This window comes from Indicator indicator, chromosome 15, assembly GCF_027791375.1.
Source record: "Indicator indicator isolate 239-I01 chromosome 15, UM_Iind_1.1, whole genome shotgun sequence".
Lineage (NCBI taxonomy): Eukaryota > Metazoa > Chordata > Aves > Piciformes > Indicatoridae > Indicator > Indicator indicator.
The window spans coordinates 4,440,526-4,550,010 of NC_072024.1; the positions used below are offsets into that span (position 1 = coordinate 4,440,526).

General features: G+C 43.4%; 2 protein-coding genes across 2 annotated transcripts in view; one reads left to right on the forward strand and one right to left on the reverse strand.

Moving 5' to 3' along the window:
* Positions 1-8,881, reverse strand: part of GXYLT2 (glucoside xylosyltransferase 2) — a 21,632-nt gene extending 12,751 nt beyond the window's left edge. The window contains exons 1-3 of the mRNA XM_054387397.1: positions 8,676-8,881; positions 493-685; positions 165-296 (exon numbers count right to left, since the gene is read on the reverse strand). Of these exons, the coding sequence (XP_054243372.1) occupies positions 165-296; positions 493-685; positions 8,676-8,881 (531 nt within the window). The remainder of the gene's footprint in view (positions 1-164; positions 297-492; positions 686-8,675) is intronic.
* Positions 8,882-14,882: 6,001 nt separating this feature from the next.
* SHQ1 (SHQ1, H/ACA ribonucleoprotein assembly factor) lies at positions 14,883-68,376 on the forward strand. Its single transcript, XM_054387336.1, has 11 exons — positions 14,883-15,054; positions 16,121-16,185; positions 16,958-17,080; positions 17,837-17,991; positions 18,479-18,591; positions 19,281-19,408; positions 30,272-30,426; positions 32,779-32,832; positions 35,445-35,568; positions 44,429-44,549; positions 67,292-68,376. Exons 1-11 carry the CDS (start codon positions 14,912-14,914, stop codon positions 67,938-67,940), a joined length of 1,830 nt encoding a protein of 609 aa, XP_054243311.1. The 5' UTR covers positions 14,883-14,911; the 3' UTR covers positions 67,941-68,376.
* Positions 68,377-109,485: the final 41,109 nt, after the last annotated feature.

The following is a 109,485-nucleotide window of genomic DNA, read 5'->3' on the forward strand; positions in this document are numbered from 1 at the left end:
TGTGTCTTGTTTGTGTTTTTTTTAAGTGGCTAAAGCACAGATTAAAATATCTTTAATCAGATGTTTCAGCCTGACAATGGTTTTAACATCACACCAGCAAAACTTCCTTTCTGTGGAATTAACCTTTTCCTAAAGCAACCTACTCAGAAATCCAGGTGCCTTACCGGAAGAAAAAGGCGCTGGGCAGCACATGGTTTGAATAACTTCTTCCATTCCTGAGCGTTTCCTACTGAGAAGGTTATTGGGTAAATGTGGTGTTCAAACTTCTTGGTGTGCGAGGAAGGCCATTCCTTTAACTGAAAGACATGGGGGGAGGAATTAAACACCACATGCCATGTAGCTTTTTTAAAATACAAACGTGCAGAAAGAATTAATAAACCATGGACAGTAAAAAAGTGCTCCGCTGCTGCTTGTTGACTTCAGCGTCATTTCGCTCAGAGATCTGTGGCTTATAACTCATTTATTTATTTCCCAAATGACCAAGAAACTCACCTTCTTCTCAAATTCAGGCCTGAGGGAATCCTCAGCAAAGATGTGAAAACAGAGTTTCCTGTTGCTAAAGAGAACTGCTGATTTCAGCATGATCAGTGTCTCTTCCAGCCGGTCCCCACATGCCACCACTGCCAGATGCATACATTGTTGCACTGACGAGGGCTGTCTTGCATGCTTCTGTTCTCCCAGCTTCCTGAAAAATCATAAACAGGGTATGAAAAACACTGAGGTAAACATCAGGCGAGTCAAGCATTGGAATAGGTTGCCCAGGGAGGTGGTGGTGTCACCATCCCTGAAGGTGTTCAAGAAACACGTGGATATGGCACTTCAGGGCATGGTTTAACGACTGTGATGGTCATAGGTGGATGGTTGAACTCAATGAGCTTAGAGGTCTTTTCCAGACAAAACAATTCAATGACTCTATATCAGGGTTTTTCTTTTCCCTTTCATCCTGCAGGGGATCAGGAGGATTTTTCCCTGATTGGCTACCCATAGGAAATGCAAAGGGCGTCACAGTTTTGTCAGTGGTACTATTAAAATGACAATACAAAGAAATATGCTTTTTGTAGCTTTTTATGGTTATTCCAACATCTCTGAATTTGCAGAAATCACTGCAGTGCATACACATGTGAAACAAATTAATTCAACAGCACCTCAAACCAGACAACAATTTGCTCTGAGCAAATGACACCTCTTTATTTTCTCCCCCTAGTTTAGAGGATATGAAGCCAGAAAGAACTTATTACTACTTAGCCCACACGATGCAGATTACAGAACCACATCCAGTAATTTCATTACCAGGCCCATAACTGTTGTCTAGACTGGAAGAAGACATCCATACTTTAAAAAAAAAAAATCCACTCCATCCATATGTAAATTATTCTAGCAGTTAATTAATTTTGCTGTTAAAAATGCAAGCCTTAATCCTGCCCTGAAGGTACTGGCACAGTTTCAAAGGACTGTTCTCCATTTCACCCCACTAAATCCCTGAGATTTTGCTAAAATAAGAGACTTTAAAAAACAAACAGATTCACGTGTCCCAGATGAATCAAGAGTATATCCCACAAGCAGTCAAGGGCCAAATGATGGGGGTTTTACTTAGCACCCACATCTGTGCAGGTTTTAAATTAATTTCAGTAAAATTACAGGGGTATCTGCATGTAAAAGGGACATTGAGGGTATCTGGCGGCCAGAAATATCAGGGTTTTGGGTTTTTTTTTGAGTGTTGAAGACATTTTGAAAATATGGCTTTTTGGGCTTTGTGTGTGTGTGTGTCCCCATCAGTATGAGAGTAAAGTCACATCCTCCAGGAACACATCTACCATTTTGTATTCACATCCTAACATGGATCACATTTATACTCCACTGGATGGATCTGTTCTGACAAAAAAACTGAATCGGAAGCATCATCATCCTTATAGGTGAGTTCAAAAAAGCTAATCGTTGATCACTACCAGGTCTTATCACTGAACATAGGACGTCAAACCCTGCCCCTTCTCAGTGCACACGATTACACACATAAAAATAATCAGGAATGCTAATACTAGAAACAAAACCTTTACACAAAATGACAGTTAATAAAGCTGTCATTATCTCTTTCCAGACATGAAATTCTGCTCTGTGTAACAGCGGTGTTCTATACTATAGACTTAAAACACTTCTGTGTTCAGGAATACCAGCCACTGGTACTTCACTGACTAGACAAAGCAACATGTTTCATTAAGGGTTTAATGTCTTAGGCTTTAGTTTTAATTAAACCCCAATTTCATCAGTGCATAAATAATGGAATACTATGTCTATGTGAAGTGGTATTTACTTTCCAACCTATTAGTGTAAAAACCACTGAATTATTGAAGTGAATAATTAGCTGCTCACACAGATCCCCTTTCCCCCCCTTCTCCCTATCTCTTTAATGTTTCCTCTTAATTGAGTCTCTAAATCAAACCATATGCAGGATGAGAACTGCTTTGATATAGCTTGTGGCAACGGAATTCACTGGGAGGAAGACTAAATTCCCAGCTTTTATTGCAACATTTCAAAACTCAGCATAAGCTTTTCTTTGCAAATCTGAGCCACAGTGAACTCTGTAGTGAAAAATCCAGTATTTGTAGACAAGCACTTCCAACAAACAGACTCAGCAGCAGCAGCCCTCAATGAAAGCAGACTGCTCCATCAGCCCATAGGAGCTACAGATGAACAAGAGACATCTTGTCTGCCAGAAAAGACACCCCTCCCAGCCCCAGAGAGTGGAAGAGAAAGCTGAGCCTTGGAGATGAGGAATTACGATTTCTGAAGACCTGGGCTAAAGGGGTTCAGGAGCTTGCAGTGGCCTAAGTAGGAACAAAAATCCCAGAGAAAAGGCACACAAGATAGTATTTGAACTACCTCAGTAGTAGTCTTGGATACTGAAGGCGACACTTACTGAGGAAAAGTAGCAACAGGGCACAGAAGAAAGCTGGGACACAACATTTTGATTCTTTTTAGTATGTACATAAGGAAACTAAAAGGACTATGAAAGCAAAGGTGAACTGGAAAGCAGGATAAAAGAATGACATAGCAGGATGCATTTAACAGCATTTTAGCTCAGCCTTTGCAAAACTTATCATCCAGACAAATGGTTGTGCTGGCTTCTCTGGATCCTCTCTTGAAGATAAGAAGGCTTCCACCATGTGTTGTCAAGAGAGAAACTGGGAGTTGAAAGTTAGCTCACATGAGTGGAGCAGTTACTCCTTTTCTACTAGGGTTGGGTTGGGCTGGGAACCAGAAGCCTTCTCGTTCAAGTAGGCTTACTGGGTTACGAAAGGCCTTCTCTAAGCTGAGGTTTCATACAAGGTACACACTAAATTCTGATTCCATGCAGTGTATCTCCTCTAATTGCCAATGTTTATCATGTAGTTACCAGTGGTTGATGCAGACATACTGGAAAGCTAAGAGTTTTGCAAGCACTACCTGCTCAGGTCTTGCTAGACAACACAACAAAGGGAACAAATGAAAGACACGTATTTTGTTTAAAGGCTGGAGTATGCTAATACTGTGGTAAATTGTACAAAGGATAAATTTTGTTACACAGAATAAAATGAAAGAATATATTGCCAGATTATCAGCCTAAGGTGTTAGTAGTCTTGTAATATAGAGAAGGTCTCAGGTAGCGGTTAAAGGGTAAGTGACCTGCAATGTTGGCTCTTTCAGTAATCAGCCCCTACAAACCTTTGGGTAAGTCATTAGTTCTTTATGCTTGTAGTTGTCCTACCTGTAAAGTGGGACCAGTTGTTACAGCAGTAACAGTTAGCTACCTCAAGAGACTCCCAGGCACATTAAAGAGCACATCGATCCCCAGAGCCCTACAATGGCTATTAGCCAATTCTTCCTAACATTTATATGTGCATTCATTCATTCATTTATAGTCCAACTTACTGGTGATGGATAGTCTATAATTGGATTTTACAGTCTAAATTAAATGTTTAAATGCATCTAAAACAATACAGCAACTTGGGCTTAAAAGTTTAATGTGTTTGATGTGAACAAATAAAACCCCTATATATACAGGATTCCAGTTGCCTTCAGATCTTTCTAATTTCAGTAGGCAAATGTAGCTTGTCAATATATAAATCTAACTTATGTAACATGTCAAACTCTTTGCTCTGTTCCCTCTTTTATCCATCTGTTCAGCGAAAATTGCTTCCTGCTCTCCCTTACCTGCTGTTCTCCTATTATATGGCTTTAAAATTAAGCACTGTTGCCTAAGATTAAGCACTGCAGAAAGGATCACAAAACTGCAGAAATTCCCAATGAAACAACTGAAGACAGACTTGATAAAACATAGGGCAATAACAAGTTTATAGCAAAGGCCTCCCAACAGTACAGACCAGCTCCCATCCAGTTGCTCACAGTATTTTATTTACTGCATACATTTTTTTCCTGACAGGCATGGGTACTGACACAGGAGAAGCCTGAGTGCTCAAGCACAATAGTGTACATTTCTAGGTCTTAAAGTTGAGATTACATGCAATTTTCTTATTAGTCACAGCGAAACTGTCTCAAACATAATTAACCCAAAACCTGTCTAAATCAATCCAGATTCATTCAAAATACTGCATTCCCATCTCATTACAGAGCCTGCTCATCTATTCAAGCCTTCAAATCTATTCCTGAAAGACAATGCGTGCAGATTCTCACAAAATGCAATATAGTTGTTAAGCTTCTGAAACCTTCTTCACATTATGATCCCATTTGTTCTTGCAGCATTAACAGAGTTAGATTTAGGCATTGTATCAAAACTGGTGACTTATTAAATAGGCTCCTCTCTTGACAGTCAGCACTGGGTCCCAACGGTGGCTCCATTATACAAACCACGTTCTCTCACACCCTTTAAAACATAAATTAGAAAATATTTAAATGCTTTAAAATAAAGTTTTCTCACTTTAATACAGTTGCACAAAATGGACTGTGGCTTTGTAGTTGCTGATGATCAAAAAATAGTTAAAGTTTCAGCCTCCTTCTACCACTCAACTGGAGAAAACCACTCAAAACCAGGATGGATGTTTGTATCTCACTCTTTAATCAGCTGAGTTCTTTGTTAAACAAGTAGGAGATATTTGGGCCTTCATCATGTTATTCTAGGCTATCAAACTCAAGCCAAATTGTGTGTGTGCACACAGGCTGCAAACAAAGAAAAAGTATCTTGACAGGTTGCCATATAGGAGATGTTTTGCTTTGGAAAAGTTACTTTCAGGGAACTAAATGTGCTGGCAAAGGTTCGCTTCCGGAGTTTTTGCTACGCTGGTTTAATAGAAAGCATGGTAACATCTGCCCTTCAAATGTAAAACAACCCTTTTGCTTTTTGATACTTTGCACACGTTGGTTTGGCACATGCTCAGAATCCTTCAGATGAAAAAAAAAAAAAAAATCTTTCTGAAGGCACAGGACTTCTTAATTCCAAAAAGGATTAGAAAAAAAACATCATCAAAAATTGAGTTTGTAAAGCTAACCAGAAACTTAAATATAATGATCATCTAGATTGCCAAAACTACCTGATGATGAAAGCAGGACACATATTTACTAATGTTTGCTAGGTAACAGCTAGCCAATGATATGTGATTAGATTAAGCTGTTATCATGCATGAGTATTTCCATTAGGAAAAAGCCTGCCTTTCATAAAACTGAAAATCTTTTTGGCCTTCTACTATGACCATGTGACTACAGCAAGTAGTATGACAAAACCCCAGTTAAAAACCAATTGACCTTTTCTGCAACATAACTGATCTCATAAAGCAAACACAGCCTAGAAAAGCCTTTGATTATTTCTGTGTTCAGCCCCAAACCTGCATTCTCTGACAAAATCACACAAATCAGCTTGGCAAAACTGAATTAAATCAATTTCTTACATTCGCATAAACAAATCTTCACTTGTGTTATTCGAATCAATCATGCAATCTATGTATTAATACACACACCATGATCAGATCACAAGATCTTACAAGGCCATAATCAGATCAGTTACCCTGAAAGAATCAGATCTCCAGTCAGAATCAGATGTCCAGTCCTAGGACACAGGGTAGCAAGTCTAAACAGGAGCATATGAACACAAGGAAAAACCTTTTCACCATGACGATTACAGAGTACTGCAACAGGCTGTCCAGAGAGGCTGTGGAGTCTCTTGTCTGGAGACACTCAAGACCCACCTGGATGCGTTCCTGTGTGACCTGCCCTGGGTGATCCTACTCTGACAAGGGGATTGGACTGGATGATTTCTATAGGTCCCTTCCAATACCTAACGTTCTGTCATTCTGTGTGATATATGATTTCTCAGATCAAATTTAAAGGAAAAAAATCCTCCTTTGCTGATAAGAGTAATTAAAATAATAATTATTTCTATTGTGAGATTGAATAGGCAGCAACAACCCTTCACAAGGCCATGTGGATGTGCTTTATGGTATAAGCACATGCGTGGAGTCTGTTAACTCAATGGAGCAGTCACTCCTGAAGCTAGTAACTGCTAAAATTATTGCCTGTTTCTTCCACTCCAAATTCAAGTCCCCTGGAAACAGACTGACATTGCTTCTAAGCCAAGTAGATCCCACCACCTGATGCCTTCACAGTGCAAGTGTGGATGGAATTCATCCCAGGACAGCATCCATTGGCAGGTGCCTTTGCCCCTAAACTTTATTTAGTAGTAAGTAACTGGACCCACAGAATAATGCCTCTGTTACACAAACTCCTGCTAGTACCAGTGGTGCAGAATCAGAATCATAGAATGGTAGGAGTTGGAAGGAACCTCCAGAGAGCACTGAGTCCAAACCCACTGCCAAAGCAGGATCACCTAGGGCAGATAACACAGCAACTCATCCAGATGAGTCTTGAAAGTCTCCAGAGGAGCCTCCCCAACCTCTCTGGGCAGCCTGCTCCAGTGCTCCATCACCCTTACAGTAAAGAACTTTTCCTTCATGTTGAAGTGGAACTTCCTGTGTTCCCATTTGTATCCATTGCCCCTTGTTCTATCATAGGACACCACTGAAAAGAGACTGGCCTCTTCTTGACACTTAAAGAAGAATCATGCCCTGCTGGTAGATGTGAGAGAGAAAAAAAACAAGAAGCAAGGTCCACAGAAACAACTAACCAAACAACAACAACAAAAACAAAAACCCAAAACACCAAACCCCAAAACAAATCAACAAAAACCAAACCAACAAACAAGACACAAACAAACAAAACCCCCCAAGCCCCACACAACCAAACCAACCCCACAAAACAAACCCCCAAAACTCTTAATAATAAGACATGATTTAAATGCAGCATGCTTCTCTTTTCCTTTGTGTGGCTGACCTTGTAAAAAAGTCCTTGCAAAATCAATAAATAAAAGTTAGATAATGTCAAATTTTGGAAGAGGAAGATGCTCACTGAAAAGCTCATTGAAATGTAACAGTTGGTTACACTCCCCAGTAGTGTCATACTTCCTGGGCTCCTTCTTTCAGTGTCCTTCTTGATTTCCATGATAATCACAGAGATATGCCTCGAAGAAAAATTACTTCAGGAGGTACAGTTGCTAGTGGAAATAATCCTGCCTTAATACGTGCATTTGAATTCTGTTCATGACCCATTCCCAGCCACAGTAAACATCTCATGCATTCAGTGGGGTAAGAACACTTGGAAGAAACCAAGGGCTTTAATAAGTGAAGGAATAAGAGCTTAAAAACACAGAGGAGTACTCTTTCATTCAGAACATCTCTGTGAAATCATGAATCAAAGACACAAAGACATACCAACTTAATTAGATATATGAGGTCACGCTGACCATAATATCGTTGGAATGCAAAGAGAAAAACAGCCCTCCACCCACCAACAGCACCCTGCCCAGATGTTTTTCTGCAGTAATTACAGTTTTTAACAAAATATTCTGCCTGCAAGGTGTGGAAAGAGGAAACAACAAGCCAAGACTGCAAACTATTTTTTAAAGTTCTGCTAAATTAATTTACATATAAAAAGATTTCAAAACAAAGAGCTCAAGAGCTTAAAATCCACCGGTGCCTCGCAGTTTGGAAGCCAGTGGTACCCCAGAGGACCAGCCAGCCACCTTTTCCCTATAGCATTAATGAGCAATTCGCAGAAGCTCAGCTCCCGAGACTGACAGCAGCTCCTCACCGACTCCAGCCAGCGAGGACCACATTCCTCACACCAGCCTTCAAAACAAGGCCAAATCGAATGGAAAAGACGATATTCCGAGGCCATCCTCGCACAGGCACGCAGAAGAAGTATAGCTGCGCTCAGACGCTGGAACCGGAGGCGGAGGTAAAACCTCCACGTACTTTCCTGGCATTTCTGGCGCAGTGAAAACACGCAGGCAAAAGTTTATACTTCCAAAGACAGAGTGGTTTGCACAAGAGTTCTTAGCCACCAGGCGCTGCCAGAAGCGAGGGAAGAGAAAGGGAAGCGCTCGAGGGAGCGGGCGGCAAAGCGACACCAGAGAGGGGCCGCAGCAGTGGCGCCCCACGGGCACGCGTGGGGCTGGGCACGCCTGACAGCGGCCGTGCTCCGCGGGCGGACCGGCACTGGGCAGGAGGAGCCCGGCAGCCTCCCCGCCGAGGACTAGGACCGGGGGCTGCCACGCGTGGGGCGCCGTCCAGGCACGCGTGGGCCGGGCGAGCTCCCGAGCCCCGGGAGCGCGTAGGCGGTGCCGGCACCGTTACCTGGCACTGACGAGCTTGCTGCCGCTCCTCGGCGGGCTCCTGCTGAGGCGCGGCTGCCGGCGGGCTAGCGGCGCGGCGGGGCGGGCGGGCGCGGAGGGGGCGGGCGGGGGGCGCGGGGGTGCGGCGGCGCTGCCTGCCAGCAGATAGAGCAGCAGCAGGCTACCGAGGCACAGCAGAGCCGCCGCCACCTTGCAAGAGAGCCGCATGGCGCGGGGGAGGGTCAGGCCGCCCGGCCGGCCCTTAGCCCGCCCGTCGCCGGCATCGCCCGCGGCCCGGCCCGGCTGGGCTCAGCGCGGGGACGTGGCCGCGGAGCCCCGGCCCCGCTGCCGGCAGAGGGGCGGGGCGTGCCCTACCGTAGTCTCTGGAGTAGCCGCCCCAGTCCCGCGGCCGGGCAGCGCCAGTGGCGAGCTGGCTCTGCAGCACCCACTCGTCGCCACAGAACCCCCGGGGAGAGGGTTCGCAGGCAGAAGTAACGGGATGACTTTGTAAAAGTCTTGCTGCTTAATAACGCAGCCATAAGTAGCGTTTGCTCGTTATAGGAAGTAGGATTTATTTCGGTGAGGTTCAGGGTTGCAATCTCTGCTGATGTTGCAGAAAAGACCAGCTATGATCCTCGTATGGAAGGGAAGCAAGGCTCGGGGACCCTCGCTGCCGGCAGGTTCTGTTGCATAGTCTGTTGCAGACTCTGCGAGCATCTCTTGTGCAGCTATGCTCTGAGAGATGGGCAGGAGAAAGAAGTGAGAGTGGAAACTGGTCTCCAAAGCATATTTTGTCTGTGTTAATAGGCAAACTGGTGCTGAGTTTGCCTCTGTTAATCACCTACATAGCATAGTTTTAGATGGCTCTGTCCTCATGACTGATCATAGACGGTCTTTTCTGCAACATCAGCAGAGATTGCAACACTGAACTTCACAGAAATAAATCCTACTTGGGTTCCTAATCTGATGTATCACCTTTAAATGTTCATTATGACAGAAATAAAAGCATTTTTGCAGCCCCATGGAGCTGGAGTATAAAGAATGAAGAAACCAGCCTTGGAATGGGGAAAGCAAAGGACATGGAGTCTCATGTGTCCCTCATGGTATTAGTGCTGGAAGTGACCCAGACCCTGCATGGCCAGGTTCAGCCCAGTGAATGCTGTGCAGTTCAATGACCACAGACTGCAAAATGACACAGGAGAAGGTCTGTGGGGTGATGCCCAGCCCAGCTCTCATCACATCTCTCACCTCTGCAGAGGTGAAACTATCCTGCTAAGACCACCACTGACAGCACTGCTACTTGTGAGAAGTATTACACTTCAGACAGGTAACTGTGCCGGCTGCAGGGACATAGTCTCTTGGACTTGGCAATCCAAGGTATCAGTGCAAAAAGACAACCCTCCTGCTGCACAGCCCTACTCTGCAAACTCAGGTTGACTTTTAGGATCAATGTTCCAAGAGTTGGTCCTTTGCTACTTAAGTGGCATTCACTTGGCATCGAAACCATGCAGCCACTTTGTACTGCTGTCACAACAAGCCTTCATGAGTGGTACTCCAAACTGTGCTTTAACCTTGGGGACTTGTGTAAATGCAATGAACAATTACTGTTTCAGAGTTTCATCCAACTCAGATTCTGAGCAGATGTAAAAATATAAATGACTTCAAGAGAAAATAGCAATGCTAAATAAGAAGCTACAGAAAAAACAATTCGAACATATGCTGTTTTGAGAACATAGGCACTACATAAAACCCTACCAAACTTTATATGTAATAAAAAAGTGCCAGCAGCAGCACCCTGAGATCCTCAGCCCTTACAAATGTGTCATTCTATACCATCAATAACATCTCTTTCATGTATAAGAGATGTCAGCAATGTCTGCATAGAAATACTGACAAGAAGGACACTGAAGTGCTGGAGTGTGTCCAGAGAAGGGCTGTGAAGCTGGTGAAGGGTCTAAGAGAAAAAGTCTTGTGAGAAGCAGATGAGGGAACCCCTCAGCTTGGAGAAAAGGAGCCTCAGAGGAGACCTTCTTGCTTTCTACAACAAAGAAGGTTGGAGCCAGGTGAGGTCAGTTTCTTGTCCAAAGGAACAAGCGATACAATGAGAGGAAACATCTTCAAGATGTGCCAAGGGAGGTTTAGGTTGGACATTGGGAAAGACTTCTTCACTGAAGAGTGGTTAAGCATCAGAACAGGCTGCCTGGGGAAGTTGTGGAATCACCATCCTTGGAAGCGTTCAAAAAAACACACAGATGTGGTGCTTAGGCAAATGGTTAAGTGGTGGCCTTGGCAGTGTTGGAGGTCTTTTCCAACTGTAATGATTTTATGATTATGGAATACAGAAAACATCCTGAGAGATGCTTCCATGGCAAGTACCTGCCTGTTTGCACCATTTTCTTTCAAATTAAGATGTCCAAATCCCAACTCTTTGGTGCCACCAGCTCAAACAAAATTCGCTCCACTGCTGGACTGGAACAGAATTCCACCACAGAGTTTCAGATCAGTGCTGCTGAATCCACTGTGCTCTCTAAAGCATTCAATTTTGGCAGCAAAGCAGTGGACTGGCTCATGCACCAGTTTCTTCGCTGAAATCAGCACATAAATATTTCTTTTACAAAGGAATTATTACCAGACAAAAAAGGCTAGGAGTTCTGAGGCTCTAAAAAAATAATTCTGAGGCAGTCTTGGAAAATGTCAGACAAGAATAAACTTCTTCGTTATCTTTTATAGACTTGTCTTTTGCAAATTTGAGCTTATCCAGAGAAGATGTTGCCTACTGGTTCATAATTCAACCCAACATTCTACTGTAGATTACATTAGTAAGGTCCAAAAGTTAATTATTGCTGAAGTTCTTTGGAAATACATCAAAATTTCCTCAGGACTTCATCAAGGCCAAGTCAAATCAGCATCTGAAATTTGGAGTCATTAACTTCATACAAAAAAAAAAAAAAGGCACACTTTGTATGCCATGCATCATCAATTTCTGCATGTAAAAACCAGGGGCACAAAAAACTTTCGGCCAAATATTGAAAGCATCCTTCAGTTTTAGACCAGTGAGGGGAATGACCTATTTTGAAGCAATATTTTTTTTTTCTGCATGTCAACAAAACAACTCACAAAGTATTTTAACTGCTTATTCAGTTCTCTACAGAAGTGAAAATGTTTTGTTATGAAGATATGTCACATTCAGTGAATTTCCAGCAGGAAAAAGTAACTTTTTACCAGCCTGGGAGATTGTTTGTCTGTTTTTTTGGTTGGTTTTTGGTTGTTTTTTTTTTTTTTTTAAACTTCATTAGCAGAAGTTACGTAATTATGTTTTGTTCCCTCCAGGAAAAACATCTGAATGCATTTCAGAGGAGGCAGGGAGAGAAAGAGATTTATCAGCATTTAAGAATGTAGAGAATTATCTGGAACCAGAATACCTTTCACAGTCTAATGACAGAAAAATCAGATTTAGTTCCACATTAGGTGTTATATTTAAAGATAAAGAAATTACAGCTTTTAAACCAACTTTTCTGCTTTTAGCAATTTTTGGAGCGTCTTGTTGCATTTTCTCCTTAATCTTGTATTTCTTCTGGTTCATCAGGATCTGCCTCTATTCACACTGTCAATCACGGCTGCACTTATCCACTGCCTTAAAAGGGACTTAGGTAATTGGGAATTCCTGTTCTGACGGTGCTTGTGGGATCACACTGATGCTTACTCTGTTTCTGCAGCACTGCACTTCGATGTATTCCAGTTCTTGAAATCATTTTAGCCTTACCACCTCCATTTAAATTACATTAGTTCCAAACCTTCTGTTCTGTATACTCAGTTATTAACTTCATTCTTTCCTCTCCAGACATATTTGTTCTCACAGCATGCTTTACTTACAGAGTCATTTTTTGTGTGTTCTAAGCTGTGAGACACAGGATTTACATTCAGGAGCCTCTTATGTTTAAGAAGCTGTACGTGGCCATGTCAGATGCCTACATTTTTAGGTACAGCTACAGCTGTCACGAAGGAGGAAAGAGCTGAGGTTACACAGGCAGCACCCCATCTTCTCACTATCGTTTTGGTAAGATTTACTAATCATATAATCCTAGAATACCAGCTTGGAAGGGACCTCGGGAATCATATGGCCCATCCTTTCTTGGGAAAAGCACAGTCTAGGCAAAATGTCCCAGCATCCTGTCCAGCTGAAGCACATAAGCATCCAGTGTAGGTGACTCCACCACTTTTCAACGTCTTATTGTCCATGTTGGGAAAACTTTTCCTCATGTCTAATCAGAAACTTGTACCAAGGATGACAGTCGTTGAAGGTTAGGCTCTTATTAAATACTCCTTTCATCTGCTGAGATCGTTAGACCTGCCTTGAAGCAAGTCATCGGCCCACCAAATCGTCCCTTTTATTAAAAAATGAGGCGAGTGCGGACGCTGGCAAGGTCCGGCCCAGCACCACCCCGTGAGGGAGCGCGGGGAAGGCCGGAGTCGAGCGATGGTACAGGTTCCGTCTGCCTCCCGCTGCGCCACACTTCGCTCTCTCGCCGATACCCGGCTCTAAACTCTCTTCCGCTGCCGTTCTCTTGCGAAGGCGGGCGGCGAGGAAGAGGCGGTTCTTGCCTCACCGGCGCTCCCTGCGCATGCGAGTCCCCACCTCAGCGCCACCGCCGCGCGGTGAGGGCAGGCGGCGGCGGGAAGCGGGACGGTGAGTGGTGGTGGCTGCGGGCGGGCCTCTGCTTCGGCGGGACACGGTCGGGGGGAGGCTTAGGGCAGCGGGGCTGGCCCGGCTGGTAACTGCGTCCTCGGAGGGCCCCCTCCCCTCGGAGGCCTCGGTTCGCGGCTCTCGACCGCGGTGCGGGTCGGCTGGTGGGAGCCTGGCTCTGTTTACTGGCTCATTTCCCTTCACTGCCTGCCCCGTGGTCTTAGCGGCCTCTCCGCTTGTCCCACAGTCGTCGGCAGTACAGCTGGAGAGCTCCGGTCTCAGTCCCCCGTGGGACGGCAGGGGAGTCGGCCTGTGTATGACCGAGTTCAGCGAGCAGCGGAGAGGAAATGCGTCTTAATTTAAGGGAGTAAAGCGTTTGTCCCCTTTCCTGCCAGCCCCTTGCTACGACAGGAACATTGCGGTTCTACACGCTGCATCTCTGCTATAGTGCAGAGTGGTCTTTTTACAGAAAAGTCCGTGAAGCTTAGTTTGGGATACCTGGGTTTAGGTTGTGGGAATTGAGTTGTTGTGGGATGGATCTCGCTCATTTCTAGGCTGTGGTCTGAAATACTTGGAGTTTGTGTGGGAGCCTCCGTATTAGTTTGGGGTCATTAATTTGTGTCAGGGGTGTCAAGTGCAGCAGAGCTGAGAAGCTCTGAGTGGAAACAGCTGGACTTGGCTTTGGGGCTGCTGTTAAATGTTCTGAACCTCTTGGGTAAATGAAAGTGTAGGCTGGCATATCAGCCTTTATGGATCTAAACGAGCTAGTGGGTATTTCTTTCATCCCATGTTGTTAACTAGTGTGTTTAAATAAGAGGAAAGTCCACAGAAATGTACATCGTTTTGCAGGTGTTTCCTGTGTAGGTAAAAATCCATAAGCACACCACAACTTCTCAGCTTGAAAAGGGTGAGAATATTGCCCTGGATATGGCAAGTGATATGGTGAAATGGGGAGTTTCACTTCTTTATACCTGTCAATTGAAGTAGATTATCCGTGTGAATTACCTATATGAGAAAAAAAAGCAACTAATCTGTTAATTTATCCCTATTAATAGTTAGTGCTTCATGTTTGCTCATGAAGCTGTTAGAATAGGGATATGTTTAGTAAAGATAATTGTTAAAGTGGAAGGTAGCATCCTTCCACTGTTTTGTAGTGATCTGTTTACTAACAAGCTGTGGAGATCTAACATCTGCTATGTGTGAAATTAGAAACAACAATTATAAAAAAGCTGCCAAGTTCTAGGACTGAATTTAGTGTCTTTTTCAGTGGAATACAGTAAGATGCTTTCCTGTGCTCCAAATGTTTGCATTTGTTTCCCTTAAGTTGTTTCATTAAGGTGTAGAGAGAGGTGGTGCCTTCAAATTCTTGGCAATGCTTTGTTTTGTTGCCGTTGTCTTGATTTTTTTTCTTCTTGAGCATGTGAAAGATAATTTTGTGATCATCTGAATGTTCTTACAGAATTTTTAAGAAACGCTATTTACTGTCATAAATCAGAAGCTACAATAATCTTTTCTTGGTTTCCTTTTTTGATAGGGCCACCCAGCTCGTGGTTGTTTTTCCTGCTGGATTCATCATGATAACTCCAGCTTTTGAGCTGAGCCAGGATCTGGATTTTCTCACAATAAAAATCAAAGTTCCATATGCCAGAGTTTCAGAGTTTGATGTCTACTTTGAAGGGGAAGATTTTAAATTTTATGCTAAGCCATACTTTCTCAGGCAAGTAGGAGAAGGATTTAAAAGAAATGGAACTTCATAATATAAATAAAAGTCTGTAGAGAATGAACTTCATTTTGGTCCCTTCAGAAGATTCCCCATCTGCAGGTTTTACACATTCAACTTCAGACAGCCCATTCCATGCAGAGAATTGTTTTTATGGATCAGGCCTCTTTGTTTCTAGGCATTAAATCATGTTAAAGGGAATTCAACGAAATACTTTTCTAAATTTACAGTAGATTTTCAATTGTAAAATGGCAAGACAATTTTCTGATTATATGTAAATTGTGTGGTGTAAGTGTATATTTTCTGTGTTGAGAGCTAGATACGGTGTATTTGGTGAGGAATGGATTTTGATGCACTTGTAATAATGTACAAGTGTAAAAGTTTTGTGAGTGGAAGTAGGAAGCGAGGTTCTGGGCCATAACTCTTCCCTAGGTAGCAAGTTCCCCACTATGCTACAGCAAAAGAGCAAGAGGCAATTAGTCTCAGTATGAAAGTGTTAAAGAGAACCTTTGACATGTAAAAACTGACAGGCTATTCACCTTTCTTACTTTGTTTCCTGCATTCCTGGACATGTTCCTCCTAGATACATTAGAAGACCACAAGAGTTTTAGTAGACTGGTAGGATACAGTGACTTACTTATTCTAAATAAGCAATACAGGAACTCTGGATGAGTTCTCATAACCTGTCACAGTGGCTTAGTTAAGAGTTTTTAAATTGTAGATGTTACACATAGTGCCAAGGGCAGCATTGCTGTGGTGGCTATGACCTTCTCCCAGCTGGCAAGCCAGGAGTTGTAAACTTTTTCTTATCTCAGCTGCTGATCTCTTGTGCCAATAGTTATGAAAAAAAGTTTTGAAGTACATGGGGATTTAATTGCATGACTTTCATTACCATCAAAAGTAGTCATGTAGGTAGGGCCCTTATGCTGCTTTTGGAACATGATTTACATTTTTGTAGGCCGAGATGTTAAGTTGCAGAATTAGGCATGCAGTGAAGCATCTTGTGTTTTGTTGTTTTTTTTTTTTTTTTTTTTTTTGTTTTTTTTTTTTTTTTTCCACACAGATTGACACTTCCTGGAAGAATTGTAGAAGATGGCAGAGAAAAAGCATCTTATGATACAGACAAAGGTATTAGTTAATTTTATCAGTATATGTATCATGAAAAATGCAGTTAACTTCCCAAACAATTTATATTTTGCTACACTGGAATTGCCTAGAACTTCAGTGAAGTATTTGATACTTCAAAAAACCATGAAGTTTATCTGATGTTGTATTTAAAAAAAAAAAAGCAAGCTGAGGATTTATTAGCATGTTTAGGCCATCCTTAAGCACCAAGGATGTGTTTAGAACTGTGGGAGCTGTATCAAGATCGGTCTGCAAAGAAGTCAGGGTAGTGCTGAGTAGAAATGAGAGAATCCTGAGGCAGTCTCTTAGCTACATCTTAAGAAAGAAGACATCAGCCTTTCTCCACACTTTAAGGTGTAAGGTATTTCTGGAATTCAAGTATGTAACTTCTGAAATGAATGTGTTCATTAAAAAAACCCCAAACCAGCACTAAAATCTGTAATTTGCTGCTTGCAATGTACTTGACTCAATAATCAGCTTGCTGAATGTATTTTCCTGTCATCTTCCTTTGATTACTTGATTAGTGGAAGGCTTCTTTTCTATTTGTTTCTGTTTATACAAGGTGAGTTAAGAGAGTACAACTGCCTAACTAATTGTATCATAATTTTTGAATTTTGTGTAACTTCTAAAGTAAGGTGCACAGAGATTGAAGCTTAATAAAAATACTGCCTACAGGTGTCCCATCTTCTGTGACCCTTTTTCTTTAGAGGGAAAAATACACATTTTTGTTTGTCTTCGTTCTAACGCAATAACTATATTCTGACTTTCCTTTAAGGAACTTTTACAATTCAGTTACCCAAGGAGATTCCTGGTCAGTATTTCGAGGGACTGGACATGCTGACATCTCTTTTAGCACCAAAGAAATCAAGATCAGCAAAGCCTTTAGTAGAAGAGATAGGTATGACAAAAATTATCTTGTTTATACTAGTGATACGTGTGCATAATGAAATAATTCTAGATCTCCATAGTGATACATGTAGAAAAACCCCGTTATTTCTGTTTTTCTAGTCCAAAGTATGAGAAGGATGTCAAAAAATATGGAAGTATGGATAGGTATAGAAATAACTGTGGAGTAGGTGATACGCATGGCATCTCTATAGGCTTTACATTGCTCCAACAGATGCTAATCCTCTGTAGATCTTTGTACCCCTCTAGTGGCTGTATCCTACATCACACGCTTCAGTCTTCCGCTTCTCACACTGGCACAGCTGGACTTTCAGATAGTTAAAACCATAGGTTCTGGTGGGTGACTTGCTTAAAATCAGTATTTAACAGACAGGAATGTTTGACTATCTGTGCTTTATTTTTTTAATACTCAACCTTAAATTATTGATAACATCACTTTGCTTTTGGCAGGGATCTTTTTAACATCAAATTCTGAGCTTGCTGGAATCAGTGCAACAATTGTTTCAGTCTTTGAGGGAACATACTTCAAAGCTTTAGTGTTCCTGATCTTCACTTTTGAAAGCTGGAGAATTTGGAGCAGTGGATTACTGCTGTGAACATCTGTCTGTATAACCCAGTGTTGTAGAAGTACTGAAAAGATGGAGTAAAATGAGAAGGGCTTATTGTGTGATCAGTGCTTGCCTTTCTGTTACATTACATATGTGTTTTACGTAATAATTTTCTTTCTCTGGCCGTACAACGTATACAGCTGCTTCTGGTGACTTGTCTGAAGAGGAAGAAGAAGAAGAGTTTGACTGGGAAATAGAGCAGACCCCTTACAATGAAATTGCAGAAAGCACTCTACCACCACAGTACTGTTATGGATTTGGGAATTTACGGTCAGGGGTGTTCCAGCGGCTGCAGGTAGAAGCATTTTTGCGTTTTCCTGTCATGAAAGTTCTGGGTAACTTGTTGTGTAGGCTTCCTGCTTCATGCCATAGTCAGGAGGGAATCATTAGGTAGCTGTGACAGAATATTCTGCTTTTGCATGTAGTAGTACAGACAAACCTTTGTTCCTGCAGAATTAGGGGGTGGTTGAGACTGAGTTAATTCTGCAGCAGAGTCAAGAGCCTGATCTGTTTCTGCAATAATTTCAGTGTTAGAAAGGCCTGTAAGGGGTTCTTGGTAACAATGGCTTCTCGAAGTGGGCTGCTGTCACTGCCTGTGAAGACATGGAGAGAAAGCCTGGATGGAGCAGGCCATTTGCCAGGTGAATAGTTCTGGCAAGCTACAGTCTACAGGCCATTAGCATTCTGCTGCTAACACTTTATATTTGGTATTGTCTTCTTACTAGATAAATCTTGTGTATCATACCTGGGGCTTGGTCCTAAAAGTATTGCTCCATTTGCAGGATGAACTCAGTGATGTTATTGACATTAAGGATCCAGACCAAACTCCTGCAGAGGAACGTAGGAGGCAACGCCTGGCAGCTGAGGCTGCCAAGTTTGACCCTGACCATTACCTGTGAGTATTCATGTATTTCACTTCGTCAAGTGAAAATACCTTGGTTGAAAAATACTCACTTCTTCTTTTCTGAAGTGATTGGTTTTGAGATCACTTTTTGGAAAGAATAGAATCATAGGATCATTAAGGTTGGAAAGGACCTCTAAGATCATCAAATCCAACCTTCTACCCACTGCCTCCATGGCCACTAGGCCATGTCCCGAAGTGCCACATCCATTTGTCTCCTTTTAACACCTCCAGGGTTGATGACTCCACCGCATCCTTGGGGAGCCTGTTCTTATTTGTCTGTTTCTTTGTCTCATCACAGCAGGCCTTAGTGTTTGTAAGCCTTGTCTTGTGTCAGTGTCACACTCACCTATTTAGGGGTTCTGCTTAAGTATATATCCAAGCAGAGACTGTTGTGAACTGTTGCAGAACTTTGTTTCGTAGTCCACCTCTTCAGCTGAGTGGCTGATATTTGCCAGCATTTTTGGGTTGTAGATTTCAGAACTTTGTTTTTCCCTGGTGAAACAAGGATTACTGAAACATTCGGGTCTGTGAGGAAGTAACTTTAAAATTATGAAGTTTTTTTCTAGGCTGCTTTGGGTTTTTCATTTAGCTCATGAAACCTTTTTCACAGTGGAACGAGGAAGAGTCTCTTTGTGCTTTGTATGACTTCCTTTTTTTCCTTCTTACTTTTTTCCCCCTAGGGCTGATTTTTTTGAAGATGAAGCTATTCAGCATGTTTTAAAGTACAAACCATGGTGGATTGATGCTCATAAAAAAATGATAGCCTTGCAGAGAGAAAGTCATCAGGAACATGATACTCAAACACTTGGTGAGAACAAACATATGTACACTGTTGCTTGAGTGATAATTGCTGTGGTGATATGGTTTAGGTTATCATTCTTTAAGGAAAAATTATGGTTTTAACCTACTATTTTTGCTCTTAGCTTTTATTCTTAGAGGAGTATTCTGTTCTGTCCTCAAAGAAAATGTTTTTTCTCTGATGAAAGCTTTGAGACAGTTGGGTGTGGAGCACTTGGCAGTATATTACAAAGTGGTCATTTCCCTGTTAGTTGTATATTGTAGTGTGTGATCTCTTTTAATCTGCAGAACAGATTTTGGAGGTAACTGTTCCTAAAGGCCATTCTAGAATTTCAAGTGTCTGTGAAGAAAAAATTCCCCTTTAAGGGTATGCTGTAGACTTTGAGATTTCAGAGGAGCTGTCAGTGTCAGTAAGTCATGGCATCTGAAATCAAATCAAACCCATCTGTGTAGTGATTGTAATAGCTAGAAAATGGGTCACTTATTGCTGGTGCTTATCAGCTCTTCACTTCAGAATTTTCAAGTAACTGTTCTCCCTTTCCTAGTTGTATTTTCACTGGAAAAAGTAGTCAAGACTAAATTTTGTGCCTACTTCCACATATGGTGCAGGCACTTCACAGCAAGTTTTCAAAGAAACAGCTGTGGAAGATTGTGCTAATATGAGCCCTTATCTCTGTCTGATGAATATGTTTTCTGGAGGATGTTTTATTTACACAGTGCAACAGAAGTTCAGGGTATTTATTATTCTACTGCTATTTTTATGCATCTCAGATTTTTTTCAAAGGAAAATCTTTGTGTCCTTTCAGAATGGTTTCAGATTTGTAGATGACCTTGTAACAACACTGTTACCAGCTGCTGAGATTACCTTTCTGTACACAGTTACTGCAGGCAGCAGTACAAGTTACTGTTATGAGTTTTCTTTTATTGTCCTTTGTTCATTTCCTATGTCTGAAAATCCTATATTCCTGAAGTAGATAATGATAATCCCTTCACCAGAGGTTCTTAACAAATATTAGTGCACTAATAATACCTTCACTTTCATGTTTTCTACAGGAGAAGAGCAATGGAATTTGGGTAACTTGTGTATTTTACTGTGAGTGTAATCTGATCTTCATTACTGGGCTCTTTTCAGCCTCTCAAGTCAGAAATTGTTAATTACATTCATCGTAAGCATTTGATTTAAAAAGCATTGGACAAAGGTACAAGAGGCTTGAAAATATAATAATGAGGGGTTCTTTGTTTGTTTTTATCCATTCATTCCTTATTAAATGAAACACTGCTAATGTTTGCCTGTGTTAAGAAGTATAATGAGAAGGGAGAGCTGCAGAATGTGATTTTCTTGATAAAAGATGGGTTTACTCCAAAGTGAGATTCTGAAGAAAAATGCCATATGTTTGTGGCTGGGGTTTAAACGCAAAACCAACAGACAAACTACTCAAAAGCCTGGCAAACCTGCTATTAAAAGTTAAGCAGAAAACTGGGCTACATCTTTTCTGTAAACCATTTGTTAGAGCAGATATATATCTAATAAAGATGATAAAAGTTTAGTCTGACCTTTGTACATCTGAGTGAAGAGGTTCATGTAGTTTTGTGGATCTTCAGGAAATGTAGGTAACGTAAGAGGTCATCTGGTGTTTGGGTTGTATTGATGACAACAGCCCACTCTTAGAAAGAACTCAGTTTTGGTAATGTTCTTACTGCTCTTTGAATGGTAGCAGCTTCTGGGGATGGTGAGCAGCTGAATGAAGATCTGAAACTGTTGAAGGTCCTAAATGTGAGTGAATTGTGGTGAACGAAACCACCATGAGAGGGAGTACAGGTTCCACTTGAAGGTCTCTTATGAATGGAAATACAAAAGGGCAGGCAGGAGGTGGGTCCAGGCTGTTGGACCTGGAATTTAATCCTCAACAGGATGAGTTCCTTGTGGTTTTGTGTTGCTTTTATGCTCTATCCCAATCCAAGGGCTGATGCAGCTAGTCTGAGTTACAGATTCAGCAGCCCTTAGAAGCTGGATGCAGTTTGACTGAATACCTGCATTCATATGCACTGCAGTGTGCACACTTGGTAAGTGGAAGTGACATAGCCAAGGCATGTAAAAGAAAAAAGGACTGTGCTAAGTGAAGGACCTTTTTTACCACTTTAGAAATCTCACGTTATTTCCACTAGCACTGGGGAGCAGTCTCCCTGCATTAAGCCAAGGTGTTGCTCTACAGCTAGAAGGACAAGTAGGCTGTCACTGGTATTAGAGTGTGCTTGTAGTAAGGAGCCTTTGAACAGCAGTGCTTAGCTATAAAAAGCCAAAGGGTACTCAAGCACAGAAGCTCTAGGGACTCCAATGTTATATGTATTGCAGTGTGTTTCAGGGTGGTTTATGAAGTGATGTGTGTTGATTCTTTGAGCCTCTGTTAGGCATACATTGCCCTGCAGGTAGGTGTGAGGTCAACCCTTTTGTCTTCTAAAAATCAGATACAAATGTCCCCTTTATACTTTTGAACTTCTGTAAGGGCAGAGCGGAGGAAGAATTGAAACCTTCATGCAGTTTCTTTTTATTCTTTGTGGAAAAGAGGCATAAAGTGAAGAGTACCCTGATTTGTCACTCTTCCTGAGTTCCAAATTTGTGTAGGATTTCTTACTTTTCCTGAGCTCTGAATTTGTGTTAAGGAAAGCATTTAAACTAAGGCAATTTCCATCTTCTATGATAGGGACTTTCAAGCATACTGCTTATGGAGAGACTAGATACCAGGGTGTTTAAAACATGTGCAACTCACAGCAGGTGCACTGCCATGGCCAGCTTGCAGAATTATTTGTCTGTCCTGTGTTAAGGAAGGTTTTGGTTTTGATTGTGTGTGCTATCTGAAGCTGTTACATGAGAGCATGGAAAATGAGAGAGCTGATGAAAATCATGTAGTGTCAGATGTGCAGCATTGTGTGCTGGGGAAGTCCACCACCCTTAAACATGAAAGGATGTAACTTTTTAGAGGGTTGTTTATTGAAATGAAATGACTGGTAAGGTAAGTTAGAAATGGTAGTGCTAAAACTGATGGTAAATCTACCACAATATTGGGGTATTTGCACTAGAATTTGAAACATGGTACCTTTAGAATCCCTGCATTTTGTGCTCTGTTACTGCTGCCCTTAGGACAGTCCCCACCTACACTCTATGGAATCAAAGATGTCATTGGGAACTGATTCCTCAAGTTACTACACAGACAAATGAATTTAGTGTGGGAAAGTAAATTAAAAAATTAACAGGTTCCTTAGATGTATCTCTGGAGATACATCTGCCTGGATGCATTCCTGTGTGATCTACTCTAGGTGATCCTGCTCTGGGAGGGAGGTTGGACTCGATGATCTTTCAGGGTCCTTTCCAACCCCTAACATTCTGTGGTTCTGTGATCTTTTCTTACTCAGAAACACTGAACCAAGAATTTTTGCTTTTCTCCTTCTGCTGATTTATAGTGATGCCTTTTTGGTCCTTTATTGGTGTCTTGGAACCAAAACCTTGATTACTTCTGTCTTTATAATGTCTTTGACTACAAGGAGCAATTAGAAATATAGATTGCTGGAGGTTTTGTTTTTTCCATTTTTGCATGGCATTAAATGAACTGAAGATTTTGTGTGGTTGATTACTGCTTTTACTCTCTTGCTTTCATCCCTGGTTATTCTCTCTTTTGTTTTTACATCATCAGGGTTTTTTTAATATCTCATTACTAAATACTTTTTTTCAGATCAGCTCTTCTCATTAACATTTAAAGTCTCCAGCCTCTGTTCTTACCTTGAATCTATTTTTATATAACCTTTTTATGTTTTCTCCAGCTTGTGTGCCTGGTGTGCATATTTTGTCATCTTTTAATTTCTTCTTTTACTGTCTTAGGTGTATCTTCCGTTTGTCCTTTTCAACATTTTACTGTATAGTGTCTCTTCTTGCCCTTTGTGGAGCTTTGTTGTTTTTCCTCCTAGGCTTGTTACTGCTTTTGCAGGATTGCTGAGGGACCAGAAGTACTGGAGAGCAAAATCCACCATTGTGTTTGTAGCAAACTATCACTTTTGGAGCAGACATTTCTGAAGCTGAAAGGCCCACATTTTATTCATAGTTACAATGTCTAATGCAAGTCAAGTAATACTCCATAAAGCCTGACTAATTGCACAGCCTTTCCCGTGAGGGAATAAAACTTCTGGAAAGCTTGCTTGCTGCTGCTGCTGAACATTAGAGCCTTGCTTCTGCAGATTCCAGATGAAAGGTTTTCTATTTTGTAAGAGTCACATTCAACTTAGTTAAAAGTTCATTTCTATTCTACTTCAAATTGCACAACTGTAAAAACTCCCTTTTTTTTAGGTAACACAATCTTCAAAGGCTCAGCCTGACATATGTATTTAATATAACATTGATATGCTCCAGGGAGAATTTATTTTCTTTAAGGTAACCTATAATACTTCCAAATGACCATTCCTCCTTGCTGATCTCTTTAGAGAATGAGAAACAATTTCTTTCTAAAGATCCACCTTTCAGTAGGGCTCTGCTCAAATACATACCATTACTGGTAGATTCATAAGTTTAAGATGAATCACTTTCCTTTTTTAATCAGATTTCTGCAATTATTCTGTCTCCCTGTTCTACTCAGTCTTCCAGGCCTTTGCAGTGTGTGTACCTGTCTCACACTGTTCTGCTGCAGTCCAAATATTGCCTCTTTATTCATGCAAAATTTTTGCCATAGAAATGAGAGATCTCTATTGTAAAGCATCTCAGATTTTAAAAGGTGAGAAGAGTAAGACATGGAAGAAAGAATGATGTGTGATTTTGATTTTGATCTGGTTTATAGGAAGTGCAGAGTTGTTGAAGAATAATGACAAAAATTAGTTTCAAGGGAATTGTGAGATCTAGGAAAGACTGTCCCAGTCCAGTGACTTTATGGAGAATGGCTGGAGGAAGAAAGTCAGAAATGGTAGGGAGGGTATGTGCTGTAAAGGTTGATTTGAGAATGGAAAAACAAAGATGAATACTTCTTCCATGGATGGAAGAAAAGATATTTGTGGAGGAGCTAAAATGTGAGTGGAAGAATTGTAAAGAAAGGGGTGGGATGGACAAAGCAGGCTTGACTGATTGTAGTTCAGAGTGAGTATAGATGTGGAGAAGATGACTGGTTAGTTTTTAGGCTGTTTAGTTCACCTCCTGAAGAAATGGGGCTTGTCTGATCACAGTCTCCTTGATAGAGCTTTAGGGATTCTCAAAGCTGGCCCTGTCCTACAAGTTCTGCAGAACTGGCCCCATGCACAAGCAAAGGAGTGCTTTTATTGACCCTTCAGTGCCATCTTTTTAGAAGTTAGAGTCCCCAGGAAGAATACACAATCAGTGTCAGCACTGTGGAAGGTTTCAGGGGGAATGCTGATCCTGAGCAAAGCCCTTGGGCATTTTTCTAGTCAGTGCTGCCTTTCCTGATTTTATTTTCAAGCTCTTCTTGGGAAGAACTTGAAAAGAGAATTGTTTCCTACTGATTAAAATCAATAGCCAATTAATCTGCTGTGTACTGACTGATCTCCTGCTTTAACTGGTGTTGCTGATTGTTTACCTTACAGGTATAGAAGTATATGTTTAAAACCTTTAATACTGTAGCATGGTATTTTAGTTAACAGTAAAGAAAAAAAGGGGAGACCCAGTTCTGCTCAGTTACTTTCTTTTGAGATAGCTGTGGTATTCAACACCTGCCTTGACAGGACTGTGAGCCAAAACTCTGCACTCACCAGAAGGCTGGACCAACTGATTATCAGAGATCCTTCCTGACTTATCTGTGATTCACCAAGTCTGACCGCTGAGTCAGCTATCTGTCTCTATAACACATTTTATCTAAGTGCCTTTAACACATTTAGAGCCCTAAGAGCTATAGAAGTCTTGAGATACAGATCTCACACTTGCTTGATTTAAGTGATGGGATCAGCAATGTGAAGTATCAGACTGTAAGAAAACAACCTCTAGCTGTCAGACCTGATCCTCCCCTTTGGAGATTAAACTGTACTTCATTGACAGCTGGGTACTGAAGGGCAATTTGAAATATGTTTATTTTAACATGAGGGATGACTAGTTGAAGTAAAGGAGGTGATTAAAAATTGTAATTGCTGTAGTATCATCTAACTAACTTTATATATGAGATTAATTTGATTCTTTTAGTAACACATTAACACACAGTCATGATTTAGGCATTTACAAATGAATGAAACATTTTAAAATCTAACTTAACTTGCAAATTTAAGTGTTTTAAGTAGAAGCAAATGCTACTTTATGTTAGGTTACTATTGTTCTGCAAATATCATTAGATAAAACATTGGTAACACAAGTGCACAAAAGAGCACAGGCTTTATATCACAGAAAACGTAATAATTTTGCTTGTTCTGTTAATCTTATGCTATGTAGTTATGTTTTTGAACTGGGAAAACAAAAATGTAGATGGTAGTTTTGCTGTCTTTGAGTTTCAACCATAGAGTCTTAGAATTGTTTAGGCTGGGAAAGAACTAATGGATCATTAAGTCCAACCATTAACCCAGCACTGCCAAGTCTGCTGCTAAACCACGTCCCTAAGCGTCACCTCTACGTGTCTTTTAAATCCCTCCAGAGATGGGAACTCCATCCCTGCCCTGGACAGCCTGTTCCAAGACCTGACAGCCCTTTAAGTCAAGGAACTTCCTAATGTCCAGTCCAGACCTCCCCTGGCACAGCTTGAAGTGGTTTCCTCTCATCCTGTCACTGCTACTTGAGAGACCGACACCCACCTTAACTCCAAACTCCTTTCAGGGAGTGAGAAAATCTCCCGAGCCTCCTTTTCTCTAGGCTAACCAACCCCAAATCCCTCAGCTGTTCCTCACAAGACTTGTGCTCTAGACCCTTAACCAGCTTTGTTTGCCTTCTCTGGACACAGTCCAGCACCTTAATGTCTTGAATAATTTATTACTCAAAAGCTTTAAGGAATGGCTAGATATTTATTTGTGAAATTGGAGTATTTTCTCCAGAGAGAGAAATGTTATTTAGAACACCTGGCACTTTGCAGCGAGTTAATGAACATCTTGTAAAATCTATCTGTGGGAATTGTCTGGTATGCCTCTTGTTTACTGTTGTCTAGCAGATTGCACTTCCTGTGTTTGTGGTCCAGTTGTTTGTGTTGTGATGCTTCAGAGAGTTTGCATTTCAGAGGAAGAAAACTTTTGCTCCAATGTTTTATGAACTTCTCTAGGAGTTTCTTTTGCTTTCTGCTTAGAAGGGAGATACGGTTGGTATTTACATATTCCACTAGAATGTGGATTTGGGAGAATCTGATAAATACCTTTTAGTAAAACTTCAAAAAGCCAATTTTTTATTCTTTATTTTTGCTGTCGTTATTGGACCGTTTCTTCTCTCTGATAAGAGTGATTAATTTTGATCAGCTATGAGACAAAAACTTCAGGTTGTGGTTGCTGGTTCAGAAGAATGGATTCTCACTAGTGGGTCCAGTGCTGAATATGAGTTTCAGAAGGAAGAGTTGTGTTCCTAATTTGGGTGCATCTTGGCTGCTGACTGCAGCAAGCACACGGAGGTGGATCTAGAAATATGAGAACTGACCTATTTAATGGCTCTTCTGTCTGTGATAGTTTCTTCTGTGCTTTCAAGGAATTATTTAGCTTGTTTGTTGCAAACTTCTTTGTTCCTGCAGTCATCAGAAGTGTTTTCAAACTTCATGAATTTGATCTGTAGTGGTCTTTGCTAAAAACTTCTGGCTGTTTGCTTTTCTGATTTTCTTTTCCATCCTCAGCCTCAGTCTCGCTTCTCCTTTGTGCTTCTCTTCAGGCTGAAAGTACCACTTGAATATGATTTTAGAATAAACTGTGTTGTACTCCAGGAGAGGGTTTTCTAGTGAGAGCTAGCTGAAATTGGAAATGCCTTTTCTCTTTCCATTTGGACATTCAAACTGTAAACACCCTGTTGTGATACCTCATTAAATCACCCTACTGTAGCAAAATACAAACTGGTTTTATGTCTTTCAGAAATATTTCTTTTTTCAAATGTGCTACAACACTGCACATCTGTTTTTATGAATAATTCTAATGTGAATGGCAGAGGTAAGTCACTGAAGAATCAATGCCATTTAACAACTTACAAATGTGGTAGTAGAATCTATATTCATCATTTGTATTTGTGATTTAAGGGGTAATACTGAACTGCATTGCATTAACAGAAAAGCAGAGTTAGAGCTGCCATAGTCTTGCTAAATTGTCACTTTCTACTAGATCATGGTGAATGGAAGAAATTTGCTTTCTTGAGGTGATATAAAAGCTGGAATTTCTTTTTTTGTGGGAACATGTAAATAAAAGGGTCTGGCTTGATTCCAAAGAAATGTTTAGCTCATCAAGAAGTTTCCATAGGGATTTAAATCAAGGTTTTCATGGTTATGAAGCTGATAGAAACGTTTAAAAAGTTCATAAAGAAAAAACATTTGAAAATGCTTTTCCTAATTTGTAATATTATGTCTTGAGATGAGGTGTGTGCATATGTACGTGCCTTTGGCATCACAAGCATTTGTTTCAAAACATGCAATAAAATTAGAAAGCTTGTAGAAAACTCTTGGGATAAAGAGCACGTGTGACAGGCAGACTATATCCCTGAGAATGTGGATAGTGTGAAATGATGATGAGCAGTGTTTAAGGAGAAATGTCTATAAGCACACTTGCAATCATCATCCTGAAGATAGAGAAATGTGCAAGGGGTATAAAGGAACTTGGTTTCGTAGGAGTTGTAGCCATTTCTTTCTGTAACTGTGCTATAACACACACTCCCCTCCAAGGATTTACATGCCTGTGTCCTAAGGGTCCAGGGTTATTCCCCAATGGCTCATGCAGCTGAGAAAGAGCTGTGAGAAAGTCTGCAGAAAAGTAAGAGCGGTGTAGTTGCAGGTGGGATTGCTGAGACAGGACCTCTGGTAACTCAGGGATTCCAGAGGCAAATACCAATGCAAAGACAAAATCCTAAACTGGAAAAACTGGGAGTCAAGTGTGGGAATTGTTGGGTTATCAGGTTGAGTTGTTAGCACTGATGAAGCTGGTGGAAGCTCAGCAGTGTTCAAGGATCTGTCTCAGGGAGCCACCCTTCCCAGCTGCCCACCTGGCTAGAGAGGACTCTTCAGGTGCTTTATCAAGGGTGATGAACAGATTAGTGCTTAGCCAGTATCACATCCTCATCTTGGTGTTAACTATTAATTGTTCTACCTATTACTACATCTTGCCTACAGCTTTTCTCTGCCCCAGCCAAGTGTGCCAGAAGGTAATGACTCAAAGGGGTGATAAAAGAATAATTGAAGGGAATTTCAATATTAATTGTAAGGTTTTGGGTTTGATCCCACTCCCCCTTAGAATAAATAATTAAAATTCAATTAGTTAAAGAGTATATCTTGTCTCTACCTCTGGCACATAGGGTTTATTTTGAAAGTGTGAACGAGTTCGTGTCCTCAGAGCAATCTCCTTCAGTGACTGGTTTATACTCAGGCTGGCTCCAGAGTTACTGGTGCTCCAACAAACTGTGGAGTGGGACTTCCTCAATGCAACAAAGCGTCAACTGTCAAGCTAGTAACAGTTCTTTCTCCTGTTGAGTTACCTTCTTCCTGTAAATTTCTCTGTGATGTGACTCAACTGTGCTCACTACATCTCTCCCATTGAGCAGATCAGAGCCTATTGACACAGAACACCTGTACTGCATGCGGCCTGGGTGAAAATCTCTTAGCTCTGGCTTCTGGCTGTTTTAATTGTACTAAATGGCTCCTTGATTTACTTCAAGTTTATAGAGATGGCTTCTAGTCAGTTATCTACTTCATCTCTACTGCTATTTCAAGGCAATTCTGTCATCCTTTCTGAAGTGTTTGAAGTGTTCTTCAGAAGGTTACCAGTCAGCATTCAATATCCATGCCCATACCACTGCTTTCTAGAGCAGTGTTTTGATGCATTGTCACAGCATGCCAGCTTTGATGTTATCTTTCATATGCATTCTAAAGAGAAAGTACTGGGTGAGAAGCTTTTTTTGGGTTGGCTCAATATAGCCATTCCTAACTAGATGAGGTACACTGAAGATAAGCAAAATGTGATGGTGACTGATGGTGGTTACCATAGCTCATTGGGAGAAGATGCAGCTTTCATACCAACGTTGGTGGGTGTAGGATTTTGATCCTTCTTCATTCTTCCACAGACACTGGAAGGATATTAAATGAAGCTGCTAAATCCCAAACAAAGCTCCTAAATCAAGCCTAGCTTATGAGTTGAAATTCAAAGATTCATGGAATGGTTTAGGTTGGAAGAGACCTCAGCGACCATCTAGTTCCACCCTCCTTGCCATGAGCAGGGACACCTTCCACTAGACCAGATTGCTCAGTTGATGAGGCTTGGAAATACAGGATTGTACCTTTTCTTTTTCTTTTCTTTACTTTTTGTTTTTCCCCTTTCCCTATTTCTTCATTTCTTACATTTTTCTACAATTAGAAAATATATTTTTGCTAGCTTATTTTCTTATTTTTATCCCTTACAGCATGGACTTAAATGTAATGAGATCCTGAGTGTGCTTTTATAGCTATATGAGACACCCAGGCATCCACAGAAATCCTTGGCATTTTCAGAGAGGTTCAATAGTGCCAGTGTGTACACGCAGTACATTGCATGGCTGGAACTTGACTTTGAAAGGAATATATTAGAGTTTAATCAAAGTGAGAATTGAGAGCAGGAATGATTTAGGCTTTTTTGTTGAGTGATGAGTGACTTGTGATTAGTTATAGGCTTCTTTTTAAAGAGACTGTTGAAGTAGTATTACCACCTATTAAAATGAATGTGCCAGCTTTAAATTCATAATCAATTATCTTTTTACTTTTTATAGTTGTCTTCTCTGAGGAAGAGAGAGAGCAGATGAGGAAGTTCACAAATAAATCTTACCTTCTGGATAAAAGGAGCCGTCATCGTGTATATCTTGGTTTAATTGATATCCTGCTGGCGTATTGCTATGAAATCTGTATCAATGAAGGAGACAAGAATGTAAGTCAAAAAAAAAGACCCAAACCATAAAAATTTAGTCTGTTTAAGGAACCTAGCGCTGGACTTTGTACTGACATTTAGGAAACTTGCCTTTTAAAGTGAACTTACCTCAAAGCATTAAAAATACTTAATTGAGTAAGTTAAAATGAGAGACACTGTATCTCTAGATTGGGCTCTTGGGATGTATGTAGGGTTGGTCCAGAGGAGGGCCATGAAGATGATCAGAGAGCTGGAGAACCTTGCTTGTGGGGACCTGCTGTGAGAATTTGGGCTGTTCAACCTGAAGAAAAGAAGGCTTGGGGGAGACCTTAGGGCAGCTTTCCAGTACCTGCAAGAAAGCCAGAAAGGGATTTTTACAAGGGCTTGTAGTGATGGGATGTAGAGGGAATGGATTGAAGCTGGGAAGGGCAGATTTAGACTTGAGATTAGGAGGAAACTCTTTCTAGTGAGGGTGGTGAGACACTAGAACAGGTTGCTCAGGGAGGTTGTGGTTGCCACCTCCTTTGAGATGTTCAAGGCCAAGGGTAGATGAGGCCATGAACAACCTGGTCTCGAGGAAGGTGTCCTATGGCAGGGGGTTGGAACTAGATGATCTTTAAGGTCTCTTCCAACCTAAGCCATTCTATGGATCTATGAATTAATATGATTACAAAATATTTCTTCTTGGCAGCATTTTACTTGTAGGAGAGGAGCAGAATTGCAGAAGATTCCAGACCATTCTGCTTTTCTGATTTGGTTTCTGTTGTAGTGTGTCTTGACTTAACTAAATGCAGATTTCACAAAAGAATTGTTCTTTTTTTATTGCTGGTTCTGGTTTTGGAACAGTTCCATAATAGGTGCCTTTATCTGTAGTAACACCACTACTGCTTTGGTTTCCAAGCAGTTTGGGATGGGAAATCATTGTCTGTAGGACTGAAATGATGTGTTTAGTGTTTTATATAGGTTACCTTTACATGCCTTCAACAAAACTGATTTTCCTAAGTGTTTTTTTGTGTGGTTTTGTGCTTGTTTTTTTTTTTTTAAGCTTATGCACTGACTATGGAAAGTATTTCTTGAGGTATTTTGGAAACTAGAATGAGGCATTTAAAGGTGGTTGGAGTTTTTGTTTTGTGGTTTTGTTTGTTTTTTAATTGACACACATTTAAAGAATAAAAAATCCAAATGGGGAGGAGTTTTCTCTTAGTATTCAAGCACTGAAGGGAAGTGGGAAGGCATGTTTCCATTTTCAGGATTCTGGTGTTTTCCCATCTCTTACACAAGCAGCAGCCAGCTTTATTTTGTGTTCTGCATCTGAGGTTTTTCACAGGAGATAAATAAAGAATTAAGAATATAGCAGAATTTCAGAACTGATTCCCTGCTGTCCTTCATAGAGCTTTTCTTTTTGAAACGGACTTGCTCCCCAGATACAACCTTGTGCCTAGCATCTCCTCTGCTGATATTAATCAGTGGGATGTCTTCTCAATGCTTTAAAACAAAATATTGAAACATATAATCAAAGCCATTGTATTGTAATCAGCCTGAATTGTGGGACATGGGTTTTAAGAATGACAGGCAAAATGTTCAGACCTCGATATATAACATTTTAATAACACCGTTATTCAGCAGAATAATCTGGAATGGTGGTTGTATCATGTGTTACTGCTGCACAAAATTGCAAAGACATGAAGAAAACAGTTGTACAATTTTTTGCAGTAACTGTGTGGTATGTGTGGAGAAAACACAGTGGCTTTTTCCCCCTTTTTAATAATTTTGGTGGGTTTTTGTTTTGTTTTCCCCCCTGCTCTTTTAATAGGAAAACCAAGACGTTCAGGCCACACAAATCTTTACTTGAGCCAGGATTATAGATGAGGGCTTCCTGGCTTTTTGCCCTGCTCATCCCACTGGACCACAGTACCACAGAAATACTGTGAATCTGTCACACTTCAAGAATAATGACATTTTACATGTGCTGCTGGCTTTAGGACCCTCTCTGAAAGCCAAAAGTCTTGAGCTGTTTTCAGGAAGCAAGGCATTTTAGCTTGAGCTTTGTTGATTTAAGTTTCTGTTTCTTGGTGGAAAGGGACAGAGTTCCACTAAAATACCATTTTCTGTGATTGCTGTTATATTTTAAAGGCTTTTGCTGCATGGGCTTAGATATTCCCAGCATGGAAACCAAATCCGTTATTTAACATCTGCATTGCAATATAACTTTTAATGCTGTCCTGTGGCCATTTGAATGCACATAATATAATTACTGCTTCATATTCACAAAGGTTCTTAAATTGCTGCCAGAATGTTATCTTAAATAGTTTGCCAGCAGTCTTGAATGTTGAATCGGATAATACTTGTTTTATGGTCTTCTCTTAAAATCAGGTTGAATCATCTTGGAACATCAGGAAACTGAGTGCAACATTGTGCTGGCTGGAGGTAAGTTAAAACTTAAGCTTCACATTGTTTGCTGGATTGGTTTTGGTATTTTATATTGCTTTTGTGGAAAGTTTACTCTATTGGTATTGAAGATGAATTAAGCATGTCAGTTTTATATTAAATATTACAAGAAACTGACCCTGACATAGAATCATAGAATTGTCAGGGTTGAAAGGGACCTCAAGGATCACCCAGTTCCAACCCCTCTGCCATGGGCAGGGACACCTCACAGTAGAGCAGGTTGCTCGGAGCCACATCCAGCCTGGCCTTAAAAACCTCCAGGGATGAGGCTTCTACCACCTCCCTGGGCAACCTGTTCCAGTGTCTCATCAGCCTCATGGTGAAGAACTTCTTCCTAACATCCAATCTGAATCTACCCATTTCTATTTGTTTTCCATTCCCCCTAGTCTTATCATTACCTGACACTCTAAAAAGTCCCTGGGCTTATGAGCCTGGAATATGAGCTTTCACCTGTCTGGTTGATGGGCCTTCTTCTGGCCCACTCTGGAGGAGCTAAGGATAGACACAAATTAAAAGCTGCTTGTATGCATTCTGTCCCTGGCTCTCGGGCTTGATTCACAAGTTCTGACCTTTAATTAGGAAGTAACTCTAATTATTCCTCCCATATGTCCACAGTACATACGTGCAATTCCATGCTTAGGGCAAGAAAATACAGCCTTCTGTCTCCTTGATCAGAAGTCACAGATATACCTTCCCATTTAACTGGCTAAAGCACGTTGAAATAGAAAGGGCATAAAGGGCTTGAAAGCAGGCAGTGTAATTTCTTAATGTTCTTGTGTTGAGTCCTACCTCAGATAGAGGTTTTAATAACTTTTGGAGGTAGCAGGCCTTAATGAAGCAGTCTGTTGTTTGCCTCTGGGGGCTTTGACTGCTGAGCTGTTCTTCAGCCTTCCCAGTTGATCATTCTGCACTTCTAGCTTGCACTTCATCTGAAAATCAGGTGGCTTCTGGCTTCTTTTCCATTCTGATGTGTGTCTTCAGAGGACATTGAGTTCAGTCCTTCCAAAGTTTCTAGTAGTGGCAGAAGAGAAGGCTTCAGGGAGACTTTAGAGCAGGCTTCCAGTACCTGAAAGAAAGCCAGGAAGGGATTTTTTGTAAGGGCTTGATAGGATGAGAAGGAATGGATTGAAGCTGGGAGGGGCAAATTTAGACTGGAGATAGAAAGAAGTTCTTTCCAGTGAGGGTGGTGAGACACTGGAACAGGTTGCCTAGGGAGGTTGTGGTTGCCCCTTCCCTGGAGGTGTTCAAGGCCAGGCTGGATGAGGCCTTGAGCAACCTGGTCTAGTGGAAGTTGTCCCTGCCCATGGCAGTGAAGCTGAAACTAGATGATTTTCAAGATCCCTTCCAACCCAAATAATTTTCTGAATCTATGAACTGGTTTCTTAGTTCTGTTAGTTTTATTTGCAGTCACATGTTGTGCAGTAGCAACAGAGGAGTGCAGTTGAAATGAAGCGATTGCCTTAACTCCTGGTTTTGTCTCAGATCCATAGCCAAACACAGAGAAGGAGTTTTCTGCATGTGCTTATCCTATAATCTAGCAGTTCTTGGCGCAGCCTGTGCCAACAGTATATTTCACACCCAGAAAATTCAGTCTCCTGGCACCAAGCTGTTAATAGCTCTATCTGCTCTACAAACCATGTAGAGGCGGGTGTTTTCATCAATCTGTAAACAAAATTGCCTCAGCTCTAGTGTGTTTGAACTGAATGCCATTTTGCTGTGCATGACATCTACACACCTTAGACTCTAAATATTAAATAATAAAACATAAATGATTCAGATGCTTGCTGGTGTTCCATTAAAGTGAAAAAAAAATGGCTTGAGGTAGTCACATAATGCCAAAAAGTGCTGGCTGTCAGCAAAGTGTTCTTATTAATTTTAACAAATGGAGAGTTCAAGACAAAATGGCTGTTTTTATTTGAATTCATAAATGGTATATTTTGTCTTGAAAAGTGAAAGCTGGGAAGGAAATTACTCTCTTAAAGTCCTTAATAACTCGTTAATGCCTCTGGCCTGAGTAAATTAGAGGTCTTCCTCACTCGTAAAGGAGGACAATGAACTGCTTTCCCTAGGCAGATGTATTTATCCCTGTCTTAATATCTATCATTTTCCTGAAAGGCAGAGTCATGTATCATTTTTAAAGATCTTATATGTACACATGTATTTGGTTAATATCATATGGTTTTAATTTTTCCTTTTTTCTTAAAAGGCTTTTTATAGCTTCCCCTTAATATATCTAATAATGTAAGACAGATGTAATTTATTGCTTTAATCTAAAGAATGGCAGAGTCTTGAGTTAGATATTTTATTTTTCTTCTTTTTAATTCCAAACCACCAAAAATCACAGGACTTCTCTTATCCTGCCATGCACACTAAATTGGCAGTGTCTTGTTTCTATTTAACATGTTGATTTCCATATCTATTAAAATACAGATTTTTCAGATGCATAATATGTAAAAGTGGTGTTTGTTTTTTTTTTTTTTTTTTTTGTATTCTGCTGTGACTTCTTTTCCTTAAAGGGAAACAAACACAATCCTAATAGTTTATATCAAAAAGTTCACAGACTAATTTAGATTCTTCACTGATCTACACAGAGTTTCACTAGTATTCAGGATGTCCTGGTATCTTTTGGGAGAAGAGTGCTATGCTATCCTCTACACAGACATTTTGGATTAGTGACACGTGCTTTCAATGATACAGTCATGATACTGCAACTAGGTAAGTTTTTGAGGTATGAAAAGTGATGCCTATGTAGCCACAATGCTTCTATGTCTGGGGTTTTTAGTAAATTTTGATTCCTTTGGTTAGTTTCACCTAAACTTGATAGATCATCAACATTTCTAGGCATCTTGTGGTTTTGTGTGGGCTGGCGAGAGAAGGGAGCAAAATTAGCATCCAGGAAAGAGCCCCTGAAGCAGCTGATGTATTAGCCAGGGATAATACAACTCTGGTGGTGTAAATGCAACTCTGTTATTCACTTCAGAAAAGCTGCATGGAAGAAATGGCACAAATGTCACAACCATAGAAAAATGTTTGATCAGATCTTGTGTCATGATAAATCAGGATAGTTCAACCATGATTTGTAAAGCTTTATGGAAAACATCTTCTAAGTATTTTTCCCTATACTGTATTTGTCTGTGAAGAGAGGTTTTTTTGTTGGAAAAGAACATTTTAGTGAAGCTTTTGGAAAGTTAGGTTAGATAGTGTAATTTTTTTAGACCATATTCTAAAGGTGTCTATTTTATTTCAAAGCAGGGTCACTTAAAAGTGTAACAGCAATCATTTGTTCTTTGTGTTTTTCAATTACCTGACTGAAACCCTGTTAAAAAAGACTGGAAAGATTTCTGATAACTTCCATGATTTATCTCCATCTAAGGGAACTTTTTCAAGCATCATCTTCAGTTGTTCCAACTGTTCTGTTTAAGTTCTACTCATCACACATTTGCAATTGCAAATCTGGGCAGCTTCCCTGCATGATTTACTGTTTGGAAGGACTATTGTTTTAATTTAACCCCTGTCAGTGATGTTAGGATTTTGACAGAGGAAGCTTGCCCTAATGTTGAATTCCAGCTCTCCTTGCCAATTTCTTTTTCTAGAATTAGATCTTCTGTTGTTTTGATTTATTTTTAAACTGAGCCAGTCCATTAATTACTTTTTTCCTGTTTCAAATAACTGTAGTTGATATCAAGCCATCTTAATTCCTAAAGTGTTCCATTGTGTGTTCCAGTTCAGTATTGCCATACAGAATCACACATTGGAGGGCAAGAGGTAGTTTTGTGGTTTCTGTTCAGTGTTTCAGTTCTTTGTAGGATTAAGGCAGAAAGGCTGAGATGACTCTCTGCTATCCAGTTGGAAAAACAGAAATCCTGAATTTCTATGAGCATTAAAACATGTTTTCTATAATTGTTCTTTTAGTACTTGCTATAATTTTTTTTCTTTTAGAGGCAGAGGCCTAAATCTCTGATTTTGATATGTTATCTTAGTTGCCTCCTTCTTGTTAGGAAAATAAGACAGCTCTAAATAACAGCCAAGTCGAGCTGTTCACAAAAACCCAGCAGTGAATACCACAAAAATGATTCAGTTGAGAAATGAATAATAATTTAAAAACTTTTTCCTTTAAAACTAAAGCATAAAATACTGACTGTGTGCTACGTATTTGTATCTTTGGTTTGTTTCACATTCATGAGTGGATCTCTCATGATTTTAATGACTGCAAATTATGCTATCAGCAATGATACTCTTTTTATATACTCCCTCTTTATCCCAGACAGCTTTCATACCACAGTGCAAATTTTCAGCTTCATAGATCATAGAATGCTTTAGCTTGGAAGAACCTTGAAGATCATCTAGTTCCAAGCCCCTTGCTATGTGCAGGGATACCTCCCACTAGACCAGGCTGATCAAGACCTCATTCAACTTGGCCTTGAAAACCTCCAGGGAGGGGCATCTGCAGCCTCCCTGTGTAACTTGTTTCAGTGTCTCACCACCCTCACTCCACTCTAAAGCTGTCCTCCTCAAACTTCAATCCATTCCCTCTCATCCTGTCTCTGTAAGCCCTTGTAAAAAAGTCCCTTCCTGGCTTTCTTGTAGGCCTCCTTCAGGTACTGGAAGGGCATTCTAAGGTCTTCTCAGAGTCTTCTTTTCTCCAGGATGAGCACTCCCAGCTCGTACAGCCTGTCCCCACAGGGGAGGTTCTCCAACCCTTTGATCATCTTCATGGCCTCCTCTGGATCCGCTCCAGCATCTCCCTGTCCCTCTCATGATGAGGAAACCAGAATTGGCTGTGGTATTCCAGGTGGGGTCTCACAGGAGCAGAGTAGAGGGACACAATCACCTCCCTTGTCCTGCTGGTCACACTTCTTTTGATGCAGCACAGGACATGGTTGGCCCTCTGTCCCACCCCTCCAAACAGCAATATTAGTATCTACTACTGCCCAAAAATATTGATGGTTCAAAATAACTTACTTTGTAAGTCAGGTAGTGAAGATTTCAGAGGAAGATCTGTTTTGTCCCCACTTATCTTCAATGGTTTATGTTGCTATTCATAACTGGAAAAAGGGTATTCTGATAACAAGATTGAAGCCCTGCCAACCTTTCAGATATTTTAAGAGGCTGGTACCTGAGAGGTGAGCTATTTGCTTTGTCTTTTAATGCTGTGATGGAAGGTGTTACTGGGAGTGAACCTTCAACCATCCAACAAAAGTTTTCAGTAGTTTGGTAAAGGAGGTGACATCTACAATAACGGCATTGTCAGGTTTCCCACTCCATCCTCCCTTGCTGGACATGTGGCTGCTGTTGCCTCCTTACCCTCTGCTTCCAAAACACGGCAGCCTCAGTAGTGCTTATTGCCATGGTCTCCCCACGTCACCCATGATGGTCTGGCTCCAACAGTGAAGTCCCCATCTTCCCTGAAGGAGTAGTTCGGCTCTGCTAACTCATTCTCTACTGGGATGGGAGATAGGCTAGCCTTGGTTTTTTTTTCTGACCTCAATGATTTGCCTAACAATGACTGACTGCCATATAAAAGAACTTTATTTTATTGATGGTGAGAATGGTTGAGAAGCAGTGGCAGAAGTTCAGAACTGCAGCAGGGCTGGCATCATTCTGTGCATGTCTGTGCTGTGCTGGTTGCCTGGGAAACGTTGCAAGATGGGGCGACCAGCTGCCTCCACAGAGCTGGCCACTGAGCTTCCAGACACTGAAGAGACACATGCAAGCCTCAGGAAAAGGGGACATGTGTCCCTTTCAGCTCTAGTTGCTCATGTTGGAGAAGAGGACACTATCCTGAGTATGTGCTGTGATAGTCTCTGGGAGCTGCCTGGGAAGCAGACACCTGTACATTGCTTACTTCATGTGGACGTAAATCTGTTGGGAGGGGCACTAGCAAGTTCGCAGTGCAGTGATAGAAGTAATGATGAATATTAACTTCTGAAAGTTCTGGGGCTTGTATGAAATTAGTGTTTACTGTTATGATGTGTGTGCAGTGTGAAAAGTGCTAAGTTTAAGTAGACAGCTACCAAAGAATTAGGAAAGAGAAAAGATAGAGTTATTATCTGTCTATAACCAGAAGCAGTGCGGGGAAAGTGTATTCTTAAATAGATTTCTAGATAATGTTTGTACTACCAGGCACATTTGTTCAGCCAGAATATTGGCTCCTTCAGACCAGCAGAAGTTGAGCCATGCTTTTGAGGACTTCGTGGTTTTACACGATACTTAGCCAGCAACACAGTGCGCAAAGCATAGCTGTCATAGGCAGCATTAAATACTCTCTTCTCTTGTTTGTTTACTGGAAATGATGATGCTTCACCAGTTTGGCACTATTGCAATATACATGTGATGGACATAAGTGACAAGTAACAGATACTGAATTCACAGATCACAGAATGTTAAGGGTTGGAAGGGACCTCTGGAGATGGTCGAGTCCAACCTCCCTGCCAGAACAGGACCATATAATCTAGTGCAGGTCACTCAATAGTGCCACAAAACCCTTCCTACTATTCATGTAGGTGCCAGAGGACTTGCACCTAAACTTAAAAGGAAGAATCAATATGAGTTGATCTCATCCTGACTTCAGGTTTCTCTCAGAATGCTGGTAACAAAAGCTGGGACGTAGTATAATAATGTTTTGATAATAATAAGCACAGTAAACTAATTTATTTGAAAACAAGTAGAGACTTCTGATGGGATGGAATTGTAAAGCCTCAAGTTACGTGACTTGACTTTACAAATATTAGTACTGTGTTAATGGATCACTTCCAAGCTACAGGGTACTGCATTTTTAAGCTATTAAGGATCCTTGTGTGTGGTTGAAACACTTTTTTATTTTGAATGGAGACTTCCTGCCAAAGTGTTAATTGTAAGACAGAATGCATTAAGCTGATTAATGTTAAGGTCCTCAGCAGACTTTCTCATGTTTTACTGGTCTGTAATACTTAAAATACTTGAGCAAAACTGTTGAGAATTCAGCATAGTTGTCAAGGATAGCTATAGGATTTAGCCGCTCTTGGGGTGCGAGTAATGAAGGGAGGGAAGTGGCAGCTATAATGCTGTTCCCAGCAAAATGTATGTACTGCATTGGACAGTTAACTGGCAAAAGTTTCTTGGGTGTGTTTTTGTGTCAATATGTGGAGCCTTGGGTGTGTCAGTTGGTGATACACTCAGCATGAGCTGGCAATAGTTGCTTGCAGACCAGAAGGCCAGAAGTGTCCTGGGATACATCCAAAGAAGTGTGACCAGCAGGACAAGGGAGGTGACTCTGCCCCGCTGCTCTGCTGTCATGAGACCCACCTGCAGTACTGCATTCTGTTCTGGTGCCCCCAGCATAAGAGGGACATGGAGCTGCTGGAGCAGATCCAGAGGAGGCCACAAAGGTGTTCAGCCTAGAGAAAAGAAGGCACCAGAGACACCTTAGAGCGATCTTCCAGTACCTGAAGGGGGCCTACAAGAAAGCCAGAAAGGGACTTTTTACAAGGGCTTGTAGAGACAGGATGAGAGGGAATGGATTGAAGCTTGAGGAGGGCAGATTTAGACAGGGGATTAGGAAGAAATTCTTTCCAGTGAGGGTGGTAAAACACTGGAACAGGTTGCCCAGAGAGGTCATGAATACCCAGGCTAGATGAGGGTGTTGAGTGATCTGGTCTAGTGGGAGGGGTCCCTGCCCATGTCGGGGGGGCTTGGAACTAGATAATCTTCAAGGTCCCTTCCAAACTAAACCATTCTATGAATCTCTGAATACTGATTTAGAACTTAACATCTATGAGCTAACAGCAAAAACTTATTTGTACTCTTTTCTGTGACATAAAATATGCTTAACTTCTTTCCGTTCAGCAGTTAACACCAATAGATTTAGGATGATATGATTGTCCATTAAAACCAGGTAGTACTTTTGCTGAGCTGGGTAAGTTATTACCAGGATTATTTAATTTAAAAATCTTTTCTTGTTTTTAAGAATGTTCTTGTTCTCACTTTTAATTGAGATAGTGAAGTTCAATTTATCTTTCTAGATGAATGCTTCTCCTCCTTGAAAATGTGGAGAAAGATAAAATGTGTAGGAAAAATAATGTAAAATAGATTGAATGGGACTACTGGTTTTTCCTTGCTTCCAAATAGGAAGCAAGAAGGAAAGCTGGCAGAAAGTAATGAAGATATAAATCATAGGTTGTTATATCAAATGGCAGATACAGAGCTGGGATCAAACAATAGCCTTTTTCAAAGTAATCTGTGGAAAGAAACCAATTTTGTCTCAGAAAAAACAATGGATTACTCCTTAGATTTGGTGCTCCACCGTCTAGTACATAGCTATGTGAAGAAAAGGAGCTTTGCTATCCTTGACATGTCTTTATCTTCTATTCTATGGCTGTCTTAACTCCACTATACAATGAAATGACAGTCCTAGGGCTACAAAAGGAGTATGACTTTTGCAAGCAGCACATTTTGGCTTTGCTTTAATAGACAACCTTTCAGTGAGCTGCACTGACATAACTGCCAAAAAAGCCTCTTGCTTGTTCATCTTTTGGCTTTGTCAGTGCTTTGATCCAGTTCTCTGTATGGATTCACAAGTACTTGCACTGGTACATGACAAGGAGCTGTGGAAAGGTGAGGCAAAGGAGTGCAGCAAGGAGTACTTAAAGCAGTGTAAGTAATAATACTGCTGAATACATAACCACAGTCTGAAAGTTAAGACCAGATATCTACTAAAGACTGAAATTAGTTACCCAAAGACAGAACCTACAGTGTGGGATCTCACAGAAACAGGCCAAGGATCATCATCTGTGTGTTAGGGAATATCATACACTAAGGTTTAAATAAGGCTTGATCTTCAGCTGTTTTATTTTTAATTCCTGTGGTAAGGAGTTAAATGCAGTTTTGTAAAGGACTTCTTGTTTATAGGGTGCATGTTTAGGATGTGTAGTCTGAAAGCAGAAGTTTGTAATCTGCTGTGTTCTGTGTGTTTGCCTGTATAAAGGGTTTTCTAGCTTATTGCCTGGCTGGGTTTTCAACCTCTCTACTTAGAGGCTCATTAAGCTATTTTAATCTTAAACTTTAATTTAGGAAGAACTACTTTTTATTGAGAATTAGTTTTATAAATTTACGATTGTTACCTGACAGATGAGTAACAACAGTGGATGTTGTAAAAGGTTTTAGGCTGTCAGCTTGACAGCTAGAATCTTAAAAAATTAGCAAAATGTAGCATTTATTTTTAAAAGAGCACACTGCTTTTTAGTCAAAATAGTTAAGTTTGATGAGCTTGGCTTGACAAGTGTTGCTGGAGATGCAATCTAAAAGTTCATCAGTTATATCTGGGATTTTGTATTTTCTTTCCTGGCTTCTCTTCAATTGGTCTTTTCCAAACAAGTGAGTTTTTGGAGTTCTGTTTACCATGGCTTTTTACTTTCCACATTCCTTCTCCTTATTTCTATCTTCCACATCCTTGAATTTTTCACTCTCTGGTCTGTATTTCTTCAGGGCAGAATTACTTTAAAACAATTAAATGTTGTGCTTGAACAGCAGGGGGAGTTCTGCTCTTTTTTGGGTTTTGGGTTTATTTTAGATCTCTAAAATGTAATTTCATCAATGTTCAGGTTTCATAGCCTAGGAGGAGCCAGCATCTTGGGAGAGGGTTATTAGATTCCATTTGCAGTAGTGGCTGTTTTCATTTGATTCTTCTCCCTCTCCCCCCCCCCATTAAACAGTGAAAATGATAATTAGTAATTCTGTAGTGTTCCAGCTCTTAACCCTTTAGCAACTTACATCAGAAAACTGAGAGGAATCAGTTCTCTTCTTCATAAACAATGGTTGCACATGAAGAAAATTTAACTGACTGCAGAAGCATTTCTGGATGTGAAATGAGAAAATGAATATTCAAGGTTTTAATCTTTTACTGCAGCCAAAGGGTTGTGATCAATGCCTCAATGTCCAGGTGGAGACAAGTGACAAGTGGTGTCTCTCAAGGATCTGTATTGGGACCAGTGCTGTTCAATGCCTTCATCAATGGTAAACAGCATAATTGAGTGAACCCTCAGCAAGTTTGCAGATGATACCAAGCTGAATGGTGTGGTTGATGTCTGAAGGATGGGATGCCAACCAGAGGGACCTGGACAGGCTGGAGAGGTTAGCTGAAGAGAATCTCCTGAGGTTCAGTAAGACAAAATTCAAGGTTCTCCACCTAGGTCAGGGCAATCCCAGACATCAGGGCAGGCTGGGGAATGATGAAATTGAGAGCAGCCCTGCAGAACAGGACTTGGGAGTTATGGTGGATGAGAAGCTGGACATGTGCCAACAATGTGCACTTGCAGCCCAGAAGGCCAAGGGCATCATGGGCTGCATCAAAAGCAGCATGGCCAGCAGGTTCAGAGAGGTGATTCTGCCACTCTGCTCTGGTGAGAGCTCACCTGCAGTGCTGTGTCCAGCTATGGAGCCCCCAACACAAGAGAGACGTGGACTTGCTGGAGCAGGTGCAGAGGAAGGCTACAAAGATGATCATCGGGCTGGAGCACCTTTGCTGTGGGAACAGGCTGAAAGAATTGGGGCTGTTCAGCCTGGAGAAGAGGCGACCATATAGCTATACTTCAGTATCTGAAGGGGACCTACAGGAAGGCTGGGGAAGGACTGTTTAGAAGGGCTTGTAGTGATAGGATGAGGGGCAATGGTTTTAAGCTGGAAAAAGGTAGATTTAGGTTGGACATAAGGAGGAAGTTCTTTATGATGAGGGTGGTAAAAGACTAGAACAGGCTGCCCAGAGTTGTGATTTGAGGCCCCATCCCTGGAGACATTCCAGATTGGCCTTGATGTGGTCCTGGGTAGCCTGACTAAGTTGGAGGTGTTGCTGCTCACTGGAGGGGGTTGGACAAGGTGACCTTTGAGGGTCCCTTCCAACCCAAATGCAATCTGAATTGATCAGCTGTATGTCAAATGGCACCTTTTTCAACCCAAAGGGAAATTTTCTTTCTGGAGGCTCATTTTGCCAAATTACTCTGTAACTGAAAGAGGTAGGAAAAGTTCTGCTGACTTCAAAGCAATGGTCAGAGGTGATGGTATCACTCACACTGGCTTGCACAACTGCTGGGGCTCCTGTGTGCTTGAACGTGCTGTGGGCAATATTCTCAACCTTATCATTTCCCAACACAGGTATTTGTGTAGGCAAAGAAACAGCTTTTCTCTTCAGATAAATGATGGAGCATAACTTTTGGTTATTTGTCAGTTACTTTTCAGCTTGCCCTTTAATTTTTTTTAAAATTTATTTTTAATATTTAGTGCTTAAGTTTGGGCCAGCACAGCTCAGAGAAGTGGCAAAACTGGGGGAGGGGGATTCTTCAGCTGTAGAGAATTACACGCATGACTATGCCTTGAGGCTTTGGTCTTGCAGAGAGATTCCTGCTGAATTCAGAGGCTCCACATCCACACAGATGTGGGTACTGAAAGGCATAGTCATATTACTGCTGTTCTGAGACTATGAATCAACTTCAAGTTGCAAGATGGTTGTAGATAGCATGGTTATTAAAGCCTCAAAGGTGAGAAGATGGTGAAGATTACCTGGTATGGTTTCTAGTGAATTACAAAAGTAAAAATCTCTTCCCAGGAAAAGCTGCAGTTTTGAAGTGCCTGCTGGACATTCACAAGATTTTTAGGGAGAATGACCCTGCCTACATCCTTAATGATCTCTTCATTACAGACTACTGCATCTGGATTCAAAAAACCAAGTAAGTTCTGAAGTAATTCTTGATGTGGGAAATGTTTTTACCATATTTCATCTGTGAATAAGATTCAGTAAAATCAAAAGAAATGCTCTCTCCTATAAATAGTAATGTGATCAGTCTTTCATTTGGCAACCTTGGCTATCCAGCTGTTCTTAACTATGTAAATAAAGACTTTCAGTGCATTTCTTTTTAGTGTATTGACTTCATTGTGGGAAGGAATGAGAAATTGAATTTTAAATAAAAATGTGGGGATTTTGTTAATATTAAGGATTTTGTGTTTTAATGATTTTGGGGGGGAAAAAACAGCTCCTGGGGCATTTTGATTCTATTGTGATCTTAGGAAGAGAGATGTTTATATAACACTTATGTAACATTAGGAAAAAAGGATGGAAACAACTAGTTCAGGTTTAAATTTATAACTTCCTCTAGAACTGATAACTTCCAATTCTGGTGGGATGCACACACAAACCATTTACATCTGCATGAAGCAGCTGATTTATAGACTGTAGCAGTTGTACCAATTGATTATTAACAGCAAAATAAGTGTCACAAATCTCTGTGTGCTGTGCACTCTTGCCCTGTGGTTGCTTGCCAGCTCTTTCCCTGGCAACGTGCTTTGGCTTCCACTTCGCTTGAGAGAAAGCAGTCACTCTGCCACTTCCAGACAAAGTCACTCTTCTTCAGCACTTGTGTCTCACCTGGGCTTTTTCAGTGGTTGTCAGCATGGCTTTGCTAATTTCCAGTACTGGGAGCTTTGCAACCAGAAAGGTTGGAAGTGCAGCATGCCTTAATGGTTTAGGAAAAAAAAAAAAACATTAGTAGGAAAATGGTGAGAAATTGATTAAATGAACACAGAAATCTGCATGTTAAAACCTTACTAAGCTTCATATTGTTCCTGCCAGATATATTCTGTTTTCATGTAGCTTTTTTTTCTCCCTCCCTTTTTGTCTTTGCAGCCTTCTCTGAAGGCACCTAAAAGCTGCAAGTAATGTTTCTCTGAAAAGGAAGGCATTACCTATACAAACACAGAAATGCCATTGTCATATTTGTTAAGACAGCAATATCTAGACTCATAAACCAGTGGTTAATAATTGTGTTTTCATTCCAGTTCACAGTTTGCTGTGAGGACAGGCTGGGGGAGCTGGGGTTATTCAGCTTAGAGAAGAGAAGACTCCCGGGGGGGGACCTTAGAGCTGCCTTCCAATACCTGAAGGGATTCGACAGGAAGGCTGGAGAGGGACTTTTCATAAGGGTGTCGAGCAATAGGACAAGGGGGAATGGTTTGAAGCTGAGGGAGACTAGGTTTAGACTGGATCTTAGGAAGAAGCTCTTCAGTATGAGGGGTGGTGAGACTGGAATAGGTTGCCCAGGGAGGTTGTGGATGCCTCCTCCCTGGAAGTGTTCAAGGCCAGGTTGGGTGAGGCCTTGAGCAGCTGAGTCTAGTTGAGAGGTGTCTCTGGCCATGGCAGGGAGGTTAGAGTAGATGATCTCAAAGGTCCCTCCCAATATAAGCCATTTTATGATGGTTTAATGAGTGACTGTGGGAGGAAAAAAGTGCACAAGACAAGAGGCAGTGAGGGGATACAGAGGGAGCTTGGTAATAATCATGATCAGAAAGGAGAATATGAAAAATAATTGAGCCAACTTGCTTAGGTTGTATATTTAGGTGTGATCTTGCCACTACTCCTTGGAGAATTAAAGGCCCTCAGTTCATAGCTCCTTATTACATATTGCAGAGATTGTTAATTCTTCTTCTTTGTGTGCTTTCAATAGCTATGTTCCCAGAGATGACAATGCACAAAACTTCTAAAGCAGCTGTAGATGTCTCCAAATGTTTTGATTCATCAGTTCTGATTAGTTACAGGAACAGCCAGTTCATTTTACATCACTGGTTTTGAGGAGGCCTTTTTTGGCCACACCTTAAACACAAGTGTGGGGAAATTCATGTTCAGGTTGAAAAAGTGCAGTAAGTGAAAAAGGAAAAGTTATTTCATGCATCTTTCACAAAGAAATGATTCACAAGGCAGTAATATCCCTGCTGCCCATATCAATGAATATAATGTCTAGCAAGTCAGTCATAAAACCCAAGGCTTTCTTTAAACACTGCAGAGGAGAATGTATGGTGGGTATAAGTGACTGATACATGAACACATTTACTCCCAGATGCATACATTATGTACCAGTTAAGCAGAACTGACAGCTTCTGGAAAGAGGGCAATTAAGCTATCTTATTGTCGTAATGACATGGCACAATAGTTGTCTGTCATTAGGAGAACAAGAGAAAGAGGAACTGCAGAAACCATTCCTATTTTTAGGGTCTGAATCAGGAAAGCATTTAACTATATGCTTAAGTCATTTGTGTTCAGTTTAGCAGTGAAGGATGTTCTTGAAGTTAGGGATGTGCAAAGTGAGCAGGAATATGTGGCTTACCTTGAAGGGAACAACAAAGCTTGCTTGTCATTCAGAAAACACGTCAACAGAATGAGAAATGGGTGATGATTTGTCTGCTAAGGACAAGGGTTCCCAGCTCCCCAAGGCGAGCAAGGCATCTGGAGTGGAGCATGGTACATCATCCATTCCAGAGGAGGAAGGTTATGATACCTGCCTGATAGGAGGTTGTAGAGCACTACCTAGTAACAAGTGATAGCATGAGAGGAAATGGCCTCAAGTTGCAGGGGAGGTTTAGGTTGGATATTAGAAGAAACCTCTGCATTGAAAGGGTTCTCAAACATTTGGAATAGGCTGCCCAGATAGGTGGTTAAATCCCCATTCCTGGAGATGTTTATAAGATGCTGAGGTGTGTTGCTGAGGAACATTGTTTAGCACCAGGCTCGATAGTTAAAGAATGGTTGGACTCAATGATCTTAAAGGAATTTTCCAACCAAAACAATGCTATGATTCTATGGCATCCCTCTGGTAATTGCCTTAGTGGTGAAAGAGTTTTGGGAGGGGAGGAGGGTGTTTACAGGCATTTTCGTGGTGGTCTTTCAATCGAGTTATTTGTGTCTGATCAGTCTGGATACTGCCTCTGTTTTGTTTCTTGGATGTTCTTTGCTCTGTGTGAACTTCATTAACTTTTTTTGTCTACATTTTCTCCTGTCATTTCATAGCTTAGTCCCAGGGCACTCTCAAAATCTGTGAAGGGTTTTTCTTTTCTTCCCCTCTTTCGCTGGTGTGTGACCAAGTCCTAATAGAGGCTGGGGTCTTTGAGCAGTTAAAACTCTCTGCAGGTTCTCTTTACTGAAAAAATAAAGCGCTTTTAAAATCAGTGGGAAGGAAGCTTTTTAGCTCACCTGTACTGGCAGAGAAAAGCCTGGGAGTTGTAGGTTTAGACTAAAAAAAAAAGTTTGGCACAGACAAAACCATAAAGGATGTATCAAACATACCATTGTATTCCAGAGTAAGCCTCCAGGAGATGAACACCACTGGTAGGTACTGGCTTTTAACTACTCAATATGGTGGAACAAAAACCTTTTAGCCAACAGTTTGTCAATAGCTGATTGCAAATTTGGTTTGAGATCATAATTTAGCTCTGGCTAAATCAGATGAATAAGCGAATGTGTCACTGGGCTGGCAAAAGATGATTTATTTTAAGCACAATGTATCTGCAATTGGAAATGATGAAGCTGCTGACTGAAATGCATGCAGGTGGCTAATAGTCAGTTGGGTATGATCAGTATGATGAGTACAAGCTAGTTCTTTAATTCTAAGCACTTTTTAATTTTAGTGTAGTTTAGGCTTTTTTAGAAAAGTGCTTTCATTCAGGAACCTGTTACTAAGAGAAAAGTAGATTCCTAGAAGTCTTAGGCAGTGCAAGATAGTAGCAAATGTAACCAAATTTTTGTCTTCCTGTCTGCAACCTTAAAGCTAGTTTTACCTGCTTTCTAGGTTTCTATAGTATCTCTCTTTGAGCTGCCTGTGAAGTTACTATTAATAATTTGATTAGTCATATAAAGTGACACGTAAGATCCTTTTAACTGCTCGTTAGGTTTTGAAGAAAGGGAGCATGTTGCTCAGCAAAACTTGCCAGAAAAGAGGGAAAAGTACATGCTAACCTGGGTAACAAAAGCTAGACAAAGACCTATGGAGGCAGCTTGTAGTAAATCTCAGCAGGTGGTGTCAACATTTATGTTGGAAAGCCAGATGCAGCCAGATGGAAAATTGCGTCTTTAACCCCTGAGGTCATAATGAGATGTCATCACTTCATTTGATCCCCCTGCTAAGTGAGCTTATCATCCACCCTGCTGTCACTTCTATTATTACTTTCATTTCCATAATAAAACTAAATTTAATTTGTCTGCTTTGCATACTTTTCTTCTTTAGGTCAGAGCTTTTACAAACCACTATGATACATATGGCAGCCTCTCTCAGGTGAAGTTAGGACTGAATTTACATTATAAGTCTGAGGTTTTTCTCTGTCTTTCACACCTTACTTGAAGCAGACGAAGATGAGGGAGAGGAGGAACAGGTGTGGGGAAACCAGTGGTCTTCTGCTAGGAGCAGAGCAATCTAGATGTGGGTTTGTTACAAGAGAGCTTTTTCCCTTCTGCCAGAGGAGTTGTGCCCATGACCACCCCATAGGAGCTGTGTCTTTATAGAAGTCAGAGTAGCTTACCCACTGACTCTCGCTCTGCTGAGGTTCCTTTGTGTAGTCTGATGTCTTTCTCCAGTGTTTTGTACTCCCCTTTGTGCCAGCCTCCATTCACATAGCTTTTTGTTGGCCACTGTTCTGGCAGTGGCCAACATCCCTTCTGGCAGCTTGGCTGCTCGGCTGCTGGCCATAACACATGGTTTAGGTGGAAGGGCGCACGAGGTCCTGTGAGTTCTTGTGCAGGCAGGAAGTTAAGTATGTGCTGTTCTGCATCCGTGCAGAAGAGAACAGCTGAACCCATATGATATAGGATATTTTTACCTAACTTTTCCATACATGTTTAGTTTTAAACCTGTACCACTGTGGTATCAGTAAATGTCTATTTTCTGTGTTCCTGGTTGGAGGTGAAGCTGTTTGTGTTCCTGGCTGTTCTCCAGGGGTTCATACACTTGCTTTTGCACAGTTGTATTGTTGTTTACTTCTCAAAGTTTTATGAGTGTGATGAATGCAGGAGAAGGATGTTTGATTCCTGGGTACTTGTATTATATTTTTCATTATTGCTATTTTTCTACTCTTTAACCATCTCACCTTTTATTCACAATCTGTTCAATTGCAAAAAACAATCATGTTGTCATTTGTGTTGGTGTTGCAGTGGCTTCAAATCAAGCACTGAAGGAGAGCTGTGTGTTAAAGAGATGAGCTCTTAAGTTGCCTCAGTGTGTCCTGTGGAACTGTATCTGCAACTTGATTTGGGATATCGGAGAATAGGCTGCTTTAATGTCTGTGAGCTCTGTACTTGCACCTTCATGTATAAAAGTCTGCTTTGCAACCTAAGGTGAATGTAGGTGTAGGTGTAACATGCTAGTTCAAGCATGGACTATTTGCTTTAAAGTGAAAACCAGGATTGCTGGTGGCAGTCATACACTCTTTGCAGAAGCTGCTAATTCAGATTTTCCTAAGCATATTTGCTTCTCTTGCTTTGCGGGTGAGACATACCCTAAAAGATAGGCTGGCTTCATAGGGCTGTGTTCCTTTTCATCTCTTTTGTTACAATGGAAACCTAGTCCTTGTTACAACATAATTACCTAGTCTGAAGCCAGCAGGGAATTGCTCCTTTATGTGTAGGGTGTGAAGCTCTCTAAATAAATGTAGGATTAATTACATTCACAGCATGTCATTGAGGTGATGAGACTGACTCTGATTGTTCAGCCTCCCCCTTCCTCCCCCCCCTTTTCTTTTCTCTAGGTTTTCTGAATTACTGTTGTAATCAATATGGTGTAATGTGGGCCTTGATTTTGAAAAGGATTTCAAGAGCCCAAGTCTTTCAGGAAAAGAGTAAGATCCATGAGATGTAGGAATTCTACAGCCTGTGTCATATGGGATTGTAAACTGCACAATGTAAGGAATCCAACCTTTCAGCATTGTAGTTGCATTGGTTACAGTTTGGTAGAGGGAAGTTTTCTTTATATTCATTCTGATCTCTTTCTTGGCTTTAACTAACTTAAAAAAAAAAATCTATTCTACAAGTTAGCATGTCTTTATATTTGCAAAAAAGACCAGGTTTGAGTGTTTAGAACAGCCTACTGTCATTTTGTCAAAGCTTACATTTGACAGTCTGAGTGGTGCTGATGGTTTGACTGCTGTTGTGCCCAATTAAATACCCTCTACCACACTGCATCTTCAGAAGCCTCTCTTCAGTTCATGTGTTTGCATAGCTCTGTAGATCTGTTACTAATTTCCATGAAGTGTTCTCCTCTGTAGAGCATCTTATTTATTTCCCATGTATCTTGTTACACATAAGAGCTCACCCATCCCTGGTGCTGTGCTTGTTTGTAGGGCAAAAACCATTTGAGAACAGCCTTCCTGAAAGAATTGCCTTCAGCTTTTGTTAGCTTTGGGGAAAATAATATCTAAGATAGAACATCTTTAAGGGTCTGTAGTCAAATAGTATGATATTCAGAGAAAGGTAAATATGATTTTAACATACATTCCAGTTGTGTGTAAAAATTATTGGTGAAACAGATCATTTAGCTGCAAAATTAGGAAATCTGCTCTGGTTATTTGCTAAGATGTGGAAAACTTTTCCAAGTGCTTCACAGTATGTAGAAAGCACAAATATAGGCTGGGGAAAGAATGGCTCAAGAGCAGTCTTGAGGAGAAAGATTTGGGGAGTGCTGGTTGATGAAAAACCCCACATGGTTAATGGAAGCCCAAAAGGCAGCCATGTCCTGGGATACATCCAAAGAAGTGTGACCAGCAGGACAAGGGAGGTGATTCTGCCCCTCTGCTCTGCTCTCGTGAGACCCCATGTGGCATACTGTGTCTGGGTATGCTGCCTCCATATATGAGGGACATGGAACAGCTGGGGTGGGTCCAGAGGAGGGCCAAAAAGATGATCAGAAGGTTGGAGAACCTCCTCTGTTGAGACAGGCTGAGAGAGTTGGGGCTCTTCAGCTGAGAGAAAAGAAGGCTCTGGGGACATCTTAGAGCAGGCTTCCAGTGCCTGAAGGGGTCAAAAAGAAAGCTGGGAAGGGACTTATTAAAAAGGCTTGTAGTGATAGGATGAGAGGGGATGGATTGAAGCTTGAGGAGGGCAGATTTAGACTGGAGATTAGAAAGAAATTCTTTATGGTGAGGGTGGTGAGACACTGGAACAGGTTGCCCAGGGAGGTTGTGGTTGCTCCCTCCCTGGAGGTGTTCAAGGCCCAGGTGTTTGAGGCCTTGAGCAACCTGGTCTAGTGGGAGGTGTCGCTGCCCATGGCAGTGGGGTTGGAAATAGATGATCTTTATGGTCCCTTCCAAACGAAACCGTTCTATGAGCCTATGAAAGTATTTTGCTTGTGCCATTTATGCAGCTGGTTCTTCTTGGCTTCTTTTTTTTTTTTTTTTTTTTTTTTTGTTATATTGTTTATTTTGAGCTTTACAAAACCCTAAACCATAAAATACTTGAATGGAGGAAAACCAGCCTTTTAAAAATCTTTTGGTCTTTTTTGTTTTTTTTTTTTCTAAGCTTCTTGTAGAGTTGATACTCACAAAGTCTTATTCACTCTTCATGGCATTTTCATGTTCCTAGGAATAACTTAACTGGTATCCAAACTCAGGACTACTGCTAAATGAGGGGTGAACAGGGTAACTCTTGCTGGCTGTGCACCTCTACCATGAAAATACTAAATTCAGACAGGAGGCTTCAGGAAAACCTAAAAGGTTTTCAAATTCTGTACTACTAACATGTTAGTTTATTGAATTTTTTTGCCTCTGATGAGGAGAAGAAGGAGTGTATGAACAGGAAAACTAATCAGTGCTTGAAAGCATTCTCAAATGTTAGAGGAGTATGCTAATTTTCAGCTGTTAACCTCTTGGATGCAGCAAGCATGATTCAGAAGAACAAAGGCACCAGCAGTAATATATTCTGGATGAAAATCCTGCTTCTTGGCTCTGTAGAATTAAACTGATTTGTACAGCATGTGTAAAGCACTTCATACAGTTCAGCCCTTAGGAAGACTGCACCTCATAGTATTGTATTTTGTGTGCATTACAGTTTCAGGGTCGACTGTGCTCTGCTTTGGCTGTAGTTCAGGTTTTACTTTACCTTCATTTCTGCCCATGTTAACCCTAACTTAGTGATGGCTGCAGTAATGCCAGGTTTGATAAAACTCCAGTATTCAAAGTAGATGCTGAAGAGAAAAGCCAAATTGCTTTCATGTAGCTGCTTTGAAAGCAGCCTTGCTATTAACATGTACTTTTAGTCTGTGTTCTGGTGTAGCCAGTTATGTTCTTTATCAGTTTAACAGCTCCATTGCCACTGTTGCAATATGCCTTATTTTGATCTATTTTGTGCTTAGAGGATTAAATTTTTCACTATGCTTCTTTAATAGCATTGTTCTTGTGGATACACTGAGGCCACTTAATTCTCTGCTTTCCACTCTGTGGAAAACAAACCAATTTGTTGGATTTTGAAGATTTTTTTTTTTTTTTAATTTACAAGCTTTGCTCTTTCAGCTTAGGAAGAGCCATACCAAGTAGAAGGGATCCATGGAAAGATCTTGGTGCCACTGTGATCATACCTTTTCCACCAACACAAGAAGAAAGCTGTGTTTTATCTGGTTACTTGCCCCTTACTGTCCTGTGATGATTTGCTGGAGTAGCTCATGACTACAATCCCCAATTAGTGTAATTCCTTCTTAGCAGGCTTTACAATCTGGTATTACTACTGCTGGCAGCTAGTTCAGCACGCAGCACTGCCTTTGCTTACTGCTTTGAGTAATCAGGCTGCATTAGGTTTGCCTTTCATTCACTTCTTTGGTGGCCTGAAGTGCTGTGTTAACTTTCAAATGTCCCAGCTGGTTTTCAAGCTTTTACCAATAATGGGAGTGGCCCCTTCAAATGATCTCTCTGCAGGCTTTTTGAAGTTTAGTTTATGCTTGTTTCAGTTTACATACCATCAACCTCAGGAGTTACTTATGTGTCAGTATTCCAGAAAAGAAAAATAAGAATCAAAAAACCCCAACCAACCAACCAACAAAACCTAAACCCCCTCAAAAACCTGAAAACAACCAGAGAAAACACAGAATAAGTTTTTATTGCTTTTTAAAATTAAGATCATCCATTGTTTTCAGAAGTTTAGTCTCAGGGTGTTTAACAATCTGTAAGAATAAACTACCAGTCTTTTCAGATAAAATGTTTTGGTGACGTTAAGTGTTACTCATTTAAATGTAGAAAATGAATTGCAGAAACTGACCTAGATTGGCAGTAGCTACTTACCTGAATAAGGTGCATTTTAGTACAATCAAGTATAAGATGGCATGTTCACAGTAAAAGATTGTAGATCATAGTTACGGATTGGAGCATGTAAGATAGTTGAGGGCAGCTGTTCCAGAAAAATAGGTTGGGTTGTGCTTGAGAATAGTGTGAACCTGAGCACCTACTCATCTCTGAGGCAAGAGGGTGAGTACAGTCTCCAGCTGAAGAAGCAAAGTGCTGTCACTTAGGAGAAGGAAGTGTCATGACCTCAGAATGCATCATTTGTGAGCCTGTGCTAAAGCACAGACTAATTCTAATGTCTGTTCAAAAGATGTTGAAAAATGGAGAGAATTAGGGGAAAAGAGGTTCTGTGACTGTCCATTTCTGAATGACCTATGTTACGGTGAGACATTGAATGAACTCAGTAGTTGATTGGTAAGAAAGTTGAAGATGGATTTGGACTTGTCTTCAAGTATGATAGGACAGAGATTTGGGGGTTTAGCCATTGTGTAGTATAACAAAGAAGAATTACAAATAAAATCCATCTAGTTCAACAGGAAAAAAATCAACCAGCAATACATTTTCACATTCTTCTAGTGAAGAGTAATTATGAGTTGGCTCATTCTCCCTAGGTTGTTGGGTAATTCTCTTCTGTCTTACTTGTTTCCATCAAAATAACAGAGCTCAAAAAAAATACCTCATACTTCAAACACTAGCTATAGGGCCTGGTGTAGAAAGGATTTGAGATTCTGTGCAATTTATTATGCTACTAAAACAGCCTTTTCCAATCTTACAGGAGGAGATGCTATCATTTTCCTTAAAACTTAGATAAGGGTTTACCAATTTATCAAAGAGTACATTGACTGGTGGTGCCTGAATTTGGTAGAGAACCCAGATTTATTTTCATCCCAAGTCATCTGCTCTTAATCCTTAGATCACAGTTCTTTGATTTAAAACTAATAATTTGCTAGCACATTATATATGTCTCCTCTTTCACTGTTTTGATGCATGTTTTTAATACAGTTTCTTTTTGTTTACTGTCATCTCAAGCTGCTGTGCCTCTCATTAAGTGTTGCATCTTATTTAAGACCTGAGCTGTCACTTCAATTGTCTGTAAAGCAGTAGGTGAACAGAGAGCACATTGTAAATAACAATACTCAAGTAATGTAATATACTGACTTAAGAGGCTTAAAGCAAGACACTGTTTGCCCTGAGGGCTGAAAAAGGTGAAAGACAGGTGGATATAACACCAGAAACTCCCCTTTATATATGTTTTAGCAGGCCCTGTAAAACATGGATCTTTAACAAGGGATTTAATCTCTCCTCTCAGCTGCTAGCTGCAGTTTCCTTTGATGTTTTTCCTCTCCTTCCCTCTGTTGTTTTCTTTTTATTTATTCCATCACTTTTCTATAGCTCATACTCCTTCAGGCTGTGTCTGAATGCACCTTGCTGTGGGTAGAGAAAGCAAAGAAGAAAGCCATTTCTCCTGCCTCCCCTCAGGCTACTGCTTTGATTTTCCCAAGTCGTTGGGAGGCAGTTCCTATCTGCCTACAGAAGGGTCAGTGATCTGTGTCATGTCTTTTCAGTCAGCATGCCTCAGCTGACTCCTCTTCTGTTTTGACTAGGGGAAGGATGAGCTTGTAAGCAGGTGGAGTGTGCAGCTGTGATCAAAGTGAGACGCTGATCTGCAGGCTGGTAGTGTATCCCTGTTTTGTTTCCAGCCCTGTCAGTACCTAGCTTGGTCTTTTCCACCTGCCCCATAAACTTCAAGATAACAGAAGCAGAAACAGAAAACACATTGGATGAGTTGATAGTTTAGGCTATGGGCTAATGCACACCCTCCACTATTCCTTGGGCACTCCTTGGAAGAGCTGGACACTGTGGGCCAGCTGCATGACTCAGCTGGCATGGTCTGCAAGTTTCCTTGTCGTGGTCAGGAAGCCAGCTCTAGAGCCAGTTCTGTGGGGAGTGCTAGTGTTATTATTGCTGTTAGTTGCTGTTATTCATAAGAGGCATCATGCTCTGGAGCATCTGATACTAGGTGCCCTACAAACACTACAAGATTGGGGAAGAGATGATGGGAGCAGGCAGTTCAGTGAAAATCTGCTTTCCTGGCAGAAATCTGCAAGATGCTGAGATTTAGTGTCTTTTTATGTTTAGATTGAGTTGAGAATGGACTGTGAGTGGGAAGGCTACAGGTGGTCTTTTCCCTTCAAGTGTTAAAGGTGTCAATCAGAAGTGATGAAGCAGTGTCAAAGTTAAAACTCTGGTCAACCTCACTAGGACTTGTGTTGCTTGCTGGGAAACAGCTTGAGAGGGTGCTGCAAAGGGCTATGAAGATGATGAGAGGGCTAGAAAACCTCTTCTGAAGACGGGCTGAGGGACTTAGGGCTTTTGAGCCTGGAGAAGACTGAAAGGGAATTTATCAATGCTTACAAATACTTAAAGGGTGGATGTTGAGAGGATGGGGCCTGGTTTGTTTTTTTTTTTTTCAGTCGTGCCCAGTGACATGACAAGAGGTAATGGGCACAAACTTGAATGTAGGAAGTTCCATCTAAGCGTGAGGAGGGACATCTTTACTTTGAAGGTGGTGGAACACTGGAACAGGCTGCCCAGAGAGGTGGAATTTCTGTCTCTGAAGTCATTGGAAACCCATGTGGACTCCTAACACAGTTTGGGGAGTGCTATCTTCTAGGTGCCAGCAATGAGGGTGAAGACCAAGTTCTAGGTAATGGCAGTTAAGAAATTTGAGGGAGATGTAGGTAGTGGAGCACAGTTGGGGGTGTTCCATTGCTATAGTACAGCCAGTATTTTCACATTACAAAATCTGCTCCTTTCTATGCATGTTTTGTGGCAAGTTATCTATTCATCTTTCATTGTTTGTATTTGTCATATATAACTCAAAACTTGCCTTTGTTAGATGTTTAGACTGGCTGCAACTTACTGAAACTATTTTGGCAACACCAAGCTGCTTCTAAACTCAGTTAAAACATCTAAATACTGTGCAGCTTCCTTTTATAGTCCAATATTAATTCTCAGTCTGTTTTCTCTTACGAATATTTTCATAGTATCATCTCTATAAGTAAGCTGTCTGTGGTATGTTTGGTTTCAACTTATCAAGAAGACCAAGTAATGAAAGTAAGATGTTCTATTGGAAAGCTTCATCTTTTTTTTTTTTTTTTGTTTTTTAAATATTTATAACTGTGAAGTTTCAGCTCATGCAGTATTTAGATTCACTATGAAAGAAGCTCTGTGGAATTTCAGAATAAATATGGAGGGAAAGTCACTTGAAATATTCCAACTTATTAACATAAAAGAAATCACTTAAATTGAAATGATGGTGCTGTGTTTTATATTTGATTTATGGTTAACAAACTGTAGTACTTTAAGCTAGGTATATAGCAGTTCATGTTTACAAGACTGCAAGTTGAATTGAAATGCAGTGTATGTGTATCACTCTTTCAGTTTCAGAGTTCATCTAATGCCCTTTGAAAGCCAGAATTCCAAGATGAAAGCATTTTATGTTCCCCTTAAACCCACTGGATTCTTCCACATCAGCCATTGTTTTATGGTGCAGGACTGCTTTCTGTCACCTGAAGATAAGTAGTGGAGTTTTCTTGTCAAATGTAGCCTCTTTATGCTGGATTTCTGCTCTTCTGTCAGTTTGAAGTGGTGACATCTTGCTTACATAGAGATCTATTTTCCAGACTTCTTTTTGAACCCAGTGCTCCATTTTTTATAGTGTGCTTTTGCTTTATTTAAGATAGAGATTTGGCGTGCAGTGAACTCTTTTCCAGTCTCCACTTTGTCTGATTGCCTGCATGGGAGGGAGGAAAAAATAGTTTCTTTAAACTTCCTACAAACCCAAGCTTTGTGTCCTAATCTCTTCACCACATCCTTGGACACCTCTAGCAGGCAAGCAGCAGCATATGCAGTAGCTGGTTTTAGCGTTGGTCGGCTGGTGCCTGCTGCGGCCTCCTAGCAAGCAAATATGTGGTAGCTGTGTTCTGCTGGCCTTTCCTCCTAGTGTTTGTTATTTGTACCTTGGCTTATTTTCAGGAAATATGTAGGAATTTAAAGATCTTTTCAAAACTCAGGTTGGTCTTAAATTTAATCCAAGTTGCCTGGTGCTTCCTAGAGTTATTAGAATGGAAATAATTAGTAGAGAGTACAGACATGTGTAATATAACTATGTAAACTAAAGTTATTTAGGCTAAAAATCAGAATCTAGCCTCCTGAGAAATGAAAAGAATGAATTCTTACCTGCAATTGCATCAAATCCCTTGAATTTACTGAGCACTCTTTATTTTAGCAGCTGGCTTTTCATGAGGAAGTACAGAAATTAAGCAGTCTTCAGTGCTGTGTTGTGGAGATGGTTTATTTCTTTCTGGGGAAGACAGTGGTTAATCTGGTACTAAATCATCTGAACAAATGTTGCATTATTTCTTTTGTGTTTACCCTCGTCTGTCTTTCTTCTGCAGCAGATAATGGAGTGGATTAGTTAAAGTTTAGGGCAATTTTTACCTGAGCCCTGAAAAAAAAATGGCCCCGTTTCTCCTTCACTAATGTATTAAATTCAGCTTTGTTCTTGTATTCTCTTCCATACTCATTGATCAGAGCTAATGAGATTTTAATGGAGTTATTTATTGGTTCTGCCTCTTGCTATAAAAATGTATAATAAACTAAGCCCATGAAACTGTGGAATGGAGCTGTTTGTGTTTATCTCCCTGGTTGTTAATTGCACTACCTGTTCTGGGATTCTCTCAGAACTCATAAGCCAAGGAGAGTTACAATGAGCCAGCCAGCTAATAAAGACTGGGAAGTGATTCAGTAAATGTTGCATATTCATCTTTCCTTTTAACTGATACAATAAGAGGTGCTATTTTTGAAAGGATATGTTAAAAAATAAACCCAAGGTTTTAGACTTTCTTATTCATTAAGAATCTGTGGTATTTGCTGTGCATGGCACAAGCATAAAATAATATTACCTGTGCTTTGCTGGATGAGGGCCTTTTGTTTCCATGGCAGGGTTGCCCTGTGGTTCAGGTGCTGTGTGTATTTTCTTTTCCACTTCATGCCTTAAATTTCAGGGTAGTGTTGTTATGCTTTCTTAAGCTTTAGCCATGTTTCACTGCAGGGAATAGTTGTGTTCCCAGAGCTGGATGAAATAAGAGCTGTGCATAGTTTCCCTAAGCTTGTGGGGAATTGGGATAAAGGCATGTGTAAGGTACTCTGCAGTATAACCAGAGTAAAGTTAGGTTTGCTGTCATAAAATCATAGAATGGTTTGGGTTGGAAGGGACCTCCAAAGGTCCTCTTGTCAATCCCCCTGCAGTGAGCAGGGACATCTCCTGCTAGATCAGGTTGCTTAGAGCCTTGTCAAGCCTGACCTTGAATAGCTTCAGGGATGAGGCCTCAACTACTTCCCCAGGCAAACCGTTGCAGTGTTCCATCACCCTCATGGTAAGGAACTTGTTCCTAATATCTGATTTAAGTCTCTTCTTCTCTAATTTCAAACCATTGCCCCTCATCCTATTACTACAGGCCTTTGTAAACAGCCCTCTGCAGCCTTCTTGTAGGCCTCCTTCAAGTAATGGAAGGCCACTATTAGCTCTTCGCAGAGCCTTCTCTTCTCTGGGCTGAATGACCCCAGATCCACAGCCTGTCCTTAATCTGCAACACATCAGCGTAGAGAAAGGCAAAGAGGTTGTCATGATCTATGGACTGACCTTGTGTTATGAATTTCTTTCAGAACTTCACTTGGAGTATTTTTGCTCACCAGTTCTGAACTTGTTTTCTCAAAACTATTTCAGTGTGGCTGGAGGTCACTAACTAGTGTAGAACTTAAAGCACTCATTAGGAATAACCTTGAAAGTGAGATTTTAAATGGTGAAATGTTGCATCTCATATAAAGCACATGCTAAAAGGTGTAATTGAGTCTTGGTCTCTTTTCTCCAGATTTTGACACTCATGTTCTTTTCTAACCCGTGACTTTAAAAGAGTAGCTCCAGCAAATGGATGATGTGTTTAGTGTGATGAGTTTATTATTATTGCAGCTAAATGTCCATTCTTTCCCTGAACTGGAGGATTTTTGTGTTATCTAATCTCATTGTTCAACCATTTATCCTTTTTTGTAATGTTGATTTTAGATGTTTCTACGTTAATGAGGTCTTCTTTTGCATTCAACACCATCGTTGTTATCAGTTGAATGTTTTACCAGTTGGGGTGGATCAAGCTTAGGCTCTTTCATGTCTTGAATATTTTGTTAAAATCAATTCTGTATCATAAGACTTAAATCGTTATATTATGTTTTTTCTTCCTAGCTGTTTGAAATTGTGTGTCAAGTGTGGTGGGATGTTTGACTTTAAGTTGTCTTTCTGAGAAAAGCATGCTACTGCTGGTCCAAAGCCCAGAAGCTGAAGTTATGTTACAGTAATTCAAGAGTATGTGTCTCTCCCCCAGTTTATCCTCCCCTCCTGGGTGTCAGAATGTGTTTTCAGTGATTTATTTATGGTGTTGCCTCACAGGGTGAGCTCAATTATCAGCTTCAGGAGACTTTCCCCAAAGATCACCAGCTTGGTTGCTCAGGCAGCTGTGCAGGACTAGATAGAAGCTGACACCTGAATTTTAGGAGACCAATTTTTCTTCATAAGCATATATAAGAATAATTGGATGCTTTGCCAGTGTTGTCATTCTTGTAAGAGCTTACTTTCTTATGTTTGGCTCTAACGTGTCGAGCCTTCTGCCTCAAGAGAGCTTAAGTGGTAGACTTACTGCCATAGGGATATTAATTTTCATCAAGATCATGACAGAGTTCCTGTGGGAAGTTAATGTTGGCATTATCAAGGGACTGAACGTTGAACAATGTCTCTTCATACCCCTTTTGTCTGGACAGATAAGGCTTAGACTGAGAGACAGTGATGGATGGAATCCAGCAAGAACCACTCTGAGCAGGAGAAAATAAGATGATCTGAAGAGTCTGGGGAGCCTGACCCTCTTGCAGGTGCCCTTTTGTTCACCAGTTACAGTCCATGCAGAAACTCCACTTGTGTCCTATTGCAGCCTGTCCTCACCCAGTCTTGTGGTAAGGCAGGAAACTTCATTGTCCCTTATAGTTTAACTGGCATCTCAGTGTCTTGCAGACACTAAATTTACACGTCTTCTGTATCTGAACTGCTGAGGCTCTGCTTTGGGATTAATACCTGGTGATGTCTGAGATAATATTAACTCTAGAATTGTCTTAATACTTACAGTGCCTCTGGCTAAAAGAATAATTGTGGGAAGTTGTAAGCAATGTTGCCAGGTATGTAATTTGGAACACATTTGAAGTGGTTCTACTCTTGTCTGGCTGCATTGCTTGTTATATTACCTGTTTTTATCTAAGAGTCTGTGAAGCTCTCTATTCTAAGTCATGAGTTTTGCCAGGCCTTGCTGAGAAAGATGTTTTAAATATAGACTTGACACTTTGAGCTTGGTTGTTTCTTGTGCAGTAAATGCAGAAGTTTAAGGCAGCTGGGAATACCTGGTGATGCAGCAGGCAGAAAGTCTTTTGCTTCATGCAGCAGCTTTACTATTAGATGGATCTGATGTGTCCAGAGCTCCAGCTGAGTGGAGATAAGTTAAATAACTCCCCTTTTTAAAGTATTTGTCAGCCCTGCTGAGTGACACAGCGTGCTGCTGGTTTGTATTTGACTGCCTCTCAAGGAGCTGTAGGCCTACCAAGGACTGGCTGCTTGGCAGTGAGACAGGCCCTGTTTCATCTTTGGGGGAACCTGGGACTCTGCAGAGGCACGTCTGCACTTGAAGTATCTACTGCTCCTTTCAGACTTGTTTATCTTGCCTGTAAGGCTTACAGATAATTAACATAGAGTGTTTTACATTTAAAACAGGTCTTGTCAGCCCTGTGGAGCCAAGTTGGAGCACTCCTAGCTTGGAGGACTGATTTCCCATTGTAAAGCAGTGAATACACCCTAATCACATTCAAACAACATAATATAACAAGACTTTAGTTGATTCCAAGATTAGTTAGGTTTCAGCCTGGTTCCAGTTAGATCACATTCAAACACCTGGCTGCTAACCAAAGCTGTTGTCAGTGGTTTTGATATGCAGGTTCCCATGCTTTGTTGCTTTTGTGCTGTGCCTGGGCAAGGACATCTCAGTCTGCCACAGCGGCACTCATGCACTGCACGCTGACTGTGATTGAGCCAGGGTAAATAATAGGAAAATTCTGTTGTGTTTTGCCATGTCTTACACCTGGTTTACACATTGTGCTTCAGAAAAGTGGCTGTTTGTATACATCTGTCAAATGCAAAGCCAAACTTAAGAGGCCATAGAAATAATCCCTCTATTGCTTACAAAAACAAAAGCAAGCTGGGGCTTGTGCCTGTACAAGCAAAGTCACTTTTCATTCCACAGTGAAATGTTACTGACTTCTGCTTGGAGAGGCCATGTTGCCAGTGTGACTGTTTACTGCCATGTTTGCAAGTACTTTGCACAGTGTTTTAGATACATAATGCCCATGCCATGACTGATTATGCAGTGCCACCCATCATACAGAATGAGGAACAGGATGCTGATTTTCATATTTCCATGTTTTCTTTGTGTTTTGGTTTTTTTTTACATAACTAAACTACTGAAGCAGAAGAATTGGATGTAAGGCAAGTACCAGGCAGATGGAAAGGCCTTGGCCCATTAACACTTTTTCTTTAAAGCTTTTCCCTTTGTTAGTGTTGTTTCTGACTGATGGACACTTTGTACAAAAGCATAATTATTTTTTCCCAAATGTTCAAATACATGGAAGATTTTGTGCCTGGACGTATCCCACAAGTCCTGCATTTATTTTCCTACTTTCTGTGGCTAGGTTGACCTTTGTTGTCTTCTAGCTTATGTTAAATCTTCCTTGGAAACAATCAAATCCCTAATGTCTGCCTTCTGTGAGACACCTTTCTAGTAGCTCCATGTTCTAGAGATAGAAGCTATCTTGATTCACTAGATCCTGGGACCTTCTATTCCTTGGAACAGATAGAACTGAGCCTGTAGAAGCATTAGTCTTTAACTGGACAAGTTGTGTCCTTCTCCCATTCTAGCTGCTGCTTGTGCCTCAGCACTGCAGTTGGTCCCGCTTATCATCACTTCTCTTCATGCTGCCACAGTAAACCTGTAATGAGTTCCCTTTCCTGTTGCCATAATCCTCTTCTTTCTCTCCCTCTGTTATCCATCTCCCTTTATTTACTAAATCTCCTTTGATTCTTTGCTCTTTTCACTCCAGTTTTACTCTTTCATGATCTGAGATCAGTGGAAAAAAAATCTATTTTTTTCTTCCATCACATGGAGAAGCTCTCCTGTGCCTAGACAAGGATTACAGTAGTTCTGTCCTGAAATTTTTAATTCCAGACTACATGGGCAAGCCCTGAGATGCCTCTGTTCTTATCTGTTCCTCAAAGCTATACATTAAACAAAACATGCATCTGATCAGTTTAACCTGTAATTAAGCATTTTCCTTAAGCAACTGACATCTTGATAACTAATAATTATCATGTGTAGCACCTTTAAAGCCTATTATGCATGTTTATGTAAGAACACCATTACCATAATAATAAGATATCATTACCACCAATGTGCATAAGGAATGAGCATGTCTTAAAGTAATCATACAATTCCATTAATCATACTTGAAAAATTAAAGTATTTGCTCTCTAATCTCTAAAACACACTCAAAAGATTTTGGAAACAGCAGGACCTGTTTAGTACAAGACTCTTAACACATACCTCTTTTTGGGTGTCTCACTTTTGTTGCCTGAATTTCAGCTAAGGAAATCATTGGCTCAGAGCCCCACAGTCTCCTGTTGAAAGCATTTCCGTGCTCTGATTTTTATGCTGTTTGCCTTGAGTGAGTTAGTTTTTTAATCCAGTGAGTGCTGCCACCCATTCTTAGGGCTGGTGTGAAATGCACTTCTTAAACTCAGTTCTCCTAGAAATTAGCTAATTGCCTTAAACAAGATGGACTGATAGCTAATTGTAATGCTGTTAAGTCTCTTGCACGGCAGGAGGGGAAAAAAAAGCTGTTGTTCAAATGCTCTTTTTTCTTCTAATGGAAGACTGGAAAGCTGGGGAGTGGAGTTTCCTGCTTTTATGTATAAATTCATCAAGAGTGAGTTTTGAGTTTCTCATATTGAAATGTTGAGCTTTCTGAACTGTCCATTTTTTTTCTGGAAGAGACTTGATGACCAGTGTGAAAGTGATAAGAAGCATTTAGCCTGCTAAGAAAGCTGAACAACTGAAGAGGGACTTATGCGTGCTGTTTTAATCAATTATTAGAAGATTCCTGTTATGGTTGGCCTAACATGATCTTTAGGGGATTGGTGGTGCAGAGAGAAAGAAGGTTGTGCAGGTCTGTATGAAGTGTGCACCCTGAAACATGCTGGTTGGGTAGTTCATGAGCTGTGTCCTTGTGCGTGGTGCTGCGCCGTGGGACCACTGCAGTAAGGCAGTTGTAGAGGTTAGGGGGATAGACAGAATTGTTGGCTTTTTGCAGGCATTTCCTCATCCAGGCAGAGTTAGTGCTGTTATTGGTAGAAGGGAAGAGCAGGCTGCTTCATTGATGTTGTTTTTTTTTTCTACAATCCTTTCTAAATATAAAAAGTGTGTCCTCTCCTTGTGGTTCTACTGACACTTTTGAGTAAAAGTACTAAACATGATACAGTTCTATGAAATCAGTTGTCATTACTTTGTAAGTGTATTTTGATCACTCAAAAGGAATTAACCCAAGGTTCTCAGACTAAGAATGCTTTTTGCAATTCTACAGCTGTCCAGCACAACGATGTTTGTAGCTGTCAGGCACCAGCCTTTTCATTCATTCTCTTTGAACTCATTGATAAAAATCTGCTTGTGTAAAGAGTCACTAAACACTTACTGCTTTAGTGAGGCCATTTTTATCTGTCCTCAGTAGGACCACATCTAATTTAGTAATACAACTTAGGTTGAATCAGATGAGTGGATCACTGTGTGTTTTCTTCTTTAACACCTGGCATTAAGTAATCTGGAGATCAGTGAAGTATTTATCCATGCCAAAGGGTACATGGTGCCACACATCTCCTTAATCATTCAATTGTGTGACAGGTCTCTATATCCAATGTGTTACCTGATTTATAAGGGAATAGTAAAAGAGGAGGGGAGGACTTTAAAGGAGTAATTTCAAGGACTGAGAGTATCTGCCAGGAGAAATATGTAGGAAAAAATAGAACAGCTGAAATAGAGAAAAGCCAAAAAGTACATCTAGGATAGGGAAACAAAGTGACAAGACTTGATAGAAGATACATGAGAACAAACAGGACTTTCACAATTGATTTGCTATCTGTAGTGGCACTAGTAAAACGGGTGGGTGAGACTATGGCAGCTGGAGCTGAAGATGTATCACCAGAGGAAATTGTTGTGTCTCCAGTTCTTTGCTTGTGGCTGTCAATGAAATTAAAAGCAACTAGAAATAAAATGGATACAAAGGAGGGTTCTTTGTCACAAGACACATTTAGCTTTGGGAGCTGGTTATATTGTTGTGGACAGTCAGGCAGTGGGGCAGGAGAAATTATTTGGACCTTCATAGCATCAGCAGCTCTCACAGTGGAAGGGGATACAGACGCATGTCTGTAGTTAGGAGTGAGGAGACTGTTTCAAAAGCAAAGCAAAACACTTTCTGAAAGGGATATAAACTGGTGTGACTGGGGGTATAAACCAGCCTCTCACCACTGTGCTTAGGAAGCAGATTTCCCTGCAAGGCAGTTACTCTTTTACCACCTATCTGCAAGGCTTCATGAACCTTTCTATGCATCACTTCACTGCTGCTTCTTTCTCTTTAGCTATGGAGAATGCTCTCTTTGTTCCAAATTAAGTTGGCAACTTCTCAAACCCACCATAACCAAGTTCTCAATTAAAAAAAAAAAAAAAAGGGAAATGGGAAATATATGACCAAGAATAAAAAAAAAAGGCAAAGTAAGCAGCTCTTTAAAATTTGGTGCCCATGTTTATATTAGATCTGCTAGGATAATGTTGTGATTTAATTCTTAGCTTTCGATTTTAAAATTCTGAAGATATAAATTGTTCTCTGCTGCTTCACTTCTGGGGAACACTTATTACTTAGTTTTCTAGTCTATGGCTTGAACCAAGGCAGTTTAGTGTGTTTTATTCCAAGTTCAGCTTTTAAACGTTGCACACTGTCTCTGTACAATGTGTAAGAATCTGCACTGAATTTCCCTTCCCCCACTTTTAAATACAATTCCTTTAGGAGGAAGAGAAAAAAAAATGAAGCGTCTATGTTATACTGAGTAATTATGCCCCCCGGGAAATAGAATATAAAGATCTTTAAAATCATTCAAGTGAGAGAACAAGCACTTTAACTTTTGCCTCGCAGGAGTCATGTATTACATTATCAGCTACTTGCTCCTGTGTCAGTGTGTCATGCCTTGCAGGTTAGCAAGTTTGGCAGAGGAAATGAAACCCAGTCAGTTACTGCAGGATTTATAGTAGACCTGCTGTTGCAGGAAGTGGTGAAAAGTTGATTGATAGTCTGAGGCAAAACTCTACAACAAGAAACAGGATGTATGTTTGTTATTTTAGACCCATTTTCCTCTCTGCTCCCCACCCCTCCATTTCAAGGCAACCTTTTACTTTTTGTTCTCTCTTTATAAAATCCATGATGCCCTTCTTTGCTAGAGCATGTGCTGGCTTCAAAACACTTGAGGACGTGGATAGGGCTCTAGCTAAGACTTGAAGCTGATGTTGCACGCCTGCTTCATTAGAGGTGTTTATCTAAGTGGGCCTGATATTTCTGTGGAATTATATTTCAGGTGAGTTAACAAGTGAAAGGTAAAAGGCATCTACAGGCAGAATATTGAGCATCTCCTGCTGTCATAGGTGTACCAAGCTAGCTCTGAAAGAAGAATTTATCACTGAGATGGATTGGATCAGCTATGTTTTATCAGTTCATCTGCATTTAACAAGCGTATCTGGAAGGGGTTAGTAAAGCAAAAGGATTTTGCTGCAAATAATCCAGGAATTCAGTGCCAAAGGCAGCAATCCTTTTGATTGCTGATTCTGATCAAAAAGGTTTGATCAGAAATCCACCTTCCCTTACTGTGTACTGCTGAAAACTGAGCAGCAGTATCTTGTCTGAAGGTGTTATGGAAGACTTTCAGTGTGATGACATCAAACTGTGGGAAAAGTTCCCCCAACTAATAGTGATTATGAGGGTTTTGTTTTGTTTTTTTTTTCCCTTGCAGCATCTGCTTTTATAACCATAGCTGTAGAAGAATGTTGTTTGCAAGGCAAATAAATGGTAGGAGTGTTTCAGATTTGTGTTCATGTTATCAAATGGGAAAGTTCTGTTTGTAAGGTTAATCAACATATCTTGTTCTCTGTTAAAGGTCAAAAAAGTTGGCTGCACTCTCTGACTCCTTGCAGAAAGCCACACTTGCTAAGTCCCACATAGGATTTGAACTAGAAGAGCTGGAAGCAGCAGCAGTGCTGGTACAAGAGGAGGAGAACATGTTAAAAGCTGCTGGCACAGTTTCTGAGCAACAGCTGCCTTCCTCTGAGTCGGAGACAAGTGACTCTGAAGAATCAAGCAGTACTTCATCATCTGAGACAGAAGGCTCTGATTCAGATGAGCAAGAGTCCTCAACCAGTGAAGATGGGAAAATAAATTCTTTACAAGGCACGCTTCAAGAGGAGAGGACAGCTCCACTTATTGACTGTAATGGATTAAGGCAGGGCACAAACACTTTGGTGACTGAGGTTAGTGATGAAAAATCAAGGGTTTCTTTGCCATCTACATCTGTTCCTGGGAAATTGATAGAAGAATTAGAAAAGCAAATGCAGACTGCAATTAGACTTTCAGAACAGCCTGAAGGACTGGCTACTGCAAGCTGCATTTTAAAGGAACAAGAAGAAAACTGTGTGTCTGAACCTGACAGATGCTCAAAAGATACTACTGAGAAGGGAAATTTCTTGGAGGTGTCTTCAAAGACAAGCCCATTGCTTTTTCTCTGCAGCAGAGACGAAGACAAAGACTAAAGGACCACCTTAGAACATGATGTGACCCACTAGCAGCACAGCTCACTGCTTACAATAAGCTGTTCCCAAGGCTGTCCGGAGCTGCAGAAAGGAGTTGATATTTTTCTTCTTTGTTGTGCTGACAGTTTGAAGGACAAGACTGCTTTGAAAAGTACTGATATGACTGTATGGTAGATGGCCACATAGTGAGACTTTTATTTTTCTTCTCTGATTCAGCAGTCTCAGATTTCCTTTTCTACATGTAGGAATGTGTTATTTCAGTAAACTTCTAGAAACAGTTTTTATTAAGCTTATTTGGTACTAGAATGATGTCCTGATCAAGTACAACTGAAATGAGGAGCAGCATCGTTTTAATTATCTTTAGCTGTTGGGATTTACTTGAAAAATATCCTCTTTATGTTTGTATAAACCTGTTTGTGAAATTTTTATGTTTGGGTTTGGGGGTTTTTAAATTTTAAGTTGAATTATAGATAATAATTTGAAATAGAATGGTTATGGCTTTAGAAGTCTAAAGAGTTCTGAAAGATTATTTTTAAATTTTTTTTTTTAATACAAAAGAAAGGAAATTTCCTTGTCATCTGTGCAGGACAGAGGGGTTAGAGCTTGTTTCTGCAGGACAGAGGGATTAGAGCTTGTTTCTGCAGGATAGAGGGATTAGAGGTTGTTTCTACCAGACAGCTTATATATTGCAGTTCTTACATAAGTAATTTCAAAGTTTTGTCATGTATTTCTTCTTTTGTGTTGTTTATGAACTTTCTTATATGTGGACACTGCTGTTGCTCTTTGTAAAACTGAAATCCTAGTTCTTACTTCTTTTGCATATGCTCCTCATATCACTGCAGTACATGGTATAGTGGTCTTGAGTACAGGAATAAATGCAAACCTGTGCTGTCTAGACCTGGCTTTCTTAGTCTGTTATGTAACTTCAACCAAGTTGGTTTTGCCTTTGTATTGTTAAAATAATCCAGTCAGACAATATGGTTTGTGCTAACTTCTGTTAACTTGTAGATATGTTCTTGGGATCTGGTGGCTACTGCAAATTATGCTGCTGCTATTCAGTCAGGATTTGGGAGGGAAGCAGGATGGGATGTGGACCGCCAGGTTTGATTTAGCAGCCTGACAAAACAGGATTACCTGATTCATGCCTCTGGAGAAGCGACTTTCCAACCTTTCTACTATTAAAAGGTGTTTAAAAATTGAAAATTTAAAGACTTTTATTCTTCACCAATGCTACACCCTGCTGGAAATCAGCAGGCTCACTCTCCTGCACTGACTCCTCTTCAGTGAGAACTGCAGCCCTGAGCTGCCAATATTTTTTATGTTCTTAAATACCTACTGGTCGCTTAATCATTCTCTGTGTTCTGTTCCCCAGGGGAGGAACCTTTCCCATCTTGCATGTCAGTGAGCACTTACTCTTTTAAATGGTAGCAATAAAATCTCCACCGTAGCTGCAATTATGCAGCATATGTCTGAGAGAAGGAGGGGGGGAAATGTGTTAAAAGAAGAAGAAAAAAGGTAACCCTACTCCCTCTCTCCCCAAATTACATGTGTGAACTCTGAAACTTCCTTCAGCTGAACGTAGGCTGGAGAAAGTTCTGTGAGTGTGCAACTTAGGAAACGCACATTGTGAAAAGCAGTAGTTGCTTTTAAGACCCCATCTTTTTATTTTTCTTCTCCATTCTCCCATTTTATGTCAGACTTCAGGACAATATTCCTCTTTTTCCAACAGGCTGCTGACCTGTAGGGCCTGTCTGCCTCTTCTGGAGTGAGGACATCTTTAGTTAATCCTTTTGTGCTTTGCATACCTGAAAGCATGGTTTCTTTATGCTACTGTGAGCCTTTTCCATCTGCTTGTGTGAATCCAGTTTGGATGTCAATCTGTTCAGTGTCTGTACAGTGCAATGCCACGATACATGGCTGGTGAGACCATGGCTCACACCCAGTGTTAGCTCCCAGGTAACTGATGTCACTGATGTCTTCACCTTTGAGACCTTGTACATTTGTGCTTTGTTTTTGCCTCTGAAAACTTAGTGGTTCCTGTTTTCTTCAGAATCACAGAATGTATTTGGTTGGAAGACACCTTCAGGATCATCTAGTCCAACCTTTGACCCAGCACTGCAAGGTAAACACCAAGCCATATCCCTAAACACCAGGTCCACATACTGTTTAAACAGCTCTGGGGCTGGTGACTCCACCACAGCCCTTAGCACACTATTTCAATGTCTGATAACCCTTTCAGTGAAGAAGTATTTCCTAATATCTGTTTCCCCACTGGTCTGCAGTATGCTGCCCACTTTAGCCCTGTGCTGCTCATGTTCATCATTGCCTCTTTGCAAGGCTCTTTACTGGGTGGTGGAGCTGATAATGAGTGTAGACTGTTATGTATTGATGGATAGGAATTTTATGTGGCCTTTGCAGTGGTGGGGTGGGAAGTTTTTGCATATTGGGTAAGAAGAATTTTACATGAGGCTGCATCATCCAGCACTCTGAGGATAGGCAGTGGCTGTGTGAAGGAGAGGCCTTGCTTCTCCAAAAACAACACAGAGACGCTTGAAGCAAAATGGAGCTCTGTAGCCTTCTCTAGCCCAAATAGGCTTGTGAGATCTGTGACCCACGAACACTTGGGAAAGGCAAAAAAAGAACCAAACAAATCCCCCCTACCATTCTTGACCCCTCAATCCCGTAAACTGCTGTGGGTTCTGAAAGAAGTGAGTGAACTCCGGTAAGAAATAAAATTTGTGTAGAGGAACTAGTTGGATAAATTCATAGAAATGATCATCCCTGTTTTCCAGGCTGGAGATTAGTTGATACATGAGGAGCTCAATACATCTGTAGTCTGTTCTTTTGGTTTTAAAACTTGTTTCTAGTGCCTTTCCACACCCTATCCACTCAAACTTATTTGTAGCACAGCCAATACCTTGTTTGAACTTAGAATCAATCTGAAGGCAACTGCAGTGTTAGGAGTAGGGCACAATTCCTATTGGAAGTATGTCTGAATGTGAGCTAAAGGCCAGAGCGGATTCGCTGGAGGAGGGGAAAGCAGGTTGTCTGAGGTGTACAGAATTATCTGGAGGAGAGATTAAATGGAGTTGGAAATACTTGTTTAATGTCTTGTTACTAATCAGTGAACTTTGCATTAGAGGTTTAGGTTAAGCAGAGTGTTTTGTCTCAGCCTTATCTCATGGCAGTGGTGCAGAGCTCCCATGAAGCCACAGGAAGATGGCTCCAGTTAACATCCTGACGCCTCATTGCCACCATAGACTGGCTGGGATGACACCAGCCTCTGTTCTTACCCAGACTCAAGTGAAGGCAAGGTCTGGTTCTCAGCTTCACATCTTGGCAGAGGTCTTTGTGAGCTGCCTGGAGTGCTGCTCTCCCTGGCAGGTGAACAGCAGCAGCCTGGATTTATGCCCAAGGCCCTGGGGGAGTCTGCTCTCCATCCTCACTGCTGCCCGGAGTTCTGCTCCTGCCAAGGAGAGCAGGAGAGGGATCTGCAGGCCCAGCTCATGCACATGTGCCAGCTCTGTTGCCTTGAGCTGCCTGACTGTAACAGAGCCCTGCTAAAGGAGAACAAAGGGGAATCTGATGCTCTCAAGCTTTGGCTCTACTGCTTAGCAGGGCCAGGGGGCCAACAAAAGGTGCGTGTGCAGAGCAGGGGAGTCCCTTGCATCCAGGAGCTGGGTGCCCTTACGTTAGGGAGATGCTTCTTCATGTAGTGCTTTAAGATTTTAAAAGCAACAAGTGAAATACTGGAAACACTTACTAGCTAAAACTTTTTCTTTCCTATTTTTCCATATTGTCACCCACAGGGCATTGCCACCTCTTCTTTCCCCAAACAAAAAAGGTAGGGTTGAATTGATTAAATAATTGACTTTTTTTTTCTTTTTTTCTGTGGCTTTTTTTCATTTCAGCCAGCTTTCTGAAAAGTTTGTGAAGGCTTTGGACTCTAGAGCAAAAGAAGAAAGCATCGATTAGACTTGATTTACTACAGCAAATGATAAATATGGCAAAGAAATTGATTCACAGCACTGGAGTGAAGGGGCCAGGCAACCCTCCGCCCGTTGACACAGCTGAGTATTGTCAAAGCCAGAGCCAACTGTCTCAAGGCTGGAGAAAACAAACAGGGAAACACATGTCAAACAGATAAATAGCTCTGCTGTTTAGAGCTCTCCATGGAGGCCATTTGTCTCCAAGATAAGGAAGAATGCACTCCAGGGCTGTGAGAAGATAAGCTGGGAGAACAAAATGAATATGGAATCGCTACTCAGGCGTTTACACAGGGAGCAAGCACCACACCCCCACCCTGGGGGACTTTGCAGAGAACAGGGTGCAGCACCCAGGGAAAAGTCTCACGTGGCCTAGCAGGCTTTTGTTAACTATTTCAGCAGTGGATGACATTTTCACCTTTACGGCACCCAAAGAAGTGGGACTGGTGTCAGTTGCCTTAGCAAGTCACTGCAGTATTTGCTGTGCCTGACACAGATCTGTCGTTCTCTTTTTTAGTGGTAAGTGGGCTGCTGCCTGTGGTTGCGTGGGCATGTGTGAGACATGATTTTGCATTGACATAATAAATTTGGGGTTGTAGTATTGTGGTGCCCATAAATCAGACTATTTCTGTATTCTTAGGTTTGGGTGAAGTGACAGTACCATTTTCTCACACAGTATATTTAGAGACCTGACTTGGATTGGACCAGAAATGTGCTTGGTGATGCTGATTTGTATTTCACTGAATGTTTTCTCATGGTAAAAAGCCACAATTCAATGGAGCACTGTTGGTGGCATTTTGGTGGATGCTTGAAGACAAGAGTCACAGAACGTTAGGGGTTGGAAGAGACCTCAAATGATCATCCAGTCCAACCCCCTGCCAGAGCAGGATCACCTAGAGTAAGTCACACAGGAATGCATCCAGGTGGGTTTTGAATATCTCCAGAGAAGGAGACTCCCCAGCCTTACTGGGCAGCCTGTTCCAGTGTTTTGTCACCCTCACCCCTTTTTCACAGTGAAAAAGTTCCCTTATGTTTCTGTGGAATCTCCTCTGCTCCAGTTTGCACACACTGCCCCTTGTCCTATCATTGAGAAGAGCCTGGCTCTGTCCTTCTGACACTGCCTTTCACATCTTTATAAACATGAATGAGGTTGCCCCTCAGGCTCCTCCAAGCTAAAAAGCCCTAGCTCCCTCCATATTTCCTCACAAGAGAGATGGTCCATTGCTTTCACCATTGCCTGGACTCTTTTCAGGCAGTTCAGCCCTCACTGGAGGAGAGGCTGACCAGTCTGTAGTTACCTGGGTCCTCCTTCTTGCCCTTTTTGAAAACTGGAGTAACATTTGCTTTTTCCAGTTCTCAGGCACCTCTCCTGTTCCCTACAGGAACTTACCAAAGATGATGGAGAGTGGCTCAGTGGCCAGACCTTTTCTTCCCTGTTGATGTTCTGAGTGACTTTGCAAATCATTTTCCCTGGTTTCATAGAATTACCAGGTGTGAGTTGGGAAGGTCCAGATTTTGGAAGGGAATCACAGAAATACACAGTAAAAGGAATAAAGCTCAAGTCTGAGAGTGGAGACTTCTGCTGCTGCTGACTTGTGCTGAGCAAGTAGTTAAAATCTGCAGTTTTTGGTGTATTCTTAAATACCTTTTGGTGTGTCAGTATCCCAGTGTCTGGCTCAAGGCTATTGGTGCCCTGGGAGCTGTGTTTCTCACCCACACCAGCTGGACTCACTTCTCCTTTAAATGCCTGAAATTCAGATAAACCTGACCAAAATTAGATACCAGAAACCTTAAAATAACAAAAGGATGCAGCTGGAGGCTTGGGTCTGTTCCATTGTATATCAATACCTCTGTAAAACAGACCTCAGCCCTCTGCCCAGGGGCATCTGTGAGACTTCATCTCCACTTGGACAAGACTTTGGTGGTTGAATCCGGAAAGGTCTCATTGGGTGATCCCTGGGCATGGCCTTGCTTCCAGTCAGCAAACCAGGATAAAACCCACTGTGTTTGTGGGGAAACTTTCTAGCACTGGAAACAGCTTCCTGGTGTTTCCTCTTGGCAGGCAGATGACCTTTGAAGAGCCCAGAAATGCAGTAGCCTCTCTCGTTCTCATCACTGATTCAGCTTGCACCACTCTTCTCTGTGCATACCCCCATTTTAAGCACAGAACTTCCGTCTCCTGGGCTGAGCTGCTCTTGGAGGTCCCATCACTCCCCTGGTCACTTCACCTGTTCACAGTGCACTTACCCACAGCATGTCTGCTCTTTACATTGATACATTTTCTTTCTCACACTTCTGTTCTGCCACTGGGATGTGGTGAGACCACACCATCTGCCTTTCATGGGGTGGGGGCGGCAGGGAGTGAGGAAGGAGAGGGGAGATGCTTCTGGGGAGGGAACACGGAGCCAGTGTTGGCCTAAGGAGTGATGGGAGGAGAAAGTCCAGCAGCAGGTTTTGACAGGAGCTGTGTGTGCTTGGCCTCTGCCAGCTTTGGCTTTCCACAGAGAGCAGGGAGGGCTGCTGCTTGCACCAAGGATTTTGCAGTTCTGCTTTTCAGCCTGGTGTCAGTGGTAGGGTGAATGGCAGTAAACATCATTCTCTCTAATTGTGGATGGGTGAGAGATTCAGGAGTATAACTCATAAATGGTAATAAGATGTTGAAGGCATAAATCAACTGCATATTGAGATGAGAACAGACTTCCCTCAGCTGTGCTCCAAACAGGCCAGGTAGTGACCTGATTGCAGCACCCTCCCTCCAGGCCTGTAATTACTTTTCATCTCGTGCCCTCAATTTTTGGGCAATTATGCAGAAATATCCCATTTCCTGTGGTAAATAAATTGGGATTCGTGTTTTGCCTTGATGTAACTCCTCCTCCTCTAATACGCTGCATTGTCCATTGATTTGCTTAATTATGTGTATTACAACTGCATAAGGCTCTGGGTAGCAGCAGGGGTCCATGCTGTGGAGAGGAGGAGGGTGATTGCTCCATCTGTTCCTCTGAGCTGCTGGGAGAAGGGTTGAGGAGTGAGGTGGGAAATGGAGGGAAGGAATTACCATTTAGTGCAGGTGCCTCTGGAAGGGGAATCCCACTGCCAGGTGCTGGCAGGCAGCTCTCCTGAGCTCCTTGCGTGCTTAATTACCCTAAAGTGAGCCTTCCCATCTCAAATTAGAGCAGGCAATCGCAACTGAAGTCTTGAAACGGAATGGGGAGTGGAGCAGTGCTTAATCTATTTCACTACAGAGACCTACATTTCTCATTCAGCAAGATTCATGCCCCATTCAGATGAATTTAAAACCAGTTACCTGGAATTAGATGATTAATTTTAACATCTGACTGCAGAAGTGTAAAAGCAGACAAGGTCAAAGCATCTGAGCCTGCACATTTGGGTTTCAGCAATGATACTCCAAAAAAAACAAGGGCTGTGGGTTTGGGAAGAAGTTGGTCGGGACTGTTGGAGCCAGAGCAGGGAATGCCAGGCAGAGCACAGGGATGAGCTGTCATTGCTTTTCAGTTTTTGCTGTCCTGGACAAGCAGCTTAATGCCTGCACAGCTGCTTCTCCCTTTCAGGCTCTGAAGCTGGCTGATGGATCAATAGTGGCAATAGGGTAACGTGTTGCTCGCTCTCCTGCTGGTTTCTGCTAGGCTGCTAACAACTGGGAGCGGGTAACTCATCAGATCAGTTTGTCTGTTAGTCCAGCTGGAAAATATCTGAGAGATAAAAATGGGCTAGAACGTGTCATGTGCCATCCTAATGAGTAATGCACAGGGATTGTAAGGTCCTGGGAGTGATGCACTTGGAAGGGGAAGACTTATCAAAGTTGAAGTCATGGTGTGTATCCCTTTGTGGTTTAAGTTACCTTAGGACTTTTTTTGTGTGTTTCTGCACCTCGAAGCAGAGCTGCGAGGAGTTACACACAGAGTGCATCTGTGCAGGGCTCTCCAGTTCAAAAGGGGCAGGGATATGCTAGGCAGTGTCCAGTGGAGGCTAGGAGGATGATGAAGGGACTGGAACGTCTGTCTGATGAGGAAAGGCTGAGAGATCTGGGGCTGTGTTAAGTCTGGAAAAGAGAAGATTGAGAGAAGATCTTATTACTGTTCACAAATACCTGAAGGGTGGGTGCCAAGAAGTCTCTTTGGTGCCAGTCTCTTTTCAGTGATACCCTGTGACAGGACAAGGGACAATGGATACAAACTGGAACACAGGAAGTTCCACCTCAACATGAAGGAAAACTTTACTGTGAGGGTGATGGAGCACTGAAACAGGCTTCCCAGAGAGGCTGTGGAGTCTCCTTCTCTGGAGACATTCAAGACCCATCTGGATGTGTGATCTGCCCTAGGTGATCCTGCTTTGGCAGGGGAGTTGGACTCAATGATCTTTGGAGGTCACTTCCAATCCCCACCATTCTGTGATATATCCTAACTTTGTTGTACCTGGCAGATTATTCAGGAGTTTCTAGTCCTGACATTAATTTAGGAAATCAATTGTCTGGAATGATCACATTACCAGGAGTGCAAGAGAAAGTGGAGATTTTCAGCTCATCCTTTCAATCTTCTCCCCATGCTGCTTTATACCTGCCCTGACTGACCAGTCTGTGCCTGGTCCCCATAGCTGAAGCAAAGGAGTGAGCTGCAATTGCCTTTCCCCAAGACCTGGTGTAAGTTACAACACTTAATGTGTTTTTCTGCCTGTGTGGTACATGTGCCCTGTTCAGGCCAGCAGTGTGCCTCCTGCTTTGGGAAACAGCAGAGGTGAAGGCACAGGAGCAGAAACTGGTGTGCCTGGGAGCTTGTGGTGGCGCCACGTGGGAAAGATCACGGCTTCATCCGACACCAGCCTGTGTCAAACTCAGAGTTGTGAGGATCATCTAGGAGAGCTATGAAACTGAACCGAGGTGCCTGGCAGCGCTCCAGCCATTCATCCACAGCCTGAGGTATTAGGCAAGGATTTGGAGTGGGGCGCCGGCAGAAAGTTCCCTTTTGTCCTCAGATATCCGACAGCAAACCTCATCAGTCACGGTAGGGGAGGATATGCAAAGTCTCTGAGAGTAAGTGGAATAGGTTTGTCTAAAAATTGGGGAAAATATTCCAATAAGATCCTGATGCTAATGTGATTATGCTCTCAAATCCACAGGGATTTGAGTTATGAATAATTACAGTGATATGTCTTCCCTGAATCCATTCTTTATTGTTGGAACAGTAAGCTCATGGAGCCTTAATACCAGGCTCTTAATGACCCTAATGAAAGTCCTAAATCACACTTTTCTTACCCCAGCTGCTGGAGTGTCCATGACTATCGAGCAGAGAGAGCAAAGGAGGCATGTGTGTGCCCATGCGCCGGTGTGTGTGTGTTAGTCAATTTGCTTTTCAAAGTGGCTAAAAACAAAAGTCTGAGGAGTTTCCCCCTGCGAGGTGATTTCCCTGGGTGCTGCTCAGTTCACAGCCTCGGCGCTAACTGCTCCTCGCGCTAATGGAATCCTCTCACCACAGAAAACATCGTACTTCAGATCTGAAGTGGTTGGCAGAAGCTGTAATTGAGGTGTGAAGTGACTTTCCACACAAGAACCTGCCTGCCAGTGCTGGGCTCCTCGTTCATCTCACCGCTGAACGCCGGTAGCGGAGCCTCTTCGGCAGTTAGCTGTGGCTAAAGCGGGGGCTCAGAAGTCTGTTTCCGTCCCTGCCATCCTGTTTGGATTGCTGATCCCCCAATTTGCACCTTAGATCCCTTAAAATAAAACAAACGTGGAAATGGTATCACACCCATTGCTCTAAGAAATGTAAGAGAACAAAATATTTATCATGTAAATGAATATTTTTAGCCCCAGCTTTCTCAAGACCAAATACTGGTAGATACTAAACCAGGAATTCTGAGGCTTAGAAATATGGGTTAAGATTTTTTTTTTTTTTTTTAATATTGGTAGCTCCTACACCAGGAATTCTGAGGCTTAGAAATATGGGTTAAGGGTTTTTTTGTTTGTTTGTTTGTTTGTTTAAGTACTAAAACAGGAATTCTGAGGCTTAGAAATAGGGTTTAAGATTTTTTTTTTTTTAAATACTGGTAGCTTCTAAACCAGGAATTCTGAGGCTTAGAAATAGGGTTGAAGATTTTTTTTTTTTTTAAATACTAGTAGCTTCTAAACCAGGAATTCTAAGGCTTAGAAATAGGGTTGAAGATTTTTTTTTTTTTTAAATACTAGTAGCTTCTAAACCAGGAATTCTGAGGCTTAGAAATACACTGTAAGATTGTTTTTGTTTGAAGAATCATCAACTTTACTAATTTACTATAAATTTATAGGGAGAAAAAGAGAAACTAAAGAAAATAATGCGTATTAAGTCAGTAGGAGATGTGATTCAAATCAATCCAAGGAAGCAAGTGAATCCCAGGCCAGTCCTGTAAAAGAATCAGTTGGATTTTGGGAAGTCATGGGAAGATATTTTCATTGATAATGTGATCCAGCCCCTGACGCATGTGTTCGCTGCATGGGAACGCAGGAGGCCTTGTGCTGGGAGCACCAAGCCCCCAGTGCATTGCCTGCTGCCTCGGATTCAGGGATCAATGTCCGCTTTCCTCAGGGGCCTCTGACCTAACCAGGCCCTGCAAGAAGGTCTAGAGTTGCAGTATCAGGTTTTCATGGCTGCTTATGTTATTTTAATACAGCCCTAAGTTCCCTGAAATTAGCCAGACATTTCCACTGGGTTCAACCCCAGTCACAAAGGAGGAGAAAAGGAGTTCAGGAGGAGGATGCAGGGGTGGTGGTGTCTTCTCTCAAGTAACCAGTGATAGGATGAGAGGAAATGGGATTAAGCTGTGACAGAGGAGGTTTAGACTGGACATTAGGAAAAAATTCTTTACTGAAAGAGTAGTCAGGCATTGGAACAGGCTGCCCAAGCAGGTGCTGGAGTTGCCATCCTTGAAGGTGTTCAAGAAGTGTGCAGATGTGACTGTTCAGGATATAGTTTAGTGGTCATGGCAGTTGGTTAGGGTTGGACCCAATTATCTTAAAGGTCTTTCCCAACCTTAATGATTCTATGAAGGATAGGTAATTTTGATTCATTGCTGCTTACCTGAGTGACTACAGGCACCCCCATTATGCTCTCGGCACCCTCTTCCCTTTGAATGGAAATGTTAAGACCTCCTTGCTATGAGCTGTGCTCCCTAGTGAAAAACATGGAAGAGATTAAATCTGTGTTCATGTTCTACTTTTGTCTTAAACTGACATCCTACTTACAAATCACTGGTGTGGAGCCACAGGACAATCTACTGTGATACTGGAGAAAACCAGTGACAGGTACAGGCTGTAGCTGTCAGAGCCCCACTGTGATAGAAATATTAGATGGATGGTTTATAGATTGGGGAAAATGGGATGGATGACTGACAGCAGTGGGGGAAAATGCAAGTACCTGGAGATGCTCAGCACTGGAAATGTGGTTTGAGTGCTAAACTGACCATTGCATTACACAAGTCGATTACAAGCTGTGTGGTAAGCAGATGTGAGCTCCAGGGAGATTTTAAACTGCTGTCATGCACATGTGAGGTAAGGCAGAAGAAGATATACAAAACTCCCCTGGAGAGCAAGAGCTGCACACGTTGTAGTCCCACCTGGATGTGGTCCATGACTGTTGGTTTGATGCTGTAACTCCACTCTGGGGAGCTGGATGCTGTCCAGCTGCCTCCTCCCAGCCCTGCTACCTCCCCAGATTGCTGGTCTGGAGACACCTTCTGCTCAGGAGAACACCCCCACTGTGAATGAGCAGACATGGCAGGCAGTCAAAGGGCAGGTTTACTGCCTGAGATAGAGAACGGGGGCTGGCTTTAATTTATCCCAAAGGTGCAACCAAAAAGTATTAGAGTGTCATAGAATCACAGACTGGTTTGGTCTGAAGGGCACCTTTAAAGGTTGTCTAGTCCAACCCACCTGCAGTCAGCAGGGACATCTGCAACTAGAGCAGGCTGCTCAGAGCCTGACCTGGAATTGTTCAGGGCATCTACCACCTCTCTGAGCAACCTGGGCCAGTGTCTCACCACCCTCAGTTTAAAAATTTCCTCTTTCTCTCTAGTCTAAATCTCTCCCTTTTTTTGTTGGTTTTTTTGTTTTCTTTTTTTTTTTTTTTTAGTTTAAAACCATCACTCCTTGTTCTATCACAACAGACCCTGCCAATGTCTGTCTCCAGCTTTCTTATTGGCCCTTTTAAGTACCAAAAGGCCAATAAGGTCTCTCTGGAGCCTTCTCTTCTTCAGGATGAAGAACCTCACCTCTCTCAGTCTTTTCTCACGGAAGAAGGATTCCAGCTTTCTGGTCATTTTTGTAGATCCTCTGGCCCCACTCCAATAGGTCCATATCTTTCCTGTGCTGTGTACTCCAGAATTGGACACTACTCCAGGTGGGATCTCTCCAGAATGGAGTAGAGGAGCAGAAACCCCACTCTTGAACTGTTGGTTATGCATCTTCTGATGCAGCCCAGGAGACGGTTGGTGTCTGTGGAGGCTGGCAGTATGTTCAGCCACAGGAGATGCTCCAGTCCTCTGGGCTGTGCTCAAGTTTTCCAGTGCGCACCCTGAGCTCCAGGAATTCCAGGCTTCGGTGAGACTTTCTGGTGCTGCTGTATGCTGGAGAAGGGCCATTTGTGATGACACAGGCACTGTACTCAGGTGAGGGAGAGAAGAGTCCTTTGCTTTTCAAAGTCTGTTGTGGCTGCTGCTTTGTTGTCCCCCTGGCCTGATCTTGTGTCCTCACAGCAGCCTGGCACAGCAGATTGAATAGAGCGAGAGGCTGGGAGCTCTGCCAGAGGTGAGACCACAGCTTTCCTGGCCTCTTCCTTCACTGTTAACGTCTGCCACTTGCTTTGGGGAAGGCTGACAGGGAAAAATGGACACATTCAGCTTAAACTTAGAAACAAGCTGCTGAACTGTGAATTCCATCAGCTACAACAGGTGCCAAGGTGCCCAGCAGTGACCTCTGCCCACTGCGGGTGGGGTGGGAAATCGAAACCCGGAGATTTCACAGGCAACCAAACGCCGAGGCTTGAAGAGCAACCCAAAACAAACTGAAGGGCTCCATGAAAAACTTTTCCAAGTCACCAGTTTGTGTTTTCACTCCACCCTTAGCCCAAAAGCAGCCCCGGGCAGTTGTTTGCTGGCTGAGATGAGCATGTGGGCGGCTTTGATCTCAGCAGCTAAACCAGCGCCACCGTTTCGCTCTGCGCAAACCCGCCCGTGCTCGCCACCGGCTCCGATTCTCTTTTCCCGTTACTTTTCCCCTATTGCCACAACAATTAATTAAGAATGGTTCTGCTGAACCCTGTTGATTCATTTGGCACTTGGAAGCTTAATGAGGTGTAAACCTGCAGACTGCGGCAGCGCTAGGGCTGACACGGTAATTTATATCAATTGGGGTGATTAGTCCAGGTCCTCAATCACCGCATTGTTTCTCCCTGCAATCTGTCACAGCCCTAACAGAGGGACCTCAAAGCTGGATTTCTCTTACATTGGTGGTAATGTTCTGGAGGTGCTGCTAACAAGGAAAGTACAACTCATGTGATGCTTTCAGGACAGCAACATACAAATTGCTGTTGTACTAACGTGTACTTTTCACTCCAGAGATGACGGAGATTCAGCCTACAGAGCTGCACGATTTGTGTTTGCAGTTACAGCAGCTGCAGCTCTGGGGTGCAAACACCCACTGCAGGTGTGGTGTTTTCGGAGGGTTTTCTTTTGACACATACCTAACACCTGGCTGAAGGTGCTCGTTGCTTCAGACTGTTAGGAGCTTGCTGGGAGAGGGCTCTGCAGATTGTTTTGTGGGTTGTGTGTGCACTCTGCCTTGACCAAGTAATTCATCGGTAAACTATCAGTTCTGCAAATTCAGACCTGGGACGTTGGATCCACCCAAGATTTCTTCTCCTTTCTATCAGCCATAGTAGAGGGGTCAAATAGAGCAGAGCAAAGATTGTGTGACATCTGTGCAACCATCCACACCTGGGTTATGTCCTGGGCTGCACCAAAAGCAGTGTGACCAGCAGACTGACAGAGGTGATTCTGCCACTCTGCTCTGGTGAGTCCTCAGCTGGAGTACTGTGTCTACCTCTGGGGTCCTCAATACAAGAGGACAGGGACCTGCTGGATAGGGTTCACAGGAGGGCCACAAAAATGATCAGAGGGCTGGAGCACCTGTCCTGTGAGGACAAGCTGAGACAGTTGGGATTGTTCAACCTGGAGAAGAGAAGGCTCTGGGGAGGCCTTATAGCAGCCTTCCATTACCTGAAAGGGACCTACAAGAAAGCTGGGGAGGGACTGTTTACAGTGAGAGGACGAGGGGCAAGGGTTTTAAATTAGTAGAGTTAGTTTGGATGTTAGGAAGAAGTTCTTCACAATGAGGGTGGTGGAACACTGGAAGAGGCTGCCCAGGGAAATGACAAAGGCCCTATCCCTGGAGACACTTAAGGTCAGGCTTCATGGGGCTCTGAGCAGCCTGATGTAGTTGGGGATGTCCCTGCTTACTAGAGGGCAATTGGACTAGATGACCTTTCAAGGTCCCTTCTAACGTGGTGCATTCTATGATGAGTGATACTACTGCATCCTGTTAATATCCATATTCCAACAAAAATGTGACTGTTCAGAGTTTTGGAAACAATTTTGTTGGTGGTGAGGTATGAGGAGAAATGGAAGGAAATGCTCCCTTTTGGCAGCCTAGGCTCTGCAAAGCCACCAACAATGAAAACATAAATCAACAGCCACATCTCTGCTCTTCAAAAAGAGTTGTTCTAAGGGTAAGCATTCAGATAGGTGGTGTGGATGTGCAGGGTCTGCTTTCAAAGTATATTGCCTGTTGTCGTGTCATCTCCAGGTATCCCCATATACATGTGCCTTGTTTGTGCCCTTCGTTGTGTGAGGGACACTTTGTGAGCCACCATCACAGCATCCTGGCTTGGGGCAAGGGCTGGGACAAGCATCAGGAGCAGTAGTGAAAGCTGCTGCTGAAGGCAGTGTCAGCGCAGCAGGACATGTGAGGAGCTGCTGTGCACAGCGGCAGTAAATCAGCCCTGGGAATAGAGAGTGGTTTACAGCAGCCTGATGGAGTTAGGGCAGTTTGGGTGGAGATGGTGATACTTTTGTTTAATTGTTTTGGCCTGATGCATGAATAAAAAGCCAAACAAACCAACTTCCTGCCCCGAAACTGAAACCAGAAATGTGAGGAAGTTGAGCAACCCCAAAATCAAAGCATATCCTTCAAATGGGTCTCTAACCAGGTTCCCTGGACACACAAATAAATCTAAAAAGGCATCACAATGAAGGCGAAGATCTTTTTAATGTTTGCAGAACCAGCAGGAAACTTGAAAGTTGTTTCTTAGGGCAAAGAAAATTTGTCATAAATTCTGCATATTCAGTGCTAATGCCTATAAACTGAGCAGTGAGGCACAGACAAATCCATTTCTGCACCAGGACTCTTCTCTAGCACTGCAGTTGTGTAAACTGATTTTAACACCCTTTCTATTTTCAGTGCAAAGAGTCCTTAGAGTAAATGAGTTTTTGACCTGTAACCACCAAGAGTAACATTCACTTTGGGGCCTATGTGTAGAGAAATACAATTTGTTTTAATGATATTTAAACTAATGAGCTTGGCTAATAGGTATTTTTGAAGCCCTTTCTGGGGGTTCAGTCATGGGACAACATGCCACTGGGCACAAATGCTCATTTACTCTGCAAAATGTCAGAGAATGGCCCATCTATTAGTAAAGTGCATTTTGTTTGATTTTTAAAGAATATATTTCCATAAATTACCAGCCAGAGAAATAAAATAAATCAGCCAGCTATTCAGTGAAACCTTAAATGTTAATTGAGAGTCACGGGAGTGACAGGAGCCAAAAGACAGAAGGGCAGGGGGGTGCTGAGCTGTCAGGATGGCTGCACTGCTCAGAGGCTGTGTTGCCCTCAGGGTGCCCTATGCCAACAGGTCTACCAATTCCTTCACCTCAGGTCTCTATTAACTTCTGCTGATGGAGACCCTGTCAAGAAACTTCCCTGTGGCTGGGCAAGTGTCCTGCCACCTTGACCACAAGCTGCTGAGCGGGCTGGGGTTAGGTGACTGCTGAGGCTGTTCTCTGGAGCAGCTTGGACAGCCTGGAAAGTGAAAAGTGAGCCCAAGGGGAGGAGAGGGATTGAGAAACTGTCTCAAGACCAGCAAGGTGGTGGTCAAATGAATCATCATGGTTCCACCCCGAGTAGTGCAGGCACTTGAAAACTCCATCATGTGTAGGCTGATACCTGTAAGTTTAGCTGTCTTCCCTACAGACCTGCTTAAATTTTGTGTGTCATGATTGTTCCTTGCATGTTACTTTCTCTGTGTTTAATTTGCTCAGTGCCAGCCAGCCACTGCTAGCTTCCTCTGAGGGAAGATAGTTTCAGCTGCTGGTGTATCAGTGGCCAGCTTGAGCGGTCACATTTGCATCATCCTCAGAATTTTCCAGGACCAGGGAGGGAAAACTGTACCCATAAAAATCATTGCTTCAGGGAGCACAAGAAGAAAACTGAGCTTGCAAGGTCTGTTTTCCTGCCCTCAGGCAGGTTGATCTGTGTCAAATTCATTCTCAGCAGCTGTTTACTTAACTGATTCTTGAGCTCTGCCAACACTGGAGATCCCAGAGTGTCTCACTGCCATTGCCATTACAGTTTTGTTTACAGCCCATGGCATGGATGTGCTGTTATCCAAGTGCTTCATAACAAGAATGGCAGGCTTCTCATCCTCTCGTTGTTAGCAGCAGCACCATGAAGCTCCTTTGTGCCACAGAACAGCAGCAGCAGCAGAGGGAGGGGGTAAGGGCAGCAACTAAATCTGTGTGAGCCCTGTCTGGGGGCAAGCCCTGAGGCTGCTCAGCACCAGAGCAGGATCTTGGATCTGAACACATCCTCCCCCCCGCCCCTCCCCCGTTCTCCTTTCCTCTTCCTTCTGTCACGTGAAATGGTTTGGGTTTGTGCCATCCATCCTCCTCCCAGGCGCCAGTCCAGGGAAGGAGTGAGCAGCACTGGTGGGCACCACACAGCTGGCTGGGCTGCTCTGCAGGTAGAGCTGCAGCACCTCTGAATGCCAGCAGCCTGGGTCTGCACTGAGCAGATGAAAGATTATAGTGATCAATTTGGTGAGAAGGGAGATATTTCTCCATCTGTCTACCCTCAAGGCTCTATTTCCTCATAAACCATTCCCCGAGACATCAAGAAAATTGAAGCTGTTCAGAAATGGAAAAGATAGTTAGCCCACAATGAATGAATATCCGATAGACTGGCTGGCTCTCCTGGAACAGAAGGAAGCAGCCAGCTGAGCTGACCCTTTCCTGCAGCAGGCTGGGCTTTTTAGGACAGCAAAGTGCCTCTGCAGCCTGTTGTGTTCACCCTGCATCGCTCCTCTGCCAGCTGCACCGCTCAGGGAAGTGCACTGCAAACTCTCCTCCCCCACCGCTCACAGTGGCCTCTTGTCTGTTCCACCCAAGATGGGGGAGGCTGAGATGCAGCTCCCAAAACTCAGCTGCTGTGGTGAGCCCTGGCCCTGTGCTTAGTGCTCATTAGGAAGGCCTGGGGCTGGCGGACTGGTCCTGGCCGGCTGGCAGCTGCCATTTCCTCATTTGGAACATGGGCTCCAGGCCCTGAGGCTTTCTGCTCATTTAGGAGTCTAATGTCTAATGTAGTCTGATTTTATTTTTCTAAGGCATTAGCAAAAGATGAAGCAGAGAAGACATTTTAAAGGGTATATGTTTGTGAAGCTTTCATGTCCTGTGTTTCAAATCCTCTCAGCTTGATTAACACTCAGTGCAAACTGGTTGGAGCAGGAAGGTCACCTCCAGAGGTTGGGTGCAGTTTTCCAGGTGGGACCTCAGGATACTGTGAAGGCACCTGCCTCTGTTTCCCTTTTGGAGCTGGATGAATGGGAGGGATGTCATCCTGTGTCCTCTTCTAAGTGTGCCCCCATCCCTGCCCTGTTTCTTGCAAGGAGTTTAACTGTCTCCTCTCATCACTTTTCAGGCATGGCCAGGAAGCATGAGCTGGAAGATACTGTTGTTCCTTGGAGAGGCTGGGAGCTGCAGGGAAGCTCTCAGCTTCCCTCTTAACCCTGCTCAGGCTACGGATACTCCAAAGCCCTGAGGAAATAATGGCTCTGCATCGTTTTGTTTTTGCCTAAAGCTGTGTTTCTGCCAGGAAAACTCCCACACATTCTGATCTGAGTCTGAGTGGGCAGCCCCCAGCGGCTGGTGCTGTCTCCCACCGGAGTTCAGTGACAGCAACCATGGCAGGGAGGCCAGAGCTGCATCCTAAAATAGTTGGGGTCCTCATGAGATGGAGACTGGTGACCACAGTCTGAGGGAACAAAAGCCTCATGTCCTACAAAATCACCCAAAGCATGAGCTGGAGGCTTCTCATGAGGGAAAACCTAGTGGGAACACCTTGCTGTCTTCACATCCCATTGAATCTTAGGATTAGGGCTCAGCTCTTCCCCCAGGCACCATCCTCATCCCCCTGTCAGCCCCAGCCTGGGGCTCCCTTTGGGCGTTTGGATGCTCCTACAACGCAAGTGAGGGTATGGAGCAGCAGGCTATTGTAAGCATGAATGCAGGACCAGTCCTTTTCCTACCAGCTGTCAAAAAATATTATTTAATCTCAAATAGCTCTCAGTAGCTTCTTTTTTTTTTTCTGTTGGTTGTTGTTGTTGCTGTTGTTTCCTCTAGTTTGTTTTAAGAAGGTTGTTGAGTGTGAGAAAGCAGGAAGCAGTGTCAATAACACAGTGGGTTTGTTCTTTTCACAGACACCCTTTGAACTCCCTTTACTCTGCCTCCCCTCCAGTTACATTTACACACCCTATAAATAACCTCCTAGTGCTTTGAAATGCTTTTATTAAAGCTAAAAGGGATTTTTTTTCCCTTCCAAATCCAGTGTTATTTTCTGCATTATCTGTAGACAACCTTCAGAATAATTATTATAAATGGCTCTGGGTTTTAACCCGTTTCACTGTGTGTGCTCAGTGAGAAGGAAAGCCGAGCATAAAAGGGGCAGAAGCTTCCAGAGGAGATGATGGATGTGATGGGACCCCGCTGGTCCTGGGTCTCCTGGCAGCTGTGTCTGCAGGGCAAGGGAAGCAGAGGCCAAGCCTGGCTTTAACTGCCTGTGGTCCTCCTCAGGGACAGCTGCTGTGGATGGTTGCATGTTTCTACATGAGTGCTGTCTGAGTCCTGCAGTCCCTGCAGACCATGGGTCTGTTGGAAGGCACTGGGAGTAATACTGGGGGAGTGAAGACAAGGGGATGAGATTTATGGCTGGCTCCAACCCAAAGCATTCTGTGACTCTATGATTCTTAGTGGAGTGGTTGCAGGTATGTCATATGCAATCTCTCCTCAAGCCCAGCCTGCTCTGCCTGAGCTCTTGGCAGATGGAATGTGTCCTCTCTGCACCCTGGCAGGAGAACTAGGGGCAGTGTCCTCACACTTGGGATGAGTTCAGCACAATCTGACTTTCTGGGATGGGTATTTCTGTGGCTTAGTTGTTACTTTAGGCTTCACCTTGGTAGTTCTGTGAGCACCCCTAAAAAATGATCAACTCTTCCACAATAATTCCCCACTGCATGCATTGCTGCCTGTGCTTGTTTTCCCTGCTAGCTAGAAGCAAAGCAGATCTTGCAGTTAGGCTTTAGGACACCTCTGCTGCAGGTCACCTTCCTTCCTACTGCTGTCTGTCCCTCACAGAGCAGCAAATTCATGACAGAACCACCTTCACAGCTTTATTGACCCTCATTTCTCAGTTATTTGGCTAAAGTCATCTCAAAGGCTTGGAAGAAGTGCTTGGAGAGGGACTTCCTAATGATATCTAGTGATAGAACAAGGGGGAATGGTTTTAAGCTGAGGGAGAGTAGGTTTAGAGTGGATCTTAAGAGGAAGTTCTTCAATACAAGGGTGATGAGACTCTAGAATCACTCAGGTTGCCCAGAATGGTTGTGGATGCCCTCTCCCTGGAGGTATTCAAAGCCAGGTTGGATGAGGCCTTGAGCAACCAAATCTAGTCAAGAAGTGTCCCTGCCCATGGCAGAGAGGTGGGAGTAGATGATCTCTAAGGTCCCTTCCAGCCCAAGCCATTCTGTGATAAGTTTTGCTGTGTCTCCTGGAGTCAAGTCCCTGGAAAACTACCCAGTCCCATTAGTGCTGCACTTAATGACAATGGATGAAGCTTTCTGGAAATGTAATGAGCTGTGAGATAAGACCACTCCTACCAGCCCTGCAGCCTACAGAAGTATTTATCTCTGCCTCTTGTTATCTCTCTGAGTGATGAAAATCTTGTCCACCATCACTGATCTCCAGCCTTTTCTACTAACAGGTTGATCCCATTAGGTAACTGCTTCAGCTGTGGGTGAGAGATGAGGGTGATGGAGTGTCTCTGCAGGGCTGCTCAATGAATGTCCCTTGCTGCCACCTGCCACAGTTTCTGATGAGAGACAGTATCACCCTCAGATGAACTGCATCTCTACTCATACCAGGATACCAGAGCCTCTGCTACAGTGCTTAACACACCCAGCTTTCAGTGAAAGATTAAGGTTTGGTGCAGAATCATCCCTCAATAAGTACCTGAGGCTCTCAAGACACTTGTCCCCTCTCTTGACTAATCTTGTCACCAAGCCTGGCCAGGAGATGATTTACCTTTTCTGGAACAAAACAAGTCTTTGTCTTCCAGTTCACAAAACAAAACACAGTGCAAAAATTTAGCTAGTTTGGAACCAACAGCAAAGAAATCAGTAAGTGGTTGTGCTGTCCTGTAGGCTACACCACAAGGTCTGTCATAATTTGGCTTCACTGGCAGAAATGTATTCCCAGGGGGGGTTTATGAAGGTGTGACTAAGCTGCCGTAGTTAACTTGCTAAATCTAAGCAGAAACAAGGTCTGTCCTATTGCCTGCCAGTGTGGGATGCCCAGTTCTGTCTGGAGTTCCACCACCCACCAGGGATATATGTTAGGATTTCAGAGCAGGTCAGCTACCCCATGACCTCATGAGTCTTTTCTTTTCATGGAAGGCCAAGATGTGGCCAGATGCTCCTGAGTGATTTAGAGGTGTAAAGAAGTTATCACTTCTCTCCTGAACTCAACAAAATTATTGCCTGAGCATTAATAGCTCAGAGCAATGTGATGTGGGAGCTCTGCTTAAACCATGCTCTGCAGGGATTGATTGGAGGTCTCTCTTCTGGAGTCTGTGGATAGAGACATCACATTTATAAAGCAGTTGCTTTGCTTTACTTCTAATAATAACCATTTTTTTTCTCAACTGCTTTCCCCCAATCTATTAATTCCTGAGTCACCAGTGGCTCCAATTCCTCAGCTGTGAAACTCGTCATTTACAATGTTGACCTGAAAGTGGGAAAAAGACTAATTTGACAGTCAGAAGATAGCAAAAAAAAAACAAACAAACAAACAAAAAAACCCCCAAACCCACATTATTGTGAAATAATTGAAATAATTCTGTTTGTGAGCCTTTTTTTTTTTTGTTGTTGTTGGTCCTGCTTTGTTAATCTCTGCAGATGTCCAGTTAAAAAAGAGAGCTCCTTAATATGTAGTGTGAGACTAGGGAGTTAAAGAGTCTTTAGCTTAATTTTAAATAGAATAAAATAGAATAATGGCAGCAGCAGTGGGTTAGAGGTTGTTGGATCCATTTGCATCTATTCCTGCACAATTGATTCAGCTGTTTTGAGCTGGACACTTTTGGCAAGGTGAATGAGAACAAAACACACTGAAAAAGGCTCTTGGGGAAATGTTGTTGTTATTGCCTAAGAATAAACCCACTAGTCCTGAGAGATTTATCAACACAGGGTTGGTGTTATTGAGACAGTGCATTTTGAAGGAGCTGAAGGAAGGAGGGATTTTTCTGACCAGTGTGCTGCAAGCCTGGCAGGTCATTTTCTATTCTCCATGTAGCTTGTGCAGGGGAGTGCGAGCGATGAAGGGCATTAGCTAAATAAGAGATGATTTAGTGGTGATGGCACTGTTGGTCTGCGTATCCCACAGCTGCTAAATTTCAATATCAACTCCATAACTCTGGATGCAGAAAGGAGTGAACGTGCACAAGAGACTGTTTCTGAATATATTTCCCCCCTGCTCTCCAATAAAAGGCACAAATAATAGCATATTTTTCAAAGTGCAAAGCATTTTACATTGCAAATAGTTACATTAAATTTACATTTCACGGGTGAGTGGCTGTGGCTGCTGCTTGCCACATCCTCGCTGGTGACACTCCAGCAGTGGTACATGATCTACTGCCCGCTGACTTGCCCAGGATTAGAGGGGGCTGAGGGCAGAGAGCTGGGGAGCTCCATGAGCATTTTCCACAAAACCTTGCCTTCAAAGTCAAAAAGGGAAGGAGTGAAAGCACAGGAGATCAGGTGCTGGGAGAAGCTTGTGCAGCTAGGTTGTGATCTGGGGGCAAAGCCAAAGGCATCCCGGCACTAGCAGGACACAATTCCTGTGCCTTCGAGGCAGCAGGTAGCGAGGCACCTCCTGTTTTGATGGCAAGAGGCAAGCAGTGTGCTCCTGCTCTGCAGCAGAGAGCCTGCAGATGTTGGTGCTTTCCCTCTAAAGGTCAACACTCTCCCTGTCCCCGTTCTCTCCGGGGATAATCAATGCCATGCAGATGCTGTGGTGACAGTTAATGCCTGCCACAGAAAGCTCATTTTCTGCTGCTCCTCATTGGAACATGGCTGCCATCACAACCCAGAACAGCTGCACACCCTCCTGCCACAGGTGACCTTTGTTGTGTGTCACTAGAGAAAATTTTAAGGCACTTCTGTGGGGAGCTCACAGGTCAGAACCCTTTTGGCAGTTACAGGCTTTCTGGTTTTCCTGCTGAATCCTGACTGCACCCTCCCCTCCTTGTCCCTGCAGATTCTGCTGTGCCTGAGGCCATTAAAACAATCCCTGTGTGCTCCCTGGGGCATGGTAGGTTGTAGGATGAGTGTCCATCCCTATGGCCATGGCCATGTGTCTCTGCAAAGTCCCTGTGCTAGCAGCACATTGCAGGGAGAGAGTCAGGCAGGAGCCTAGCTCTCCTTCCCTGCCTCCCACTGCTGTAAGAAAATGCAGGGACTTTTTTCCCCCTCCTTTCTTTGCTTATCTGCAAGAGCCTCAGTGAATTTTCTGGTCAATCCCTACGGTGATCTTTCCACTCAGCACATTGTTGCATTTCTAGTCTCCAGTTTCATTGTTTGTCATTTCTCTGTGTTGGCTTTGGCACCTGCTAGCCCAGGATATGTGCTTGAGTCAGTCCTTACCTGGCAGGGATTATTCCGCATGAGTTGCTCTGCTGGCATTTACCATCCTGGCAGCCTTGAGATCCTGCCTGATGCGTGAGGCCAGACTGAGTCACAGCTGGATTTGCTTCCATGGAAAAATGAGAGGTGACCTCAGAAACAGTGCTGGGGTCTGGTCCCATCTCTCAAGAGGCAGCAGGACAGAGGTGCTGACTTGGGGAGCCCCAGTGGGGATGTTTCCATCCCCCAACCTGGCCCAGGAATGGGACAGGCATCTATTCTGTGTAGGATTTATCCTGCCATGGTTCTGTCCAGCTGTGCCTACACTCACAGATTAAAAACCCACATGGGTTTGCCAGCCTATGCTGCAGCCATGACTTTGCCAGTCTACAGCCATGGCTGCAGCCCTGCTTATGCCTGCCTGCAGGGAATTTGCTCTTTTTTTTTTTTTTTTTTGAGGCTCCTGGGAGGGATCTCCCATTTTATGGCTGCTTTTTCTGCAGGCTGTGCTCCTGTTTTCTAGAGCAGTGGCACTGTGCCACCAAGCCACTCACTGTGCCACTGAGCTGTGCAGCACCATGGGACCAGCTCATGCTCACAGCCTCAGAATTTCCAGAATGATCCCTCTGTGGAAAAAAAAAAAAGTCTCAAGCAGCTCCTTAATAAACTGGTTGAATGTATAAAGAATTTAACTGTTGTGTAATTTCCTGGTAAGCCAGCAGGTCCCCTAATAAAGGCAGGAGCGTCGTGCTGGCTCCCAGCCAGAGCTCAGGTCTCCCTGGCAAGTTGCCATGTGCCAGCTCGTAAACCCCTCCCTCACCATCCCCCCTTCCTGTCCCAGGACCCCTGTGGTGGCGTAGCTAGGCAGGAAGATCCCCAAGAGCCCCCTGAGTTTGACTCCACACTTGTTACCCCATTTTCTGTGGGGAGGTGGTGAGGGCTGGATGGTGTCACCTGGCCACCATGTCCACATGGCTTTGGTGACAGAACCAGTTTTTCTCCTCTGTGTTTGCATGCACATGGAGTCAGATGGTTTCTGCTCTCTGCAGCAAACCTGTGGGGAATATCACCAGCTTCTGGGGTTTCTCTGGGTTTTAGCTGTTTCTCACCTTTCCAGCCAGGGAGGCAAGTGTGGAAAACTGATTTGTCCCATCCTTGCAAACCAACGCAAAATCCATAGGGGAACCAGCTGAACCTCAGGTGCTGAGTTAAACCTCCCTGTGTTGTAAACCAAAGTCATAGCTTTAGAGGCCTGATTCAGATACTTCAACCTTTAGAGTCTGATCCTGATGGCCTGATGGCTCATCATAAAGGCTCATCCTTTCTTTCTGCTTATCAATTCCCTTCAATACCCTCTGAGCTGGTGCCTTCCCTATGGATCTCATGGCTGAGGGCACCATGGCTGACCTGAGATGTTGCTGGTGTGCTGTGTCTGTTGGGGTGCTGCAGCCACCCATCCAGCCCCCTCCCAGCCATGTGCTGCTGGCCATGTGCTGCCCAGCTGATGGAGGCACACAGGCTGTGCTGTGTTTGAACTGGGAGGGAGGTGGGACCAGAATTCAGCTTCAAAGGCTCTGAACCAGTTGCCAAGAAGTTCAAAGTGGCAGCACAAGGCTGAAGCAATCCAGATTTGGGGTTTATTTCGACCTTCTTTTGATACCTTCCTTTCTGGGATGTCATTGTGAGGTTTGGTGGGCTCCCCCAGTCTGGCTGGTCCTTGGCTTTCAAACAGATTGTGTGTTTGCTGCAGAACCCCTCTGGTCAGCAAATGCAGGGTGCTGATGGCCCCCCCTCCAAAGCCTAGAGAAGAGGAGGAGGCTGGATGCCTTTATGTGTGAAGTGAAACCATCTGGTGACAGGCAGACAAACAGGCAGTGTGGGCTCTGCAGTGAGGAGGATGGGGAGAGGAGGACACAGGAGCTGGGCTCCATGAAAACATCTGGCATTTCCCACCTGGGCTGTGCTCCAGGGGATTGTCTCTTATTCAGCTGGCTGCTGGGACCGGGCAGACCAGGCACGCTGCTCTGCCTGGGCTTCCTGCTGCAGGTCCACCATGGAGGGTGACACCTGACCTAGGCTGCCTGTCCAGCACGGTCTGGAATGGTTATCATGACAAGATGACCTTCCAGGATCCCTCCCAGCCTGATGGATTCTATGATTCCTTGTTGTGGGCATCAGTGATGATTGTCCTGTTCTAAACTTAAGGGATTGTAGTGATAGGATGAGGGGAGATGGCTTTAGCCTGGAAAAGGGCACATTGAGATTGGACATTAGGAAGAAATTCTTTACAGGGAGGGTGGTGAGACACTGGAACAGGTTGCTCAGGTAGTTTGTGCCCTGTTCCTGGATGTATTCAAAGCCAGGTTCGACAGGACTTTGAGCAACCTGGTCTGGTGGAAGGTGTCACCAGACAGTCACCTGCCTATGGCAGGGTGGCTGGAACTAGGTGATCTTTAAGGTCCCTTCCAACCCAAACTATTCCATAATTCTATGATCTTAAAGGTCTTTTCCAACCTAAATGATTCTTGATTCTATGTTTTACTTTTTTTTTTCTTTTTTTTCCTTCAGACTTTCTACATCTATAAACAAACATCCACTTGGGTGTCAACTAAGGTTAAACTACAAGCCATATTTTAGTGCTGCAACTGCATTAAGATAAAGAGCAAAGGAGGTTTCCTGCCTGTGCTGGGCCCCGCACAAAGTCCACTGGAGCTGATGAGTTTTCTGCTAACTTAGTGGACTTTGGACCCTGCCCTTTGCCATACGCTTCTGAGTGCTCTAGGGAATGGTGAGTGCCCTGTGTGTAAGAGAGGGAGCTGCTGGGAAGCCCCTTGTGTTTTCCCATTCACAACGTTTTGGGTACTTCACTGTACTAACATTTATTTGTTGGGTAGGGCAGATGAAAGCACACCCAAAATGGTTCACCTTATTTCTGAAGGAGAATCACTTTTAAAGGTCTTTCACAGCATTTGAAAAGACCTGCTGCCCTGGATCAGCCCAAGAAATGCCATTGTGCTGGGGATGATTTTAGTCTGTTTGGGTAATTTCTGCCAAGCCAGGATTGCAGAATGGTGGGGGTTGGAAGGGCCCTCTTGGGATCATCTAGTCCAACCCAACAGTTGCCCAGGATCACCCTGTCCAGGCAGATTAGGAATCTCTCCAGAGAAGGAGACTTCACAACCTCTCTGAGCAGCCTGCCTCAGGGCTCTGGCATCCTCACAACAAAGAAGTTTTCCCTCATGTTCAGATGGAACCTCCTGGGGTCCAGTTTGTGCCCACTGCCCTTTGCTGGGCACCACTGAAAAAAGTCTGGCCCAATCCTCTTGACACCCACCTTGATAAGCACTGTGAAGATACCCTCTCAGGCTGCTCCTCTCCAGGCAAGAGGATCATCATGCTGCTTCTGCAGACTGAATGCTCACTGGAAGGATTTATTTCCCCTGGGAACTTGGTTTAGCAGGGGCTGGCGCTTTCGAATTCAGCATTTCTTACACTAAATGCACAAGAAAGTAAGATCTACTGGCAGCCCTTCCTCTAGGAATGCTCTCAAATCCCCAGTTTAAATTAATTTCTCATCAGCTAGGCACTAAAGTGCACATTTCTGTCCTGTCCACGTGAGTGGAACTTACACTGACCCTTCCAGGTAAGCCCCTGCAGATGATCACCACACAGGAAGGAGCCCAAGCACCCTCTCTTCAGAGCACAATTTGTGGCTATGCTTCAGTTTAGGATTTTATTTGTTATTTTGTGCAAGACCTGCATGTCCCTTGGTGCTCACTGCGTTTCTTTCCTCTTTCCAGGCAAATTGCAAATCAATCCCTTTGCCTCACTTGTCCCACAGCTGTTTGCTACAACCAACTTGTGTGGCTGAAGGTTTTCTTCAGATGCACCATCTCATGGGAAATCAATTGTGGTTTTGTTTGAAATCACTCAGAAGGCAACTAGTTATCCATACTTCCCTAGTTTTGCTTAAGTGGCCATCACCTCCTAATTATAGTCTCTTTTTCTTTTTTTTTTTTAACTACTGTACTCAATTTACAGCCTAATTACCCTTACCTTGTTTGTTTAATGAAGCTTATATAATGATTCCTGTGATCTTCAGGAAACATTGCACTGGGATTTTCATTTTGGTTGGGTTTGGGTTTTTTGTTGTTGTTTTTATTTTCTTTTTCTCCCACTTTATAAACTGTGATTTTATATTAATGTTTTATAACCTCAGGTTTCTAATCATAAAGTCATAAGGAGTTTAATTGATTTGAAACTAGCCATGCCCTGAAGTGTGTACGTGTCAGATTGATTCAAATTGATCCAATGTGTTTAAATAAAGCTCGTGCCAAAAGCACGCAGCACCTTATGCTGCCAGATATTTGCCCAAAGCCCTCTGGTAACTTAATTATGCTGCTATCTTAGTATAATAAATTATTGACTAGGACATGTTTTTATGTGTGTTTGTTGTAGTTTGGGAAGCCAGAGAAATCCCCCAGTCCCACAAGACAGTGGCAGGCACATCGTTTTGGAGGCAACTGGTGCAGATCCCTCAGGTCCTGTTACCATTAAGAGCTCTGTGGAGGGATGAGGCTCTGGTCCTGGCTCACTGCAGCACTCTGCAAGTGTCTGCTCACATCACACTTCAGGCTTGTTTTTGGCACTCTAAGAAGCTCCTTTTGCTGTTTAAAGAAAGGAATGGGAGGTCAGAGACGAGAGTGTGGCCAGCGGGTTGAGGGAAGTTCTCCTCCCCCTCTACACTGCCCTGGTGAGGAGGCCATACCTAAAGTACTGGGTCCAGTTTTGGCCTCCACAGTTCAAGAGAGACAAGAAACTACTGGAGAGAGTCCAGTGGAGACTATGAAGATGATGAGGGGAGTGGAGCATCTCTGTGAGGAGGAGAGGCTAAGAGATCTGGAGCTGTTTAGCCTGGAGAAGAGCAGCCTGAGAGGGGACGGGATCAATGCTCAGCAAGAGCTAAAGGGGTGGGGAGCAAGAAAATGGGGCCAGACTCTCTTCAGTAGTGTCCAGTGACAAGACAAGGGGAAATGGACACAAACTAGAACCCAGAGGTTCTACCTAAACATAAGGAAACATTTCTTTCCTGTGAAGGTGGCAGAGCCCTCGAGCAGGCTGCCCAGAGAGGTAGAGTCTCCTTCTCTGAAGAGATTCCAAACCCACCTGGACATTATGATCTTGGGCAACCTGCTCTGGGTGACCCTTCTTTAGGAGGAGGGTTGGACTAGATAATCCCCAGAGGTCTCTTCCAAAGCCTACCATGGTGGTATTCTGTGGATATGTTGTGGAGCCAAGCCAGAGCAGATGCAGCAAAGGCATCTGATTTCAAACAGAACGGTCAGCTTGGAAATCATCTGCATCCAATCTCCCTGGTGTGACCTTTATGCATGGACCTACAAAGTGTGTTCAGACCTGATGGACCCAAATGGTATCAGACTGCAAACTTTCAGATCTGTCATGCACAGAGGCAAGCAGGGTCTGCTGAGGCCACAGTCCCCAAGTAATTCCTGCAAGCTATAACCAGCACTGCCTCCCACGAGATGCTAAATTTGGCATCTCTGGCTGAGGGATGCAACAGCTATTCCTGCTGTTGAAAACATCCAAAGAATTTAAAAAATCCTTGCTGGATCGACCCTCATGGAGAAAACCCTGCTGACAGGTATGAAGCAAAAAGGTAAGGTGGTCAACAGCCATACTTTTGGAAAGTAAAATGTGATCCATACAATTCAAGAAGCAAGCAACAAGCAACATCAAATGCTTGTTCACCTCAACCTGCCTGAGCAGTGCTTGGGTCAAATCACACCTGGGGCTGCCTCTCAGGGCCCCCATCCTTGCCTTGGTGTCATTTGCATGCCTAACAAACCCTGGCAGGCTGATCTACACGAGTAAAAATTTGTGAAGCAAAATGAAGACAGTTTAATCTAGAAAGATGGCAACAGGTTTTTGGCTTTAACTAGATCTCAGTATTACTGCTGGGTATTTATTTATTCTGTACCTGGATTAGATTTTAATAAAATGCATGCATATATTACTACAGAGAGATGAGCAGAGACAGAACTGATGAATAGGCTCAAACACAGCAAAGTTGATTACAGTGACCTAGCTAGAAGGAATGAAGTCATTGCATTGAGCAAATTTTAACTTAGAGACTCATCCTGATCCTTTTTGTCATCACACCACTGTGAAGAAGTCAGGATCCATGTGTCTGTCCCACTGGAGCAGAGCAGCCAGGATCTGTGTGTCTGTCCCACTGGAGCAGAGCAGCCAGGATCTGTGTGTCTGTCCCACTGGAGCAGAGCAGCCAGGATCTGTGTGTCTGTCCCACTGGAGCAGAGCAGCCAGGATCTGTGTGTCTGTCTCACTGGAGCAGAGCAGCCAGGATCTGTGTGTCTGTCCCACTGGAGCAGAGCAGCCAGGATCTGTGTGTCTGTCCCACTGGAGCAGAGCAGCCAGGATCTGTGTGTCTGTCCCACTGGAGCAGAGCAGCCAGGATCTGTGTGTCTGTCTCACTGGAGCAGAGCAGCCAGGATCTGTGTGTCTGTCCCACTGGAGCAGAGCAGCCAGGATCTGTGTGTCTGTCCCACTGGAGCAGAGCAGCCAGGATCTGTGTGTCTGTCCCACTGGAGTAGAGCAGCCAGGGTCTGTGTGTCTGTCTCACTGGAGCAGAGCAGCCAGGATCTGTGTGTCTGTCCCACTGGAGTAGAGCAGCCAGGGTCTGTGTGTCTGTCCCACTGGAGCAGAGCAGCCAGGATCTGTGTGTCTGTCTCACTGGAGCAGAGCAGCCAGGATCTGTGTGTCTGTCTCACTGGAGCAGAGCAGCCAGGATCTGTGTGTCTGTCCCACTGGAGTAGAGCAGCCAGGATCTGTGTGTCTGTCTCACTGGAGCAGAGCAGCCAGGATCTGTGTGTCTGTCTCACTGGAGCAGAGCAGCCAGGATCTGTGTGTCTGTCTCACTGGAGCAGAGCAGCCAGGATCTGTGTGTCTGTCCCACTGGAGCAGAGCAGCCAGGATCTGTGTGTCTGTCTCACTGGAGCAGAGCAGCCAGGATCTGTGTGTCTGTCTCACTGGAGCAGAGCAGCCAGGATCTGTGTGTCTGTCTCACTGGAGCAGAGCAGCCAGGATCCTGAGGGTGGTAAGGCCCTGGCCCAGGGTCTTCAGAGAGGTGGCAGATGCTTCGTCCCTTGAACCGTTCCAGGTCAGGTCAGATAAGATTCTGAGGAACCTGCTCTAGTTGCAGGTGTCCCTGCTGACTGCAGGGGGGTTGAATTAGATGACCTTTGAAGGTCCCTTCCAACTCAAAGCATTCTATAAGTCTATGATTTACAACGTGCTTTGAGATCCCCAGCTGTGAGGAACCCTGACTGTGACTGTGCCTGCATGCAGCATGGACCAGCCAGCCATCGCTCTGTGCTGTGTGAGGATGGACATCCCAGTCAGCAGAAGGCACTGGCCTTACTGGAGCCACTGGTTTCTCTGCAAGAATTCAATCCAGTGCCATGCTTCTGGAAAGGAGACGCAGATGAATATATTTTATCTAGGATTTCACGCCTGGTTTTGTAGAAGTGTTTCAGCCACTGGTATGAGAAGTCACAGGACTGCTGTGGAGTTTTATTCATCACACTGAATTTTGTCCTGCTTTGGAACACTGCTGTTAAAAGCATCTGCTACTTCTCTAACAGGAGAGAGCCATGTAAATCCTGGCTTAGATCATCATCTCTCTGCAGGCCAAACAGAGTCATTGTGCATTGATTCCAGAGGAGGATTCCCCACGGAGCGCTCGCGCTCGTGCTCCCTGTCTCAAGGCAGCCCTCTGTGTTGGGTTGTGTAAATCACACAGCTCTGCACTGACTGGCCAGTAAAATACTGGAGCTCCAGAAATAATGTGCATTGCTCTCAGGAGAATACTTTTTATCAATTGGCCCATAAAAGTTCACCAAGGAATTATGCATGTACCAATATATCTCCAACATCCTCCCACCGATGATGGCATCTATTTGGTAGGGATGAAATTGAATTTTAATTTGTTCTCCTTCACACCCAGAGTTTTATTTTCTGGGTGTATATATGGGGCTTGCACAAAGCAATGTGTCTGCTGGGACATTGGTTGCATGCATCACTACTTTTCATGACCTGATGGCATTGGCCAACAGCAAATGTCAGAGGCCTTACTCTATATATCTGTGGCCAGCCAGCTCCATTTGCGGCCTCCTGAACATAACGTGCCTGGTAATCATTGCTGAATCAATTGGAAGGGACAGATTTCCCTGGGTGGCCATGGCAGCTCTAAGTCCCCTTAGCACCATCCACTGCCCACGCTCTGGATTTGCAAGCACTACAGGCAGTGGCTGTCTCTATCTTTATGCTCAACACGAGATGTGCACCAATTGCTCATGCCTGAGGACATATCTGTGCTGCCTGCATGGCTGTGATGGTCCCTGAGTGCTAGCAGTGAAGTGGCCCACACAAAGCCTGGGCTGCTCTGCTAGCATCCTGGCTGCTCCACCCATGAGCTACATCTTAGAATCATAGAATTGTTCTGGTTGTAAAAGACCTTTCAGATCATCAAGTCCAACCATTAATGCAGCACTGCCAGGTCACCACTGAACTATGTCCCTCAGCACCACATCCACATGGCTTTTAAATTCTTCCAGGGATGGGGATTCCAGCAGCTCTCTGGGCAGCCTGTTCCAGGGCTTGACAGCTCTCTTGAGGAAGACAGTTTTCCTAATGTCCAACCTAAACCTTCCCTGGTGCAACTAGAGGACTTTCCTCTTGTTCTATCACTTGTTATGGGGACAAAGAGACCAACACTCACTTGACTCCAACCTCCTTTCAGGGAATTGTAGAGAGCGAGGTCTCACCTGACCCTCATTTCTCCAGACTAACCAACCCCAGCTCAGCTGCTCCTCACAAGACTTGTTCTCCAAACCTTTCCCCAGCTTTGTCAACCTTCTCTGGACCTGCTCCTGCACCTCAATGTCCTCAATGTCCTTCTTGTAATGAGGGGCCCAAAACTGAATCCAGTATTGGAGGTGTGGCCTCACCATTGCTGAGTGCTGAGGGGTGGTCACTGCTATAGTCCTGCTGGCCACACTACAGCTGGTAGAAGCATCCACACAGGCTGTGGTCCCAGCCCTGCTGGCAATGCCAGGGTGTGCTGGGCTGTAGCAAATCCTCTTTGCAGTAACAATGGGGGCAGACCTGAGCCTCAGTCCCCATGCTCTTCTGCATCCCATGGAGAGCCTGGGGCTGTTGGAGGTCTGGGGGGGGGAAATGCTTGTCACAGAGCCAGGTTTTTCCATGAGGTTTGTGTCCAGTGGGGCAGCAGCATGCCCTGGCCTCTCCCGGGACCTGACAGGAGATAAGGTTGAAGGCACAAAGGGATGTTGACCCCCATGGAGCTGGTGAGTGTTGCCTGCAGGCAAAGGGGTATTGCCCAACTGGCACCTGGTCCCTGGCTGTCACCCAGCCTCAGGATCCAGCCTAAAGTCCTGCTGGACTCAAATGCTGCTCTTCCTGATGCTGAGCCAGACTGCAGTCTTGACAGGTGATCTAGGACAAGACATGCACAGCTGGACTGTAAATTCAGCTCTCCCTCCCTCCCTCCCCACAGGGTGGGGAGAGCACCAGGACAATTGGGACATGGAACCACGCTCCCCCATCCTGGCTCTTGCAGCTACATCAGGTGATGGCTGGAAGGGGCCAGGCAGAGGTTAGGCATAATGGCAGGATGAGGACAGGATGATTTATCCCAAGTCACTGCTGGGCAGGGGGATGTCTTTATCTCCACTGAGCCCCACAGCTGGCTGATGGAGCACAGCTCTTTCTGCCTCGATAAGCACACGGGCAGCATATATAATTCTTGCCAAGGTTTCCTGCTAACCTAAACAGAGATTCTGCAAACTTTATGTGCTCAGAAGATAAAAGGTAATGAGACTCCATACATTTCCTGGCTGAGCCCCTTTACCAACCCTTCAACTGCTTCCCAAATGCCCTCTGGTAACCTCTCCATTAGAAATAGATTGGAGGTCTTAATTCTCCTCTTATCACAGACAGCACCCCAGGGAAAGAGTCATGTCCTTCCCCTCCTGCTCTCCGGGGAGGGGGGATTTGCTTCCTGGGCAGGTTGTAACCCAGAGCAGGTCCTGTGCTTCAGGCTGTAATGCAGGCAGATGGGAAGGTGGCAGGGGCTTGTGGCAGTTCATATATCTGCACTGATGGAGAAGAATTAAAGAAACAGGAGTGCACTGAAAGCAGACAATTGTATTCCTGAGGTCAGGCTGCTACGTTTTTATTTATCGTTTAAAAATAATATCTGCTGCCCTTTGAGACCTGCAGAAATCCAGCCCTGCTGGTGCTGGCCTTCATTCACAGAAAAGAGCAATTTCTGATCTTCATGAAACAAAGATACCACCAGCTTTTGGGTTTGTGGTTCAAAGTTGCTCAAATCTCAATGATCTTAAAGGTTTTTCCCAACCTAAATGATTCTATGATTCTATTTTAAGCTTCTCTAAGAGGGAACCCTTCTGCTGTGAGAATAGCCTGATAAAGTTTGGGTTGTTGAGCCTAGAGAAGAGAAGGCTCCAGGGAGACCTTCTTGTGGCCTTTTCAATACTTAAAGGGGCTAATAAGAAAGCTGGGGACCAGCTTTTTAGAAGGATCTTTTTTGACAGGACAAGGGATGATAGCTTTAAACTAAAAGAGGGAGATTTAGCCAAGAGAAAAGGAAGAAACTGTTTTTTGCTGAGGGTGGTAAGACACTGAACCAGCTTGCTCAGAGAGATGGAAGATGCCCCATCCTTGGAAACATTCTGAGTTGTTTCAGGCTCTGAGCAGCCTGATCTAGTTGAAGATGTCCCTGCTGACTGCAGGGAGGTTGGACTAGATGACCTTTAAAGATCTCTTCCAACCCAAACCAGTCTGTGATTTTATGACTCTGTCATTCTGTGATTCCCTAGTAATAAGCTGGTACCTACCCTTTGTGCCTTGTAGTCTCTAGAGCAGCCTGGGAGAAGGTCTGTTTTGGGTCTGGCTCTGGGGAGATCTCTGCTACAGCTCATCAAAGTGTCCTCACTGCACATTGGGGCCAGCTGGCAATACCTGTTGCTGCTGTAGGCTGGGATGTGTTTCATATCAATCCAATATATGAACCTGGCAAGGCTCTAGACATGAGGTGTGCATCCCCTTTCTCAGTACTTTTCAGATGAGCAGGTGGGCAGCAGTGAGGTGAGCACTGCACTGCTTGGGAAGAGGACTTGGGGAACCCAAGGGACCCCCTCCAGCCTGCCATCTGATGGGCTGAGGCAGTCCCCTGGAGAGGCTCTGACTTTTCAGGTGGATTTATCAGGTCGTGCTGCTCAAATGGCCAGAGAGTCTCTGTCCAAGGCCATTCTGCTTACTCTGAAGCCTGGCAAAGCAGAGGTGCTCCTCCTGAGGCATTGCAATGCAGCGGGCCAAGTGCCAGCATCTCACCAAATGACTATTGATTTTCTAGCAGGGTGTCTGCGTTGTAGGCAGGAGAACTGCTCTTTAGGCTGGCTCATGTTGTGAAGAGGAGAAAAATCATCCAAGTGTCACTTAAAGACACCAGCTTGCCTTGCTGACCCTGTGCATGCTAGGTGCCAAAGAGCTCTTCGCTTCCACAGGCAGCAGTGGGTGTCAGTCTTGTCTCTGCACAATGCTGATTGAACACTTCAGGGACTCTGCAAGCAGAGGAGGCACCCTGGGCTTTAAAAAAAAATTTTTTTAATGGATCTGTGCCCATGAGTGATGGTGCAAAGGTGGCTGAGGACCTCCTAGGATGCCTGAGCCATGCCTACAAATATCTAGGGGGTGGGTGTCAGGAAGAGACAGGGCAAGAGGTAACATGCATAAACTTGAACATAGGAAGTTCCATCTGAGCATGAGAAGGAATTTCTTTCCTTTGAGAATGGCAGAGCACTGGAACAGGCTGCTCAGAGAGGTGGTGCTCTTGTGTGATCTACTTTAGGTGATCCTGCTCTGGCAGGGGGGTTGGACTTGATAATCTTCAGAGGTTCCTTCCAACCCCTACCATTCTGTGTTTCTGTGATTCTGTGTTGCAGCAAGGGGCTCGTGCAACACCTGAGAGCCACCCACCTCATTTTTGGTCACTGTCACTGCTCAGAGGCTTTGTGCAGTGAGTTGCACTTTTCAAGGTGCAGCCAAGAGTTGCATAAGTGCTGCTGATACCCAACAGTGCCTGTTGCTATAACTACAGTGCTCACAAATTCAGCCACAGGCGTGGCTCACAGGCAGCTCCCACTGTGGCAGGGCACAGGAGGGCTTGTTTGGTTTCATATTTATGAAATTGTGGTGAAATTGTCTCTCAAAACCCAATTCTGCTAGGTTTGTGTCTGTGTTTTGGAGACCTCAGGAGGAGACTGGATTTCCAGTGTTGGGGCTCCAAGGCAGCAGAGCAGGGAGGATGTCCTGCAGCCTCTATGTTGACCCCAGTGCAGCCACAGGACTGAAGTCTAGCAACAGGCAGGTTCATTCCCTGTGGCTATCACTGAGAATGATGCACTTCTGGGCCAGGGCACTGAAGCAACCCTCTTCCAGCATCCTGAGAGCCATTTGTGTTGCAGAAAGTGCTGTCTCAGTTTCCCCTTCATCTCTGCAATAAGCTCACACATGATACAAATGTAGCTCCTCTCCTTGTCTGTTAGGAAGACATGGTAAAAGCAGATCTGACCTCTGTGGACAGTCCTGTCTCCACTCCTCCTTCTGAGTCCTGCCCAAACACGCTGGAAGACCCTTCTTGCCCCTGCCACAGCTACTGCTGCTCAGGGACCTCAGCAATCAGGTTTGACTCCTGTTGGTGCTGCTGCCTTGGGCAAGAGGTGGCTTGCCCTGACAGCAACGCTCCCAGCAAGGTCTGATCATGATGCACTGGCACAGTCCAAGCTGGCATATTTTGCATGGCCTGCTCAAAACCCCAGTCTCAGGCATAGTCTAGGCAACATTTTCCAGCAGAAGGAGTCCTGCAGGAGAAGGAAGAAGTTGGTTCTGCCTTAGGAGTAGTGGCCAAAAGCTGCTGTTTCTTCCAACTCATTCTTTAAGCCACAGCTATGTAGGGGAAGAGGAGAGATGCAGCCTGCAGAATCTCTCCAAGGGTTGCTGCTCCCCAAAGTTTACCAGTTGCTCTGCTCCCCTCAGCACCAGTTAGGTCAGTGGGCTGTGAGAGGGATCAGAGGGGATGAAACCCTCTGCAAAATGTGGCCAGGGCAGGGAAGTTTGGAGCAAGTTTTAGCTACTTAGCATCAGCTACTCCTCCCTACCACAGCAGGGCCAAGGTGGCCACTCTACAGGGCTGGATGTTTGCAGCTGCTCTTTGTTTGGAAGACCAAAGGTTTCCTGGGCTAAATAAACCTTCTGAATTGACCAGCTTTGTAGCTCGAGGAGATATGCACCCTCTTGCTGTGAAGATCTGAAGTGGGTAATGACTCCACTTGGCTCATTTAGCCTTTGCCCAATTCCAAATAATTACAAGCCCTTTTAGCTTTGTTCTTGCAAACCACTTTAAGTTTTCCCTTTGGAAAAGGCTTTGCTGGCACTAAACATAGAGCCTGTGAGCTTCTCAGAGCTCTTCCAGGAGAGCATCAACTGAAGCTTGCCAGTAAGCCAGGCTGCAACTAGTGTGGAAGGGCTGTTGGGTCTGGAGCAGCAGTGTCCAAAGCAGGGAAGGTGTGATGGCAGCCAGCAACATGATTTTCCTTCTCTCCTTTACAGGGAGAGAGGGAGGAAGAGGAAAGCACAGCCACGCTGGAGAACTTTCCACTGCGCCTTGAACTGAGCAATAAAACTGCACTGAGGGATTCATGTTTGGTGCTTCAGGGCACTGCTCACAGGGGAGATGTGGGACATAAATTCTTCTGTCAGGCTGGGTGAGGGGGGAACATGAGGTAGTGGAGATCCAGTCTCCTGAAGTCTCCAAAACACAGGGAACATGCTGCCCCAGGCCACCACTCTGGTCCTGCTCCCACATCTGCTGGGTGACCTTGTGCACAAGGCAGCTGTTTGTCATGGGACTGGGCTTGGGGAGTTGCTTGCGACCCACAGCTGGAAAGAGCTGAGTGAGAGGCTTTTTACTCCACATCCTGGGAAGTGAATGGGACAGTGATGGTATTAAAATAAAGGCAATTTTCATGGTGCGGGCAAAGGAATTTTATGGCATTAAGCAGCTACCAGAGTTATGAAATGGGTCTGGCAATGACTTGGTGTGATATGCTGCAAGCTGGGGGAAAGCATGGCAGGATGATCCAGGGATCAGCAACCCCCTCAAAAGATTCAGTGTGTATGCCTTAATTGTCTGTAAGACACGGTGCTGCAGGCAAGAAATGACTTATTTTGTCTCCAGGGCTTTATAAAACATGGATGCTGATATCTCCCTCACTTTAAGAAGGGCTACAGCACTGGCAGAAGCTGCTGGGGTAGTTTAAAATGCCAGTATCCACCTGGTAAGATGGAGAAGGAGCTGTGCACGTTGTCAGCATCACAACTGAACTTCTACAGCAGCACGGAATAACCAGCATCCCCCAGTGCTCTGCAGAAACAGGGAGGTGTGAGCAGGGTGGCTGTGACACCGAGATGTGTTGATGAATGTAAAATAGTTATTTAGCAAACCGCCAGAACTGGAGGCTAACTGATGTTAAATGGAGCAGCTGTTGGCTTCTATTTTCCTCCAGCAGCTTATCAGAGATCATCTCTTCAATCAAAGGCACTTAAAAAATCTCTGACAATCAATTCATATTCTACTCTGTGCCGGGGAGAGAAGAAATACTAATAAAAGACCTCCCATGATTGCCTCTGTAATTTCCTTTGTACAAGATAAGTTTAGGTCCCAGTTCGTAAAGTACAACACAGAGGACATTAAGTTGTTGTTTTATTCAGAAAAATGCTGCCAGCCCCTAAAGAATTCAATTTTGTGATTCATTAAACCTTTATTCCATGTCTCCAGATCACACTCTTTGAATACATAATCCCAGACAGGCTTGATTGGTAAAAAGATAATCCTATTTTTAGCTTGGAAAAACATCTATACAAACAGCAAGGAAAACTTTCATGGCAGAGCATGGAGAAGATATAAGATCCTGTGTCTTAGGGTAACAACCAACCGCTCATTAAAGCTGACTGTTTTATAGAAGCCAACTGGAGCCAGGGAAAAGACCCTACTTAAAAGCATGAATGGCACTTTGTTGTGTCGTTATCCCCCATTATTCACGTCCTTGAGGTATCTCCTGCAGAAGAAAAAGTGCAGGTTGGGATCCAGGATGATGAGTGAGATTCATAATGCTCCCGATGAAGCGGGAGCAAGCTCCAGCAGTGATGAAGGCTTGAATGTCCAACCAGGATACAGGAGGAGAAATGGTGGTCTGGGGGTGTGTGAGGCAGCTCTTCTCCCCATGGAAATGTCAGAGGGACATTCCAAAGGGTTTTGAGGTTAAGATGAGACTGCACTGCTTTGATGCAGTCTGCAGACTGCACTGCTGTGGCTTGCACCACAGCAAAACAAGTTCACTGTCTCTTTGCTGCTTGGACCTGCACTTTCCTCTTGAAAAATGAGCTGGGGTCTGCGGGTTTATTGCCTTTTCATCTTGCTTAAGGTCTTGACAAGAAGGCTGGTTTGTAGCTGAGTGCCCCAGAGAGCTGGGAACAGGCTGCTTGGGATGCTTTGGATAGCACCTCCCCTTTGCTGCTCAAAGAAGCCTGTTAGGAAAATGCAAATTCAGCAGAGAGCAGGCATCAGGTGAGAGATATTCCCTTTGTCCAGGGATTTCTGCTTTGAATCCAGACATTTGGATGTGCTAGGTTGTAGGTAATTGTTAAGTAATGGGAAAGCAGATGTTTGGGCCATATTCAGCACAGCACTTAGGTATCTACTACTGCTGTAGGGTTTGCAAGCCCCAAATGCACATTTTCAACTCTCTTCCTCCAAGATCCCTACAAGGAAGGTGTTGTTTGTGTTGTTGTTGTTGTTGTTGTTTTTTCCCCCACATGATTCTCTCATATCAATTAGAGATGAAATAGATGAGCAGGGAGCCAGGTGCTGGTAAAACTGCACCTGCAATGCCTCTGCTGCCAGCATTTGCCCTGGCTACCCCTGGCTCCCACACCCTCCCCAGCTCCTTGGGCAGGTGTGGGGTTTTACTCTGTGATATGAATTTTTGAACTGGGTAGTGCTGGGCAAACGGGTGCAAGTCCCCAGCCTGGGAGCTGCCAGGCTTGTAGGCAACTCTTCTGATTAAATGCATGTGGCTTAAACAAGACCCACAACAGCCCAGCAGCTGGGACACCATAGCCACAGCCATCACCTCTGGTCCCTTTCCAGGCACTGAGAGAGGCTGTATGGGTGCACATGATGCACTGCAGTGCTTTACACTGTTGGGGACACTGGGGCTGGAGGGTGCTGAGGTGCCTAGTTCTTCCACCCTGGCCAAGACCCCCCCATAAATCCCTAGGATCTCTGTGCACCCATTTCTGCCTTCCTTTCTGCCAGTCCTGCTGGGAACAGAGCTGTTTGTGTCTCTTGATTGATGGTGGGCATAAAATCCTTCTGCTGAGACGAGAGTGGTTTATTGCTCCATAATTCATCCCCTGGGGGAGGTGGCTGCCCTGCGCCCCGACCATGATACCCGGCAGTGGTGATATACAGCTCCAAGGCCACCATGTGCCCCGTGGTCCCCCGCTGTGGAACTGGGCTGGGGGTGGGAGGAGAAACTCCCAGGGACTGCAGAAAGTGCTTAGTCTGGAGCACCTTCATACAGAGTGCCAGTGTGTGTGTATATACAGGCATCTGAAGACCCTCTCTCTCCCCCACGCATCCTGCTCAAGATGCGGGGGGCAGGGAGGGGAGCAAAATCTCTCAATTAGCTGAAATCTAGCCTCTGGGCCATGCAAGGAGCAGCAGCCTGTGGGCATCAGCAGTTGTCTCAAGGCAACAGGTAGCAAACCCTGCCACCCTGCAGCAAGCATCACCCGCCTCATGCCTGACCTTTATCTGCCTGAGGAAGGAGAGCGATAACTCACCGGCAGCACTGCCACCACCGACTTAATTGGTCTCATCTCCAGAGCGAAGATAAAGGTCGCTCCGTAGCTGGGTTCAGCCAATATGTTCTCCATACGGACAAGAAATGTAGCTTTTGTGTTAGCCGTGTGCTGAAGTAGGGCTTTTTTTTTTAATCCCTTTCCCCCTTTTTTTTTTCTACAGGGTTTTAAACTTCAATGTAGCTAAGCACCAGTCATTAAAAAATAGCTCCAGCTATGAGAAGAAGTTATGGTATTTATAGGCAGTTAAAAGAAATTGCTGCTTCCCATTTAATGCTCCAGTTCAGCAAATCACTTAAGTGCACGGTTAAATTGCAGCTTGTGATGAATCCTCCCCACGTTCAGCAGAGCGTCGCAGCGTGTGTGCACCTTCCCTTGCTGTTGGAGGGACTTCTGCATGCTCCTGAGAAAGGAAAAGTAAAGATTTATGGGCTTCACCTGGGGCTGGGCTTCACCGAGGCCGTTTTATGAGCGGCAAATGTAGAGATATGGCATCAAAGCAAATTTATTTATGCAAAACCACGTTCCTCTTCTAACGACAAGACAATTGTGGCAAGTGATCAGAGGTTTGAAAGTTAAGGTGAAGGCGTTTCTCGCGGAGCAGATGGGAGAGGATGTCCTCACCCGCTCCAGCTTATCTGCTTGCCGCTGCTGCTCACAAGCTAATATTGACATGGGCTCCCAAGCCCCACGCTTAAGGGCACGGCTTGTTTAAGTAGTGGTATTTAACATAACAAACACCGTAATCATTGTATCAACACTCTTGCCCGGGAGATCTTGCATATCTAAGAAGGGTTTCAGCCCCCTGGAGCTGGCTGCAGGGAGGGCCACTGCTCTTGGCATGACTTTGTTAGTGTCCTCTCCTGACCCTGCTCTTGCAAGCCCAGCATGGTAGTGCCCAGCAACCACCCTCTACCGTGCTTCCTCTGCCGTGCTTCTTCAGCAAGTCCTGGCTGAGCCACAGAGGCACTGAGGGGGACACAAGGTTTGGGAGCTGGTGGCTGGCCCCTGCCTGACACTGGGCACCAGCAGCACACTGACCATGTGAGGGGCATCTCTCCTCCAAGCTGGTCCTGGTGGGAGGCAGTTAGGACGTTAGGAGGAAATTCTTTACAATGAGGATAGTGAAATATTGGAACAGGTTGCCCAGAGAGGTGGTGGAGGCTCCATTGCTGGAGACATTCAAGGTCAAACTTGATGGGGCCCTGAGCAACCTGATGTCCCTGCTCAC

Excerpts from the sequence above, each read along its gene's own strand:
- SHQ1 (XM_054387336.1), top strand. The coding sequence starts at position 14,912 with ATGATAACTCCAGCTTTTGAGCTGAGCCAGGATCTGGATTTTCTCACA. Across the intron at positions 15,055-16,120 it reads GCTAAGCCATACTTTCTCAG|ATTGACACTTCCTGGAAGAA; the intron begins GCAAGTAGGAGA and ends TTTTCCACACAG. Across the intron at positions 32,833-35,444 it reads CAACATTGTGCTGGCTGGAG|AGTTTCACTAGTATTCAGGA; the intron begins GTAAGTTAAAAC and ends TGATCTACACAG.